The 144179-nt window shown below is 42.2% G+C and overlaps 1 protein-coding gene across 2 annotated transcripts; it reads right to left on the bottom strand.

Moving 5' to 3' along the window:
- Positions 1-85836: 85836 nt before the first annotated feature.
- LOC147635415 (uncharacterized) lies at positions 85837-143832 on the bottom strand. Of its 2 annotated transcripts, XM_086802689.1 has the most exons (10): positions 143658-143814; positions 143221-143440; positions 103600-103728; positions 103354-103506; positions 102783-102924; positions 102580-102621; positions 101629-101907; positions 101457-101505; positions 86416-86493; positions 85837-86242 (listed from the first exon to the last, which is right to left on the bottom strand). In XM_086802689.1, exons 1-10 carry the CDS (start codon positions 143735-143737, stop codon positions 86176-86178), a joined length of 1239 nt encoding a protein of 412 aa, XP_086658815.1. In that variant the 5' UTR covers positions 143738-143814; the 3' UTR covers positions 85837-86175. The 2 variants fall into 2 exon arrangements, with proteins under 2 accessions (XP_086658815.1, XP_086658816.1); XM_086802690.1 differs by lacking the exon at positions 101457-101505 and having other exon boundaries at positions 143658-143832.
- Between the last annotated feature and the right edge of the window lie 347 nt (positions 143833-144179).

Raw genomic sequence — 144179 nt, 5'->3', positions numbered from 1 at the left:
AGTATGCTCCCCTGAGGGGACAAGTCTCTCTAATGAAGATCAAGGCTTTAACAAAGGGTTCTACATTCAAGCCTATGCTTGTGAAATCAAGCTTAGAGAAGGTGGTGCTTGTGAAGCGCTGCAAGCTCCTATACTTGTTCGAAGCTCAGCGTGAAGGGAAGATTCATTCACTAGTTGGCCTAGGACTTGCCACTGGGAAGATTGATCTTCATGCTATCCATCTCTCGAGCTCGAAGAAAATTTTGTTGTAATTCCTTCACTTAAACCTCCTATTGACTCTGCTGAGCCTAGTTCTAAGAGGTGCAGAGTTTAGGATTTTTGTACTTGCTTCTATGTCATGATGTAACAATTTCTATATTAATAAAAATATATTTTTAAAGTTTTGTTGTATTCATGCCATCAACAAATAATATTTAATCATTAATTTGAAATTGAAATCAATAAATAATATTTAATTATTAATTTAAAATTGAAATCACAATACAAGTGGACACTTGGCAAGGATCAAAAAAAATATTTTTCATTAAGTAAGCATTTACATCATGATCACATGAGATTACATTGTGAAATATACATGAGATTATACTAAACCCTAAACTGCGGCTCTTCATCACCATAATCTTCCCTCCACTTCCGCATGCGTAGAACTAGCCACATATCTTTGTCACAATGATGGTGACTCTCTTGGCATGGAAGGCTGCGTACACTGTGTCACCATATATGTTCACCAAAAAAGCTTCAACAGCCTCTTGAAGAGCTTCCAAAGCTACTGTTGTCCATCGTGTGGGAGCCTCACTATTGTGTCGACCCGACGATGCCATCGAGATAGCCGGCTCGCATTCAAATCATCCATAATCTCCCTAATGAGGTGATGAAAAGGCCTCCTCGGGATCAGAAGGTCTATCGTCTTATGATACTTTCTGATTTCCCGAAGAGCGACGGTGTCGGGTCTCCACCGACATTTGCGATGTGTGGGCGGTGGTGGGGGCCTAACCTTCACGGGATCAACCCTCTTGGCAATCTGCTTCGTGCGAGCCATGTTCTTGAAGAAGATAAAACAAGAATAGAATGGAAATGAAAGACTCTAAACTTATATTTATAACTTGAAAATATAACCTATATTTATATTTTTATAGAATGAAAATAAATAACTCTTAAATTTTTTAGTAATTTTTATTATATTTAGTAATTTTCTTTTTTACTAAGAGCCCCTCTGATGCAACATCTCACTGATTCCCTAGGGTTTCTAGAACTTCGTTCCATGTTTAAAGTAATCTAATTTTTAGAGTAGTTTTTATTTTATTTTTTTAGTAAAGATAAAATTTTCAAAACTTCTAAATTCATTGAAATTTTACACACTTATAGTCTTTCATGCATACATGTGAAAAATCCTAAATCCATATGAGGCATGTGAACAAAAAAATAATGCTTTCAATAAACTTAAAAAACTATACGAGAGAAAAAGATAATAACACCCAAGATATTGAGAAAGAAACATTAAATTGTACTTGTATTAAAAACACTTCTCGTAGATTACAAGTACATTGAAACACAGGTTTACAATGCATCATATGATTTACTCAAATCATATTATCCATATTCAAACGGAAGGCATCAGCATTATATTACGAATTGTTCGTGTACAAGTCTCAAATCCTTATCCACCATAAGAGTGATGCGCTTCACATGAATAGCTACCAACTGACCATCATGCATAAGGTCCACTGAATATGCCTCAGCTGCTTCTTGAAAAGCTAGCAACGCTTGGGCTGACCATCGTTGTACATTGTTGATTATAGAACTAAGTCTTGCTTGCATAGAACCTTACGAGACATTCGCATTCATTAGTGTCAAGCTAACATGTTCAAGCTTTTGGCCCTTAACAACTTCACTCTCATCAAGCTTCAAAACAAATAGAAGCTTACCTCTACACTCTTCGATAGACATGTTGTAGAACTTTACCATTACTGCTTGTAGCTTGTATACATTCAATACAAAGTTATTGTCTACATGCAATTTGAAGGGCACTTCCTTTGATCCAGACTTAAGCATCTGTGTATGTTCTAAATGCATTGGCTCACCAATTGTGTCTAAGACTTTTGCATTAAGATCTTTTTGTGTCTACTTTACATGGGACGGTTTAGGGATGGGCACCACCCGTCTCTTAAGAAAAGCCTTAAACCCTGCATCCAATTGCTTTTAAATCATAGCATAGGATTCAGAGCTAATCCCTACCTTGTCGCATATGCGTTGAGCATCTGTAGCTGTGAAGGTATTGCTTAAAAGAAGACAACACACATGGCACACATCCAGTGCAGCATCTAAATGTTTTCAATGGAAAGTATTGCATCAATAGTACCAAAAAATATGGGTCCCTACATTAGAATTCAATAACCAGATTTCACAATCAGAATGCATCATTCCACGAGCTTAGATATGGTCTCTTCTTTATTACATAATCTTATCTTTTTTGGCTCCCTGACCTATCTTCAATCTGTGGCCTCAAAACTATGAGGTTTTTATTATAACGAAGAGCTCATGTTTTCCATAAGTTGGAAGCTTGCCTGGATCCTCTATTCCACATCCAAGTGCATATGATAAATATGTCAAATTATAAGTATTATTGAATGCAAAAACTCCTCTTCCAAATCCAAATGTGCACAATGCTAATTTCTTCTCTAGAAACATAAATTTGTTTACATTACACCATACTGCTACAAATCTAGACACAATGCTTTGATGATAAATAATGGCACTGGTCACTTCTTGATCATTGGAGAATTTTGTGTGAATTATGAGAAATTATGGTTTCTTGAATCACCTTCTATATTTTCTGCCAATGTTGCATCCTTTCCAAGCCCAACTACTCTTTTGCCTTTAGCTCAACTCAAAAAATCATCTTCAAAGACCACAAGCTACAAACAACTATGATATTTTAATATAAACCCAATTAAACTATGAAAAAGAGTACTTGAATTATATAGCAAAAGAGTAGTTGAATTAAGCTATGAAAAGAGTACTTGATATCTTTTGATTTTCATTGTTGACAAGCTTTGTGTCCTTCCAAAGGTTGATGATACCTTTTGATTTTCATTGTTGACAAGTTTTGTGTCCATCCAAAGGTTGATGCTTCTTGAATGAGGAATGAAATAAGAGGACAACTCATGGTCCACACTCCTCCTTCCATGTGCTCAATATCTAATATTCTCCCTATATATAAAAATTCTTCCTCACTTGGAAGACCTTGTGCCTTGAACTTACGAGCATCACTGTATAAGAGGCATAATAAACTTGCAGGGAATTCATGAATTCATTGTTTTTAACTTCAAATTTTGGATCAAAGTCAGTATCTGTTTGTAAATTTTTGTAATTATTTGCAAGGTAGTAATCCTCTCTTATGTCGCAGACATTTTGTGAATAGCTGTAGTTAACACATATTCAAGAATAATTCTAAATGAAGGGACCATGAGAATAGGGACAATGCACTCTTCCTCCACAACATCACAAGCCGATTCCTCTCTTATAATTGTCTCCTCTCAAAGCCTCTCGACATTCAACTGTAGGCTTATCTCTCTGTCTTTCTCTCTGCCTCGAGGTTTAATTACTCTTCCTCTTCCTCATCGAAATGTTCTCTCTCCATAGGCACATCTCTTAGCAGTGTTTTCTTCCTATGGGAGTTTATCTCCCTTTTCATTATTGTCCTAAAAGCACGCAAAGATGGCATACAAATTCTATGTGATAAATCAAAACCACTCTACAATTTCTATTATGTCTAATGCAGTTACCCTCTATTGTTTTTAAATTCTTAGGTAGCTTTTCTATGATTATATCTAGCTTGCTTCTTAAATGTACATTTGGAATTAAATCATTCATATGGATATACATCTAGCCCTCACAAATTAGGTTGTCTCTGCTAGTGATCTTTTCAAACTCTTTCAACTTTTCTTTCAAACAATCTCATTGATATCTTGTCTCTCTTTGAAGCGACTCATAATTCAAAATCGTGCCATATGAGAACATGCTAATTGTATATGATGCAAGGTGGCTTATTGTGTGTAATAAACACCACAATGCAAAAAGAGAATTATAGAGATAAAAAAGTACCTAGACCACGTTGTATACCTTCTATGTGTTGGGTAGGTAAGAGGCCGTGAGGTCCCCTTGGTAGATACAAATTAGAAATCACAAAAAGAGCAAAAATAGTGATTAACTTCCTCCAGGCTAAAAGTAGATATAGCCGTTAGCAATGTGATGTAGAAGCCAAGTGGGACGAACACTAAGCGGTAACAGTGAACATTTTTCACCTAGAGTACCTCACAAAGTAGTTAGAAGGTAAATAGATAGTTCATTAGGAATAGGACTAACTAGAGTGCATTGTATAGCTTTATCATTGGGTAGATTTGAGGTAGCGGAGGGCAGGCATCTGAACTATGAAGGTCGTAGAAAAGAAATAACTTAAATACACCTAAAAAGAAATAACTTAAATACACCTAAAAAGAAGTTGCCTTCGACAGCATCCACCATGTGTCCCCCAACATACCTTTTATGGTGGCATCAGGTCCAAGACCTGATGAGTTTAATGACACTAATATGAGGCGATGCTGATGCCACATGATGTGCTTTTACTGCTAACACTGATTGGTAATGTGTTAGTGCTATTGGCAATCATGTGCAATGTAGACCTCTTTCCTACTACCAACGTATCAGCACTTTGCACTCCTTTTACATAAGCCAGAGATCTCTTCAAGTTCTCCACAATCATCATAGAAACAATATGATTTGGGAGTTCAGTTACACCCACAACCTCTTGAGTCTCTCTGATAGGCACAACCCCACCATCACTCGTGAGTCGTACATATTAAAATTTTTGTAAATGATGGTGTGACTGTCAACATGAAATAAGACGGAGAGGGTTAGGAATTAACAGAGTGCCAGCCATTTTTGATCCCTATTTGTATTAAGGAATAGAGACCCAAATTGAGGATTAGGGATACATGCAAGTAGATCCTATAAGGCATTGACCTATGGGAATGACAAGCTGGGAATAGAAGGAACAATGTATGGACATAAAATTTTCCAGAATGAACAAGATGTACGAGCAAGAGCAGCTCACAAAAAAGGTTCTCTTGGTATCTCTCCTACCTAAGGGTAGTCCCAAAGCAGCCCTTGCCCAGCACTCAATGCCTTGACAGGGGCCGAGCAAGAAAAAAAGGTCCAAAAGGAAGAGAGGGATTTTTTTCTAATTTGTGTCTACAACATGCCTACATCAATCACTGATTGTTGCTAGAAGATAGGCTTTGGTCTGTTTTCTACAGGGTTCTTAGGTATCTATACAGAGCTAGAACAAAGTTGTATGACATCACACAATATACCATGTAAACCATACAGATAGGTGCAAGTAGTGTGGACATGCTGGAGGGACTATTTCATGCATAATGTAAAGTAGCAATCCCTATAATTTCATCATCACATAAAATTTAAGAATTTTGAAGGAGAGTTGGCAAATGGGGTAAAAGTGAGATCCAATAAAAAGGGGTAATAGACCTACCACAACAAATTGGAGCTAGTCACATTAGCTAATTGAGGTGGCGATGGAGGTGCTCGAGAGGGTGAGTTCACTAAGGTGGCCCACAAACATGATCAACAAAATTTGGATAGCGAACTATAGAACATTGATGAGGATCATGGGGCCAAGACATGAGGATCCTAGTGCGTGGTTTCCAGGGATTTCATTAACGTCTTCACAATTTCGTGATCACGTTAACAAAACCTATTGTTAACATATTAAAACTTGTGATCACATTGTATATTCACATGACCTGAGAAATGACCTGCTGGAACCCACTATTCCAGTAACACCTCCGGGCTTCTATCATTCCCGGCGGGCCCGCCGGGATACAGAGTTTTCCCGGCGGGCCCGCCGGGAATGATATAAGCCCGACGGGCCCGCCGGGAAAAACAAAAAACACCGGCGGGGTATTATTCTGTATATAAACACTGCCCGACACCCATCGTACAACTTTTGGGAAGATAGTCCTTGTTTTGGGGGCGTGATATCTCTCCTCAAAGTACTTGTAGAGCTCTCGAGTTGCTAGAAGTGTCCTCTTGGGAAGAACGTCCTTATTTTAGGGGCTGTCGTCTTTCCTTGTAGGCACTCCTAAGGCTATTGGGCCACTCGTCCTTAGTTCTTTGAACTGGGGGCAGGGTGTGGTTCGTAGCTAATACTTGCGGAGATTTAGGGACAAATTTGGAGTCATTCAGCTTTGCATTTGAGCCACGTACGTAATCTACCTCATTCTGCTTTATGAATGGTTTGATGGAGCCAAGAGTCCTGCTTAGGGGCTTGTATTGGTTCTTGATACTTGATATAGTTTAGAGTAGACAAGGGTCTATTGTCCTATACTAGAGTATTGGGCAAGCATAGATCTTTGATTTTTTTTGTGAATGTTAGAGAAGGTCTATTGTCCTATACTAGAGTATTGGGCAAGCATAGATCTTTGATTGTGTAAAGTATCCTTAATTGGGTACAAAAGGCATCCTTCATTGGGGGTGCAATGTGCATGATAGTTTCGAAGTAGTTTTGTAGTAAGACCTTGCAAGATAGTTTGAAATAGTTTTGTGTTATGTGATGATCTTTTGTATTTATCAAGATAGTTTCGAAGCACTTTGTCTGCAGATGTATGTTTTGTTATACGTGAGTGATTTGTTGTTTTTTCATTTGTGTATTCATTGTTATATGCTTGGTTGAATAGGTTATTTGTTGAGATGGAGGACAATGTTGGATCCAGTGATACCTCCAATAGAGTCCAAATTTCAAATAGCAGGAAAAAAAAGGCACCTGGGATAGAGTGGCAATATGCAATTAACGTTGGTGATCGATTCATAGATTGGGAGTGTAAGCTATGCCATGCAGTAAAATCAGGTGGGGCGCCTCGACTAAGAGAACACTTTTTAGGCGGACCGAAGAAAAAGTCATGTACCCACCCCTCTGCACCTATAGTGGCCAAACGCATAAGAGAAGAAATTCAAAAGAAAGATTCAAGAAAACATGACACTCCTACCGTTAATGTATCAAGGCAGCAAGAACAGTGTTGTTCTAATCATCAAACTCCCGCTACATCGCCTACTTGTACCCCGAACGGCAATATGCAGCCAGAAAGTAATCTACCCAGTGCATCTTCTTGCAAGCAAAACTTTGACGTAGGAAATATACCCATGCGTCAAACTTCATTGCAAGAAAGCCTACGTCAAGGTCGACTCGATGATGCACAACTCGTCCTTGCTGAAGCGATTTACTTTTCTGGGAGTGCTATGATGATGGTGGACAGTGAGCATTGGAAGAGAGCATGGAAGAAAATTGGTGAGTTTGGACCAGGGTTTTCACCGCCTACGTACCATGCTATGCGAAATGATCTATTAGAGAAATGTTATGCGCAGGTAAAAGAACGTGTACAAAGAATAATTCTTAGCAATATAGAGCTTTCTGGATGTAGTATAGTAAGTGATGGATGGTCTAATGTGCAAAGAAAACCATTAATTAATGTAATGGTTATTTCACCTAGAGGTGAGACTTTCATCCGTGCCGTGGATTCAGCTGGTTCAATCAAAACTGGGGCTTACATTGCTCAAGTCATTAGCTCTGTGATAGAGGAAGTGGGTGCCAAAAATGTAGTCCAAGTCGTCATGGACAATGCAAAAAATTGTAAAAATGCATCCAGAATCCTACAGCGACAATATCCACATATTTTTCCGGTAGGCTGTAATACTCATAGTTTGAATCTTGTATTAAAAGATTGGTATAAATCTGATGATACCAAATGGTTTGCCTCAATCGTCAACACTGCTCGCCAGCTTGTGAAATTCATGCTCAAGAGACAGAGAGTTTTGGATATGTTTCGACCTCGCATGTCAGTTATGTTAAAGCTTCCAGCGGAGACTAGGTTTTGCACTCACTTTTACACTTTTGAGTCTCTTCTTAGAAATAAAGATGCAGTTTGTGAAACATTTACATGCATGGCATTTCATGACTGGGAGAACACTCAACTTGAAAAAGTGAAAGAGAAAATCAAAGTCTTGAAGGGAGCGCTTACGAGAAGAAGTTGGTGGAACAGTGTGATGGATGCATACCATGTAATGATGCCTGTTATGTATGCTGTACGAAGCCTTGATCAAAGAGCGCCTAATCTCGGAAAAGCATGGATGCAATGGTGGACTGTCCAGCGGAGTTTGGAGTGTCCTGAGAAATTAGAGCATTCAGTGGTGGAAAAGCAATGGCGTGTACCATTCTCCAGTAGACAAAGAAAAGTTCTGTTGAAGTACTTTCATGCTAGATGGATTGGAGCGCATTCACCACTGCACAGTGCTGCTTACATGTTAGATCCTGAATATTGGAATATGGATTTGATGTCCAACGTTGAGGTGGTGCAAGATTTTTATAAAGTGGTAAACACTTTCTATAATAATGATGATGATCGTGTACAGTGCATAAAGGAGATGACCTCATTTCGGTTGAAAGAGGGTTTATTTTCCAACTCCCTTGTTCAACAAATGGCTAAAGAGCAACCTGCATGGAAGTGGTGGATGATGAATGGTGGTGAGCATTATGCTTTATTGCGCAACCTTGCGATGAAGGTTCTAAGTCAGTGCTCTTCAAACTCAGGCTCAGAAAGAAACTGGAGCATGTATAAATATATTCATAGTACTATTCGCAATCGACTTCTTGCAGATCGAGCAGATAAACTTGTTTACATGTACTGCAATGAAAAGATCTTGCGAGACATCGAAAGCGAAGAGTATGAAGAAGATATGCCCAGATGGATGTACAATTGTGAAGATGTAGTAGACGAGAACTTTGATATTGGACGTACGTTGTGCACCACCCTTGAGATAGAAGACAATTTAGACATTGACTTAGATGAGCTTAATTTAGCAGACGAGAGAGTAAACGGTGAAAGAATTTTGGAGCAAGATACTGACATAGAGGAAGAAGTCACTTCATTAATTTAATAGAAAGTACTTGTACAAATGATCATATTTGGAGAAATTATCAATACAAAAGTAGAATTTGTTTTTCTTAGCTCTCATCTTGAAATAAATTGCGAATTGCACTAGGAGTTGCATCTAAAGGTCCTGGTGGTTTATATTCGCTAGCCATGCCGAACACTGTATAAATACCTTGATTTATTGGGACATTGCACAATGCACATGTGGAAGTATTTTGCATTTGTCTCACTAAACATATTAAGTGGTAGTAGTGTCCACATGGTAGTATATACTGGCCGCTCCACCCATCGAATACTTTGTAACATACAGGACATTGGGGGGTGGAGGAACTTGTAGCCTCAGCAGAAACTCCCACAAGATCAGGATGTATCAAAAAATGAGAGATGTGGTTTCCTTGGCGCACAGGAGCAATACGTGAAGAGATGCTCTGCACATCTTGGCTGATCTTTGTTAGCTGCTCTTGAATCCCTCTATTGGCCGGGGGAGGAGTTGACGCTTGAGTTAATCGGTCAGCTTCTTTCTCCTTCTCTGCTAGCTGTGCCCCTAAGCTTTCTTTGACCTGGTTTAACTCCAGTCCGGCGCCCTCCACCATGAGAGCAAGTTCTTCTCTTGTGAATGTCACTGTCTCTTCACGTATGTCGTGGGTGTTGACAGTGGCCTCTCTGGAGGCGAAGTCCACTGGAGTTTCCAGGATAAAGTGAGCATATAGCATTTTAGCAAAATAGAGTGGAGCGTCGGCGTTGTGGAGAGGACGACCGTACACCTCCAAGAAAATGCGCTCGGCATTAGTTTTGATATCATTGTGAGTGCAACGAGAAATCTTCCATCTTCCCTTCTTAATCTCCCCATCTGGACATGGCCATATTTCCTTTATCATCTCTGTGGTTACGCGTTTGTTTATGTCTTTCCATTGGGCATAAGTTGGATTTGTCCATTTCGATAACCTGCACGCTGTTCTTGTAGCTTCGCGGGCTGTCAGGCCATGTGCAAGGGCCTTCATTCGCTCGTATGCCTTCTTGGCTAACTCCTGATGCTCGTTCGCTTGCGCCTGCTCCATATCTGCATGAACGTAAACGACTTTAGGATTTTAATGAACTGTAAAGATCAACGTAAGATAAATTGACCATTACTCTCAAAATCTTGAAGTCAAACACAACGAGAGGAGATATGTATTGCAAAGACTCGATGAGAAATATCCACTTGACTCCAAAAACACTTCAAACAATGCTCGCACATCAAATTTTGAAGAGAAAACATAAACTTAAACACCACAAGAGGAGAGAGATATTGCAAAGACTCAATAAAGAGAGAAACAAAATTTTGAAACATTGGACACATCAAATTTTGAAGGGAGAAACAAAATTTTGAAACATTGGACACATCAAATTTTCAAATTCCTGAAACTTCATCTCTTGATACTGTATCATTACAAAGTTGGGGTGAATGCCACCGATAGCTCTACAAGAGGACGTTGTGCCCTCGTAGGGTCAGTATTTAGTGATCTAAAAAATTCAACTACTTGCAAAATTGATTTTCGCTCATCGCGATTAGGCAGAAACATCCAATTTTTGACTCTATGAATAATAGTATCCATGGTAACTTTGTCATGGGAACTATTATCCATCCACAACTCTTGCACTTTCTTCCAAAAGTCATATAAAGTTTGTAATAAATATCCCAAGGCAAAAACATCAGATGCAAGAGTGTATGCATCTGCCAAAAATGGATCATAAAGCTCTGGGGCTATCCACGGCCGTTTATTTCGCTCTCTGTCTGCGTAGGAGACTGCCTGTGCCACCTTCTCCGGGTTCTTGTCTGCTTCAAAAACAAAATTGAGAGACACCCGTTTTTTGGGCGCTCTCAGCAGCAACCCCCAATCGATAATACCTATGCGTGGCTTTAGCTCTTTGTATAATCCAACACTACATTAAAAGGATGTAGGTCGGTATGTACAATACGTGCCATATGTGCTGCCGCTACACCTTCCACCAGGGCATGCATAATATGTGGCATGTTTATTACTACCTCTTTTATTTTTGAAAGTTCTAGATGACCTAAAGGGATATTATCAGGCGGGGGTTGTCTCCATCCTCGATCCAAACGAAAAATGGCTCTGGTGAACTCACTGAATCTGAAGGGAACCTTCAGAAGAGTATCACCAAGAGCACCGCCATTATAGTACGGGAAAATTGTGATCCAAGGAGCCTCTTTTGTAAAGACAATGCATCGGACAATCGATGGATGTAGCACTTGCATACCCTGCTCTGCCTGGAAGCTCTCGAACTTCGCGTTGCCTTCTCCTTTGTAGTGCTTTCCGCAAAAAGTGATGTGCTCCGGTAAAAATGATATACCTTTAATTGCATACTCTTTTACTGTTCCAAACACACCGGAGCCTATTGTTCGTCCTTCGTGAAGAGCTTCGTGCGGGATGCCAATAAGATGTGTGCACATAGAATTGTAGATGGTACGATTAATGACACCTGTACCACTTGCATCTGCCTGACTGGACGTTGCAGCGACGTCCTGGGCAATTCGCACTCTTTTGGGGAGGGACTCTACATCCAACGCCTTCATGCGCTTGCTCTTGGCTCTCTGCTCGCTCCATACAACGTCCCATAACTGTAGACGTTGCATGTTGGCTTCAGGCGGGGCAGCATCTCTAAGATCACTGCATGCTACTCGCATGCTCCCCAAAATGGTTCGTGTTATGTGCTGATGGTTGAAATCTGCTATCTTCTGTCTATCTAGCAGCTCAGCGTTGCCTCCGCTTCGAAGCCGACGCTGTGCATTTTCCCATATTTGGTCTATGAGATCTCGCATGAGTATCTCAGACTCGTTGATCTTTTTGACGACATCATCAGTACATTGTGATACCGTGATGACCGCTTCAACGCGAATTGCTCGCAGAACAATTTTGCGCTCTTCGGGAGAAAGCATGTTGATCGTCTTCGTAAATCTAGCAAATATCACTAAACACAAAAAAACAGAATATCAAACATTACTGAAATAAACATCAAGCAAACGTGAGAGAACAGCAACAAGTATATCAATATCATCAATGTTCATACAAAAACGGAATATCAAATAATTTTAATGAACTCAACATCATCCAATACATCATCAAACGTGAGAAAACAGCAATAAGTGTATCATTACTTATCAATGATCAAACAAAAACAGAATATATCAAACAACATTACTGAACTCAACATCATGCAATACATTATCGAACGTGAGACAACCGCAACGAGCGCATTATTACTTACGAAGTGTATACATTATCGAATGAGAGAGAGAGAGAGGGGGGGAGGAAGAGAGAGAGGTGTGACAGATAGAGAGAGGAAAAATTAAATGACATTTTTTATAGTTTTGTGAGTTCATAAAGAGAGAAAAATAATGTTTTGTAATCCTAAAGCACTCCTCATCTACATACCTATCGTGATAGAGAGAGATGTGAAGTGTATCATGAGAGAGAGAGAGAAAGAGTTGGGAAGTGTATCATTGCGAGAGAGAGAGAGAGAGAATTGTGAAGTGTATCATGAGAGAGAGAGAGAGAGAGGAGAGGAAGAGAGAGTTGTGACAGATAGAGAGAAGAAACATTAAATGACATTTTTAATGTTTTTGTGAGTTCCTAAAGAGAAAAATAATGTATTGTTTTAATTTTTAAGTAAATAGAGGGAGAAAAAATAAATTATTAAAAATTATGTATATTTTAAGAGAAATAAAAAAAATCATTATCTACACATCTATCGTGTTGTGAAGTGAATCATGAGAGAGATAGAGAAAGAGTTGTGAAGTGTATCATGAGAGAGAGAGAGGGGGGTAAGAAGAGAGAGATTCATATTTTTCGAGTTACGAATCACGATATTATAAAATAAAACGTTTAGACAATATGATGTAAACTTTGATCCATGAAATACTAATGCCGCGTTAGCAACCAAGTATCGCATGGATCAAACACAATAAAAACAATACAAGTCAAATCAAACAAATTTACGACATTTATTCGACCGCGTTAACGATCATATGCCGAAATACGCAAGCAAATTTACGACACTTTTTCGACCGCGTTAACGATCAAATGCCGCAATATGCAAAAAACATTTTATGCACTAGCGGACGACACCAACTTGCCGTGTTAACGACAAAATGCCGCCCGATTCTATGGGAATACCAATAGAATACGAACATACACTGGCTGCGTTACCGACCATATGTTCGCATTTGACAAAGGGAAGGGAAGGGAAGGTGACATCGCCATAACGATACTATGCTTGCCGCGTTACCGACTAGTACCGCTATGGCGTGCCATACTTACCATAGGACACAGACTAGCCGCGTTACCGACTAAGTGCCCCAGGGTAAGCACCATTCCGAAGAATGGCCTTACACACACACACCAGTCGTGTGGCGGGCCACCCAAATCCTGCCGCGCATTGCGACAATGGGCGGCTGCCCGCACGAACTCACCCACACACACATCCCTTGTGTGGCGGACCACCCACATCCTGTCGCGCATTGCGACAGTGGGCGGCTGCCCGCACGAACACACCCACATACACACACATACACACACACACAAGTTTTCATTACCTGTGTATGCTGTCAGCAATGAAATCCCAAAGGGCCCCCGGGGCCCATATATATAGAAAAATGTACCCCGCCGGGATATGTGACGACCCCTCCGGGACCCGCCGGGCAAAGAAATAGCCCGGCAGGCCCGCCGGGGTATAGCAAAAGCCCGGCGGGATTTTTCCCGGTTACCAGGTCGCTTGCCACCGGCTTTTTTGTGAACATGTTAATAACATGTTCACACATGTTATTAACAAAAAAAATTTTGTGATCACGTGAATATAAAATCAGAGGTGGTTTCTTTATGATGTTTTGCATCAGGATTTTCAAAGTGTGTGAGAGACGGAATCTTGGCCGCCCATGCGAGAGACGAGGTAGTAGTGGGGGGGGATTCCATCACTCTCCCTATGGCTCCACTAATCACGGAGATAAGAGAAAGGTATTCCTTCATGAGGCTTGGGAACCAAACTGTCACTACTAGGAAGCCCAACACGCCAACGAGAGGGTCGGACATGGGGTCAAAGCCATGCTGCCACCATGCAAAGAAGGCCTCGGACGTACGCAATGCAATGGGGCTCAGCTGCATGACTCGATCTGACATCGCTAGCAATTCGAACTCCACGTGATATAGTAGCCGTGCCCCAGAGGAGGATGAATGTCTATGATCTTTGCAGGCCCACCGATGAGGCTCGCCTGCAAAAGATCTCTGAGTTGTCCAAGCGCGGGGTGGCTATCGACAATCTTGAATACCAGATCGAAGGCCTCTAATGATGCAAGAGTCGTAAGTGAGGAGCTGAAGGTTCGGTTCAGAAAATGATAGGCATGTAAACGGTCCCGGTTGGGGTTGACGTAGCAGATGCCATGGAGTCCTCTTAAGGGTGAAGACCAAAAAAATTGGGACTTTTTGATAGGAGAAAGCCCCGAGAATTGATAAAACTTCCTGAAGATGATGGAGGAGGCGAAGTCCAAATGGAGGAGAGGCTGCGATTAAGGAAGGGGAGACACGAGAGGAGGGGGCAGTGAGAGGAGAAAGAACAAAGAAGGGCGGGGGTGCAGGATGAGAGAGGGGAAGGGGGAGAGGCTGGGGCAGACTAGCAAGAAGGTGGAAAGGGGAGGCGTTGGCCGGCAAGAGAAGGGGAGGCATTGGCCGACAAGAGAAGGGGGGGCACTGGCAGAAAAGAAAACAAAAATGGGCATAGAGAGGGGGGCAGGCACATCGGCATAGGGGGGACAGAAGTAGAATAGGGCAAGCGAGGGCTACGAGGGGGGGAAACGATGGGAGGTGAAGCTGAAGGAGAGGGCAAAGGCGAGAAAGTAGGGAAGGGGGGGTGCAATAAGAATCATAGGAGGGGGGGAGAGAGTAGGTCGCGCTACCACTCTTCCACTCCAGTTCGAAAGGGTGTGACTCTTGAATAAGTAGTTATTTCCTTTGGACATAGAGATGCATCTTTTGATCATTAGATGTGTCCTTTTGATGAAGAGATGTGTCCTTTGGTGATGATATTAAGACCCTTAACTGGTGTCCTTTCAATGATTTACGACTAACAAAGGATAATTAGAGAGATTAAGTCATAATCATGACATTACTAGCACCACTAGTCCAACATAATGGGAATTCGGAACCACCACAACACAAGGACAAGGTTATCAGGCTTGTGAACTGGACGTTTGTAGGAGGCACACACATGAAAACAATCTTAATTCTTGGGAAGGATAGGAGACTCTCACCCCGTTTTGCTAGTCCTTTTAAAATCTTAAAAAGGGTGGGAACATTGGCTTATGAACTAGAATTGCCTATAGCAATATAAAAGTGCATCATGTTTTCCATGTGAGTTTATTGAAAAGTTATATTGCTAATCCTTCTCATGTTTTGCAGGACAAATTTAGGATTCAAGAAGATGGGAGTCTGAGGATCGAACCTCAATTCATTTTGGATAAAAGGATGAGGCAACTTAGAAATAGGACTATAGTTGAAGTTTTGGTTAAGTGGGATGTATATCCCTTAGAAGATGCTTCGTGGGTAGACTTAGATTCTTTGCATGCAGAATTTCCTTCATTTAAAGTTCATTTAAAGTCTAAGGACAAAGTTCTCAAAGAAGGGGCGATTGTGATGCTTTATAATTTTGCATAAACATTTTTTTAGAAATTCATGTTGTAGGAAATGTGTAGAATGCTTTGTTAGGACAACTAACGTGTTTTGACAAAATTTGTGTTGCAAGAATTGTTTTGGTTTTGGTCATTTTTAGGTAGTTATCATTTTCGTGGACGAGTTTTAATTATGTTGGAGGTAGAATTAGGAGAAGGTTTGTATAAGAGAGTTTTTCCATTTTGTACATAGAATAACTTTTCTCGAGTGAAAATTTTATGATTCGCATTATTTCGCATCCGTTTAGTGACTCCAAAGTGGTTTTTGAGTGGTTTTGTACTAAAAATGTGAATAGGTTTTCGTGTCAAGATATTCCAGGTCCCAAACAGAGGTCAAGGACAAAGTCAAAGAGGAGGATGGAATGTTTGAGAGATAAGCTATTGATGAGCATCCTCTTCGGGTCACCGAGGCGCAAGTGGCACGCCATGAGAAAGGGTTGTTTTCCGAGTGTTTTTTAAAAAAAACATTTTCTCATGGGAATGATGACTACGTGTGAAGAAGGCTTCCCGACGAAGACATTTTTTTTTCAAAAAAAAAGGGGCTTCATCTCCAAAAATATGGCACACGATTCGAGAAAGCTCAAGAAAGGGATACTTTTGGATTTCCACAAAAAGAAGAGGAATACTCAAAAAACCGAAAAAGAATAAGAAGATTGAGAGTGCGAGTAAGAGTGCGTGTGAGTGTGAGTGCGAGTTGTTAATGAGAGTGAGAGTGAGAGTGAGATAGCTCAAGGGTGGTTGGGTGGTTCGAACTCTTTCTTCCCAGAGTGCTTCATATCAAATTTTTGTAAGAACTTTCTTGATTATATACAGAGTTGTTCTCTTTCGGCCTCAAGAATTCATGCAAATCCTATTATCTTTGAATTGTATTATGATTTTTAAGCCGAAGCCTCACATCTTCATAAATAAACAACTTCTCTAGGGCAGACTCAAGCCATGTTAAAGACTAGCACTAAAGTGAAAACACACATACACACACACAAGGGCCACACGCACATGATAGCTAGTCAAACAATTGCATTGCTTTGGATAGGAAGAAGTAACATAAACCAACTAGCCTTAACTTGGACAAAGACTTTAAAAGAAAGTTGTATGTCCGCTAATATGACAAAAAGATATACCAATGGAAAGTCCAAGTTATTTCCCAAACTTAAATAAAACTAAAGTGCAATCTTGACTCCATCACAATCTACACAAAGCTTTAAATCATCAACTCCAATATGCATAGCATAGAGTACATTCTATGACATCCCAATTAAGCCTTCAAGAAAGATAGTGCTATGACATCCCCATTTTTTGCCACTGTTTGGGCCAAGAACCTCTTGGCTTCTCGTTCTTCTTCTGCCAAGGTTATGTTTTTCCTACGCCTTTCCGATTTCGAAAGCCGCATCTCAACCTTCTCTCGAAATTGGGGTCTCTCTTGTGTCTTACCAAGGATAGTGACTTTATGTAGTTCCTCGGCACAATTTTTGGGCAACTCTTCGTGCACCTTTGCAGTCTCGACGTATCTTAGCCACCATTGAGCATCTGTTAGTTTATTTTACAACAAATTATTACATCTTGCATGATAATGCTTTCACTTTAATCATCTTCAGATGCACATCCCTTTTAGTGGTGTTTTGCTATCCGAACTTGTTGACAACTTTGGTTTTGAAACGTCAGCAATAGTCCCAACTCTTATCATAAAGATAGAACCTACTTAGTCCAAATCAATATACTTTGTTTCCTCACTAGGGAGTATTGTTTACAACACATGGATCCAATTTTCACTAAAATCTAGAGGAGGGAGGGATACATACATCACATCTTCTTCCCCACCCATTTCATACACTTGTACTGTTGTGGTTTGGTCAGTCATTACAGACTCGTTTCAACAAGGTCACCTCTATCAGATGAGTCTTCCATGTTTGTAGATCTACCTTTAGAACTTGGGTGTCTATTCGTAAATAGACTTGGTCAAAGGCCTACCCATGCACTAGCCTGGCCTCCCTCATATCAAGGTATGCTAAGTATGACATCATACAAATCTGCGAGCATAGGAAATTCATCACTTTGAATGTGTAATAATATCATAATGAAGATTTTTAGTTAAAGCCATACAAGACTCCCATGGATCTTGTTGATATTTCATCAGCTATCTTTACGACAAGATCTATTCGTTCTAAGGTAGGTTTTTCCCATTTTTCCCATGTTTTATAATGATACTCTTGCTCTGCCACCATTAGGATCGCAGTTGCCTATCGTTATGGTGAATAGGAATGGCAGCATTTGCATCATCATTTCATAGCAATGTTACAATTGATGGATTGAAATTTGGATAAGTCTAGGAGCATTACTATCCTCTCTTAAGGACTGTGAGGTATCAAACTCTGGATTATTTCCTAGTTTTGCATGTGGTTCTGAAATTCTAAAGCAAGGGCACAATTGTCATTTTCACTTCTGACGACAAAAATGACATTAAGCTGGCTACATCACGTGATCCGCATGCTACCCCAGTTTGCCTAACCAGCTATTCTATATCGTTTTGCGATCTTGATGTATAAAGCTCTGTCAGAATATGTAGTGGAGATGATGACCAAATTTGGGAACATAAGAGCAAACGCAATATAGAAAAACAGCACGAGAGAGAGAGAGAGAGAGAGAGAGGCATGTAACTCCCGAATATGATACACAATGTGGCAAGGGGCTGTGAGGCCATTTTATATGGCCCCAAACAGTAGTCGGCCTATTCATAGGGCAGCCGATAGGACTCCAAGAGTGCCCACGACTATATACACCAGTCGGCCAGCTCAAAGGGGTGTCGGCGAGCACCAAGAAGGTCCATGACCTGTCCACATACAATTGGCCACCACTAAGAAGATTGATGCAGTCGGCTACCAGCAGCAGCAAGGACATCCTGCCACCTCAGGGCTGCCTCCCAAGCCACAAAAAAAAAATGGAAAAAATACGGGGAGTGAGGAAAAATGATAAAACACCTACAAAGGGCAGGCACACCCACAACAGAGGCCCTGGTGTCTGGTAAAGAGACAGAAGATGACTTCTAACACCCCCTCTCAGCTCTTGGCTGTGAAAACAACCACGGGGAGTTGGGGTGCCACCTGAGCAAATCCTGAGATAGAGACTTCGTGAAGAGGTCCACCGTACTCACGAACAAAGTGCCTCTGGATGACTGTGGGTTCCATGGAAGACCAATCCTGCCATGCAACTGCTACAACCTCACCACCTCACAAATAGCATCACAAGAAGCCCAGTACTCTGCCTCTGTTGATGACAAGGCAAGAGATGACTGCCTCTTACTGCTCCATAAAACTGCTCCTGGGCCTGAAGTAGATCTCCTTGTGTCTAGATCTCCTCCCCAATCTGAGTCACTCCAACTGTGGAATCGGACTCCATCAATCAATCCACCTCCTGTGTAAAAGAGTCCATGATCCTTCGCATGCTGCAGAAAAACCACAAGATATGCAATCCTGCCTCCCAAAGAGTTCTCTGCAACCATGAGCTCAACTGCCTCATCAGGAAGCTCCCGTTCAATTTGGTATCCATCAACCAAATCAATGAACCATTCTGCTTCTGAGTCAAAGAGGTATCACACTGCTCTCAAGGATCAACACCTAATAATACGGTGCAAAACCAAATCCTGGAAACCTGTTGAAGACCACGCAAGGCCTTCTAAAACCTGTCAACCACCCCCTCTGAATCCAGAACCACAAAGCCTGGAGAGTGTGCAACATCCACCCCCTTCTGCAAGTAATTGACTGCCACCTGCCTGGCTTTCTAAGAGGTCCCCATGGAAAGAACATCCTCATCTACATGAGTTTCTTTGTCCCGAATACTACGAGACATCAGAGCATAAGTTACCTATTCAGTTTCCTTTGACTGACGAACACAAGAACCACCAACATCAGTACTGGAAAGTTCCTACCCAACTGCTGCCATCAACTGGCAAGCTATCCTCCATCTGGTCCCGGAAAGCCTACACCTGCAACATATCCACACTTAAGTGGCCATTACCAAACTACCACTCATCACAAACCTGAGGACCTGGGAGAGTAAGTGGTGAAAGTTTGTAAACTCCATTCTCCACTCCGCCTTCCCAAACTATCTGGCCTGTTGCCTTGTCCTGAAGAGCAACAAAATGCTCATGATCAAACTCCACCTGTATGCCAGTCTTGCAAACCTAATGCATTGACAACAGATGAAAACCAAGTGTGGGAACATACAACACTTGGGAGTAATGCTTCCCCCCTCTGCCATCGAGAACTATCTCCAACCTGCCCTCACTCTGTGAACTGGGATAGTGGATGTATCCCCCAGTAAGAATGTGACCAGAATACCTACAAAGATCCTGTAAATCTGAACGGGAGAAGAAGTCATGTGCCTGGAAGCACCACTATCTAAAATCCACTCCCGAGTATCTGTTGTGGAGAGTCCTCCAACCTCCTCCCTGCCTGAAGAAAATGAAACATCGATGTCCATCACCTCCACGTGCACAAAAGTCAGAGTCTTCATGATTGCCTGCTGAGGAATCTTCACCCTTCTCGGTCTTCCACTTGGGACACTGCCTCCAATAGTGGTCTTTCTTGCCACAATCATTACAGTTCCCCTCTTCCTTTAGTTTCTCACGGGGTCAACGTCGAACTTCTTCTCAGAAAAGACTTCTCCAATGAAGCCTTCCCTTTGCCCGTGTTACGGCATTTCGACCATTGGCCAGTTAAGGCCTTCAAACCTCCACCCTGAGAGGAGGGTTCGTGAATCATTCCTCCTGGTCCAAGACCATGGGCACAAGCTCCTCCCACGTGATGGTGTTGAGCCTGCCCACTAGTAATCAAAGACGAGTACAATGCTGAGTACTGAGAGGGCAAATGCAACAACAACGTTATGGCCATGTCCTCTGATGATATCTCCTTCCCAGCCTGAAGAACTTCCTACAGAAGAGCCTGCAGCTTGTTAATATGCTCCTGCATCATTGATGACTTTGCAGGGCTCATAACCCACATGTGTACTTCCAAGGAAATCCTCTAAATGGGCGATACCCTGTTGTAAAGAGAAGCCAAATGCTGCCATATACCTCTGGCCATCGTCATATGCTTACAACAGTTGAGTAAGATAAATGAACGGACCCTGGCGTTGACACGATCCCATAACTGTGTCTGTGCCTCCCGGTCCTTCAGATCGATGGTAACTCCCCTTCCTCTACTTCAGGCTGTGGAACCCCAACAAGGATGAAATCATCAAGGTCGTAAGACTCCAAAACAGATTCCATCATAACCTTCCATATGCCGTAGTTGTTCCCGTCCAACTGACGGTCCACCGGGAACGTGGGGAGTGTAGGGATCTTCATGCCTCTCGGCCATCTCTAACAAATTTGCCATTGTGGGGATGTACTCTGAAAAAGGGTGGGTGGCTGGGAATAAAGAAGAACTTACACCTGCAAGTGGCTGTCCAGCAAATCAGTCCACCGTCCTCTTGCTTCCCCTCTTCCCGAACAGTCCTGTACAGTCCACCAATCAGCAACACAACAGTCCCCCTCTTGCTCACACAAATCCCAAGAACAATCAAGAGCCTAGGGCTCTGATACCATGTCAGAATACGCAGCGGAGATGATGAGCAAATTTGGGAACACAAGAGCAAACGCAATGCAGAAAAACAACACGAGAGAGAGAGAGAGAGGCGTGTAACTCTGCTCTATATACACAAAGAAGATCCCCAATATGATACACTATGTGGCAAGGGGATGTGGGGCCATTTTATATGGCCCCAAACAGCAGTCCACCTATTCATAGGTAGTCGACAGGACTCCAAGAGTGCCCATGACTATATACACCAGTCAGCCAGCTCAAAGGGGTGTCGACCAGCACCAAGAAGGTCCATGACCTGTCCACATACAATCGGCCACCAGCACCACTAAGAAGACTGATGCAATCGGCTACCAACAAGGACATCCTGCCACCTCAGGGGCTGCCTCCCAAGCCACAGAAAAAATGGGGAAAATACGGGGAGTGAGGAAAAATGATAAAACACCTACAAAGGGTGGGCACACCCACAACAGAGGCCCTGGTGTCTGGTAAAGACAAGAGATGACTTCTAACAAGCTCATCCCTTGTTTCAAACATCATGTTCATGCTTTCATCTCTTGATCCTTCATTGTAGCTAAGTTCTTTCTCCTCTTCTTGTTCTTAAATTAGCTTTGGAATTCATATCTAATTTTTTGTTTTCTGTTACCTCCTCATGGGGGCACACTGTTTCTATAGCCTTAGTGCTCAGTCTTTGCTCGAACTTCCCCTAGGCTTCTCTAATTAAGGATTTTGAACTTTCCAATTTTTCAATCTCCTTTTTAGCATTGGGATATTCTCCAACATCCTTTGGGGTCACTTGCCTTTTCAGGGCCGTCTATTTAGGGGATTTTTATATCGGGATGCTATCCTAGGGCTAGATCCTGTTGACACCATCTCTATAATCCCTTCATCTAAACCATCTTGGATAAGGACCATTGATTCACCCCTACCTACCCTCCATGGTCGCCTTCTCTCCTACCTATTTTTAGAGGAAAAAGTTAGTAGATGATGAACATCCACCTTTCTTTATTCAACTGATAGGCTTGGCCTTGAGTTAACACATTTAGTGGGACCACTATTCGTCCTAGTTGTATACTTATCAAGCAAAGTCTTGTTGTAGAATTGGGAAGTTGTTGCTTCACTGCTTGACTTGTATGGACAATCCTTGATGAGGTATACGTGAATGTTGGAGTCGTTAATGCTTGTTGGGAAGCTTTCTTTTGAGCAGGAGCAACCATTTTGAGTGGACACTCCCGCTACACCATGAGGTTCTTTTGTTGACAATGATAACATTGCAATGGGGCCTCCTAGTTGTTGCATTACTTTTTCTCCCCTTCTATTGGACAGAGGTTTGAAATATTGGCACTTGTATCCATATTTGATAGTGATGTGTGTGAGCACACTAGGACCAGCTCGGGCACTTTTTCCCTCTTTATTAGGAGGTTTTTTCCCCCGTGCTAGCCTTACACCCATCTTGGGGTATAGTTTTTTTTTATACAGCACACATTCATCATCTATCTATCATCTCATTGTGTGTTCCCTTCAACTTCTCCACTATGTGTGTGTGTGTGTGCGCGCGCGTGCGCGCGCGCATTCCTGCAACCCCATTTGGTATCAGAGCATATGCTCCTCGCTCCTGTGTTGCTGCTTACCCCTCACCCCAAGTCACCTATCTTCCTCAATCGGATCAAGGAGCCCTTTTGGGAGAAGAAAGAGGACCGTGAAGTGTTTAGTACTTTGTACTGAACTTTTCAAATCAGATTGTTCCAGGCGTGTTTTGGGGGCCATTCGCGCAGTTTTCAGTTTGCTGCAAACATCTTTGAGGAGCAAATTTGCACTGTTCTTCATTGGATTCTAGAGTAGTTTCGTCAAATCTACTACAAACGGGTGTGAAAATACACGAGAAAGCATCTACGGGCTTACTTCAACGACATTGATCTCTTCATCTTACGAGTAAAAAAATTACTCACTAAACTCTACATTTCTTTCATACACCTTAGAGGTCTCCATTATCAACGACCTTATTTTAGTACCCACCTTGGTTGCATTAAAGAGCGCTAAGCATTTTATAGGTTGTGTGATTACTTGCTTGGGTATTATCAGAAATGGCAGATAGTGAGGTATTTCAGACGTTATGAGCCTACTCATCGGGGGGCCAAGGGGGGGTGGGGGGGTGTCACTCATAAATATGTAAGCATAGCACGTGGGTTCAACAAAAGGGGTTTTTTTAATCCATTTTTTACACATTTTTTACATACATAAGGGTACCATTTAGTATTTTTGAAATATCAATTGTATTTTAGCAAATTTTATTGCTAAAATTTTCTTTAAAAATTTAGACTTGGAGTGCCATAAGACAGAATTTGGTGGATTTTCGTAAATTTTGAGGCCTTAGAAAAATAGGTAAAATTAGAAAAAATTATGATAATTATTTTTTCTCGAGAATTTAATATTTTTGGGGATTATTTAGTGTTGAAGCATGTTTTTTACGTGCTGACATTAGATAGATGCGGATTATTCGTATATAATTATGCGAGTGTGCCTCATATTTGTAGTTATTTTTATTTTGGTTAATTTTAGATGGTGTTTTCATGATATTTTACTATTGTTTAGCCACCAAATGCTAATTAAAGCATTTATCTTATGTGCAGTCAGTTCTAGTGAATTGATTTGCTAGATCATTTTGGTCAAGGGTGGTCAAGTGTGGTCAAGGGTGGTCAAGTGTGGTCAAGTGAAGTTGGTTCGAGTGAATCGTGATTTTTGAAGAACTTTATTACCATGGCTCATATTGACTACTCAATCAATGATAATGTCGATGAGATGAGTGATCATCCCAACTCAAGCAGGGAAGATTTTAAATTCCAAGTTGAAGAAGAGGAGGCTATTGGAAAGAGTGAATTTTTTGAAGTGATAGAGCGTCTAGAAGCAACTATTGCCAAATGCCATGACAAGATGGAGTCACTAAAGATGCAGATCTTGACTTTGCAAAAAGCTCTTTTGGCGGCACCTCCTGCTCCTACCAAAGCATTCGCTCCATCATTTGCACCAAAGATGTACAGTGGTGAGAAAAAGAAGAAGACTCAAGAATGTGTAGATGCCTGGCTCAATAGGTGAACTACACACTTTGCCTTTCATCCATTCACTATGTGTAAAAGCTACAGATGGCGCATGGGTTATTGAAAAAGGAAAGACATGAACTTGGTGAAAGGATCTCAAAGAACATTCCATTCCTACCACTTGGCAAAGTTTCGAGGAAGCTTTCAAAAAAGAGTTTGTCCAACCAGAGGATGAATTCAAAATAATTACCAAGCTTGTTAAAAATAGCATGGAAAACCATTCTTTTGACAAAGTTTAAACAATTGGCTATGCAAAGCCAAGTCTGATGATCATATTTTGTGTGGAATTCTCATCAATGGTCTAGCTTGTGACTATCAGTACGAGGTAAACAAATGCAAGGTCAAAATGGCTGAGGATACTATTCAGGCAGCTCAGCTTTTTCATAAGACTATGGTCAGCACCAACACTTGAAAACAATCATCTAACGAAAAGAAATCCATGTTCACTTTTTCAAATAGTGGACAAAAAAGAAAGTTGATTTTCACACCAAAACCAAACAATTTTGACAACGCCAGCAAGAAGCAGAAATTTGTGAGCAAGGATAATGTCACATGTTTCAAATGCAAGGGAAAGGGACACACGAAGAAATTATGTCCTTTCAATGGAGCTACAACACCTTCACTGCTACAGCACCTTCAGTGTGCCTAGACAAAAGGCAGCACCGAAGAAGTTCATACCAAAGAAATCTGTACACATTACAGAACTTCAAGGTAAATCCTTTGAAGTCAATATTACGCATCTTGAAGGAAGCCAATTTTCATATTATACTTTCAATAAAGAAGTTTTTGGTCCAAATGAATTATTTTGTGTTTATGGATCAACAAATGGACATCAGGTTCATATTTTGTTTGATCCTGGTAGTACGCACAATTTTATTGACAACATTGTGGTACAGAGGATGAAGCTAAAAACCACACAAAATGATCACATGTGCAAGGTTAGGGTGGCTGGAGGACAAGTCCAATTTTGGGACAAGAAGGTGTCAAAATTACCATTAGACATCGAGTTGTACTATGATTGACTTGATTTTCATGTCATGAGCTTGGGTCATGTAGACATCATTTTAGAGATGGAATGGTTTCATCGAAAAAATAAGGATTTTTTTATTGATTGGATCAAACATTTGATGTCTTTCCATCACAATGGAAACCTTGTTACCCTTAAGGGAAACATTGTTGTACCCAAGGAAACATTTATTAATGAGCTTAAGTCAATGGAAAATCTTTTTAGCTATGAACTTTTCCAATTGGTTATGGATCCAGTGTCTTCATGTACTCTTTTTCATGTAAAAATTGTTTCTTTGGATGTTTGGGAAAGTAAAGTGTTAAATTCCATTAAGAGCAAATTTCAGGATGTATTTTTTGATGCATCACCTCATGGATTACCTCCTAAACAAGAGGTGGACCATAAAATTGAGCTAGTTCCAAGTGCAGAACCTATTAGTATTCCTCCATATCGGCTTAGCCAAACGAAGGAAGACGAGGTAGCAAAGCAACTAGCTCAATACTTGAGGATAGGTCAAATTTGACCAAGTAAGTCTCCTTGGGGTGCACCAATTCTCCTAGTTAAGAAAAAAGATCAAGGTACGTGGTGGATGTGTATTGATTACAAACATCTTAACAAGGTTACATTTAAGAACAAATACCCATTGCCTAGATCAGACAATCTTATTGATAGGTTGCAAGGAGCTAAGTATTTCACAAAGATTGACTTGGGAACCGGTTATCATCACATCCATATTACAGAGGAAGATGTTCCTAAAATTGCTTTTAGGACACATTATGGCCATTATGAATTTTTAGTGTTACCCTTTGGTCTCACTAATGCACTAGCAAATTTACAATAGATGATGAATGATATATTTCAAGATCTGTTTCGAAAAATGCATAGTGGTTTTCTTAGTTGATATTTTGATATACAATAAAACTTTGGCTAAGCATGAGGATCATCTTAAAGAGGTTCTATGAAGACCCATGAAGGATAAACTGTATTGTAAGTTATCTAAGTGTGATTTCTTCAGTAAGGAATTGTTATATTTAGGTCATAAGATCTCTCAAGATGGCGTAAGTATAGATTTGGATCGAATCCAAAAGGTTTTGAAATGGCCAGTTCCACGTACGTTCAAGCAGTTAAGATCTTTCTTAGGTTTCATGGTATTTCTTTGAAAATCTGTCAAGGATTATTCAAAATTGAGAGTGCCTTTTACCAACCTTCTTAAGGGTAAAAATAAGAAGTCTAATTTTTTGATTTGAGTGGAATGAGAAGCTACATTCATGAAACTTTTGATACTTTGAAATCTAAAGTTCAAAATGCTCCTGTGTTAGCCTTACCAGATCCTAGTAGAACTTACATTGTTGAGACTGATGCAAGTGATTTTGTGGTAGGCGCAGCTTTGTTCCAAGACGGGAAGCCTACGGCCTTCGAGAGTAAGAAACTTAACGATGCACAAACTAGGTACCCAATTCAGGAGAAAGAGTTGTATGCAATCATTTATGCTTTAAAGGCATGGAGATAATATCTCTATGGGTCTTAGTTTATGGTCTTAACAGATCATCAGTCTTTGCACTTCATTTGTAATCAATTGGACTTGAAAGATAGAAAGGCCAAATGGGCTAAATTGATGCAAGACTTTGATTTCATGAGATTAAATATAGAAAAGGTAGCTTGAATAGCATTGCTAATTCGTTGAGTCAAATTGGTGGTTAATGAACTTAGCTTCACAAACATTACTTCTAACTTGTATGATTCACTCAAGCGAAAATGCAGTACAGATATTTTCTTTGGAAAATATTAGAATTTGGAAAAATTAAGGTCCAACTCTGGGGTAGATCAAAACCTGGTGAATGAAGGAAAAGCCAACCAATTTCTTATTCAAAATGATAGGTTTGTGTACCGGATGTGCCATAAATTGAACTGAGGATCCTATATTTGAGTACCATGATGCACCATCGGCATGACATCCGGGCATACAGCGTACTTTGTCTTTGGTTAGAAGGACCTTTTATTGGCCAAAAATGAAGGATTTTGTTCAGAATTATGTAGTCAAGTGTCATCAGTGTCAGATTAATAAGGCAAAGAGCCTTAAATCTACTAGGTTATTACATCCTTTGGATATTCCGTCTCGAAAGTGGAAAATTATTTCATTGGATTTCATTACGAGATGTCCACGTATCAGCAAGGGTCGGGATGCCATTTGGGTAGTCGTGGATAGATTGACAAAGATAGCTAGGTTTTTATTCACAAAAACAACAGTTAAAGCGTCGAAATTGGCTTATCAATTTGTCGAGCAACTGTTTAGACTGTATGGTCTACCTTCTAATATTGTGAGTGATCGGGACTCTAAGTTCACGGCTCATTTTTGGCAGGAAGTTTTCAAGAAATCGGAAACTACTTTGAGTATGAGTCCCTCTAATCACCCGCAATCTGATGGGCAAACAGAGTGTGTGAATCAGATTGTAGAGGATATTCTTCGTGCATATGTCTTTGGAAAACCATTGAGTTGGAAAAAATATCTTCCAATGATGGAATTTGCCTATAACAGTTCTAAGCATACGGCTACTGGTTATAGTCCGTTCATACTTATGTATGGGTATCAGCCCAGGGCACCTATTGATGTGGGTCTTAAGGACATTGAGCTTGATGCATCGAGGGATTTCTTATGTGGATATGCAGAAAATGCTGACCCAAGCTCAGGATTCTATTAGGAGTACTCAGGATAGAGCATGATTTTATGCTGATATAGGGGATGCTCACCTTTGTCTTTTGAGCCAGGAGTGTTGGTTTAATTGAAAGTTCCTAAAGATTCTCAAACTTTGTCAACAGGAAAGTGCTCGAAATTATCTCCTAGATATTGTGGTCCATTCTGAGTTATACGTCGGATTGGCACGGTTGCGTATGAGCTAAAACTACCTCCACATGTCAGAGTTCATCCAGTCTTTCATGTCAGCAGATTGAAAGACAAGCTAGGAGGTGAGGATAACACAGTTACTCCTCAAGAACTTGTTGAAGTTGAAGATTTGTCTTATGTTCCACATGAACCTGAAAAGGTACTTGAATTTAGGGAAAGGAAACTTTGTAGTCGCTTAATTTGTGAGGTTAAAATTAAGTGAAAATATAGGAAAATTGAGGATTCGACTTGGGAGTCAGTTAAGAATATTCAGCGTAGTTTTCCTTCTTTTCATGCAAGAGTGCAAGGTTTTGAGAGAGGGGAAGTATGTTATTATGTGCACATTATATGTGCATATACTAGGAGGCTAACCCACCCTAGGCATGTGAGCATAGGAGCATGGGAACATTCTCTAGTGGGACAAGGGTTAGGTCTAACCTTGGGTTGAGGTTAGGGTCAAGAAACCAAGGGTGACACATGGAAATGGGAAGTCAAGAGTCACTTAAGTGCTCTCCTATATAATAGGGGCATGGGGCACTCTCAAGAGATGTTCTCTTGTGTAGAACATTGTATCTACTCTCTTGTCATTTCATGCTAGATCTATGTGCTATTGGAATGAGGTCATATCTCTTGGTGGTATGGAACACCAAGGTAAGGTTTGTGGTACTTCATTATATTTATGTGTGCACCCTTGGGCTCGGGAGTGGTCGGGTGGATGAGTATATACCTGGTTTATGTATGTTTATGCATAGTGATAAGCTAGAGAGATCTTTAGGGTTCTAACACGCAGGGAGGAGTTTGTATTTCTATCAGTGGAGGAGCTCTTACCGGCTAAGAGGATCAAGTATCATAGTCTCTGGGCAAGCATAGTGGGTCGCGATTGGAGAGGGTTGCATGGGCTTCCTCAACATCTATGTCTTGAATGCCACAGCAGGTAGAGGCATATTATGGAGCACAGTTTGTCACACCCTTCCTCAAGAGATGACTTTTTGCATGGGGGGAGACTTTAACATGATGATTGAGGTAGCAGAGGACAGACTCGGAGGATGCACAGCCACAATAGAGCAGATTTGGGCACGATTGGATTTTATTTCACGCTCTTCTACATGCACCTTGGATGTGGGCCTTGGTGAGATCAGCAGTTTTTTATGGCAGGAGGCAGCTTAGAGCATATTGGAGGGATTCTGTTAGTAGGAGAGGATTCTTCAACGGCTTCAAGAGAGTTCCCTTGATATTTCTTGGATTTAGAGTCAACTTAGTGCCGCCTGTATCTAGATTAGATCCATCGAGGAGAGGAGGGTGGAGTATAGATACCATGCCAGAGATTCCTTTTGGACCTAGGCTGGCGATAGAGTTATGGCATACTTCTTTGAGATAGCAGATCCCTCCCACAGGAGGAGAGATGGTATTCATAGGTTGTGTGGACAGGATGGAGACATTGTTTTTGACCCCCCCCATGTGAGAGCCATTGCCACTAATTTTTTCCGATCTCTCCTCACACAAGTGCCCCATTATTCCCACACAAGTGATGGATGTGTGCAAGAGGGTTTGGCGGCATACTAGAGAGGTGGTTCCCCTCACTCTTCAGTCCTTCTTATTAACTCCCTTCATTGTAAAGGAGCTAGCGAAGGCGTTGACTGGTCTTCCTAGGGGCAAATGCCTGGGGGTGGACAAGCTCCCATTATCGCCACTAGGAGAACATGGGGAAGGTGGCCTTCAACGAGCCTTCAATGAGATTATGATCATGAGAGCCATGCCAAAGAGGCTTTCAAAGGGTTTGATACACTTGATTCCTAAGGAGGGTGGTGATAGATTGGAGATACGGCAGTGGAGACCCATCCACCTTGTAGGGACCGCCTATAAAATCTTGGCCAATGCCATCAGCTGGAAACTTCAGCCTTTCCTCCCAGACTTGATCCATGACACTCAGACAGGTTTTGTTCACGATCAAAGAATTCTGGACAACATCTTCACCTTCTAGGAGGTGCGTGCTTTGGCCACGATGCAGTAGTAGGATCTTAAAGTGCTACTCCTAGACTTTTAGAAAGCTTATAGTGTGGATTGGAGCTTTCTGGAGGGCACAATGCATCGGATGGGGCTCCCCGTGGAGTGGATTCATAAGGTTTCAGGACTTTACTCAACCTCTCACAGCCAAGTTTTCATTCAAAAAAGCCCGTGGGGCAACAGATTTCCCCTTTCCTACGTGGTCAGGCAAGGCTGTCCTATAGCACCTTACCTTTTCCTATTCGTCACTGAGGCCATGAGAAGTTTTCTCTCAGAGCCGAGGAGATCGGGCTTCAAGGATTGTGTCTCCCCCTCCGTACTCTCAGGAGGAGATTCTAGACTCAAATCTTGCCAATGACACAGCAGCTTACCTTTCAGGAGATGCAGGGAATCTTTAGAGATTCACTGAGGTGATTGAGATCTTTTGACGCACATCAGGAGCACAAATCAATTGGGACAAGTCATGTGGTTTTTGGGTAGGCTCTACACCCGCCCCAACTTGGCGTTCAGTTGAGGCTTTCCACTGGATCCCAAGGGGCACTTCAGTTTTCGCTATCTTGGATGCCAAGTGGGCATTGACATCTCTCCACCAAAGAGCATCAGCTTGCCCCTCTTCTTCTAACTATTCAGAAGAAGCTTTCATACTAGAGTTCTATGAGGCTCTCCTTAGCTAGTAGAATGGTGGTGGCAAACTAGGTTCTTCTTGCCACCATGTGGTACATCACTTCTTGCTAGGCCTTCTCTTGAGCATGTATTGGCCAGGTACAGTGGTTGATTCGAAATTTTTTATGGGCCGCCAGTGATGGGAGACCTACCAGGGCCAAGGTGGCATGGAGAATGATCATTCAGCCCATCACGTAGAGGGGTGCTAGGCATCATTGACCCTGCTATTCAGTGTCGTGCCCTGTTGGGCAAGCTAATTGTAAGAGGACTCTTTCCCGGTGGGGTGAGCCTTGGAAGGACTTCTTCTTGGCCCAGATTTCAACCCGCATCCCAAGTCTAGGGGGCCCTTGGTTGCAGACTTGGGGGGTGTACTATTAAGAAACCCTATATATTATGTGTGTTTAAGGGGTATTTTGAAAACCTCTTCCTTGTGAAATTTCCATGAATATAATGACCCCTTTTTTTCCAAAATTAATTTTAAAAACCCCTTTTCCAAATGTATTTCTATAAATTTGCCTTAAAATTTTGAATTAAAAAAACCCTCTAGTTGAACTCATGTGGTGTACTTACATATTTTAGGTGAACCCCCCAAGGCTGCAAAGTACCAGATGGATCTTCACAAAGATGGAGGCCCGCGGTTTTAGCCCAGCTTTTCAGGCTGGGGCCCTTAGGCAGATTGCTTTGGTAGCCTCAGAGGAGCGGCTTTAGCAGCCATTGGTCTAGAACCCCCTGATCCGCTTCCCCAATGGCCACATGTTGGGGGCTCGACATCATGTATCATGGGGCACTTTGAGCATAGGACTTGCCAGGTCCCTTGGAGATTGGATTAAACACATGCAGTTATCCCTCGAAGGTACAAGAAGAGAGAGGCCTCACAGGGATCCAGGGTAGAGACAGGCTCAACATGTATCGACATCGACTCTGCTATTCATCATGAGTGGCTGACTCCTCCGACTCCCCTAGTGTGTAATATTCTTGTGGCAGTCCATGGAGGGATGAGGGTAGTGGTTTCCTCACTTTTCTATTGGATCCCAAGGTAGATTAGAGAGATCCGAGTCCCCCTTGGTGGATTTCAGTGTGCTGCACCTTACAGAGGGTGAGGGTAATTGGATTTCAGGCACGCGAGTGGCACATAAACCCACCACTAGCCAAGGTGGCCAGGTAGAGATTCTAGCGGCTATGGATATGGGAGTGCCGCCCTCTCACATGTCTCCAGTGGGACTTGGGCGAGTGGACTTGGCATGATCCCGTTGATTGGGAGGAGACTATCGATGCCCCCTTCTTTGCATATATAGCACGGCTAGGCCGCAGGATCCAGATGCTAGAGATTGATGACACCCCGATAGCAAAAGTACATTAGTAGTAGTCACAGGGCCTCTCATAGCACTTCCTCTCTCGGATTTTTGGAAGAGGCTCTAGGATAATTTTCGACTTCAAAAGATCACCACCTTTCTCTGGGTGATGGCACACATGATCTTGGTGGTTGGCACATGGTCTCCATGTGGTTGGCCATTGGAGGTCAACCACCAGCATGAGCTTGGTGGTGGGCACATGGTCTCCATGTGGTTGGCCATTGGAGGTCAACCACCAGGCAAATTGCACGAGGCGCAGTCACTCTCAAGAGTCTCAACACTGTCTTCTTTGGGATTTCCCGAAGGCACAGCAGGTTTGGAAACGGATTCTCCGCATCTTCACGATGGATAGGGCCTTGACTCAAATCATTACTTGGGGCACCATCACTTGGGCCGCCACAAAGGTTGAGGTTGTCATGGATTATGAGGAGGATGGTGGGGGGCTTGCCCTTCAGGTTTCTCCCCTTTGCATTTCGACAGTACGAGTCCCATCCCCATCTACAGACCATTGGAGACCGGGCTCATGTCAGAGATGGGAGATTTGTAGTAGCATTGGAGACCATTGGAGAATGGGCTCATGTTAGAGATGGGAGATTTGTAGTAGCATTGTAGCATGGCACATATGGCGAGCTAGATGCAGCGAAACCATCGAGGTTACCCACATTCCGCCTACGGAGTCCATCAGGAGCATTTGGCTTGAACCCTCCATGGCATCACTGGGGGAAGGGTGGCACTAATCACATGCGGAAGCGGTAATAAGCTTTCTTGAGGGTCTGTCAGCGTGGCCCTTTTCTCACGGATAGAGGAGGTGATCCCACTTGGCATAATAGACCACCCATGTGGTTATTCTCCCCCCCTCTCCCTGTATGAGATAGCCTTTCTCCTCATAAAGCGGCCAGCCGGAGGGGAAGTGCATCTTTCTCCACCCCTTTTGATTATTTGATTCCCACCATGTACATGAGGCGAGGTTGTATGTAGCCCTTCATGGTTGTATTTAGCCCATCGTGGCTGTCTTCCATTACGAATAGCAGTATCTATTTCTTGGGGGAAAAAAAAAAAGAGACACCCTTTCGTCAGGGATGTGCCTCTTCATTTGTACCTATTCAAGCCCTATTTAACAAGGCCTTGTGTCTCAATGAAACAACACAACTTTCCACTCTTTGACTCATATTTACTCAAGTATTTAAGCATTAAGATATTTTAATCATGTTCAATTAAGCTAAAAGTTTAACAATGGTATCAGAGCAAACAAACTCCAACCTGTAGGATGCCCACAACCAAACCCTAACCCTAAAAATCAGCCAACTCTAACCCTAAAATCAGCCTTAGAAAGGGTTGTATGGAAGACCAGGAGAGAATGCTCCAGCCAATTTTGACCCCTTTGCCCAATTTATCTTAATTTACGAAATCCCCCAATTTTCTACAACACACAAAAAGGAAAAATGATGGCAAGCTGTAGCCTCACTGAGGTACTCATAGCAAAGAATTGGGTCTTCTCTCCCACCTTTGTAAGCACTGGTTGGTGATAGCAATTCTCTCAGGCTGAATCGTCATTTTCAACAGCCGCCTCCTTTCGAAGTGAAGAGCCATGACCATGGCAATTAACCCAAAAAAAAAGTACTAAAGTTTTTTTAAGACTTTAAAGGCTTTAAGCCTTATAACTTAAGGCTTTTCAAAGCCTTCCAAGCAACGTTGGATGTCACTCCTAGCATTCCTCATGTGTAAAAATCTAGTGCATATGTATGCTCCCAACATGTGTGCTGTCTAGAAGGGGAGGGTATGGCATGCTCCAGAGGTGGAACGGTTGTGGGCTATTTGCTGCAAAAGTTCGCATGCCTTCTCGAGTGCTCCTTTTTCTGTACATCACCTGCAGTTTCTTGTTATAGCCACTTGCTCCAGACTGCGCACCACGGCTTGTAGTGTCTTGTTATGCACCGTGAGCCTTGCTATACCGCTCTGCCTTGCTATGAGTTCTGTGCTTGCTTTTGGCTACCTGTAGTGCCAAAGTATTCTTGTATAGTAGCCACACCACAACGATCAGCCCACGTAACAGTGACCCAGCCAATAGCTCCCTTATGGTGTGCGACGTCCCCTTGCCTATCTGCTTCTCTGCTTGCGCACGTCAGTCCAGCCCCCTCGGCTCCTCTCTCCTTTGTCCAGCTTGCCTCGTTGCCACAACACCCCAGTTTACCTTCTCTTGCTCCCATGACTTTTCTCTAAACCGTGTGCCTTTAAGATTGGCTGGCACAGTAGCGCTGCTTTAATTTGCACTGTGCTTTTGTCTTGGCTCTGTCGTTCGGTGCCTCTCTAAGCTCGCGGTGATGCAATCTTTGATGCGCTTTCATCCCCTCCTTTGCCTTCGTGCTTGTTCCACGCCATGTTCTCCTCTCCTTTGCTCTGCGGCCCCCGACCATCAACACCCTAATCGTGTGTTGCTACGCTTGTTGATGAGCTAGCTTGCTGTGCTTACCAGCCTCGCTGGTGCGCAGACGGCCAAGCCAAGATCTTCATCTTTTTTTTTTTGCTCGCATCTCCCCTCTTTGTAGGCTTCCCCGTCATCGCTTTTATCGCCTCCCCTCCAAGCGGTGCGGCGATTTCAGCTCACCACCTTCGATGTAGAGCTCCCTTGACCTTGTCAATAAACTTCTTGACCAAATCCCGGCATCCTCACACTAAAGGTTTATATGAAGGATATGGGAATCTAGGAATGCTATACTACACAGGGGATCCAGCTGTGACTATAGCTCTATAGGGAGAGTAAGGAATCTAGTGGTAGAAGGTCTTGTACTAGCAAGGACTAGGGAGAAAGGGAAGATTAAAGCTACTGTGGATCTACTGCTTAGGAAAGTCCATAAGCTTCAGTGTTCACCTTAGGGTGCTGTATCTTTTTTAATACTTAATATAAATTTCTTTGCATTAAAAAAAAAAGGTTTATATGCCCATAAATAGGGAGTCTCCAAACAAACCCACAATGAGTGTAAATGATATGGCCTCTCACGTAAGGCATCCACATCAGGTAGCATAACCACATTAATACTCGTCAAGTCACGGTTAGGAGTATCCAGCTCATCAGTTATTGGCATTTCATCCATTATTTCAACTTCATTTTTTAGCCCATCCCAATGCATCATCAAAAAGCTCCAGCAGTTGTTCCATCAACTTGTGACTCATCCTCATGCAAGTATTGCTCCAAAAACATACCAAATTGGCCTTCTCATGAGATCCATGACTTGTCCAAGTCACACCAAGAGAAGCTCTCATGGCTTCTCCTTCTCTGGGATTTCTCAAGTACCTTCTGCATGTATCACAAAAATTATCCTCACATATAGCCCAACCCCCTAGTGGAACACTTTCAAGTGTTTCACAACACTTTTGTATTCTGAGTGTATTCTGAACAACTGACCCTTCCACTTGGATCCAAAGGAAAAGAGGCCACTCAACTTGCTCAGCATCACCTAGATCCATAGATTCTTCGAACAAAGTAAAGACACCCTGCAAGGTGTCATCCAACAAAGCATCCATATCATTACCCACATCATTATCCATATATTCATGTACATATAACTGCTGATTCATGCTAGCATCATCATCACCTATGTCATCATACAAAGGTAATTGTGACAAACTCCCTACTTCACACTCTGACACATCACAAGACAAACCTGTAGACTCCACACTGGCATCCTCTGATGAAGCAATCCCCAACTCAGGTACCTGTGATATCTCCAACACACTAGGGACCACCTGCCCCTCCATAGTAGACTCAACAACCTCTGAGAAATCCTCCATCACTTTGTCAGCATCTACTACCTCCAACTCTAGGTCCACATCCATACAACCTACACTCTCTGTAACTTCACCAACACAGTGATCCATTGCTTTTGCATCCACTGACACATCACTCACACAATGATCCACAACATGCTCACTGCTCCTAGCATAACACACATCAAGCAAATCAAATGTATCAACTCTACTTGGCATTCTCAACATGCTCACTGCTCCTAGCATAACACACATCAAGTAAATCAAATGTATCAACTCTACTTGGCATACTCGATGGCATACACAAACGAGCTCTCCATCTCATCTTCCTTTCTTGGTACATGGCAATCTTCACAGCTTCTGTAAATGTGTGGGGGTCTTTAACTTCCACCTTCTTCGTGATCCTCCCATGTAGCACTTCAAAAAACTTGTCCTTCTTCAAAAAGTCAAGAGGATCCTAGTTCTCTCCCAAGGTCTTGAGTATCTTCCTCCACGCAACTTCAAACCTACTAACAAAATCTAACATTTCCTCATCCTCTCCTTGGTTCAACCTACTCAGCTCTCTCCACAAGTTCTCTGAAGTATCTGCTTTCCCATATCTTTTTCTCAGGGCTTCTCTCAACCCATCCCAGCTTCCTCTTTGAACAATGTAGCTTCATCTCACTCCCTGGCTGCACCCTAACAACAAACCCAACATCTTCAACTTGTAGGCATCATCATCGCTATTGTTGCTCAGAGCAACCCGCTGAATCTTCCTAAAAAACTAAGATATCTTCTCCTTTCTCACTTCTGAATACATCAAATACAGCATCTAACAACCCAAATGATAACACCAGTCTTTGTGAATCAAGGGAAGTCTAAACCAACAATTACAACTTCTTTGGAGGGATGGATGCAACCCCTTGCTTTTCACATCTTTCAACCTAGTGGAAACTATCTGTGTTTGCACTCTTTCTTTCTCTCTACCTTTCTTCCTCTATAGCAGTCTTCTTCCAAATCAGGATGTGTACCCTCTCAAGTGCTTTGGTGCACCCATCGGCCCACCTTGCACATTGGATGTGCATTCCAGCAAAATTCCCTCTACCCACACCTTCAAGGTCTGGTTCTCTTCTCGCTTCCCTTCTTGTTGTGGACTACCGGCTCTGTGATGTGATACCATGTTGGATGTCACTCCCAGCATTCCTCATTTATAAAAATCTAGTGCATACGTATGCTCCAAAAAAGTGTGAAGGGGAGGGATTGCATGCTCCAGAGGTGGAATGGTTGTGGGCTATTGCTGCACGTTCCCATGCCTTCTCAAGTGCTCCTTTTTCTATACATCACTTACAGTTTCTTATTATAGCCTCTTGCTCCACACTGCACACCACGGCTTGTAGTGTCTTGTTATGCATCGTGAGCCTTGCTATACCGCTCTGCGCTATGCGGGCCTTGCTATGAGCTGTGTGCTTACTTTTGGCTGCCTATAGTGCCAAAGTATTCTTGTCTAGTAGCCACACCAAACAGATCAGCCCACATAACTGTGACCTAGCCAACAGCTCCCTTATGGTGTGCGACGTCCCCTTGCCTATCTGCTTCTCTGCTTGCGCATGTAAGTCCAGCCCCTCTCCTTTGTCCAGCGTGCCTCGTTGCCACAACACCCGAGCTTGCTCCCATGACTTTTCTCTACGCCGTGTGCCTTTAAGATTGGCTGGAACAGGAGCGCTGCTGTAATGCGCTGACCTTACTATGCTTTTGTCTTGGCTCTGTGCATCTCCAAGCTAGCGGTGATGCGATCTTTGATGCGATCTTTGATGCGCTTTCAGCCCCTCCTTTGCCTTAACGCTTGTTCCACGCCATGTTCTCTCCTTTGCTCTACGGCCCCCAACCATCAACACTATTGACTCATTGCCGTGTGTTGCTACGCTTGTTGATGAGCTAACTTTTTGTGCAGGATGAGCTAACTTTTTGTGCCCACCAACCTCACTGGTGCGCAGAAGATCTTGATCTTTTTTTTGCTCGCATTTCCCCTCTTTACAGGCTTCCCCGTCATCGCTTTTATCACCTCCCCTCAAACCGGTGCGGCGCTTTCACCTCACCACCTTCGACGTGGAGCTCCCTTGAATTGGCACCTCGCACTTGCTTTAATAAGCTTGTTGACCAAATCACGGCATCCTCACACAAAAGTTTTGTATGCCCGTAAATAGGGAGTCTCCAAAAAAACACACCATGAGTGTACATATTCAAATGATATGGCCTCACATCTAAGGCATCCACATCAAGCAACATAGCCACATTAATACTCATCAAGTCGCGGCTAGGAGTTTCCAGATCATCAACTATTGGCATTTCCTTACACATTTCATCCATTATTTCAACTTAATTCTTTGGCCCATCCCAATGCATCATCCAAAAGCTTCAGTAGTTGTTCATCAACTTGTGACTCATCCTCATGCAAGGATTGCTCCAAAAACATACCAAATTGGCCTGCTCACGAGATCCATGACGGCCAAGCCCGATAAAACAAAAAGGAAAAAAAAAGGTGCCCAAGCTAGCCGCCGCTAGCCTCTCCACACAACCCCAACGGCAAACGTGTATAGGCCAACCTTCACCTACAGCCCACGAACCAAATAATAATAATAATAATCGGCCTATCAGTCAAAAAGTTATAAAAGAAAAACCAAAACAATTCGTCACCTTTGGAATTAAAAAACGGCCACATCAGCATCAGCCCTCCTCTCTTCTTCGTCATTTTGATTCTCTCTTTCTCCTTGATGCTCTGCACATGCAACTGGCATGTGACCACTCTTTGATATGTGCAATATTTAACCATGCAATAGGTGGTTCTTATGCTTTACGACACCAAGATAGTCAGGTGTGATTAGTCATAAACATTGTTGTTTTCACCATTTAAAAAAATAACACAAACAATAGCCAAAACAATGTGGTACTTTGATGTTCAAGAAACCCACAATTCATTATCACACAGATACCACGGAACACGGATTTGAGGTGTGCAAATCGGGATCAATGGTTTTTAAAAAAATAAAAACCCCTTTGCTCCCTCTTCATCGACAACAACTAGTCCCAGTGCTCTTAGTTCCAGTTGATCTTCCTACCTATAAAGGATGGTCTCTTGGAGCCTCCCCAGCTTGTCACCTACTCTTTCGAGTTCACAATATGCCTATACTTCACCCACCTATACTAAAGGCTCTCACTATGGCTCAAAGGTTTCAGCACACACAACCCCCATAGCTTCAACTTACAGAGTTTTCATCTCAGCCTACTACTACTATGGAGGACCAAACCCACCAGCCTGGCAATCTAGCTCTAATGGATTGGCAGTAGGCTTTGCAAAAGATGCAGCAATAGTTTCAATAGCAACTTCAAGAGTCCATGGCCACATTGCCTTCTCATATCCAAGTAGACTTTACAGAAGATGCAGCAACAGTTTCAATAGCAACTTTAAGAGTCCATGGCCACATTGCCTTCTCATATCCAGCAGTTGTTGTAGAGACAGATCGCCATTCTCATACCAATATTGTACCAGTAGTAGTTGACATTACAATATCAGTACCAAAAAATGAAGACAACGTTCCCCTAAGGTGAAAGGTGAAGATCTTAAGACTCTTTATCGTCGTTTGTGCAAGCTAGTAAAACAAAGAAATTGGAAGTTACACCCCATGAGTCCCATGGAGGACTACGCAATAAACGTACACTGGAACAATGGCTTTACAAACTTAGCCTATATTTTGACTCGATGGTCTTTAATGATGCCAAGAAGATTACACTTGCCACACCCTTACTTAAAAATATTACCTTACTTTGGTGGCAACGGGCGATATAATGTTGGAAAAACGGTTACAACATGGGAAAAATTTGAGCAGGTCATTTTCTAAGCAGTTCATTCCTGCCAATGCGGATTTTCAAGCCCGACCGTTTACGCCACTTGGACCAAATTGGTTCACTGGCCTTTTATATCTCGCAATTCACTAATCTGATACTAGAGATTGATTCTTTGTCCCCACGGACGAGCTTCATGCCTTCAATGAAGGTTTAAACACTCCACTTTGTACCAATGTGCAAAAGTACAACCGTATTGACCTTGTTACTGCCATTCATTATGCTGAGCATGTCACGGATCTGAATCCGAATTCTCAAACATCGGCCTCTCAAGGTTGTTATGGCAATGGTTCACATATGGCTCGTGAAGGTTATGAACAATCCTCATCAGGCAACTTTCAATTCCGACCCAACTCCCCTTATCAACATTCGCAGTAGCAACCTCGCCGATAAGAAGGGGTATCTTTTAATCATTCTCAACGTTACGTGATTCCTTCAACCACATGCATCTAATGATGGACAAGACTTTGAACGTGACCAATCTTGCACTCCTTGTCCTGTAGTAGCTTTGCCTTCTCGTGAAGCCTTCTCGTGAACAGCAAAATACAGGATTGTGCACAATTTGTAATGGCAACCATAGATGGTTTGAATGTCCTAAACGACCCAATGCTCCTCAAAACCGTAATGTGGAATCTTCAACTTCAAAAGACTGTTCTTATAATTCAAAAGGAAAACATATAGTATCTCATGCACTTCATGCTAGTCCTAACCTTGTGGCATCTATGGCAAACTTTATTGAGTCGCCTAATGACAACATCAGGGGTTCTTCTAGCATGACTTCAGAAGAATAGCAAGATGATGAAGCTCGAATCTAAGCTCGTCCCCCCCTCTTGCGTTTTTCTAGTTGCATGTGACTCTCCCCCTTTGCCATTGCCTATGCCCCCCTCTACCCCGCCTTCCTGTGCTTCCCTCTCCAGCCCCCGCATTGCCATCCTTCCCCCCCTAAGCTGTTGCACCTGTCCCCCCCTCTCCAACCTCCCTTCTTTGCCTATGCCGCCTTCCACCTCCCACTCATGGACGCACACAGGAGCCACACTTTATGGTCACCCTCTTTTGGCCCCTCGGGGACGCAGGCAAGAGTTTGTATTTCTATCAGAGGAGCTCTTGCCATTAATGACATGCTCAGGTGTGTCATAGTCTCTGGGTGAGCACAGAGGCTTACCGTTATGATTGGAGAGCATTGTGTGTGCTTCCTCAATGTTCATGCCCCAAACGTTGTAGCAGGTAGAGCCATATTCTAGAGCACAGTTTGTCATGCCCTTCCTCAGGCTGACTTTTGGTGCATGGGTGGTGACTTTGACATGATTGAGGCAACAGAGGACAAACTTGGAGGAGGCACGACCACAGTCTCAAGCACAGAGTACTCTACATGATGGGAGGAGTTGATCCTGGCACTCAAGGGACAAGACCCTTGGCATCTTCCAAAATTTGGGTGCAGCCTTGGGAAGCCTTGGAAAACTGTGCTTCTTGTGGTCTGAGCACTGAGCCCAACGTCTCTCAACTTGACAGGTTTTATGTGGATGAGTGGGCTTGCGGCCATGGGGGCATGATCGACATGTTGGCGGGTACCTTTTTTTCGGATCATGCTCCGGTTATTTAGACCTTGGAGGCAAGATATGCGCGCGAGCTCTAGGATTCTAGATAACCTTATTTAGGACCTCGAGATTTGCAGCACGATAGAGTAGATTTGGGTGAGGCTAGATTCTATTTCAGGCTCTATTGCATGCACCTTAGATGCGGGCCTTGGTGAGATCAGTAGCTTTTTGTAGGAGGCATCTCGGAGCAGATTGGAGGGATTTTATGAGTAGGAGAGGAGTCTAAGGACGGGTCTTGCTTCTCTTCACGAGAGTTCCCCCGATAGCCCTTGGATTAAGAGTCAGCTTGCTACCGGGTGTATGGACATCAGATCCATCAAGGAGAGGAGGATGGAGTACAGATACCATGCCAGAGCTTCTTTTTGGACCCAGGTTGGCGAGATAGAGTCACAGGAGCCTTCTTTGAGATAGCAGGCCCCCACAAGAGGAGAGATGGTATTCGCAAGTTGCGTGGCTAGGATGGAGCCATTGTTTCCAACCCCCCCCCATGTGAGAGCCATCACCACTGATTTTTTCCGATCTCTCCACACAAGTGCCCCATTATCCCCACAGGTGATGGATGCCTGTGCGAGAGGGTTTGGTGGCACATGAGAGAGGTGGTTCCCCTTGCTCTTCGGTCCTTCTTATTGACTCCCTTCACTGCAAAGGAGCTAGCGGAGGCGTTGACTGCTCTTCCTAGAGGCAAATGCCTCAGGGCAGCAGACTGGCTTCCAATTTCTTTCTTTCTTTTCCACTGGGACCTCATGAGAGGCGGCCTTCGAGCTGCCTTCAATGAGATTATGACCTCAGGGGCCATGCCAAAGAGGCTTTCAAAGGGCTTGATACACTTGATTCATAAGGAGGGTGGTGACAGATTGGAGATTCGACAGTGGAGACCCATCACCCTTCTTGGGACCACCTACAAGATCTTGGCCAAGGCTATCAACCGCCGGAGACTTTAGCCTTTCCTCCCTGACTTGATCCATGATACTCAGATAGGTTTTTGTTCAAGATCGGAGCATTCTCCACCTTCTGGAAGTCAATTGCTTAGGCCACGATGCGGCAGTAGGACCTCATAGTTCTACTCCTAGACTTTGAGAAAGCTTACGATAGGGTGGATTGGAGCTTTTTAGAGGGCACGATGAGACGGATAGGGTTCCCAGGAGAGTGGATCCATGGGGTTTCAGGACTTTACTCGGCCTCCCACAGTTAGGTTCTCATTGAGGGAGCCCGTGGTGGCGATAGATTCCCCCTTTCCCACGTGGTCTGGCAGGGCTATCCTCTGGCACCTTACCTTTTCCTATTTATCTCGCTGAGGCCATGAGCAGTTTTCTCTCAGCCTAAGAGACAAGGCTCTAGGGATTGCGTCTCCCCCTCGACACTCAAGAGGAGCTGCTAGACCTAGAGTTTACAGATGACACAACAGCTTACCTATTAGGAGATATGGGGAATCTCGAGATTTGCTGAGGCGGTCTAGATCTTTTGTTGCACATCATAAGCACAAATCAATTGGCACAAGTCGTGTGGTTTTTTGGGTAGGCTCTGCACCCGCCTTGACTTGGTGCCCAATTGAGGCTTTCTAGTGGATCCCAAGGGGCACTCTAGATTGCCATTTATACGGATGCCAGGTGGGCATCGACATCTCTCCAAAGCAGTAGCTCGCCCCTCTTCTTCTAAGCATTTGGGAGAAGCTTTTGTATTGGAGTTCTACGAGGCTCTCCCTAGTGGGTAGAGTGGTGGTGTGGCAAACCAGGTCCTTCCACCATGTGGTACATTACTTCTTATTGTATTGGCTAGGTACATTGGTTGATCTGGAACTTCTTATGGGCTGATAATGACAGGGCTGATAATGACGGGAGGCTTGCCAGGGCCAAGGTGGCATGGAAAGTGATCATTCATACACAGTGTAGAGAGGGGCTAGGCATCATTGACCTTGCTTTTCAGAGTCGTGCCCTGCTGGTCAAGTTATTTGTTAGAGGATGCCTTCCCGGTGTGGTGAGCCTTGGAAGGACTTCCTCTTGGCCCAGATTTCAACCCGCACTCTGAGTATAAGAAGCCCTTGGCTACGTAGTACCAGATGGATCTTCACAAAGATGGGGGCGTGGGGATTTAGCGTAGCTTTTGAGGACAGATTTGTAGCCAGTTTACTTCAAAGCTTGGGATCACCTCAGGTCGTCCCTTAGGCAAATAACTTCGGTAGCCTCAGAGGAGCGTCTTCAAGCAGTCCCACCAATGCTCACAAACTTTTGGTCACACCATTGGAGTAGGTTTGGGTACAATGGCATGGGGAAGAGCGAGATTTTCCATGGCCTCTCAAGTACCAAGTGACTTGAAAAATTCACACTGGGCGCTAATTGCTAATCTAAACATGCTCAGATGGTGACCAAACTTTGCAAGAATGTGTGGGGGACCCACCTCCACATGCTCGCAAAGTCTGGTCACCATCAGAGCATGTTTGGGTACAATGGCATGGGGAAGAGCGAGATTTTCCATGGTCTCTCAAGCACCAAGAAACTTGAAAACTCTGCACTGGGCACTAATTGCTAATCCAAACATGCTCTAATGGTGACCAAACTTTGCAAGCATGTGGAGGTGCCATTTGGGGGGGGGAGACCCGCCCCCACATGCTCGTAAAGTTTAGTCCCCATCGGAGCATGTTTGGATTAGTAAGTAGCGCCCAGTGATGATTTTTCAAGTCTCTTGGTGCTTGATAGGCCATGGAAAATCCCGTCCTTCCTCATGCCCACCCCCACATGCTTGCAAAGTTTGGTGACCATCGAAGCATGTTTGGGTGCAATGGCATGGGGAAGGGCAGGATTTTCCATGGCCTGTCAAGCACCAAGAGACTTGAAAAATCATCACTGGGCGCTACTTACTAATCCAAACATGCTCCGATGTGGGGACTAAACTTTACGAGCATGTGTTGAGATATCGAGCTCATCTAGTGAGGCGGTGGACACTGATGACCCGCCTGGGGGATAGGCCCCACACTTACACCACTGGCATGGTTGGTGAGATCTTGGGTGATATGCGGCCAGTGGGATGACAGGCTGTGTGACAGCCATTCTAGAGACTGGCATAGTTATAGCGCCAGCTCATTTTAGTCGGGTTCACACTATAGAGAACCCGTGTATGTATTGGTTGAGTACCCTTCATATTATGTGTACTCTTATTCTTGTATATGGTGTGTTGTGTTGAGTAGAGAAGAAGAAGATTTTCAGCCTCTCACCTTGTGTGTTCTCTATTAGGGTTTTGTTTATGTGTGTGTGTGCTTGCAAGAGCTCAAGCTCTCTTCCCCCCTGCATCTTTTCATGGTATCAGAGCCTGGTTCGTGCTAAGGGCTGAGCTGCAAGCAAGAGAACCACAGGAAGCGGTACGAGGGTAAGAGCTTCAACTACTCTTCCCTATTTGTGTTGGTGACTACACCCTTGTTGGGAGCTCTACGGGAGGCACCGGCAACGATCTCTGATTGAGGAGCTTTCTTCGCGGGAGTAAAGCTATTGGGCAACTATTCTATCCTATCAGACCAAAAGTTTCTCGGCCGAAAACGCGTTTCGGGCGCGTCTGGACCTCCGTTTTTCAGAAAGCAGGCGATTTCGAGTACTGCGGGTAAGTCATCGATTCTCTGCAGAACTCTGTTTTAGGAACTGCAGGAAGACAGATTGACTGTGCAGACACTGTGAGTGCTGCAAAGAGGTCTACAGTTGCCATTGGGTGTATGTATGCACATTGAGGTCACTGGTTGTGACATTTGAGTGGACTGCAGTACCGCTGTGCAGAAAATACAGTAGTTGTGCAGGAAAAACCAGAGTGCAGTTTCTGGTAAAATTGTGTGTTTGGCAAGATGTCTAATGATGGCATAACACAGATTGTGGCTGAGAAGCTGGATAAGAATAACTTCCATGCTTGGAGGTTCAGGTTGACAAATTTCTTGATGGGAAAAGGCTATTGGGACTACATAGAAGGTGAGCATGAAGAGGCACCAGAGATACCGGACATAAATCCGACTGCTGCAGATGTGAAAGAGTTTAAGGACTAGAACCAAGGAGCCAGGAAAGTAATGTATTGGCTTTCCATTAGTATACAGGACACCATGATTGGGCACATTCAGGATGCCAAGTCCCCCAAGGAGGTGTGGGACACCTTGGTACAGCTTTATGAAACAAATACCAAGGCACGTAAGATACAGTTGAAGAATGAACTTCATACTGTGGAGAAAAAGAGCATGTCTGTGAATGACTATGCGTTGAAGATAAAGGGCATTGTGGAATCCCTTGCATCTATTGGTGTGTCAGTAGATGATGATGATAAGGTGGAGGTCTGTCTACGTGGTCTCGGGCCACAATACAAGGCGTTCAAGACGTCTATTCAGACTCGGGAAAACATTCCCAACTTTACAGATTTGGTGTCTATGCTGATTATCGAAGAGAAGAGCTTGGGTGAAGACCAACAGTCTTCACAAAGCAAAAACAGTTCAGAGCAATAGGCCTTCTACACGAGTTCAGGAAGAGGACGAGGTAGAGGAGGCCGTGGACGCGGTCAAGGAGGTGGCCGAAAAGGTAATCAGAATTATGGTGCAGCAGCAACAACAACAACAGTCCCAGAATCAACAACAACAACAACAACACACAGGTGGAAGAGGCAAATTCAGAGGCAGGGGGAGTCAAAGAGGCCGTGGAAATTGGCAAAGGCAATATAATGATGCACGTGAATGCTATTATTGTGGTAAGCCTGGACATGTGCAGGCAGAATGTTATAAGAAGCAGGCTGACATGCAAAATGGAAAAGTGCAGCAAAACAACTATGCATCCTCAAGTAGAAATAATGAGGATAATGAAAGGTTGTTTGTTATGCAGCATGTCGTGAATGCCATGTCTGAAAATGTTGATGCAGCACAAAAAGGTAATGTATGGTATGTGGATTCAGGCGCTTCAAACCACATGACGAGTCATGGGGAGTGGTTCAAGGAGATGAAAAACCCAAAAAGACCAGGTTTTGTGGAAACAGGAGATGACACTGCTCATCCAATTGCCCATGTTGGAGATGTGCCATTGTCTATGCAGGATGGCAAAGTGAAGTACCTTGCAGATGTACTTCATGTACCGAACATAACAAAGAATCTGGTTTCAGTTAGCCAGATGATTGAGCAGGGTTTGCAGGTTCGGTTTAACCCTGATGGATGTTATGTTGAAGATTTTAAAGACAAGTGCAGGTTGGTTGCAAAAGGCAACAGAGTGGGCAGAATGTTTACGTTGGATCTAGACATGCCTGAGATGAGTGCTGCAATGCTTGCAAATGGTTCAGGGATTGTTGCAGACACAGACATTTGGCATAAAAGGATTGGACATGTAAATGTGCAGAGATTGAAGTCTATGCAGACAAAAGGAATTGTGACAGGGTTGCCAAAATTTAAAGTGGAAGGTATGCAGAAAATATGTGAAGCATGCCAATTTGGGAAGCAAAAAAAGCGTGTGTTTCCACGTAATAGATATGTGAGCAGAAATGCACTAGATGTTGTGCATTCAGATGTATGGGGTCCTACGAAGACCATATCTATGGGAGACTGCAGGTATTATGTGACTTTCATTGATGACCACACAAGGAAAGTGTGGGTATATTTCATGAAAGAGAAGAGTGAGGTGTTCACTCACTTTCAGAATTTCAGAGTTTTGGTTGAAAAGCAAACAGGGAAATATGTCAAGTGCCTAAGGTCAGATGGAGGGGGAGAATACTTCTCCAATGAGTTCTCTGAATTTTTGAAGAAGAATGGTATTCGGAGACAGTTTACATGCAGATACACTCCGCAGCAAAATGGAGTTGCTGAGCGGAAAAACAGGCACATTGCTGAGATTGCGCGAGCATTGATGGAAGAGAAGAATATGCCGCATTGCTATTGGGCTGAGGCTGTTTCTACAGCAGTATACATCATGAACAGGACTCCAACTGCAGCCATACATGATGTAACTCCAAAGGAGAGGTTTACTGGCAGAAAACCAGATTTGTCTCATCTGAAAGTCTTTGGATGCATTGCATATGTGCATGTGCCAGATGAGCTGAGAACTAAGCTGGATCCAAAAGCTGAAAAATGTGTGTTTATTGGATACTCCCTTGAGCAAAAGGGATACAGGTGTTATAACCCTGCTACACGTGAGTTGAGGGTAAGCAGGGATGTTGTCTTTGATGAGATGAGCAGCTGGTATGCTGCTGAAAAAGAAGCTGTTGGGGCTGATGTGAGTGGAAGTGTGGTTGCACAGAATGCAGGTCAGCAATCACAGTCTTTGAGTGGACCAGGAGAGTCCTCATCTAGTGGGTCTATTGATAGACCATGGAGTGGCAGGCTGCGTCATAATACCAGTCCTACAAGTGTGATTAGTACATCACGTAAAGGAAAAGAGAAAGTGGTTGAGCCCCTTGGTATGCCTGACATTTCTGCAGGGCATTCTCATGTTGATGGAGAGTCTAGTGGCTCAGACATGAGCCTTGATGAGGAACTTGGGATCCCAGCTATGAGAACACCTGGTGTAAAGAAGGCTATGGAAGCCATGAATGAAAAGCTGTGAAGATCAGGGAGAGTGAAGAACCCTGTGCAGAGATTTACATATGATGGTTATGTGGCACATCACTATGCATATATGGCAAAGGTTGTGCAGGTTGTAGAGCCCACATGCATTGATGAGGCTATTGGAAATGTGTGTTGGGAGAAAGCTATGGATGAGGAGATGGATGCACTATATGGAAATGAAACCTGGGATTTAGTGCAATTGCCTAAAGGCAAGAAAGCCATTGGATGCAAGTGGGTGTACAAAGTTAAACATAACAGTGATGGAAGCATAAACAGGTACAAGGCTAGATTGGTAGCCAAAGGATATGCGCAGACATATGGGATTGATTATGAGGAAACTTTCAGCCCAGTTGCCAAGATGGCAACGTTGAGAGTTGTGATAGCAAAGTTTGGGTATGATGGTATGGGGAAGAGTGGGATTTTCCATGGCCTCTCAAGCACCAAGAGACTTGAAAAATCATCACTAGGGACTAATTGCTAATCCAAATATGCTCCAATGGTGACCAAACTTTACGAGCATGTAGGGGCGGTTTCTCCCCTGGACATGCTCGCAAATTTTGTTCACCATTGGAGCATGTTTGCGTATGATGGTATGGGGATTTTTAAGAAACAATATAATAGCCAAAGTGTTAAAAATGCAAAAATCATGAACATCAACTAGAATGCAATGATCCTCAATAATAAAAAAACTCATAATAATATAAACATAAACTAAGTACATCAGAATGTGAGCTAACCCAGCTACTCTGGGTTTAGTCACTAACTCAATAGATCAAGGCATAATGATAATGAGCTACCCTAGCTAGTTTGAGGTTAGTCACTACAAAAAAACCTAAGTACAATATAAAGTGAGCTAACCTAGCTAGTCTGAGTTTAGTCACTATCAATGGTAGCCCAATAAAAATCGTCATCTCTCACTCATACAAATAAGTGATTAGAGTCTCTCATTAGGTATTATTTAAAGAAATTTATAACTTTAGACCTTAATTAGTGAATTGAAGAGAAGATTCATACCTCACCAAGATTCCCATTTCGTAAATAGCCTCTCTCACCTTCTTATCTCCACAACCAACTATAGCAATTAGAAGAATAAACTATGCATAGAAAAAAATGCACCACATGCTGCAATTGGCTAACAAGAATTGTTCTATGAAAGTTGTCCTCAATCATACACACTACCTCAATATCATTGAGACAACCTTGAACTACATTTGTCAATGGTCAAGATGATATTTCCTTATCTTGTTCGAGATATGTGGACGGTGGAGATGGCATCATTGAATATGTTGAATGTACATTTGAGCGGGCATGTCAAGGGGGATCCACCATGGAATTGACTTGGATCCGCGTGGCATGCATATCTCAATCGAGATAATGTGGTGGTGGTGACATGTACTGGTGACATGGATGGTGACTTGAAACCCGGACCAGTTGGCGTGGTTTTAGTTGGTATCTCGTTCGAGATATGGCACTTTAGGATCAAGAGGCATGTGTTGTGTTTTAATTGATGGCGATATCATGATCAAGGTACTCCGCCCGAGTTGTGTCGATGTCCCAATTTTAGAGAGAGTGAACGAAAGTGAGAACCCTCATCTTGCAACCACCCGTTACGAAGTTCCATCACTATCACACATGGAGTGCTAGGGATTTCCATCACTATGACACATGGAGTGCTAGGGAGTTCCATCATTAAAAAGGGAGTTCCATCACCATCACTCATGGAGTGCTAAGGAGTTCACGAAGGGACATTACATATATTTAGTAGGATAAGGTCATGAATCACCGGATCCTAATTCTCAGTCCTACTAGATTCACCAAATGATCAAGGTCATTAGTGTTAGTGACTCCATGATACTATACATGTGTAAGGCGATATCTAGGAATATGATATCAAGAAGGTCAAAAATCCCCACTTGTGACCCACTAGATCTTAATTCTAAGTCCTAGTAGATTCACCAAATGGTTAAGGCCATTAGTATTAGTGGCCCCAACTTACTCGACATGTGTAGGGTGATCTCTACGAATATGATATCAAGGAGGGTATTGAAATATGCAATGTCATTTCTATGGATAGGAGTGGGAGCATGGGTCACCGATTCTAAGGTTACAAATTTGTGTCAAATGTAGATGTGAAATGGTTAAAACATGATGATTTGGATGGAAGAGATATTTAGGAGCCACATGATTTGAGTAATCTCATATACATTGTATGTATAACAAATAGTGTGTGCATTATGGCACACATGATTTGACCTATCTAGGGTGTATGTATCTTGTGACTTGAGAGCTCATACAATTTGTAATACAATTAGAGTGTTTATTTTTTTAATACTTATCTATTTAGAATAAGTATTGTGCATCTCTTAATCCTTGATCACAATTTTAATTATTATGAGCCACTCTAGTTTAGAAATTTCAAGCCAATGAAGGTCGGCCTCCATGATGGAGAGGATATAACTTTTAGGCTTTCTACATGGTTTTAGAACTATTTGTTGGCTAGGTACCTATGGGTAATGTAGAAGTCGCTTCTTCTACGTACGAGTTATCTCTAGATAAGTCACTATCTATCCCTTAATCAAAGTCACTATTAGCTCCCAAAAAAGGGATGTTGCACTAAGCATGAGCGTGGATGTTATCTCTGTCTCATCTAGTATTGTAAACCTTGAATGTGAATCCGATCCTTGGAGTTGTCACGATTCAAGACGGGATCATATTTTGGGTCCTAATCTTGCAATGTTTACAAATTTAAATGACCAAAGGGATCCAAATGATGGTCATATTATACTCATTTGCAAGAACTTAATTGGGTTTCTAGTTTTCAAATATATCCTCAAGGACTGGTTCCCTATGCATATATAAATGTGATTGGTTTTCTAATCATGAATCCTTGTGATGTAATACCTTTCAAGGATCACTATGCATGAACCCCTTTGTTTGAAATCCATCATCAGTGAATGAGTGGTGGAAGCTTAGCCCTGAAGGTCTTAGTATATGGCCCATACAAAATGTTGCACATGTTTTGTACATCATCATAATGATAAAACCTCATGCCCGGGATTTTCAAATCATGCCTATGCCATTGTAGAAACATGATTGTGATTCCCCAAATCACATTTGCTAAAAATCACGCTGCAAAATCATGATTTCCAACATGTTCCCAAATGCATTCAAATCATGCCAATTGCTTTCAAATTTCCCTCCACATGTATATTCTTTGTTGTGTTGCATTAATTCTTATTGCCGTGATTTTTCTAAGAATCACACTCATTATTCCTTAAAATCACACCAACAAATCTTCATCCAAATGTTTAAGTGCATGGTATTTTGGCATTATCACACCATGTTTGAACTAATAAGTTCATCTTTCCTCTATGATACATGCAATATTCTCACCAAGATTCTTCCAAGAATCATGCCCGTGATTGTCTCTACGCAATCTTGTTGACTTGGATATCTCAAATTTAATTAGATTTACTCTAACATATGTTTCACCTTGTTCTAAATCCATATCAAACATCTCAAATTTAATCATATTTACTCTAACATGTGTTTCACCTTCTTGTTCTAAATGCATAATAAACATCATCTGATGTAAACATAGGTTTTTCATCACCATGATTCTTTAAAAATCACTACCGTGAGTTCTAACACACCTACAGAATCACAAGGGTTAAAAGCAACTCAACTGTGCAACCACATGGCCACAATGTTAATCACAAAGGCTAAAAGCAACTCAACTTGCAACCACATGTCCATAATGTTTTCTCATCATGTTTCCAAACTAAAGACGAATAGTCTTCAGCTCTAGCCTATCATCCTTATCTTCAGCTCTAGCCTATCATCCTTGTCTACTATAATAAAAGTAAATAGTTCCTCAATGAGTACACTTTTAGTCACCCACAAACCTCATCACATTGACACCTTCTAGGTATGTCTCTGGATGGGCAGGGACCATCGTGGGTGTATGCCTACTTACCCATGTTATGACCCATCACTTAGAATTCCTTAAAGTTAAGCCTCCCCAATAGCAACCAATGATGTTGTCCAAATATCCTCTGACCCTTTATATCAAATCGCTCCACAACCTCATAAGTCAACTAAATCCTTCTAATCCTCTCTACATATTTTGATGTAACATCTCCAACAAGAGTTTAAGAAATCACCCTCTTGTACTTCATGGTATATCAGTTAGACCAATGGTCTAAAATCACGTAATTATTCTTAATATATAAAAAAAGAACATAGGAAGTAAAACAAGTTGGGTCACTACAAGATCCCTTAATAGCCTACAAAGGGACACATTAAAACAAAAAAATGTGCGCATAAGGCTTACTTGTTAATTCTCCTCTAGACCTCTGCCTCTCTTCTTTCATTGAGTCACTACTAATCTCAATAAATATTATAACCTTGCATGTGATTGTGCAAAAAAAAAAAGAGATAGAGAAGTCACATGCAACCCCAATTAGGATCCCACTGGCTTTTAACTTTTTCATTTATTAACTAGCTTCTTCATCCCTCTGCGTGAGAATCAAAGACATGCAACATTTACTTATCAACACCACCATACATCTACCCCTCAACAATGTCTTCAATTCAATCCACAAGGGTGTCAACCAACATCAAGAAGGGGGGATGTTAACCCATTTTATGGTTAACAAGGTTGCCACATCCAATCGTATCACTACAATATGTCGAGGGAATAGCAGTGTTTTTTAGCAGCGTTCCAGCATCGTTTATTTTTTTGGGATGTCGAAAAATTATGTCGCTGCTCTGCAGTGAAATATCATTACTGAGCAGCAAGCATAGCACTGACATTTTTCTGCTATACTATAAAATTTGTTGGGTTGGGCAGTGATAATAGTAACAAAAATTTGCTGCTATTCTCACTGCATAAAATTCCAAAGAGTTGTTGAGTGCTGAATTTAAGTTGTACATGTCACATACACACAGAAAATGATTATAGTTTTAAAAAAAACATCCATTAAAACCCTTAGATCCATGTTTTGAGAAAAAAAATAAAGAGTTGAAAACTTTGAAGAAGGGAAATAATGTCAAGATCATGAATCTATCCCATCTTGTAATAGATCCATATGTGTTACTTCATCAATGTCTATATCTAATGGAAGCTCAATGAAAAGATGGGGTTCCATATCAACATCACTATCATTATCCAATGAATGATTGTCATGATCGATAGGTGACTCATTATATTCTTTAGATTGATGTTCCTCATGCTCTTCATTGACCTCCTCTAAATTGTTTTCTTCATCATATTCTTCCAATGGGTCGATTTGAGGGGTAGTCCTTGCACCTCATCCAAGGATTTGGCCTCAATATCTTGATCTTGAAATATATTTTTTGAACAAGGGGAAAGTTGTATAACATACCACCACTTTGGATCAATTCGATCGATGTGAAACACAGCCTAATATCACAAAGCAAAGGGGTTACATTTTTATTATACTACATCAAGATTTATTGGTAAGATTGGTTGGGTTACTAACCTATTAAGGTTGTACGAAAGTATCTTTCTCAGCATTCCAAAACTTGGTAGAATCAATTTGAAAAAACCCATTTAGACGATTTCTTGAGCGCCTCTCTATATCACCTTGAACCATTTGACATCAAAGATGAATAGGCTAAATTCTCTAAACCCAACCTCAAGAATATCTTGAATATAGTTCCACAATACTTAAGATTATCCTCTATGACATTTGTATCATGTCTACTAGATCAACTTTCTTGCTCAAAAGTTTCCATCACACCACAATCAAATGTATTTCTTTTAGAATCCACATGCTCTGTGCGAAAGTGCCTTCCCTATGACCATATTGCATTATATAGTTTTTGTACTAACATTAACAAAAGCATGACATTTAGTATAATGCATTAAACAAGGTATATAACGATCGAAGCATGAGACAAATATGAAGAATATACTTACTTGAGGGTCACATCCTTGTGCATACTCATGCTCCTCTCTTTTGATTATCTCTCCATTTTTCGATGCCATTGATATTGCCATATAAAGCCATTATATATTTATCACATTTGGTAGAGATTCTAAGCCAGGCAGGAATGGCAAGTATCTATTTGCTCTTTTGAAAGCTCTTCTCTCATCCTTTCATCTATTGATTGCATCCTTGTATCTCCCAATCCACTTATCCATGATGGGACTATTTAGAATGCAGAATGTATTCACCTTTTGGTGTAATACTTCATCGAGTCTTCGTTGCCTTCCTTTTCCTTGTGGCACATTAGTGATTAGGCGGTCATCCTCCTCATTTCTCCACAATTGTGGATCTATGCAAGAGATATGTTTTGAGATATACACAAGAGACTCTTGCATCAACCATCCCTCTTCCATGCTTTCTTATGGATTTGCTCTTTGTCTCACAAGCATCCCTCTTCCATGCTTTCTTATAGATTTGTCTCACAAATTCCTTCAAGGTTTTCATGAAACTTTCAAGAAAAAACATCCATCAAACATGCACAACACCCCAAAGCACTACTTCATCAACCAAATGCACTACAAGATGCAATTGGCTAGTGAGAATTGTTCTAGGAAAGTTTTCCTCAATCATACACACTACCTCAATAGCATTGAGATGAGCCATCACAATGGATTTAGGATCTATGTCCTTTAAGGATATGTACCTACATATCCTTAGGATCTATGTCCTTTAAGGATATGTACCTACATACATGGCAATCATGTGTACTATTTACTATACATAACTTGTGATTGTATGTGAATACCAAATATTAAATATAACTTAGCTAGTGAATTAAAGAAAAGATTCATACCACACCAAGCTTCCTTCTTGTCTCCACAACCATCTATAGCAAAATTGGAAGAAATGCATAGAAAAAAAATGGAAGTTAGTATATGAGCCTACAAATTATGTACCATATTAAAGAGAAAATGAATAAGCTAATATTTATATACGTATAATATCTTGTGCAATCATGGATCTTGAGGCCATATAATTGTACCTCTCCTTTATTTTTGGTCTTTGTGAGGAACCCTTCAATGAATGCATTACTTCCGTTGGTGTAAGAAAAGAGACAATCACCCTTTTCACCTTATTATGCTCCTTCTTGGTTAATACCCATGGTTTGTAGGACCATGTTACCAATTTCACTTGAAATTTTAAAAATGTTGAATTTTGGTTAAATCTTAAAGTTATCCAATTCAAGTCTATACCTGAACACTTTGAGAACCTAGGATAGTCATGCATCGTCCCAAAGAAAAACTCATTTCACCTCCGCCTCATGCCTATTCATTGGCCTTGAGACATCATGCACTTTGATACCTCACCATAGTGTCTCAAGCTCCTCAATCAAAGGCTCAAGGTACACATCCATGTTCACCACCTTACAAGGAGAGAAAGTATGATATGACCTTTCTTGATTGCCACCTATGGAGGGAGGTTGTAATTCACCAATACAATAGGCCAAGAAGACCATGATGTATACTTGAAGCCTGTAAGATCCCTATTCCCACCGAGCAACGGATTCGGGGTACTAGCAGCGGAAGTAGCACTTCTCGCGCGGGACAGGGGTCCAACACTCGGGGCCTCGCCCATGGATATCCGGACTAGAGACTAATCCGTCGGTTTGTCCAAAACCGAAACCGGAAAAACTTCCTTTACCCGGAAAGCACGGGCGATTCCACCAGGATAACTCTTTACTCTAACGTAGTCAAGATCATTACTGATCAAACTGATCTGACTGCACCTTTAACGGTACTTGGTCAAATCAAGGAAGAACTTGCACTTGGATCATTGGGATCAACGCTTTTTTCCCCATCAAGAGGCACAGCCGTTGATTCCTATCCATAGAACAATTTCTATCCGGGATTTACTTCATCTATCGTAATAATAGAAATTAAATCTCGATTTACGGATCCATCAGTCCAGCCTAACCCCATCCGATCCCATGGGTTAGCCAACCGCCCAACCACTGTAGTGATGGGATCCAATTTGGAATTTGGTTAGGTTTTGTCCCGGGTACCAAAGAAAAGAGTTCCAAGGCCCCCTAGCCGGAAGTTCATGCAAACATAAAACTAGCCACACCACTTACACACCCAATATGAAATTGCCTTTTTCTTAGCATCAGCTAACTTTAAAACAATCCTTTAATGAAACCATAGTACCACTGATCACAATCTTCCAATTTATCCGGTTGATTCATAATTTTCCATCATTCCTTCATCAGAGTATCTATGGCATCATTGGCAACTAGAACGCTCACCACCTGTCCACACAGGGGGCCTTTTCAATAGTTCCTAGCCCATAATACTCGGCAATATAATCACTTATAAAAATCAAGATGGACTCTCGTTGAAGATCAGCAAGATCAACCAACAGATCCATATAAAGAGCCATGGACTCATCCATTGAAGACCAGCAAGGTCAATCAACCAGATCCATGCCCGGTTTCACAAAACAACTCTTACTCCTTGTTCCAATATCTTCCTCGACGCACGCGTGGGTATCCTAGGCGACCCAGAGCCCGAGCACCGTATGGTCAGCACCCTCTAGGATCCTTCGCAGGTGACCTAGCGCTTCACTCATAGGCCGCTTCCTTGGTCCCTCATCCACCGTACCGGAAGCTCACCATTTAAATCGAACCGAGGCTGGTCAAGACCTCGGCCGACCTTGCTACGCGAGACGTCCTCCATTGACTCTCCGTCAGCAGTTGCAACTTTAACAGTTAGGTCTTCATGACCTTAATCCACAAGATGGTCAAAATGCTTCCCCAGCATTCTTGACATAAAACAGTCATTTACAAACAGTCACAAAATACAGTTTCTAAATCAAACTCTCGTCTTTCCACATTATCCCTCCTTAGTCCACATTACTTATTCCACATTCCATTCAATGTGTACTCATTCTCATCCATTTCCTCATATCGACGACATATTAATTCACATTCACATTTACATGGATACATCCATTTTCACATCCTCATTTATACATCCACATCCCATATCCACATTCATACATACACATCCATATCCACATCCATACATCCACATTCACATCCACATTCACATTCACATCCACATTCACATCCTCATTTATACATCCACATCCACATCCATATTCGCATCCATACATCCACATCTACATGCATACCTCCATTTTCACATCCTCATTTATACATCCACATCCCTTATCTACATTCATACATACACATCCATATATCCACATCTACATGCATACATCCATTATCACGTCCTCATTCATACATCCACATCCACATACATACATACATCCACATCCACATACATACATACATCCACATCCACATTCCCATTCACATCTATACATCCACATCTACATCCACATACATACATACATCCACATCCACATTCCCATTCACATCTATACATCCACCTCTACATCCACATTCATATACATCCACATCCACATTCCCATTCACATCTACATCCACATACATACATACATCCACATCCACATTTCCATTCACATCTATACATCCACATCTACATCCACATTCACATCTATGCATATACATCTTCGTGCATACATCCATTTTCACATTCATACATCCACTTTCACATTCATACATCCATACTCCCATCTCCACATCCACACATCCACATACATACATCCATTTCCACATTCCCATTCATGTAACCCCATATGTCTTCACATCTAATCTTTTACATCACATCCATTCTCGCCCTATCACAACCCATATACATCCTATTCTATCACATACACTTCTTACCTCATCCCATACACATCTTATCACATCCTATCACTTTCCATACGCATCTTATCAATTCTTATCACATCTCATACACCTCTTATCACATCTTATTTCATATCTTTTTTTTTTTTTTTAAAGAATTCTTATATTTAATATAAGATTTCTCTACACATTTATTTATACATAAATTCCATTTAAGGAGACTAACACTTTCGAAATTAAAATCAATCTTTTATGCATCTTCTTATGCATAAATTCAGTTTGGTAGGAAATTACACTTTTAGAATAAAAGAATTTCTCTTATGCATCTAAGTTAAGCATAAAATCCATTTATGAGGAAAATCACACTTTTAGTATAAAAAGAATATCTTTTATGCATACCTATATGCATGAAATCCAATATGATAAAAGTAACACTTTTGATATAAAAATTTTTCCTTTATACATACTTCTATGCATGAAAATTAAAAATGATAAAAGTAACACTTTTGATATAAAAATTTTTCCTTTATGCATACTTCTATGCATGAAAATTAAAAATGATAAAAGTAACACTTTTGATATAAAAATTTTTCCTTTATGCATACTTCTATGCATGAAAATTAAAAATGATAAAAGTAACACTTTTGATATAAAATTTTTTCCTTTATGCATACTTCTATGCATGAAAATTAAAAATGATAAAAGTAACACTTTTGATATAAAATTTTTTCCTTTATGCATACTTCTATGCATGAAAATTAAAAATGATAAAAGTAACACTTTTGATATAAAAATTTATCCATTATGCATACTTCTATGCATGAAATAAAAATGGTAAAAATAACACTTTTGATATAAAAACTTATCCTTTATGCATGATATTAAAATTCAATTTCTCCATGATTGTAATGAAATTCTTTCAATTAATCTAGGATGATAATTCCTAGAATATGGTAGGAAGTCCTCTTTTTATGCTTTGAATGAGATTATTTTATGCATAATTTTTATAAAAATTTTACCATAGCTCCGCTGCTATGACTGATAAATCTCAATTTTTCTAAGGGATAATGCTTATCATTAAGGAATAATTAAAATAATCTCTAATTGGATTATTAATCCATAATGGATTGAATCATTAATATACATAAACTAAAAGCATAGAAAAAAGCCAATAATTTGGCCTCAAGCATAGCTTAATCTTGGGTTAAGGAAAAGCTTTATGAAAAGCTTGATTTGGATTGAGAATGGGTCATGAGTATGACCATTTCTTGAGTGAGAGAGGGAATTTACATAAAAATCATTAGAATTTAAACATAAATGAAAATTAACTTCAATAGCATTATGTAACTCTTCACTACTATTCAAATTTCATTAGCATTTAAAAAAAACCATACCAATTAAACTTCTCAAGCTTGAGAGGGGTTGAGAAGAGAGAAACATTGAGAAATTATAGAAAGATCAATATTCACTAATTACCTTACAAATTGCTTGATTCTTTGTTCACGGTAGAGGCCCCCAACCAATCAATTGGTTAAGTATGTTGATGGAGCCACTAATGGGGATTGAAGGAAGAGGGAAGCTCCAAAAACTAGTGAATTATTAAATGAATTCACAGTTCTTGGCTTAGGTGGAGTAGAGTAACGATGCATAAACACTATATATTTTTCAACAAGGGGGAGGCTTCTATTTATAGGAAAAATTGAGCTCCTAACCAAACAAACTGATTCTAGAATTTTCTAAATCAGTTTGGTCAATATTTGACCATTTTTAGGTCAGTTAAGCTAACTTTTTGGAAATAGACTTAAATGAGGAGAGAGGAGAGATGAAATATCTCAATTTTTATGAGTTTAAAACTCATTCAAGCATGTGAAATATGCACCTCCTTTAAAGAACTCTCTTTCCTTACATATGTGTCATAATGGAATCATTTTAATATTGCTCATAGTTTTTTACTAATAAACCTTGTACATTTTCAACTCTTCATCTTATGTGAGCATTTACTCATTTTTGGGTATCTTCTTTTTTTACAAATTGGATTTATCTACTCCCTACACATGGATTGATGCTATTGGCCCATAGGAACCTTAATTGGACCATAGTCTAAAGATTTCTGAAAATCTAGACCCTTAGACTAAGGTTCTTTATACCTATTTTCAATTAATTCCAATTGCACATTGGAAAATTCTTTTTGAATTTCAGTTTCAAGGGAACTCATCTGAATTATAAGAGATATTTTTCTATCCAAAAATATTTAAAATCTGAATATTCTCTCTCTAGAATAATTTTTCTCTCTCTAGGCTAAAATAGTTAGCAACAGGGTCTTTATATTTCTGAAGAGGGTTGATTACAGGGGAAGATACTAGACATCAAAAAGGGGCTGGGAGAGGAATCTTACAAAGCCAAATGGGTGAACACCATCCATGATGTATACTTGAAGCCAAATGGGTTAACACCATCCATGCCCAAGACAAGACGTAAGTGATGGGGCACATCTTTAAGCCCTGGCCATTGATGCTCCACATGTTGCCATGATGGTGATATGCCTCATGATGCCATTGGTTAAGCAATGAGTAGCATGCCATGTCATGAGTTTTGCAATCCCCTTACATTTAAACATGTGTTGGATGCAAGGAATGATAGGGAAGTGTCTCAAAACCTTTCAAAGAATTTTGTCTCCTTGAAAATCATCCCTATAGCCACTATCTCCACATTTTAGACATTGTGCTGCATCTTTATCAACCCCTCTAAATAGCATGCAATCATTGGGAAATGCGTGTAGTTTTGTATAATCCATACCTAGCATAGAGAGCATTTACAAGACTCATCTTGTGAGTCCAGTAATAGATTTTGAGGAGGAAGAATCTTCTTGAGAAGCCTGAAACATAACATAAGAAATCATATGTGAAAATATCTACAAGGAGAGTATATAAAATATGAGACATTTTCTATTTAAGATAATAGAATGAGGCAATCTTACCTAAGAAGACTTGTGACACTTGCATCACTCCATCCATAAGTTGTTTGCAAGTTCAATAGCTCCAAGTTTGCTCGCACTGTAGAGTATAAGCATCCCTCATACAAAGGGGTTCTTACCTCTCTATAATACAAGGTTTCCTCCTCTTGTAACATTGGAGCTTTCTCTCTATCATTTATGACCTTCCATTCAAAGAAGTCATTCACCATGTATTCCATGATGAGATCCTCTTCCTCCTCATGTGAAAATGGTGGAGGCCCCTCATTCATTGGTTGGCGAAGATGATTCTCATCCATGCTTTTCCTATGAAGCCTTGCCACCTTTTGCAATCTACTTGATGTCATTGAATGGTGTGGCATGTTATGTAACACTCTCCTATGGTTCTCCTGCATGCCATCATCCACACTTGGTTGTGCCAATGCCTCATGATGCCTATATGTCCGGACATGATCAATTGTTATATGACATTGTTGTATATATTGGCCCTTGCATTGATCACACACACAACAAATCTTTTCTCTCAACCATGCTTCGGAACCAACTTTCAGCCCTTGATCACTGTCAAACATCTGAAACCTAGCCAAAATTGATTATGTGTTAGTACAAAAACACATGAGCTATCCAGAATTGGAAGATATAACTTTTCCAAGGATTTTGCTAGTAGGCAGCATTTACAGCACCAACATTTTGCTACTCAGAATGAAATAACACTGCCTAAGCAAAGTTTCGCTATACCGAACAACGAAGTTAGTAGCAAATTTCGTTGCTAGGCAGTGACCTCAAAACTGAGACTCTCATCTAAATCATGCGACAAGATTTCTTTTTACCTACCTCTCTTAGTTGCACATGCTAGGAGAACGGCTGTAGCAGCAGCACTTCCTCCCAAAGAGTCCTTTCACCTCTCCATCAAAGCTATCTCCCTCTCCATGGTAAGAGTCTCTCTTCTTTCTTTCTTTCTCACAAGCTTTCATGGAAAGCTTCTATGCTTTCTTGTTTTCTAAGCTTTCATGAAAAGCTATCTCCCTCTCCATGGTAAGAGTCTCTCTTCTTTCTTTCTTTCTCACAAGCTTTCATGGAAAGCTTCTATGCTTTCTTGTTTTCTAAGCTTTCATGAAAAGCTTGAACATAGCTCTCTATGTGAGATTTTCTTTCCCTTCCCCTCTCTTTCCTTTCCCTTGTCCTAACCCTAGCTCTATGCATAGGAGTGCTAATAGAGAGCTTTGATGGAGAGCTCTCCATCAAAGCTCGCTATTAGCACTCCTATGCATAGAGGTAGGGTTAGGGCAACATAAACCACTTTCTTTCAATCATTTATGCATTAGAAATAGGTTAAAGAAACTCATCTCCTTTTCCTCTTTTTCTCCTTCTCCTCTTTCACTTAGTCTCTTGCTTGCTAATATGTTAGAATGAAGTAACTTACTAACTTTTTTATTTATTTTGTTTCTTTTTTATAGGTTTATGCAAGTGAATGACTCACAACTCTACTTTTTGAGGTAAGATCCTTGTTTTACTATTATGTTTTTATGCCCTTTAGGGTTTAGGGTTTGTGGTTTTTTTGGCTCTCTATGCATGTTGAGAGCTCTCAATGTATGCATAGAGCTCTCTATGCATGCATAGAGCACCCAATGGATATATAGAGCTTTTAGCATTTTGTATTACATGTGCATTAGTTCTTAATGTTATGCTAATTACATTGCTTACTTGTTTGTTTTGTAGATCCCTAAACCAATCCTCTCCTTTAGCTTGTCAAAAAGAGACAAGCCCTCTTTTTCCATGCCTAGGTTTATGCTTTTTTCCTTGTAATATTTCACCCTTGGGTGCCGAGGTTAGGGTATGTTTAGGCTTCTTGCATAGAGCTTATGCACAAGCTTTATGCAAGCTCTATGCATAGGCTTGTTGCATAGAGCTTATACAGAAGCCTTATGCATAAAGCCCTATGCATAAGCTTTATGCAAGCTCTATGCATAGGCTTGTTGCATAGAGCTTATACAGAAGCCTTATGCATAAAGCCCTATACATAAGCTTTATGCAAGCTCTATGCAGCAGCATACAGCCCTATGCATAAGCTTTATGCAAGCTCTATGCAGCAGCATAGGCTTCTTGCATAGAGCTTATTCATAAGCTTTATGCAAGATCTATGCATTGTTTTCCCCTCCTTTGGCTTGAAATTGTTGTCGAGGTAAGCTCTCTTATTTATATATTTGTTAATGCAAGCTCATGTTTATTGCACCCTTGGGTGCTAGGTTTAGGGTTTACCATAGTGTATAAGGCTTATAGCATAAGCCTTGTATAGAGCTTATTCATAAGCCTCTATGCATAGAGCTTTATGCATAAGACCCATCACGTAGAGCTTATGCATAGAGATATGGGGCGTTATTGTAGGCCATCTAGAATGCTAGTTAAGTCAAGTTAGGAGTGGTTATCCACAAGTAGGTGGTTATAGTGGATGGGGAGCCCTCAATGTTTTCACTATCCTTCTCTTGTAAAAGAGAAGTTTCCTTTGGCTTTAATAGTGGGGAGCATGTGGAAAGTCCTCAGAAGCTATCTTATCCACCCTGCTTGTCTGGTTATCCACGACTAGGTGGATAACCAGAAGCTATCTTCTCCACCCTGCTTGTCTGGTTATCCACGACTAGGTGGTTATAGTGGAGGGGGGAGCCCTCAATCTTTTTACTATCCTTCTCTTGTAAAATAGAAGTTGCCTTTGGCTTTAATAGTGGAGAGCGTGTGGAGAAGCTATCATTCAAAAGGGGCACTATCCACCCTGCTTGTCTAAGCACTATTGTAGAAGATTATCTCAACAATGTTCTAATATCACATGTTGCCTCTTTTGTTTAAGCTTTAAGCATTCTTGTGTTAGAAAATTCTTATTTTGTTGCCTCTTTTGTTTTCCAGCTCTTGCACTAATCCTGTCTTTCAACTTTACAAAAGAGAGGTAAGCTCTCTTCTTCTTTTAATTGATTATGCCAGTTTTTCCTTTATTACACTCTTGGGTGCTGGGTTTAGGTTTAGCTTAGGTTTACCTCTATGCATAGGCTCTTGCAAGGTTTATGCATAAATCCTCTATGTGTAGGCTCTATGCATACGGTTTCTATGCATAAGCTCTATGCATAGAGCTTTATGCATAAGGCTCTATGTGGAGGCTTTATGCATAAGGCTCTATGTGTAGAGCTTTATGCATAAGTCTCTATGCATAAGGCTCTATGCACAGGCTCTTGTAAGCTCTCTTCTTCTTTTAATTGCTTATGCATGTTTTTCCTTTATTGTACCCTTGGGTGCTGGGTTTAGGTTTAGCTTAGGTTTATCTCTATGCATAGTCTCTATGCATAGTCTCTTGCAAGCTCTGTGTATTAAGCTTTTATGCATAGGCTCTATTCATAAGGCTTCTATGCATAGGCTTTATGCATAAGACTCCATGCATATGCTTTATGCATAAGGCTCTATGCATAGGCTCTTTCAAGCTCTATCCATAAAGCCTATGCATAGGGCTCTATGTGTAGGCTCTATGCGTAGGCTTTATGCATAAGGCTCTATGTGTATAGCTTTATGCATAAGCTCTTGCAAGATCTATGCATAAAGCCTATGCATAGGTCTCTATATGCATAAGGCTCTATGTGTAAGACTCTATTGTTGATAGAGCTTTATACATAAGACTCTATGCATAGGCTCTATGCATAGAGTTTTATGCATAAGGCTCTATGCATAGGCTTTATGCATAAGCCTCTATGCGTAGAGCTTTATACATAAGGCCTTTATGAATGTTTTACGCTTCAAGAAATTGACTCATGCATATATTTGGGTTGGGTTTGGTTGTATGTATAGGCAATGTTGATCAACCCATCACAGGACCTAGATGTTGCAAATCTACTCTCTATCATCACACAATGAACAATATGGAAAGCAAGCTTTGGTTCACAATTCACTCAAACACATGTATGGTTTAAGAAAACCTTTTCACATACACAAAGTTAACCCTTTATACGTTATGTAAGTCTTATCGTTTAGTCTTAGGTATAGGCCATCTTACCATCGGGCCAGGTCTTGATGCCATATGGGAAATCTAACCCATATGGCCAGTCATCTCCATATGGCCAATCCACTCCTTTGATAGTCTGAGTGGCGCAGGCCCATCATGGTATGGTTGTGATGAGCCTACACCACCTACGTTGACTAGACCCACCCCATCTCCCTCACATCTGTCTTCACCACACGACGACAACGACGTAGGAGGGAGTCTGGGGGAGCTACTAGGCATGCTAGCGGGGGGAAGCATGCTGCTTTTTCCTTACCAAAAGCAACACTAGGTCTCTCAAGTTGTCTCACCAATAGGGGGCTCTTCATCCTCTCATTATATGAGCCAGCCCCCAAGGAGATTGATTCCACCATTTGATCTGCACACCCTACCATACAACATGGATGTCGATAAGTCATGAATTGCATGCATGTACTTTCTAACCTGGAGCTCACGAACTCCTTCAAAAAGTGGAAAGCATAAGATAAGTTCTCAAAGTAATATGTCATTGATGTGCTCAAGAAGGCGGAGGAGTGGATAAAGAAAAGAATAAAGCTTTTGCTCTCTAATAGGAGAGCAAACATCAAGAGAGTGGCAAAGAAAATTTTGGAAAAGCCGAGTATTTTCTCACAACAAGAGGAGTGGAGGCACACACGAAGCTTCATGAGAAAGCACCCACATGCTTTTCAATAACAAGTGCTTTCCCAACTATGGAAGCAAGGGGATTCACACTTCAGCTCTAGAGGAAACTCCTCCTTCATTTCTCGTTTCATAAGTACCTATTTTACTAATCATTTCCTTCTCCTCTTTCATTTTGTTTTGTACTATGTTGTTTCATTTAACTAACTGTATATTTTCTTAATTATTTTTTGTAGAGAGAGGTTGTTGGACATGACCCAACAAAGGAGGAGTATGACTATGGCTACAGAGCCTCCCATCTACAATTATGGGCGTGGATGCATATGTGAGGCGTACAATTGGATGAGTTCGTTTTGGGAAATCAAGTAGTCGAGGTAAATAGTGAAGAAACCCTTATATTATCTATATCTAATTGTCTTTTATTGTATCACACTTACCTTGCTCTTGTTTGCATGTATGTAGGATAAAGTGGAAGAGGAATAGGAAGATCCAAATTATGAGCATGAAGCGATATAAGGAACTGAAGAGGAGGACGAAGATGATGAGCACTCACAATCCGATGAGGATTCCAATTAGCCTCCTCTTATTTGATGAGCACTCACAATCCGATGAGGATTCCAATTAGCCTCCTCTTATTTGATTTATTTTTTGTATATATGGCCAAAGGACCAACAATTCGCAAAATATAATACATTTTGGGCTCACTTGTATTCTTCTCAGTTTATGTCTTTTTCGTGTTTATGTTTGTTTCACAAACAAAACTGTGACAATGTTTTAATTTTAAAAAAGAGATGGGGTAGACTGGAGAGTTATGCGCAGACACCCTAGTCTGTGTCCCAACTTTTTTTCCATGCAATACTTACTTTCACTGCTCAGCAGCAAAATATCGTTACTTATCAGGTGAAATTTCCCTACTATTTTTGCTGCTGCTGGTGGGTAGTGATCTCGTGTAGCACCCAGCTTTTTTAGCACCGAAATGGGCCTAACATCTCTCTACCCTTATAGTTATTAGTTATAAAGCGCTACTATTTTTGCTATAAGAATGAGTAATCTACATCAAACGTCAAGAAAGAACACACAAAAATCATAGCCATGAAGAAATGGTGTCCAAATCTTGAACTTGGATAATTAATAGCATTTCTTGCTCCAAGAGCATGTGGTAGTGAGCTAGGGTGCGCTTCCTAGTGTTGTAATGCAACAATATATAATGAGATGAAGCAATGTACAAGCAATAGGCCAAATAGAATATTTGGATGCCTGCCTGACCATAGCTTAATTGTGTGTGTACACTTATGGCCATGTATTTAAGGCAATTTCTCTCATAATGCAAATGCAATCTCCCATTATGCTATGAACTTTCCCTCTTTCTAAATCTCTCTCTAATCTTCTCTCTAATGCATGCTAGTGAGTGTGTTTATGAGTGATATGAGGTGAGAGGAGGTAGTAGTGCTCATATTGCAACACAACGGTGTGACAATGCTCTTCTTCAGGAGAGAAGGAGAACATGGTAATAAGCTACCCATGGGAGTGTTGAGGTTGGAGACCTTAAGGGTGGAGGTGAGTAGAGGTGAGTGGTTCCTTTGAAGCTATCTTTTAGCCTTAACAATGGAGTTGAGCTTGAGGGGGACTGTTAAGATATTGAGCTTAATAGTGCTACCAATCAGACATTAATGACTCGCCTGGGTGATAGCTTCCACACTTATGCCACTGGCATGGTTGGTGAGATTATGGTTGATATGCCACTAGTGGTGATGATAGGCTATGTGATAACCACTTTGGATTATGAGCTATGGCATAATTATAGTACTAACTCATATAGTTGGGTTCAGACTATGGACAGAACATTGTATGTTGTAATAGGAGAGTACTTTTCTTTATAGTATGCACTCCTCTTTATAGTAAATGTTTATAGACAAGAGAAGAAGATAGAAGAAAATTTAGCCATCCATCTCTCTATTGTCTCTCTCTCTCTCTCTCTCTCTCTCTCTCTCTCTCTCTCTCATGTGTATGTGTGTGTGTGTGTGTGTGTGTGTGTGTGTGTGTGTGTTTACTTAACTTGCAAGGAACTTAAGCTCTCCCTTTCCCCCACATTCTCTTTATTGAGCTACTACTCACCTTTTTAGTCTGCATTTCTATTTGCATCTGTAGTATCTTCTATTAAATTATTAAGTTACTCGAGTACAATTGGACTCTCATACATTAGAATGAAGCACAATGTGCCTTTATATAGGCATAGTCACATAGGGTTAGGGTTTTCATCCCTAGGGTGACTTTACACACACACCCACTTTATCTACAACCTTCTTAGATACATGCCAAGCTAATATTCTAACACCGCCCCCCCTCAATACTAGCCATGTCAATGCTCATGGCAGAGACTGGGTTCCATTGGCTTACATGGAGATATCCCCCCCCCCCCTTTTAATCTATGAGTGGAATGCCTTTATAATGTAGGCTTACAAGGATGTTTTTGGCTATGTGCATTTATAAGAGATTCCTTGATGGAGGCTTGGAGACATAGTTGGCCTCTTGGCCCAAGATGAAGTTGCATTTGGACACTAGAAGTGATGTGCCTAGTTTTCTTACATTTGTTGCATTTCATCTTGTTGGGGTACTTGATCCAACAATTGTTTTCATGGTACCCTTTTTTCTTGCAATGAGAGCATCTCAATACTTAATTATCTTCTTGCCTTTAGCTCCATATAGCTTCTCCAAGAAGTCATCCCACTTTTACATTTAGAAGCTACTAGTACCACATGATGGATAAGTTTTTCATCAAGATGGAGCATGATGATGTATTGTACTCTCTCATCATCTTCTACATCCTCAGCATTGGTGAGGTCGATTTTCCTTGTGTCTGTGATACATGGGAAAAAGCCCTTGGACATCATCTTGTATTTGACCAAGACTTGCCACATATAGAATCCCTCACCACCAATTGAACTTATTGATTTGCACCTTGGTGTCCTCTTTTCACATTAGAGAGATGTTATGGTTCACCCTAACCATCCTTGAAACACATCCAAAAAGGCAACTCCCTCCACCTCCCCTTCTGAGATGGAATCCTCGGAGCTACCACTTGTCTCCTCTTCATCATCGGATGACTCCGACTCAACTTTTGGAACTTGAAGGTTCACCTCTTACCACTTTCTTGCGATGACTCTTGATATTGTAGTGGACCTTCTTATTCTCACCTTGTAGAATAAGATCACCTATCTCCCACTTTTGAATTTCCTTCACTTTGGCGAAGCCATGGCCTACCCAATATCAATGGGTAAGCCCTAGCATCAGGCTTTGTAGGAATGACCTAGAAAGTTGTAGGCACAGAAATACCACATATATCCACTCCCAAATTCCTAACAATTCCTAAGGTTTTCATCCTAGTATTATCAGCAAGTTTGATGCAATAGGGAGTTAGTAGAAGACAACTTTGAATCGGCATCTTTCATTGTTTTTTCACGCATGACATTTATTGACGTACCTCCATCAATGTATGCATTAGAAATTGTTTGCCCCCCTCAATGATGACATCAATCACAGGCACATCATCTCCTACATCAATATCCACCTTTTGAGCCATTGGAGTCCCATTATTCCTCTTCTTCTTTTTCTTAGATTCCCTTGTGCTAGCCAGCTTACCCCATTCCTTTCTGAGCTTTGGAATGAGTGTCAAAAGCTACCCAAATGTGATTTGTGTTGTTTTCTCCCTAAGATCTGTTAAGAGGTCATAACTAAGAGATCCTTGTCCAAGAGGTCATAACTAAGAGATCCTTGTCCAAGAGGAAAGTCAGATTGTCCAATTTTTCTCCTAGACGACTTCTTCTTTTTCTTATTTTTCTCCTCTTCTTCAGATTTATCTTCTTGTTCTTCTTCTTCTTGGCTCCTAGCTTTACGACCCCTTTTTGCCATTAATGGCATCAATGTTTTCTCTTCTTCTTCTAAGCATATTTCCTCTAAAAGTACTAAACTTTTATCCTCTCTTTTCCTCAATTTTGGACACTCAATGTACGATAGTGCCCCTTCTCTTGACATTTATAGCATGTGCACTACTATCCCTAGGTAGGTGGCCTTGCGTTGACTAAGTGTAACTTCAAATTAGCAAATTATGCCATAAATTGTGCAATGTTATGATCCAAGGATAGAGCTTGTACCTGAGATGTTGAGGCTATCTCTACTCGTGGTGGGGTCGGCACACTGAGAGAAGATTGGAATGTGGACTCAATATGAAGAGTGGCCTCCTTCTTCAAAGCAATAAGAAGAGCCTCTTTAAAATTAGTGGGATCTTTGCTAAGAACTTTTCCATGCAAGCGGGGATCCAAAGCCATGATAAACTTGCTCATCTTAAAGTGCTCCATTGCTAAAGAACTCTTTGAATCTCCCATGCAAGCGGGGATCCAAAGCCATGATAAAGCCATGATAAACTTGCTCATCTTAAAGTGCTCCATTGCTAAAGAACTCTTTGAATCTCCCATAGAAGGTGAAAAAGAAGAAGCAACAACATGTAAAGCAGCTTATTGATATTTGATGAACAAGGCTTCATACCTCACTGAAAAGGCAGAAAGTGACTCTCCTTCCTTTTGGAAAATCTGATCCAATTGCTTGGTGACTCCACTGTTCCAAATCTCTCCTTCATTGCTTTGGTCAACCTTTCCCAATCATTCTTGGACTCCTCTGGCAAAGCCTCATGCCAAGCTAAGGCCACACTGTTTTTGACCCCGTAGCCATGGTGGAATTTGAGAATCTCACTGTTGTCTTGCATGTAAACATCACCTTCAACCGTGTCTAGTTGGAGAAGGTCGACATGTTTGCACTTTACCTCCCTTCCATGGAACCCTTAAACCCTTGGCAGAGATGTGTTGGAGTAGCTGACAAAAGGTGCAGAAGAACATAGTTGTAAAGACAGCCACACAGGATCAAAAGCTGTTTACACTATAGAGTATTTGGAATTTTATTTTCGAAAGAAGCAGGCAAAGAATACAAGCTCACAAATTACAAGGATGCTCGCAACAACAATAGGTTGCATTTCAAATTTATCATTGAAATGATAATACTTACCCACAAGCTCACATACATGTCCAAGAGGGCAATGGATTTGTATCTATATGCATCAATTGAAAAGCCTATTGCATGGGCATGGGCTCATATTCTTTTCCGTCAGTTTTACAAGAAGAGCTTAAGAGTATAGGCCCTTAGTCAAAGACATAAAAATAAGACTATGTCTCTAGTTTCTACACAACAAAGGTCCTAACAATGTGCCAAATCCACTCACAATAGCATCAGGGGCACAAGAGACGAAAATGAAGAAAAAGCATGATAAACTGACTCTAGATGTAGCCATTGGAATCAAAGAGAGGAGATTCAGAGGAAAGATCAGCAGGGTTCTGGAAACATGAAGGAGATCCAGAATCCAGGTGTCCTAAAGGAGTAGGAGGGTGGAGGCCCATCCAGAAACGATGGTTTTTCTAGAAGTGGTGGAAGAGGTGAACATAGATTTATTAAAGGTAGCTTGTTTGTACATAATATATTGTGCCACCAAAACCACATATACAGTTGCAACTAGAACAGCTCAGAAGGATGCCCTATAAAATGAATTAAATTTATTTAAAGCTAAGCCACAAAGGACTAAACCAGAGTTAATAGTGCTCTCTGTAGTTCAACAAAAACTACAAACTTTTAAAGCAAAACAGGTGCACTTGAGGCAGATTATTCAAACTCTCAACTCTAAAGTAAATCAAGAAAATCAGTCTAAAGCCAAAATGCAAGAGAAAATAATAGAACTTCAAAGAAAATATATAGATTTAGAGCTTGAAGGAGGTCAACATTTACTAACTCAGCATAAATTTTATATGGATCAGCATGAAAAGGTAGCCCAAGCAGATAGAGCCAGTCTTCAAATTGTACAGAGCTGGATTAATGCATTAGCTAATAATGAAGACTTGGAGATTTATGAAATGTTTGCCAAATGATATGAAGCCAGAATCGTGAGCTCATGGAAAGTCTTTATGATGAAAGTTACATAAAATAATTTTAATATATAATTGATCATACATGCCACCTATATCACCTCAAGAAAAACAAGCGAGATCATCAATCCAAAGAGGTGGATCAGCAATAGGAGGATCCATAAAACCAACTAGATTTGAAGGACATACTTGAAAAACTACAGATACCACAGGCCAAGGGACATGTCGATAATCTGACAAAGGCAAAAAGTTATGTCAGAGCTAAATGAAAACTTCCAAAAGCTTCAAAGAGAATGTATCATTTTCAAAGAACATGCTCATGCTTTTCATCACAACTTGGAGCAGTTCAAGAATGAAACCGAATCCCTAAGACTCACCAATCAAGATCTCCAGAAAAGTAATGTTGAACTTGAAGATCAAAGAGTTTGAGATTTGGAAAGAATTGGAAATTATAAGTTAAAAAAACATTAAGGAGAAATATGGACTCTCCATTTTTCCCCTTAAGGAGTGAATTTAAAAAAAATGGCCTAACCAATGAAAGAAATGGGACTCTAGATTCATGTAGGATGGATGTTTTTGTCTATCTTTGCCCAAATTTCTTAGGACAGTAAAAAAATAGAGCCCATAAATTTAAAAAATAGAGAAATGTTAGATTTCCTTGTGGTTTTCACCATAAATTATTCTTTCATGTTAGATGTACCTTGTGGCTAACACATGGAAGTTTTAAACCTGAATTTCATTTTTTCCTTTTTTTTATGTTTAACTTTGTACTTTCCCTCATTTTGCATTTCACTATCTTTCCATTTCCCACCTTTTTGGCATAATTCAATTTCATCATATCCTCTTCAACTCTTGTTCTTTTTTCACGAAATTTTATAGCTATGTTGTTCTCCACCATAGCTTTCTTCTCATAAAATTTCATCTTATTTGGACAAAACCTCAGTGACTTCTGCCTGTTTTCTCATGTGAACTTTCTCTTCTCTTCTGCACCACAAATAGCTATATCTTGATCTGAAGTGGCATCAATTCCTATAAGTAATGATTATAGGTTTAGGATTGGTTTATGTTTTATCTTGATGTGAGTAATGATCACAAGTTTAGGGCTTCTTTATGTTTTGTCTTGATGTGTTGCTATTTATTTTCATAGGAGCAAGGTTGTGAGCAACAAGGTTGCATATACCTTACAATCTTTATTCCTTCTAATATTTAGTAATCAAGCTATTTATTTTCATAGGAGCAAGGTTGTGAGCAACAAGGTTGCGTATACCAAAGCAATACCTAATATTTCTTGTTGTTTTAATCTTTATTTGCTGCTTACAATCTTTATTCCTTCTAATATTTAGTAATCAAGCTAACTTTATTAATTTGGTGTTTTTTTATAGATGTCTTCAAGAATGAGGAATATCAATAATATAGCTATCTTGATCTAAAGTGGCATCTCTTGTGGACTAACACTACAACACATCGGAAACGTAGCTGCGTTTTTGGAAGAAAATATCGAGGGTTTTCAAGATACTTAGCAAAGCGATCTATCGCTACTCCGCAGCGCTTTTTCATTGCTCATAACAGCGCAATATCGTTACCCAATGCAACGAAAAAAATGTTGCTATACTGTAAAAATATCTCGCTTTTGCTGCTTCTTTTGTCGCCGCGTAGTTTTATCTTTTGAATATAATAAACTTGTACTCTGAGTTTTTTTTCCAGGTTTTTACCTTGTCTATCACTTCTACCTCTCCTACCTATCCTTCTCAAGTAAGCTATAATGAGAAGGGAAAAAGAAAGATTCAATAAGTTAGGGTAAAATCTTTCATTAAGATTTCTATTAAGATTAGGGTTTTGTATATGCTTTTTTCTTTTAGGGTTAAGATTAGGGTTACTAATACTTTTTCTCTTTATTTGGTTTGATTTTGTAGGTTATCCACACATACAAGCCCCATAAGGTAAGAGATCTCTCCCTTTTATGTTTCCTTTCTTATGCTTTTACATGTTATAGGGTTTGTAAGTTTTAGGATTTGTTATTTTTTCTCCCCTACATGGATAGCATAGCTCCTCTCTAGAGGTGGCCTAATGCCTTAGCCTCATGTATGAGGCTAGTGCATAAAGCTTATACATTAACCTTATGCATAAGCCTCAAAAACATAAGGGTAGTGCATAAACCTCATGCATAAGACTTATGCATTACCAAATGTATAAGCCTCATGCATGAGGCTTATACATAAGATTTAGGCATGAGACTTTTGCATAAAGCCTCCATGCATAAGCCTCATGTATAAATATGTATAGCCTTATACATAAGCTTATGCATGAGGCTTGTGTATTAGCCATATGCATAAGCATCACGCATAAAGCCATATGCATAAGCCATGTATAAATCCATATGCACAAGTCTTATGTATAAAGCTTACGTATATGGCTAATGCATAAGCCGGATACATAAGCTTTATGCATGAAGTTTTATACATAAGCTTCATGCGCATAAGCCGCATACATGAGGCTTAAATAAAAATTATAGCCATTCAAAGATGCAAATAAATCAACAAATTATATAAACTAAGACTTCTATGCAAGATAAGTGCTTTCTCTCTCTTTCACGTAGATTTCACGTAGATAAGAGAGAGGTAAAAGATAATATTAAGATATTCACACTTTCTATCTTAGAAGCGATCACCCATGTATTATGAATCCTATGTAATTAGGAGAATTTGAGATCAAGCTTATGAAATTTTACTTCCTCCTTTTACTAATATTATAATAGATTCATCGAGTAATTTATTGTTACTCTGTACCACCTTGACCAAATCTGAGGTGAAATCTACCTTCTAATGTTACTAACATTCTAACTACCTTAAATGTACCGAATTTGAATGTAATCTAGCTTAGTATTTTAAATTTTTGTTAGTTTGAGCAATTCTATACATATTCTTTGATTCCAAGATTTATTTCCAATAATGCACTGTTTTTGTTTGGTGTTTTGTAATACTATTGACTTCATAGTATACATTTCTAGTTTCCCTCCTTTCTCTGTTTGTAGCTCTCTCTCTTTTCCCTCCATTCAAAATCTCACACTAAAGGTGTGATAGATGTTTCCATTTGCGGCAAAGATTAGGGGACTCTGGTGAGAGAAACGGAGTAAAGATGAAGAGTGTGTTAGTTTTATGGTACCACAGAGTTGAAACCAAAAAACCATATTACTCTTCATTGATCTTTCCTGTCACACTACATATCCTATTGATCCTTTGTCAAAATAGTTTTCGTTGTTTTTAGGATTAACTTCATTTATGTATGTGGTGATGGTCATGCAAGTCTCTTAGGTTATATAAGAAGGTTTTCCGAAATCAACCCCAAACTATGTTGATTGAGTAAGGAAGTAATGATAATACAACTCTCAAAATAATTGATTGATGAGAGAAGGAATGTAAACTCTATAGGGTGCAATGCATATACTATTGTGTGGAAGTATAGAATGGTGAAATAAATGAGAGGTTGCATGTTCTTCAAAAACAAAACAAGAGAAGATACAAAGAATGTTAGAGAACAGCAATGTGTTCAAACCAAGAGAACGTCTAAAGGAGCTAAAACCAATGGATAGGTTAGTCATTGGAGGTAGACAACCTTCAATGACCAGTGGATAGGTTGTTCATTGCAGGTAAACAATGGAAGTGATCAATCAGGGCTTGTATCCAACACTTGCTTTTGCAACATAAAAGGATGAGATATGGATAGCTCAATTGCCAAAGTGTTGTGCTTTCAAAGGACATGGTCAGGTAGACCCTCCAAGATAATGAGTTTCAAGACAAGATGTAACACGAGATAAGATGCATGAAGTGACCAAGACATTCATAGGCCAATGATACCCAAGGCATACTATTTAAAAGCAATTAGATAAAGGATTTAAGAGGGTTCTCAGACGAAAAAAATATTTTGCCTCTCCCAAAACCATATTATGTAGGACAAACACGAGAATTATTGAATGGTAAATTTTTGGAGCTCATTGGTAGGCCTATGCATCTATGCCATACACATAAATGTAATTCAAATATTATATTTAAGCTAAAAAAAATTCAACAATTTTATTGTAGATATATGTAAGGTGCAAAATGCCAAGTTCTATAACATGATAATTCAAGAATGTGGTGGTACATTAAATTTTGTATTAAAACTTGACAAATGTGAGGTTGTCAAAGGAGAAAAGTTAGAGAAGGTAAGCTTGGCCCTAATAAATAGAGCCTTGAGTTCGAACATCACAAAAAAGCTTTTAGATTATTTCAATGTTTAATCAGAAATATGATCAATCAGAAAATAAGATATGATGGATTTTTGCTTTTGAAGTTCCAAAAGAAGACCATGAAATATTAAATATTTTCTTGAACTTGACAAGTATATCAAATGTGGTTGAACATCAAACAAGGGAATAAGTCCTAAAAGTAGATGAATTTGGTGAGTATAATGTACACTGGCGTCTTGTAGTAGCAGATTTGAAAATCGTAAAGTGCATGTTTTGTGTGTTGTGTGGATCCAATGCAAAATTTCCACGCAAAATCTAGAAAACAAAAAGTCAAAGGATGGAAATAAAATTTGGATTTCAAAGACAAGAAACGTGAGTGCCACAACTCATGACCAAGTTATAATATGCAAGAGAAATGCACGGGAGAAACATGGATCCAAAGTGGGATCCTATTCTAAAGATACCCTTAATAAGGATTCACTTTTAGGATGCAACCAGAAAAAGTGATGCTGAAGTGACATGCAAAAAAATAGAAGGGAATAGTGAAAATTAAAAAGGATGAAAAGATGTCACGGGCAAGTGGAAACTTACCTTGCAAGCCATACTTTGGTGGGACAAAGATGATTTCTTTCTCCACCACATAATGAAAAGGGAGATTTCTTGGTGAAGAAGCTAGAGAAATACAATGTATGGAAAAAGTTACATATGGTTATTCCTTACAAGAGAAATGGAGGAAAGACTCAATCGACAAAGGCAAACATATGGGCTACACTTGACCAGCTTCTGCTGGTAATTCTTTTACAAAAGGTGACATTTGCAATTGATGATGCACTAATTCAAGAATGTTGTTAGAAACTTTAACAAATTAATGGTAGAAGCTGAGGGTCATTACATGGTAATAGTTTTTCCAAATTTATATAAAACTATATCTAAAAGTGCTTTTGTTTTCTTTTTTAGTTTTAAAGTACTTATGATATGGATCTTACTTTGTAGCACATTTTGGTGGCTTATGGACCGTAATTTGCTAAAGAGGGAAGCTTAGCCATATGGTCTACTCAAGTCATGGAACGATCTTATTGGAAAGCCCGATGTGGTTTTAAAAAGGGAACATCCATGGAGGTGGAATACATGATGTTAATCTAATGAGGAAACTTGTTTAGTGGTAGTACAAAAGAATAGAAATTAGGTATGAGAAAAAGTTGTTAAAGTCTACTCCTAATGAATCACATGAAGATCCAAGATAAGTTGTTAATGATCACCATTTATAAATCAAGTCTACTCCTGATGAATCACAAGATAAGTTGTTAATGATCACCATTTATAAATCAAGTCTACTCCTGATGAATCACAAGAAGATCAAGTCTACTCCTGATGAACCACAAGAAAATATAAGATATGTTGTCAATGATCACCATTCATAAATCAAGTGACAAATTCGAAGCTCAAGTAGCATCATAAAAACTCAGTCTTATGGAACTTATACATCATAAAGTTTAAACACTGGTGGTATGCTAGTTTAGAAGATGATTTCCTCTTTTGGTAGCTTCTTTTCCTTTGACCTTGCTTAAGGGGATGTTAATATCTCTTCAGTAGATGTAAACTCAATCTCACCTCTAAATCTCAAAAACATTTATTTTTTACATCTTGCTATGAGATTTTTATCCATCTTATTAGTCGCTATAAAGCATGTGCAATGTAATTTAGAATAAGATGATCTCATAGCCCAAACCCCAATAGGTGCATACCCAAAAATCCTAATGGCTTCAAATTTCTCTATAAGTATATAGCTCTATCAGTATTTGAGGGGACAATAGAAGAACCCAAATACCTTGGAACTGCTTGAAGTGCTAGTAGTATAACCTCAAGGCTGTCAAAGTATTTACAATAAAAAATGGCAAGAACTTTTTTGTTCATTTTACCCAGATAATAATGACCAAGCCTCCCAGAGTCCTTGCCAACTCTTCCTCCTCGATACTAGCTCGTCCAAGAAACCCATTAGCATCTTCGATCTCAAGCTGATAAAAAATAATAATCCATTAGATTAGAATTAATTATAAATTTATGGAGGTAACCTACGGTGCAATAGAAAGGCATCCAAGGGACCCCATAAACAGCTTTCTCTTCGCACGGTAGAGAACCTTTCCCTTGAAGAGTGAAAAGCACCTTCCCTAAAAGGCGAAAAGCACCTTTTGTGGTGTGACATAAACTGATAGCAAGGATAAGATTAAAAAATACATGCTAGTTTTTGTCAGTAATAACTAGAGATTACTCGTCCCATAAGTCAATCATGTGTTTGCATGTTTGAGATGATTCTTCTTCAACAATAGACTCTGGTATGGTTTATCTTCCCAAATTTAATAGTTCCAGCCTCTCTTGAATAACAAAAAAATATTCTTCTGTTAGTAATCCATTCTGAGCGTAATTTGAAGCTTCCAATCCTCCTCATCTTCAATTATCTGTGCAATAGCAGAGCAAGATAGTAATATTCCATTAAGGAAATTATTATTTGTATATCTGACTACAAGAAAAAGTCCTTGTCATTGATTAATGAATGATGGTACGCATGGTAAGTTTACCGATCTTTCTAATTTCTCTCCACGAACATTCTCCTCATCAATTATTATGCTTTCTTTGAGTTCTCTACAATGTCAAGTCCTTTAGTAAGCTCGATCTCAACTTCAAGCTCTAAATACTTCTCTATCTCGTCATCTTCTATTACATTTCCAATACATACCTTAGTTTGTAGCGGCATGGTGGACTCTTTTTTACTATCACTATTTTCATCTCCATCTCCATCACTATTTTCATCTCCATCAACTTTCAAGTATATGCACCACATTAGTGCAACATCCTTCAATAGAAGTGTGCATTTTCTGCCTCCATGTGCAGTATATATACGTGTGCACTTTACATCCTCTTACTGGAAATATATCTTTTTGTGAGTCTTGACTTCTCATTGGCAGCAGTCAACACAAGATCAATAACATGCACATAACCCTTAGACGCATACGATGAATAACCATGTGTAATTCTTTGAAATTCTGAAAAGATGTCCTCAAGTAAACAAAATTTCTTGTTGTTAGGCTGGCCAAATTAATCTTAGGATTGAATATTTCTCTAATCTGTAAATTTTATGTATGCACGAACTTTGTAAAGAAAAACGAATAGCTTCTCCCCAAGACTCTGTTCCTCAATTAACTCTTCAGCATCCTGTGATGACTGCATCATGTGTTAAGAAACATTCTATACCTATGTTGAAACAAATGTTATATATTTTTAATCTCTCAGTTGTTAAAGGAGGTGTCTCATCCTCCCAAAAGAAGAATTCCAAAGAACCCATGGAAGAGTACCCATAATATCTTTAGGACTAGATAATCTACAATGCAAAGAGGATGGCTCCAAGATTATCTTTAGGACTAGATAATCTACAATGCAAAGAGGATGGCTCCAAGATTATCTTTGGCATTCTCTTTGCACGATAGGATACCCATTGGTTAAGTGCATCAAATACAAGGATTAAATTATGCCATAGGTAAATAATACCCACCATAGGGTACCCATGGACCTTATCTAACAAGGAATGAATATTTACAATTTTACCTCCTATAGAGAGTCTGAAGTTTATAGTATGAGCTTTTATGAAGCAAAATTTGATCAAATTAAATGTGGAATCCTAAAACTCTAGAGCATATACGGTAAATAAAATCAATATTCTCACGGTCATGTTATATATATATATATATTTCCACTTGCATAAGTTTTAGAAAACTCATGTAAGAGTATAAAAAACATTACACATTTTGTGCCAAGTAAACCCTGGCTCCTAAAACAAAGATTCTCAATTTAAATAGCAACTAAGATCTCTTTATTTTTTGTGATGATAGATTTTTTTTTCCAAAAAGCAACGAAGCTTTCTTGAAAACACGTGGGCTCTTTTTCACAGTGTCTTTTCCAAAAGTAAGTGTTTGTTTCTGAAGTAGCTATCTTTTTCAAAAAGCACATTCAAAAAGCACGACAAGGAATCAATTTCCAAGGACATTCATTAGCATTAAACTTTCCCAATTTCCAATTACAAGTGGATAATTTTTTGGACAATGAGACTATTTTTTGAACATCAAGGCTAATTATCTCTTATCGCTTAGTGTCAAATTATCCAGCCTATTTAAATCTCCAAATTTTGGCTTTAAACTTTTTATTGCATTCTCTACATTCCCACCATTGGCACCATTGCAATAGTGGCTCCATAAGTAACATCGGCACCATCAGCAAACAAATATATCATCTGGAGCATCATCGACAACATCTAAGGAGAACAACAACATTCCATCATGTAAATTTTTTATTTTTTCACATCTACATTATAAATCTTGTCCTTCTTAAGGTTTTAGCGCATTATAAGTCTTGAATTTCCACAAATCGCTCAAGGTATGCCACCGTGCAATAGGAGGGGCTACAAGGAAGCCCAACTGTATCCATTAGAAAAAATTTAACACAAATTGGGCCCTTTAAGGATTTGTACACATTCTCTCTATAAAAATGGGCTCATGGTGAAATTTTTGCAAATCAACTCAAAAGTGAGCGGAGTTTGGACATTTGGAATTTACTCTTTGAGACCTTTCTAATGATATATAGCATGATAGGCAATTTTGCATATTCAAGAAGTCTCGTAACATTTAGAATCTGCTCTTCAAGACCTTTCCAACAATGATATACAGCATGATGGGCAATTTTGCATATTCAAAAAGTCTCCAAATTTGGTGATGATGTGGCATGTTGCTAAATTTGGTAATGACGTGCTATATATCATTGGAAAGGTCTCGAAGAATAGATTCTAAATATCCAAACTCCGCTCACTTATGAGTTGGTTTGTAAAAATTTCACCATGAGCCCATTTTTAAAGAGAGAGAATGTGTACAAATCCTTAAAGGCCCCAATTTGAGTCCAAATTTTTCCTAATGCTCATTGCACGGTGGAGTACCCACATTGCAATTTACTTATATTCTTTGTTTTGTTTGTAACATGGCAATGAACAAAGAAGATAGAAAGAAAAGTGGGGACAGGAATAAGTCTTGTTACTACTAAAGCAACAAGACCAATTGTAAAGGAAGAGCATATAGCTACAAAGGAAAAATCCATAGATCTTTTTTAAGAAGCATAGAAGGGTCAGATCGTTCTCACAAAAAGTCTCAATGCTTAGAGATATTAGAAAAGCACAAAAGGATTATGAATGTTATCCCCAGGCTTCCTTTCCAAAGATTATGCAAGATCATATATGAAACACATCAGACCTTATAAGCTTTTCCAGGTGGCAAAGAGAAGCCCTTGATTGTTTACAAGACGCTTTAGAAGATTTTTTGATCGAGTTTCTGTAATACGGTTACATATTGGCTAGGCATGCTCACAAGGTTACACTCATGGATAAATATATGCACTCTCTAAGTAGAGTATGATATAGATTTGATAAATCAATTGAGCTTGACCCATGGACAAATAAAAAAACCTTTGAAATACTTAATATCCCTCAACAGGAAACCATGTGATGGTGGCGAGATAAAGATTGAACAAATAACTTATGACATAAATATGAGAAAGGCAGCTGATATTAAATTGGAAGAGTCGTAGAAACTTGTAGAACAGATTGCTCATGAAACACAATAGAGAGTTGTCACATTGGATGCACACAATGAACAATTACTCTCGGGAGATCTCAAGGATTCCATGTGCACCTCATTTCTGCCTATGGAGAGGAAATTTTCACTGCCACGATTATTGATGACATGGCAATTCTAAGAGAGGAGAAGGGAGATCAATGATGCGATCATTCTTCTCTCTTTAAGGTATACACTAGGCATGTCACGATAGTCCAAAATAGTATTCAAAATAAATTCTTTATAAAACTAACTTTATTTTTTTGTTGAAGTCTCTTGATAATAGCAGAGAAGCTGGATGACATCCAAATACAAGTTTGGATAGTGGATCCTATGTTCTCAGCTTATATCAAAGATTCAAATAGAACAAAAGATGAATTAATAATTGTTTCAATGGTACACACTTTGATACTATCAAAGTTTTTTTGTTCTTATCATGAAAGGTGCTCCCTCTCTCTATTTCTTTTCTCTATGAGAAAGTATTTACTAATGAAAATGTCCCTTATTCAATATCTTTTATTTCAAGAGCCACTGGAACTTAATTATTGAATGAAAAGCAGTATATTCATGAACTCAGCTCTTGTTCTTTATGGAGATGCAAAACTGTAAGTATTTGTTTCAAGGTAACTCACCATGCGATAATGGACATCCCAAGCAAGAGCACTCCCTTCTATCACACCAAGGAGACTTTGATGTTGTCTATCTGTATCTTTAATATTTTCATTTTTTATTTATAATATACAGTTCTACAAAATACATGATTAGAATAATAAAATGTATGGCTACTGTAGAAGATTTGTACCAGTCAATCAAATACTTCAATAAACCTGTAAATCTTTATTTTAATGTTTTTAATTAAATAGATGAGATGATTATGATACTAAATGTTTTGTCTTAATAAGTCCCTTTTCTAGACCAATGTCCACATGTGGCTACAGAGTTATCGCCAACGTAGTGAAATTTATTGAGCATCATTTTTTCAATGAAATGAATGATATGCAATTGGATGATGGTTTCATCTTTCTTATTAATATTCTATTTATATAATTATGCTCTTAATATTTATTTTTTTATTTATTTAATTTTCTCTGAAACTTTATTCAAATGACTTTGTGTGGCTAACTCAAGCATCATTGATTCAAAAAAGTGTTAGTTGCCACCATCGCATTGGACTTAAGAGAATATACAATAGATGTAGATAGAATACCAAAGATAAGAAAAGGAATATCCTTTGCTTCTTCATCTTCAAAAAAGAAGGAATTAATCTCTTTGGAAAGTATCCACAAAGAAGACTCCCAAAAAAAAGATGCACCCAATAAAAACTCTGAGCAATAGTTTTTCATTATGGACTGAATAACACCTAATCAAGACCATGTATTATTCTATTGATGTTTGAGATAGATGCTTTTCTTTTTTGTGGGACTATGCTACTATATGTATATATTCACTCATCTGTTGATTCCAAGTTCTGATGTTTTCTAGATAGCGTTTTGTTCATCTCCTTTCCTCTGGATCAGTTAGTTATGTTAGATTGGTCATGTCTCCTAAGGAGTGTCAAAAGATTTCTCTATTCGTTCCTTGAATCTGCATAAGAAATATCAAGTTTTAGTAAATTTTTAAATAATTAGCACAGTGTTATGGTACTTTATTAGAGTACTAACCAAGAAAAGGATTTGCATATCTAACCAAGATAAGGATTTATATGTGAGAACCAATAGAATTCATTCTCTCATAATGTTGCTCCAATCTTTTTCTCTTGACTCCTGCTTTGTAAGTGTTAATCTATGCACCTCTTCTATAGTCAATTCAGAGAGTTGTAAACCTAAAGAGGTATCTACTAAGCTCTAAATCAATAATGTTATCCGCCATGTTACACAATGCAAGTGGTGCCGAAAGCAAGTAGTTTGATTAAACCAGTTATACACTATTTATAGCTCAAACAATGAGAGTTCTTACTTTTCCAATGCTAACTTTGTACTTAAGCTTTTTTTGCCATCTTTTTTATATGCTTTTCTTTTGTCTGCAAATTTTTTTTGCTTGTATCGCAACTACTTTTTATGTTCCTAATAAAAACAATTGTCCATACAAACTTTTTGCTTTCCCAGTGAAAAATGTTCTTAATTATTTTATATGATAATTTTTTAGATTTCATAATCTATGCTTTTTTAAAACTATAAATTCTTAATGGATTTAAAAGTCATAGTAGACTAGATGTAATAACTGTATTACAAAGCTTTATTATATTTGAAAGTTTACTATAGATCACACATGGTTTGATGACTTTTTTTATTACAAAGTAAAGAAAATCAAAAATTTAAGAAAGATCAAAATAATTAACACTAATAAATTATCAATTATCCACAATCTCTAAGATGTGAAAGATAATACATTGTGTACATGAAGGAGTGCTCAAATTTTCTTAACTCCTTACCATCTAATTCGAAATAAAAATTAGTAAGAGAATTACTCAACATCAAGGAAATTTCTTGTGTAAGGAAAGCTAATGACTAGTGGCCCTACATAGTTACTATGATTATTTCATGCTGTTCTCTCAATTCCAGCATCACAAAATCATCGCATATATCTTGGTCCATGGTGAGACATTCCCCTTTCACAAATCTCCACTTCAGATAGACAAATTGCATACATAATGTTTGTCAAGTAATAAAGCACCTATTCACCACAGAATAAAAAGTTAATAAGGTTAAAAATAGAGGTTATAATCACACTAACCCGAAATGTAACATAAGATTCTGAAACTCGTCAATCAACTATATTATCTTGATAGGTTGTCCTTATATCTTATCGCTCACCCAAGAGATATTTCATCTAATCTTCAGTCGAACTCTTGTAACTATATATAATCTTGTTTTCTTCAATTCTTTATAAGTTACAAGTGAACGAAACAAACCAAAAAGAATAAACCAACTAAACATCTTTTGGACCTTTGTTTGGTTTCATTGAAGCTTGCACGTCATTTGCAAGTTTTACCTTGCAAGGTATAATTACACCTATAGTAGATTGTGGTTATTGAAGACTTCACAATAAATATGAAGGAGTGACATTGGCACCACAAGAAACCATACTTAATATTCTTTCATGGCACAATGTACAAGAAATCGTTGAAAAATATCCATTATGATACTAAGAAGCTATCATTCTCTCCCTTATTTAATAAAGTTACAATTTCAATATGAAAAACAATTAGCTTTCCTCTTAAGCACTGCACATATTTCCTTCGTCAACCATTAATGGATATAATGTTGAAAGACATACCAAACATAACATATCATTATCTCAATAATTTAATTATAAAAACAATGTCCTAACTAATTAAAGTCTTATTCTTTTCATTAAGCTTGTGTTTTATAATTCAATTATTTGAATACAAGGAGATTTCTTTGTGCATATAAACGTTTGATTAGTACTCCCACCAATATTTCTACTTCCATTGTTGTACTCCCACCAATATTTCTACTTCTAAAGTTTATTATTCTACCTTTCCAATGCTTTGTCCTTTGTCTTCACTTTAAAAAAACCCTAGCTGCAGCTAGGATACATTAGCATCCATTCATTCAAACTTAGTATGCGCATCTTTAATACATCTTTCCTTCTCATCTCTTCTGTTTGAGACCTCATAACTATGTATAGAACCTTTCATTTTTCAAGCATCTACACATACAAAAGGAAAACAAACTACATGTTTTTTCATCAATAAAAATATATATATATAATAAACATTACAATAAAAATAAGACATTCAAAGAATTAAGCAAAATGTAAAATATGTTATCTTATAACTCTTTAAAAAAGATGTTGATAGATTAAGTAAATCATTAAAGTTGTAACAATAATCACGCAAGTGGAAGATTACAAAAAAAGTAAAATTCACATATTAAAAAAAAACCTAGAGACTCCTTATTACTTACTCTAAAAATCCTACAGACATCATGAAACATTAACCTCCAAATCTACAGCATAAACTTAACTAAAAACCTCAAGAGTGATTAAACCTACAACATAACACATTATCGTCAACTTGGAACCTAAAAAACTAATCAAATGATAACATAAACGTCAACAAAGTGTAATAAAAAATTAAAATCATAGCCCTTAAAACTCGTAGACTAAGTAACATACTTGTAAATATTATCCTAACAAAAAAAAAAAAAAACAAACAAAAGAAAAGCTACAATAGAGTTAAATTAGGAGTAGAAAAAGAGACTCCAAAAAGGAATAGCAAAAAGAGGAAATGCAAAAAGGAAAGAAACGAAAAGTAAGGAGACAAATTTTTGAAATTAAAGTCAAGTTAGGAGTACAAGAGTTAGTGGCAAAAGATTCTATGTTACATGGATCATGAATCCTAGCTCTCATTGACTACATCATTCTTTTTTTATTCTTATATAGATCGTTCTTTTTTTATTACTTTTTTATATAGTCCTTTTTTAGTCCAAATTTCACCTAATGCAGCTCACTCGTGTAGAAAATATGGAAAGAGTCCCACTGTCTCCATAACCCCGTGCAGCGGAAGGGGAGACATGTTCTTCCTTACACCTCTCCCAACAATGACGATAGAAGAACATCAATCTTACATTCTTCAAAAATCAATCGTTTATTGAGGCGGCCAGAGCATGACCACATGGGAATGCATACGGCAACAAAGGGGTGCCATGAAAATTGAGCTACATCGAATTGGGATGGCACATGAACAAACCTAAAGAGTACAAAAGTAGAATAAACAGATTAGAGAATCACATCATAACAAAAACAGGCACGTCACAAATGATACCAAAATGTACGTCGCAACAATTGTTTCCCTGTCTGGAGTCTGGAGATTCTTCTAACTCTGTTTTGACACTATTCAGAGTACATATTGCACACGTTTCCAAAAAACCCTACAGATTTACTCTCTCACAACTGCTTTGCTTGGTCTTCAACTACTTCTATATAAGAATTGCTCTCCTCATCAAATCTGAACCTGCGAAGCCAAAGTCATATTCTAGTCAAAAAAACAAAAAAAAAGGAGGTGGAAGGGCTCCAAGGGTCTCTTCTCTTTTGTGTTGGTGGTGGTAGTTTTGTCATGTGTGTTTGTTTTGGGGGGGTTTTTTTTTGGGAAGAGGGGGGGGTGAGAGGGAGCAATGGTTGTAGTACCATTTCCCTGAAGCTGCATTGCAAAATAATCCGGAGTTTCCATCATAATAATAGCCCAGAGTGCTGTTGTAATAGTACCTAGAGATGCTCAAAGAAATAGTCACATATCAGTCTTGAAATCACAAAAGAACTTCTGAAAGGAACATGAAATTTCAGTCTTAAGAAATATATACTACTCAGCAACCAAGATTTTTCCAATACTCTAAGCTATGTACACGAACACCCCTCTCTCTCTCTCTCTCTCTCTCTCTCTCGGTGCGGCTACAGCTTAGGTGACAAAGTCATCCACATTGCTGTGTGTGATGTTGCACCAAGCCACTCTCCTTATGCCACACAGCATGGCCAGTCACCGTACTTACCATTGTATGGGGATATTATAGAGTTCTCACAACTGGAGGAAGTCCTGCTCAGGGACATCAATGCTAGGACAAGGAGTCAGTAGGTCCCACTACTCGATCTGGACGACCCCATCAAACTACAGGACGTGGACATCATTGACACGGGGCTGCAGAGATCATCCCAAGACCGTGAGGAGGTCACAGTGTATGGGAGACATTTCTTAGAGCTAGGAGCTACACATGATCTTGTTATCTATAACAGGATGTCCCGATGGCCCTCCTTCAACGCCCTCACCTCCTTCCCTCACTCTACCGACTTTTCTTAGGGCTGAACAGCAAAGAGGCCTGGAGGAAATTCCGAGAACATCGGCCCCCCACACCTATCACCTGCCCAAACACATCGCACTCCTATGTACACTCCCTCTATCATATCCCCGATCAACCACCTCTACCCCCACGACCAAATCCCCACCCCTCCACCTCTACCTTCTTCACAAAGGACATGGTCCTCAAGGCCATTAGTAGACTACGTAATGGGCAAGCCCAAGATCAAGAGGGACTCGCTGCCGAGTACATCTCACGTGCCGATGATGCCCTTACTAACCTACATGTTCAATAGAGCACTTTGTGAAGGATTTCCACCCTCTTAATCTGCTAACACCATCACCTCCATCCTCGAAGCTTGATCCTAATAATTACATGACGATCGTGATTAACCACACATTGGCAAAAATCTATGGATCGGTGCTAGAGGCAGAGCTCAGTTCATTTGCAGAGAGACAAGGGTGCAAAGCCTCAGGACAAGCAAGCTTTCAGAGGAGCTACTCTACCCTTGAACACATCTTCACCCACCATGCCATCATGGAGGAGGGTAGAGCACCGCATCAAAGGATTTACTGCTGCTTTGTGGATTTCTGCAAAGCTTTTGATACTATAACCCGAGCCTGCCTCCTACACTACCCACAAGAGATAGGAGTCCCATCTGACATGGTTTGGAGCATCATCGCCCTCTATGAGTCCGTTACCGGGCGAGTGAGAGCCCCAAGAGGTACAGCGTAGGAGATTTCCCACACTATTGGAGTGAAACAGGGCTGCACTCTATCACCCACTCTTTTTGGCCTCTACATTGATGAGATCTCGAGCTTCATTGATGGATTAAGCGGGGCTGGTCCCACACTCGCTCAGGCATATTGATCCACCTACTACTTTATGGCATACTCCTCCTTTCAGATTCAGCCGAGGGGATTCAAGGACAATTGGATGCCTTGTAAAACCAAGGTAATGGTCTTCAATACCTCCTGCCCCTTCACATCCAAATTGAGCTTCAAAGTTCATATACAAAGGGGATCCTGCGGAGATTGTCTCATCTTATGTCTAGACTCTACCTCGGTGTCACTTTCAATGGCCCACGCTTCACCATGCTTCCCACAGCACATGCCAGAGTGACACGGGGATATGCAACCTTGAGCTTACTTGAGCGGTAGAGCCTCCACGCACATTTTGTCACGTGCACCCTACACTAGGGTACAAGGTGACACACTGGCATGATCATCAATGCAACATTTGTACAGAAGTAATACCTTTCTCTAGGAATATTTGTCATACGTCGTGACCCCATTGTGAGCCCTCAGTCCACAGACAGTCGGGCACAAGCTACATAGGTCAATCTCCCAATACTGTGTCGTCTACTTCTCTTTTATTCTCTTCTCTCTGAAAAGCTAAAGAAGAAAATGTTGGGGTAAAGGCACTATGCCCACCCTTATAGTGTGTACAAGCCCATAAGTTATAGTACATAGTACACTTAGTACTTTTAATGTACTAAGTGCACTATGTGTACTAGTGCAATATACATGTGTGATAGGGGAGTCACACACTCATGCCTCATGAGTTGACTTATCCCCACAACTCTCTCTCTCTCTCTCTCCCTTGTGCTTCTCTGTGTATGTCTCCCACATGACCTAACCCTAATTCTCTTTCTCCCATCAACTGGTATCAGAGCAGGTGTCCTTCGAATCTCTGACGCAGGCAGGCAGCAGCTCGACTCTCCATTAGCCTGTGTGTGAAGAGGCCAGAAGCGAACTACTGGACAGCACTTCAGTACGCAATTCCCCAGGATTTTGAGCAATGGCTGCCAACGCCACAATCTGTTCCGTCATGTTCGTTGCTGCCTTGTACTCATTCAAGGCCAGCCCAAGTCGTGTGTAGCGCCAGCGCTAGGCGGCAGCAAGAATTCAAGGCGAATACAAAAGCGCTGGCGACTAGGCGAAGTCGGTGGCGGGCATCCATCGAATACTAGGCAGCTGGCGTGAAGCGAAGGCTGCGCAGGCGTGTAATCGTGAAGGTGCTAATCGTGTAGCGCTACAAGGCTGCAAGCAAGGACTTGAACGACTTCCTGGCCGTATGCGACGAACCCCTCGTGTCAGTGGATTTCCGCTGCTCGGATGTGTCGTCGACCATCGACTCTTCCCTCACCATGGTCATGGGCGACGATATAGTGAAGGTCGTCGCCTGGTACGACAATGAATGGGAATACTCCCAGCGCGTTGTCGATCTTGCAGACATCGTTGCTAACAAGTGGAAGTAAGGAGAGCGGGGCATAACGAGTGGAAGGTAGGCGAGGTGGAGACGTGTGCTGTCCAGCCATTTCAGGCGCACAAGCCACTCTCTGCAGAGAAGGAAGACTTTTTTTGTTTTGTTTGAAGAGCTTCAAGAAGATCGATCCTCGTATTCCCTGCGTTTCTGCAGCACACAGGAGTCCTTCATCTGCACTAATTCTGCAGCAGCATCAGCAAACCCCCCTTTTCCTGCAACAGCCTGCAAATTGAAGAAAAATCAAAAATTACAAGGTATTTTCCTCAATTTTTTTTTGGGATTTGCAATTGAGCAAGTACAATCAACAATTGAGCAGATACAGGTGTCGAATTGCTCAATTTTGAGCAAAATTGGCAAAATTGGGTGACATTGGTCACAATCAGGATCAATTTGTAGGAAATTGGTCACAATCAGGATCAATTTGCAGGAAATTGAATGTCAAAATTTGGGGCTTTTGATGTAATTGTGCAATTAAGCACTCATACATGCTGTATGATGTGAAAAATCGCACATTTGGGCAAAATTGCAGCAAATTGCAGTGCAAATCAAGGGGCTTTTGTGCCGATTTGGTTGATTTGCATGCAGGCGATCGCATTTGATGCTGTGGATAATGTGTTGATGCCTTACAAGCACTCAATGTGCCTGTAAATCAAGGGGCTTTCATGTATTGGATGTATATGTGGCCAGGGGGAAGCATCGTGAACACTCTGGATGCCTTCATGTGCGTCAATGTACCATGTATGATCAGAAATTGATCTTAAATCAAGGGGCTTTTCAAGTTTGTATGCTTGTTGAGCTTGGCAAAGCAGCAGGCAAGACATTTATGCCTTGAATCCTCAAAAATCAGCTTGCAGTCAAGGGGCTTTTGCCCAATTTTTGTTCGGGACTGTTGTATGCAGTGTTCGGGACTGTAAAAGTCTGATTTTCACTCATTTGGACAGCCAGGAGAGCATTTATTGCTATTGTACCTGCTGGTACAGATTTGGCACAGCTTTGTGCATGTTTTGGCATGGCTGTACACTGTTTTGAGTGACCTAAAGGTTCAATTTCAGCTGCTGTACTTGCCGGTACAGGTTTGGTACATCATTTGTGAGCAATTGGTACTATTGTACAGTACTTTGGAAGGGCAAAAGAGCACATTTAAGGTGCTGTCCAAAATCTGCAGCAACCAGATTTTGGTGTTTTCATCACATAAAGTGGGAGAAAAGTTGCATTTGTGCTTCCGCAGTGGGAGATAAAGCTTGGGAGAAAAACTGTGAGCACTTTGTGTGCTTTTGGTGCAGTGTTGCACATTTTGCAGGGAGTCAGGCATTGACAGGTTGCATATTGCTATGGCAACCACAGGTGAGAGCTCTTCATTGCTTCACATCAAGAAGCTTGAAGGCTTGCATAATTATGATATTTGGCAAACCCAGTGCTACAATGTGTTGCTCCAGAAAAAGCAGCACAAGCCTATCAAAGAAAGGGGTGTGATGCCCGCTTCTCTTACTGCTGAAGAGTGGGAAGATATGGATGAGCTGGCAAGATCTACTATCATGTTGTCTGTGTCAGACTCATTACTTTTCAGCATTCGTGAAGAGAAGACAGCTTGGGGAATGTGGCAGAGATTGCAGGACTTGTATGCCCAACAAAGTGCCTCAAGCAAAGTGTATTGGTTGAAGAAACTCATAGGTCTTCAGATGAAGGAAGGGGCGTCTATGACAGCCTATCTAAATGAGTTTAATGGTATTGTCAGCCAGGTCATTAATCAAAAGTTGGCAATGGACGATGAGTTCAAAGCCACTTTTCTGTTATGCACTTTGCCAGAGAGTTGGGACACATTTAGGACAGCCACTAGCAATTCGAATGCTATGCTGTCATATGCCGATGTTGAGGGTGCTCTTCTTCAAGAAGAGATGAACAGGAAGAACAACTCTGTTGGAAAGTCCAATGCAATGAATGCACGTGGGAGATCCCAACAAAGGGGAAAAAGCCAAGAACGGGGAAGGAGCAAGTCTCGCTCCAAAAAGGATTTGGAATGCCATTATTGTGGCAAGAAGGGACACATTAAAAAGCAATGCTACAAATGAAAAAATGATCAAAAAGAAAAGGGAAAAGGCAAAGACAAAGAGAAAGATGAAGCCAAAGATGTAAAGCCAAAGGGCAAAAGTGGAGTCAAGATTGAAGAAATCAATGTGTCACATGCAGGTGGCAGTGAGGATGAGGTCCTCTTTACGTCTTCACTTGATGCCCATTCACTTCTTACAGGTGGTCATGGTATGCACTCATGGATCATTGATTCAGGTGCCTCCTTTCATGTCACAGGTTGCAGAGACTTGTTTGTCAGGTATACTACTGGCAATGAAGGAGTGGTTTATTTGGGTGATAACCATGCATGCAAGATTCTTGGCAGAGATGATGTGAGGCTTGTATTTTCAGATGGCTCACAGCTTATGCTCCATGATGTCAGGCATGTGCCTGAGATCAAGAAGAATCTGCTTTCTACTGGACAGCTTGATGATGCTGATTATGTTACCACATTTGGTAGTGGAAAGTGGAAAATTAGTAAGGGCTCACTGGTTGTTGCCAGAGGCTCTAAGGTGGAAACTCTTTACTTTATGCATGCAGGTGTTTGTCACCATGCTAATGTAAATGCAACCGAGCTGCCGGAAATCTCTATGTGGCATAGCCGGTTGGGACACATGAGTGTCAAGGGAATGGAGCAATTGTCTCGTTTGGGTTACTTGCCTTCTGTAAAGTTTTCAAGTTTTCAATTTTGTGAGCATTGTATATATGGTAGGCAACTACAGTGCCCCCACAAGAAAGCTCTTGGACAGAAAGATGCGCAGTTAGAGCTTGTGCATACAGATGTATGTGAGATGCCTCAGCTTTCTTTGGGAGGGGCAAAATACTTTGTGTCTTTTATAGATGATGCCACACGCAAGGTGTGGGTTTATCCTCTTCGTTTGAAGAGTGATACATTCTTAGTGTTTCAGAAGTTTGTTGCTCATGTTGAGAATCAAACTGGCAAAACACTGAAGGCTTTGCGTTCCGACAATGGTGGAGAGTACATGTCCAAACAGTTTCAGGACTTTTGTGATGCTAAAGGCATCAAGAGGGAGCTCTCTACTCCTTATGATCCTCCACAAAACGGGACAGCAGAGAGGATGAACAGGACCATACAGGAGAAGGTCCGTTCTATGTTGTCACATGCTGCATTACCTCATGGTTTTTGGGCTGAAGCTGTTATGACAGCCGTTCACCTTATAAACAGGTCACCTAACACGAGGCTTGGTGGGAAAGTGCCAGAGGAAGTATGGACAGGGAAGCCTCCGTCATACAAGCACTTGAGAGTGTTTGGTTGCGTTGCGTACGTGCACATACGCAGGGAAATGCGCACCAAACTTGATCCTAAGTCTCACAAATGCATATTCCTAGGATATGGTGACAGAGGTGAAATGGGGTATAGACTTTGGGATCCCATGAATAGAAAGATCATACGCAGCAATGATGTCATTTTTTATGAAACATGCATGTATAAGGAGCCTGCAAGGCAACAGGAGCCTGGCAGAGTCATCTTTGATGATGATGGACATCATGGACAACAACAAAGGGCTGTAAATCAGCCATTACAGCAGGAAAACCAGCCCTTAAATGGTGCTGAAAATGGTCCAAATGGACAGCCAGAGATGGCAGAAGATATCCCTATGGATATACCACAGTTAGAGGAGATACCGGGCATGATTTTTCAGCCTTATGGCATGGAACAGGAGCCACCAATGGGTGATATGCAGGCTGGACAGCAACCTGCAAATGATGGTCATTGGGTACGAAGGTCCACAAGACCCTCCAGAGCCCCTGACAGGTTTGTTCCAGGGGTTGACTACTTGATGCTTACTGACTGTGGGGAGCCCTCATGTTACAAAGAGGCTTTACAGAGGGCAGACAAGGCTCTATGGGAGCGTGCCATGAAGTCAGAGATGGATTCTCTGCATAAAAATTAAACATGGAAGTTGGTGCATTTGCCTGCAGGCAAGAAAGTTTTGCCATGCAAGTGGGTATACAGGCTCAAAGTTGCACCAGATGCAAAGCCAAGATACAAAGCCAGGTTAGTGGCTAAGGGCTTCAAGCAGGAATATGGTGTGGACTTTGATGAGATCTTCTCTCCAGTGGTCAAAATGACCACACTTAGAGCTGTATTAGCTTTGGTTGCACATGATGATCTGGACTTGATTCAGATGGATGTGAAGACTGCTTTTCTTCACGGTGATCTCCATGAGGAGATATATATGCAGCAGCCAGAGGGTTATGCAGTGAGTGGAAAGGAGAAGCTTGTATGCAAGCTGAAAAAGAGTCTTTATGGGCTCAAACAGGCACCAAGGGAATGGTATCATAAATTTGATACATTCATGAAATCACAGAAATTCAGGAGAAGTGACATAGATCACTGCTTGTACACCAAGAAAGCTTTGGATGGCAGTCTATTGATTCTCAGTTTGTATGTTGATGATATGTTGATTGCCGGGAAATCTCGTAAAGAGATGGATGCCTTGAAGAAGAGGCTGCATGAAACCTTTGATATGAAGGATTTGGGTGATGCAAATCACATCTTGGGTATGCGGATACTTCGGGACAGAAATCAGCATGTGTTGTATTTGTCTCAGAAGGAATACATTGGCAAAGTCTTGCAGAGGTTCAATATGGACGGGGGGAAGAAGACTAGTACTCCTTTGCCTCCATATGTGAAACTCAGTGCTATGGACAGCCCACAGTCAGATAGAGACAGGGCTGATATGGCCAAGATTCCGTATGCTTCAGCTTGTGGCAGTCTCATGTATGCCATGGTTGCTACTAGGCCGGACATTGCATTTGCAGTGGGAGTGGTTTCTAGATACATGGCCAACCCTGGCAAGAAGCATTGGGAAGCAGTGAAAGGTGTCATGAGATACCTGAAGGGCACACAGGATATGTGCATTTGCTTTGGCAAACAGGATGCATTAGTGCATGGTTACACGGATTCGGATTATGCCGGTCATCCAGATAACCGGAAGTCTACTACCGGTTATGTATTTACATTCACAGGAGGTGCTGTGTCATGGATATCCAGGATGCAGAAGTGCACTGCCTTATCTACTACAGAGGCCGAGTATATTGCAGCCACAGAGGCTTGCAAGGAGGCATTATGGCTATCTCGGTTAGTGGTTGATTTGGGCTATACAGGGGATATTCCATTGTTGCATTGTGACAGTCAGAGTGCCATCCAGTTGGCAAAGAACCCTGTCTTTCATGCAAAGACGAAGCATGTGGATGTGAAGTATCACTTCATCAGAGAGGTGATAGAGAACAAGCAAATTCAGCTTGTTAGATTCATACGGATGACAACCCGGCTGATCTGTTGATGAAGAGTTTGCCTCCGGAGCGGTTTGCTCATTGCAGACACTTGATGGGCATTGGATAAGGCCAGTTTCAGCCTTGATATGACCTTGTATATTATCATGTACATGCTGATTTTTCTTTTCCTTTACTTAAGGGCACTTTGCCTTTAAGTGGGAGGTTGTTGGGGTAAAGGCACTATGCCCACCCTTATAGTGTGTACAAGCCCATAAGTTATAGTACATAGTACACTTAGTACTTTTAATGTACTAAGTGCACTATGTGTACTAGTGCAATATACGTGTGTGATAGGGGAGTCACACACTCATGCCTCATGAGTTGACTTATCCCCACAACTCTCTCTCTCTCTCTCTCCCTTGTGCTTCTCTGTGTATGTCTCCCACATGACCTAACCCTAATTCTCTTTCTCCCATCAGAAAAAACAAAAATGTGCATAGGAACAAAGGGGTAAGGAAGCCACGCGCAAGTACGAGAAAGACCAACGCCATGGAGAAGCCGCCAACGGAGAGTTTCAGCAAAGACTCAACTGGGAGGCTATGCAAATCCAGCATCAACAGACGATGACACAGATTCTGGCATCCCTCCCCAAGATTCTCCGAATACCTCGTCCTCCACCGCCCCTACCACCACAGTTATACGAACCTCTCCAAACTTTAGTAGGTATGATGGTAAGTGTGATCATGCTGTTGTTACTCAATTTATTCATCAATTTGAAGCACATTTTCCATTAGCTAAAATTACAGATCCACAAGACAAAATCCATGTGGCAACACCCCAACACACTCGGCAAGCTATTACTTGGTGGCAACATTAGTCACAACTTCACACAGACTTCCTCACAAGCCAATTCCAATTTGATTCGGCTACTTTCGTGGCTAACCTCAAGACCCTTTTTCTTCCAACGTAGTACATGACCAATCTTGAGGATGAGTTTTACAAACTCACTCAAGGTGGTTCCCCTGTTTTGACCTATTCCAACAGGGTCATTACCATGGCCTAATAGTTGGGTATATCGGAAGAAGATAAGCTAAAGCAGTTCATTAGAGGTTTAGACACAAACATTAGGTATCCAATTAAGAATTTTAAGCCCCATACTTATGCACGGGCACTAACTCTCACTCAAAATCAGGAACTGATGTTGAACAAAGGTAAGCCCAAGCAAGTACAGTCTAATCCTAAGCCCCAACAACAGTCATTTACCCAAGGTAAGGGGGCTCAGAACAACAAAGACCAAACGGACCAAAAGAAAAATTCTCAAGATCAATCAAGCAATAAGAAAGATTCTACGCCCAAGAAAATTCCTAAGGAAAAAGCAGCAAAACATCACTGGGAGTTACCTCCACAAACACGGTACAAGACAGAGAACCGTTGTTTCTTATGCCACACTATGGGACACAAGAAGAAAGATTGCACTAAGTTTCACGCTAAAAAGCCTGCCAAGACATCCTCTTCCATAGTAGCCATCATAGCAACCCCATCCACACCACCACCATCAACCTCCAATGCCGTTCAGCTATTTTCCGCTTTGAATTCAATGCCACCGGTGGTATTTGATAATAAGCGAGTAGAGTGTGCGTTGATTTATGTCCGCTCTCACTCTAATGCAGTTCAGAGACAGCAACCGCAATGGAGCAAAGAATGGTTGGTCTTTTGTCTCAATACAGCAACATCATGCTACGAGACGACCTCCCACCCAATCCCCCACACCCAGTAGACCTGAGGACCATCACATAGAGTTGGTTCCTCGTTCAGAGCCTCCCAACAAGTCCCCTTACTGCCTTTTTAGGCATTGGAGAGCGAGCTAGAGCAACAATTATCCCAACTACTTTGGTCTAGATTTATCGGACCTTCCTCCCCATTTGTCGCTCCCATTTTGTTTGTCCAAAAGATCGATAAGACCGCACGTTTGTGTGGATTACAAGACGCTAAATAAGCTAACAGTTAAAAATAGATTCCCCATGCCCACAATAGAGTACATCCTAGAACGACTCAATGGTGCCAAAATTTTCTGTACGACAGATCTTAAGAGTGTATACCATCAGGTTCGGATCTTTGAGGTAGACATTCCCAAAAACCACCTTCAAGACCGCGCGCCACCACTATGAATTTGTGGTGATGCGTTTGGACTCACCAATGCACCAGCGACGTTCAACAAGATGATCCCTCGATTTTCGAGATCTCATTGACAAATGCGTCTTCATCTTTCTAGATGACATCCTTATCTTCTCACGGACTGCAAAATAGCATGAGTGAGATGTGGCAAAGGTTTTGCAAATCTTACAGGACTAAGTTGTTTATCAATGCCAAGAAGAGTGAGTTTGGAGTACTAGAAATACATTATCTAGGATACATCGTTAGTTCATCAAGTATTAGCTTCGATCCTGAAAAAGGTACATGCCATTCTCAATTGGGATATTCCCAAAACAACCCGCTCATTTGTGGGTCTTTGTCAGGCCTACAGCACGCACATGGACAAGTTTTCTGACCTTGCAGCACCTCTCCCTAACTTGCTCAAGGGCGTAAAGACTCATCGTGAAAAAGTGTTTGTCACAGGCAAGGCTTTAGAGGCATTCCAAGCAATGCAAGAATATAAAGTCGCCATGGGTTAATTCACCACCCAATTCAAATTCAAGATCTCCCACACAATGATGGGATACTTTCTCTTTTCCATTGGCTAGCTTTACCATCATTTTTGGGACTGGATTGAAGAAAGAAATGAGTGTGTAATGCCGCAATCAATCAAGAGCTAAAAGAGTCTACAAGTTGCCTCTGAGTCACCAGTCTTAAAGTTGGCATCATGTGATGATCCTTTCGAGGTGATTACCGATGCCAGTAACCAAGCCATTGAAGTTGTTCTTTAGCAAGATGGTAGACTAGTAGCTTATTATAGCCGCAAGTGAAATAACACCAAAAAGAATTATTCAGTATATAACAAAGAGCTTTTGGGGGTGATGACTGCACTTAAACATTGGAAGCACTTCCTTTATGAAAGAGATTTCACAGTTAAGACACATCACCAGACACTTAAATGGCTGCAAACTATGCCCAGTGCCCAATGGAGTGAAAGGCAATCCAGATGGAGTCAATTGTTCCAACAATTTGGAGGAATGATTTGAATATGTCCTTGGAAAGAACAACCTCGTTGCCGATGCTCTCAATCAAAAAGACACAATTCAAACATTGCAAGAGTCCACTTTGCTAGAAATTCAAGGCAAAGACTTAGACAACATGAAGGCACAGCATCCGGATTCAAAAGAATTTGGAATTCAATACCAGTTGGCCCTCAGTTCAGAACTAGGCTACTACAGTATACAGGATGGTTGTTTTTCAAGAACCGTCTTTGTGTACTCAAAGAAAAGTGCCTAGTCCTTCTCCACGATGCCCATGACTCTTGTCGGAGGTCATAGGGGTATCAACAATACCCTAGAGAAGTTAGAGAGGTCGTTCTACTGGCCCAAAATGCAAGGGGATGTCTACCAACACGTCCATGCATGTCAAATATATGAAAAGGTGAAAGTTCAACATACGAAACATGTAGGGTTACTTCAACCTTTGCCTATTCCAGAGGGACCCTTTCACAACATCAGTATGGACTTCATAGGCCCTCTTTCCACCTCGGCTCGATCTAGAAACACAATGTATGACTATTGTGGACAGATTTAGTAAGTTCTGCATGCTCATACCATGCAAGCAGACAGCCATAGTAGAGAACATAGCTCGCTTATTCATTTGGTTCTGGTGTCTCATTAGTGGTTTGCTGTGGACAATCACATTAGATAGAGATCCTAAAATTCACGTCCCATTTTTGGAGAGCATTCTTAGACAATTTTAGGACTAAGTTACAGCTGTCCAATGCATTCCATCTACAAACAGATGGCCAAACAAAAATATACAATCAATTGGCCTTTGACGTTCTCAAATCATACTACCATGACCAGCGAACGAAATGGGAACAATACCTTCTATTGGTTTAAGCAACTAAATGATACTCACTCATCGAGTATTGGCCGTACGCCATATGAGATAGCATTTGGTCGCCGGTTCTCATCTCTTTTGACGAGACAAATATCACCATCTCTAGAGGCCAGTAAGACAACTGAAACATTTTCAGGGATCATTGAGTCAGTTAAGAAGTGCCTTGCCAAAGCTCAAGAAGCTTATACCTAGCAAGCCAACAAATCCAAGCGAGATGTCAACTTTAAGGAAGGGGATTGAGTATATCTCCGCATCATGAATCAATGGCTAAAGCAAGTGGGCAAGCGTTGTCCCAAGCTTTCATTCCGAAGTTTCTGCCCCTTCCTCGTCATTCAAAAGTTAAGTGATGTCTCTTTAAAGTTAACGTTGCCAGAAAGTTGGACTATGCACAATGTCTTTCATGTTTCTTCATTGAAGCCATATTAGGTCCACCATTTCAGGATATATGAGAAGAAGAACAACCAGATATGATCGGTGAGGCAAAAGTCACGCTGCCAAACAAATTCTCATCCACAAATAGAAGCATCATTCCGATCGAAGAATACGACAGTTATATACAAAGTTCCAGTTAATAGTGGACTACTTGGAGGCATGAACTTGCAGCCAATTTAAGCAAAAGGGAATGTCACATGCACACCGTGACCCCCTTGTGAGCCCTCAATCCAGGGACAGTCAAGCACGAGCTACGTAGGTCAGTCTAGAGTCAGTCCTCTTAACCCACTTGGAGAATTCATCAAATTAGTGCATGTAGAAGTCAGCCTTAGCCTAGGTCTTGCATTAGAAGCATGTAACACCATATAGATCAGGATGGCATTCCCATGGGCTAGCCAAAGGCCAGCCCATGGCTGGTGGACCTGTCAGCAGCTTGGTCAAGGGCTGTTTACAGCCCTGACCCTCTATTTGAGGCAGCCGACAGCAAGCAGGGGCAACATGTCCCTGTCGGCCAGCAAAAGGGGAAGCCATGGGACACAAACAGAAGCCTGTGGGTAGGCAAACAGCAGGCTGGGCAGCATCTAATAGATGCGCAGCATTAATGCTGGCATGAAATGCTTATTCAGCATTCCTACATGCGTGCCCGCTACAGGAAAGCGAAGTTAGCATCAGCACTCACATATGCAGTTCTTGCAGACTTTGAACGTCGGGACTCGTAGCAACAATGGAGGAAACTTTACTCCAAGTAAAATGCAGGACATATGCCACAATCACATGTGCTCACATTTGTGTTTTCCACTCTTCACCAGAGAGTATAAGGGTAGGCGTTAAAAATCTCTCCAGTAGAGATGTGACCAACCAGGACACATTCAATTTGACCATGCAACACGGATTTCTGTTAAATATAAGACTTCTACACGGAGGGGGGAAGCAATCCATCATGGCCAGCTTTGCTTTGGCCAAGCACTTTGGGACAGTCATGGAAAACACGGGCAGATGAAAAGAAGTGACCGTGGGGCAAGCAGGCACACACACAGCCCCGCTGACCATATGGTAATGCTTTTGGAGGAGAATGCACGAAGGGCTGTCTTGCTGCTTTGCAGATTTTCATGTGGTTTCCTGAAATAGCCTATAAAGCAGAGTGATTGACCTAAAAGTTCTAATGAAGTTAATGCTTGCAGCTCAAGTGTGCATGGGGATCATAAGAACAACATTGGGGTCAAAAAAGATGCCCATTTATGTTGTCACGTGCATCAACTACAACCCTCAGACGCATTTATCACGCTAGGTTACTGGTAAGGATTGAGGTTTAGCAAAAGAATCAGCCCATGTTGTTAGCACTAAGCGTGTGTGTGAGGCAGGGTGCCTAAAGTGTGGTACAGTAAGATCCCACCAAAGTGTGAATGCAATGTCTGCTAACACAAGTTGGCAAATTGGTCTACTTTGGAAAGGCCTAAATATACAACCCCCTTCTCTCCATTCTACAGATCTTCTACAAATCTAAGGAGCAGCCAGCCAAGGGAACGAAGACCTAATTTGAAGAGTGGGGGAACAGCAAACTCAGTGCTAACAAGGGCCCAAACAGCAGCAATTTACATAAAGCTTCCTATTGCATGAGATTTAAGCAAGTGGGAGAGGACTGCAAAAGGTTTTTTTTGCTTGCTTCTTGACTTCCTGCTCCAAAGTAGTTCAGCAAGCCATCCTGTTAGTGCACCCTGACACATACCGATTGTTCGAAGCTATCAAGCTTACCTATGAAAAACAAGAAACCATTTCAAGGCCATGACCCTTCCGAAACAGTTTTGTATGCTTGGTAGGCTGATGGTCAATGTGCGAAAGGTAACCTTCAAAGCAGCTCTCTCAGTTCTACCCCAGTGGAGGTAGTGTGGCCATCTTTAAATACCTCAGCATTGAAGTACCCTCTAATCAGAGATGGCAACAATGTGCAGTGCACAGGCTGATGGTGGGTATTAAGAAGAACATACAATCAGGCTAAGATCAAGAGTTGAGCAGGGTTACGTGGAACAAACTGAAGTACGAAGAGTACGCGTTTCAAATGAGTTCTGAACCTTTCAATCCTTTTAATATTCCTCTACAAGTGGGCCTCTAGATGTGCACCTACCATCTTCTACAGGTCATAGGGCTCCTAGGAGCCTTGTTGGTATGTGAGATCTCAGAGAAGAGTTTAGAAACTTTACGGAAGGGGCTACAAACACACCAACATGAATGGCTGATGGTTCCAAAGTGAGGAATATAAGCAGGCAACATAATCAAGGACAGCTTGATACGTAGCTCCAATCAGAAATGGATACACTGAAACATGATACATACCCACTTGTTTCGTCATAAACATAACCCAAATCACCTGAAAAGTCTTGACCTGGGGAAAAAATCAAGGCAATTTGAGATTTGAATCTAGCGCTGACAAAGATACCCATAGCATGTAAAGGGATGCCCAGATAGAACAGCAAAGCACAAGATATGGCAGAAAAAGCAGCAATACCATGAGTGTTGTCACTGTTTCCGCCGGCAGCTCCATTGTCATCCTCAGCAAACATGTCCACTGAGGCTTGTGTTGAGTTTCTTGGTGGCATGTTGCCTTCATTTCCACCTTTGTCAGCAGTAACCCCTGTTTCTCTAGCTGTTCCATTGTACTGTTCTGCTTCAAACACAGAAGGATTGTCTCCGTCACTCCCAAACATGTCCTCACTGGTGCTGCCTTCTCCACGTGAGCTCAAACTATAAGAATGTTGTTTTGCTTTCTCCAGAGACTCATATCCTTCTGCAAAATGTTGGATAAACCAACCTCAGCAAGTTGCAGTCAAAAATAAATAAAAAATTTATATGCCAGCAACAAGCATTTAGTCATAATGCCAAAGAACTGTTGAACTCCAGTTGAGAATAGAGCAAGACTAAATCTGTTCATATCTCCTGTGCAATTCGGCTTAAAACAAAGCCCCCCACCTGGCAGGGAAATGGAACCTTAATAATTTCATTTAACAGTCGTAACTTCCTCATACTGCCACCCATTTAATAGTCATTGCTCACAGAAGCAACAGTTAGTCTGATGTTTCCAGTGGCATTTCATGCAGCAACATAAGGCTGCAAGCAGTACCGTCTTGCCAAATGGGAAGCTAGTGTGAAGCACATACTCCTCCAGCCTCCACTTCCACGCATTTCTCAGTCTATATAGTGTATATGCGATGAACCTACCACTTCACATGATATATTTCTCTATATCCTGACGGCCAACAAAAATACATCACAAGGCCTAATGACTGTAGCTTCCACCTTCTTCCACCACTCCCTTAACCTAATCAATGCAAAATCATATTAAACCTTAAATGATGCTTATGGCAAGAGTGAGCGAACTGGTACACAGCTTTTTTAATGGTTCTAAGGCAACAAATGTCACACTACAGGCTACAGCTAAGCAAGGTAAATGACAAGGTACCTGCTTCACGTTGAAAGGTCTCTTTTTCTTCATGATAAACATCTGCAAGACCATCAAACGGTGATGCAATCAGATTAGACGCATGCACGCTGAAGCACCACAAAAAATCAAGAGAACAGTCATTTTTGGGGATGCGTCTTGTTAGAGTCTGATGTAGCTGCCAGTAACAAAAGCATCTCAAGAAACCCAACAAGTTTACTTACTATAATCACCATGGTCTAAGAGTTTCATAGCATCTTCCGTAAGCATATCAAAGGATTCCTTTGTATGGCTTGACATTTTTGCCTTTGAATGTTTATCTTTTTCAGTAGACATTGATTTTAATCTCCTTAATGCGTGCAGGACCTGAACAAACCAAAAATGTCCCTTCCATTAAAACTTGTTCCTCGAATACAAGCCACGAAGGCAACCAACACGCCATAAGAGCAGAGCAAGGCCTTGCCACATGGGCAGCCACATAATTACACACAGGCCTATGCTGGATGCAGTGGCCACACACCAGGCAGCCTAAAAGTCGAGTCCCCCACAACACTACAGAGGGAAAGGTGGTTCCTTTTTGGGCTATACTGCTTATGTCTACTTTGGCATACTTTGACTATGGGATTAGAGGGAGGAAGGGAGTATCCATGCTCTAAACATTAATGTAACCAAACCACATGTTGGCAATTCTATACAAACCTTTAACGCCTACATTCGATGCACGACCCCCGTCATGAGCTACTGTAAGGGCATACTAGAATAACTCACTTACGAAATGCTAGACAAAGTGTGCACCGTTTCTCCGGGTTGAAGAGCATCTGCAATTCTCCGCTTGATGGAAGCCAACTCCTTGGATGACAAGCTATGTTCGACCTCCTCTTCAGCATACTGCTTCATGTGTTTTGCAGCCAAACTGGTATCTACCTCAGCAGTATCTAACCAAGCATCCTGGTAAAACAAAATGTAATGGAAAATCGTGTGTTGACGTTGGCACGATAATCACCAAAAGATTCTCAATCGAACTACGTTCCCAAATCATACCTTCACATCATTATCATTTCTGTACTCCACATAGTTCCCATCTGCATCAAAATAACCCTCCTCCCTTTCCTGATTCAGATTGAATGGCTCTATAGAGATCCCATCTTCCTCTTCTCCTCCGAGACTATCCTGCAATCAGTAAGCAACATTTTTTTACTCAAGGTAAATCCTCAGCACTGGCATTTAACTTTCTGTTGGGAGCAACCACCACTTTGGTGAACATACCATGAGAGTACTTTAAACACAATTGATACTAATGAACGGGTGAATGCACAGCAATGTACACATTTATCCATATAAAGTGCTATACAATACACAACCTGAGAGTGCACCTCTACTAGCCAATTCACAGTGTCTAGATAAGTAGAGGATTCATTTACAGGTGAGGACCAACAGACATGAAGGCAGGCAGCAAGCACAGCATTATTGCAGATAACTTTCAAGCTTACAAATTGCACTACACTAGAACATGCTCACAAAAAACATGTTTCATGACTGCAAAGTGCCTTAACATTCTGACCTCAAAACGTTTTGAAACATTACAAAATAGTTTTTTTTGTGTCAGGCGTACACTAACGGAAGCGTACTATTTTAGACTGCGATTATGCTGCATGCATAAAACTGAAGATGCACAGAAAAAAGGAAGAGAAGAAAAGAAATGACAGCAGAAGACTTAGTTTCTCGCCTAAATTATTGCATGTATTAACTAATTGACAGAAAATGAAATATTTACAATGATAACTGCAAGAGCTAGTCTGAACTGAATTCTGCTACTTTCTCAATTGGATCTTCTCTCTCTCTCTCTCTCTCTCTCTCTCTCTCTCTCGGCTGCTCAAGAAAGTCTTGTAGAAGGTATGTAGAATGGAGGTTTGCGGATCCTTTTTACAAGAGAAATACTTGTCCAATAACTCCAGTCAAACAGCCTTATGCAAGCCCAAATATTGTGTCCTCAAAAGTCACTAAACATGTTCAAACTGGAATAAAAGGTGCCCATCCCTGGCCCTTAAGCTTGGCTGGTTTACACATGCTTCCGCTACCAAAAACTGGTCCAAAACTTCCCCAAATCTGTACATTTCTATTCCATGCTGATTTTACAATTGATACCCTAAGACTAACCCTAATTACACATGCATATACTACCTACCGTGTACAAGTTGTCAGAATGCACAACGGAAATGAAGACAACTGCTGTAGAGAGCAAAACGCAGATGAAAGCAGCACCACAAGCAGCCCGGTACTCTGCCTCTGTAAACAACAAGGCAATAGTTGGCTGCCTCTTTGCTGCTCCATGAAATAGCTCCTGAGCCGAGAGTAAAACTATTGCCTGATGTAGATCTCCTCGTGTCTGGATCTCCTCCCCAATCTGGGTCACTCCAGCCTTGGAGTCGGACTCGGTCCTTTGTTTCACCTCCAGTGTCGTAGAAGAGTCCAAGATCCTTCGTACCCTGCAGATACCGCAAGATCTGCAATCGTGCATCCCAATGAGACTTCAAAGGCGTCTGCATGAACGAGCTCAACAGCCCCACAGGAAAGCTCAAGTCCAATCTGGTGTTCAGCAACTAGATCAATGAGCCAACCAGCTTCCGATACAGAGAGGCATCAAGAGGGTCACAAGGATCATTCACTGTAAGCTTCATGTTCGGGTCCATCATTGACGTGATAGGCTTGCAGTTCTCCATCCCAAAGGCCTCAAGCAACTCATGGACATACTGCTCCTAAGAAACAAAGAACCCCCTCTGGGTCTACCAGATCTCCAATCCCAAGAAGAAGTGGCCTAAATCGGTCATCTCAAACTCCTTGGACAAGGCAGCCTTCATCACTACAATGTGCTCCGCATGACCGCCAGTGAGAAGGAGGTCATCCACATAAAGAATGATCAACGTGACCATGCCGCGTTCCCGAACAAGAAATAAGTTAGGATCTGCAACTGATCTCTGAAATCCAATCCGTAGAAAGAAGGAAGCAATCTTCTAATTCCAAGCCCTGGGAGCCTGCTTACGACCATACAAAGCCTTCCGCAACCTGTAAACCAGCCCCTTTGATCCTGGAACCTCAAAGCCTGAAGGCTGCTCAACATACACCTCCTCCTGCAGGTCACCATTAAGGAACGCGGATTTTACATCCATCTGATATACGGGCCACCGTTGAGAAGAAGCAAGGGCAAGAACAGTCCAGATCGTGGTCATCCTCGTTGTCGGTGCAAAGGTATTCTCATACTCGATACCAGGCCGCTGAGCATAACCCTTAGCCACGAGTCTAGCTTTGTGTTTGTCCACCGACCCATCTAACGTATACTTGATCTTAAAGACCCACTTGACACCAATGACTGACTATTTTGACGGCCTCGGAACCAACTCCCAAGTTTTATTCTTCTCTATGGTATCCAATTCCACCTGCATGGCTTTCCTCCAAGTATGCTGTGAAAGGGCTTCCTCTATGGAAGGGGACTCTTTGTCCCGCATGATACGAGACATCAAAGCATAGTTCACCTGTAAGAGCTCCGCTAAATGACTTTTGTTACGAACTCTATGCGATCGTCGAGGCCCGTCCTCTGTGGTCCACTCGGAGGGAAGCTCCGTAACACCGGCCTCCCGAAGGGTGTCTAACAACCACCAAGATACTCGAATAGAACGCGGAGCCTCCTGCTGCTGCGGGGGATCATCTCTAGCCGCACGCTCAACCTCCTCAACTGACTGAGATTGTCCTGCCGGAACAATCGACTCGGAATCATCATCAAACTCGTTTGGGTCTCCAAGAAGTGGCGGCTCATCAAGAGTGGAAGCTGGAACATGCTCATCAAAAACCGCATCTTTGCTGACGACAACCTCGTTCCGCTCCGGGTCATACAACCTGTATCCTTTGGAAAGAGAGTTATATCCCACAAAAACAAGCTTATGGGACTTTGAGTCAAGCTTCCCCCTCTGCTTCTTTGGAATTTGAACATATGCATCACTCCCAAACACATGGAAATGGGAGACATCTGGTTTCTTGCCAAAATAAGCCTCAAAGGGAGTCATGTTCGGTACTGAAGCCGTCGGAGATCGGTTGAGGATATGGACAGCCGTAGCCACAGCCTCTCCCCAAAGTGGACGAGGAAGATCACGATGCTCCAACATCGTCCTCGCCATCTCCACCACAATTCGGTTCTTACGCTCAACCACTCCATCCTCTGAAGACGAACCTGTATTAGTCAACTGCCGCTTGATGCCATGTTCCGCACAAAACCACACAAATGCATTGGAAGAAAACTCTCCTCCTTTGTCAACCCGAAGAGGAGTCTTTATCTACAAGCCAGACTCTTTCTCCACCATCACATGCCACTCCTTGAACCGAGCAAAAGCTTGGTCCTTCTTGGAAAGGAAATAAACCAAGTGAATCTGCTACAATCATCAACAAGCAGCAAAGAACCTCCCAAGGATGGCATCTGCATAGGTCCACAGAGGTCAATGTGTACCAACTCCAAAGGTTTCGAAGCCCGCCTGAAGCTTGCTTCGGAAAAGATTCCCTGTGTTGCTTACCACGAATGCAAGAACTACGTCCCTGCCTGCTGCCAACATCTGGCAAGCCAATCACCCTTTGGTCCCGGAAAGCTCGCCGCCGCAGGGCATCCACATTCAAGTGGCCAAACTGAAAGTGCCACAAGTCACCAATTTGAGAGCCTATAAGAGAGGAGAGTGCTGAGAGTTTGTATATACCGTTCTCCACTCCGCCTTTCCAAACAACCTGGCCTGTTTCTCTGTCTTGTAGAGCAGCAGAATCCTCCTCAAACTCCACCCGGAAGCCAGTCTTGCAAACCTCATGCACTAACAACATATGAAAACCAAGTGCGAGGACGTAAAGAACACAAGAGGAATGCTTCCCCCCTCTGCCATCGGGAATGATCTCCATCCTGCCCTCACTATGAATCGATATAGTGGAATTGTCGCCAATGAAAATGCGACCTAACTGCCATTTAAGATCTTGTAAGAACTCACGAGAAGGAGTCATGTGCCTAGAAGCACCACTATCAAGAATCCACTCCCAAGTATCCCTAGCGGTGAAGCCAACTGCCTCCTCGCTCGAAGAAGATGAAGCATCTGTGTCCAAAATCTCCAAGTGCACAAAGGCTAGAGTCTTTGCAACTGAAGCTAAAGAATCAGCACTCTTCCCGTTATTGCGCTTGGGACACTTCCTCCAATAGTGGCCTTTCTCGCCACAATCGTTACAAGTCCGCTCGGCCTTCAGTTTCTCACGGTCTGAATCGGGCTTCTTCTCAGAAGACTCCTCCCATGAAGACTTCTCTTTGCCCTTATTGTTGTTACAAGCTTTCGACCGCTAGCCAGTCAAGGCCTCAGAACCTCCGCCTTGTGGAGCATTCGTAAAACACTCTTCTTGGTCCAAGACCATAGGCAAAAGTCACTTATAAATTATGACCGCTTCCAAGTTCACACTCACTGAAGTCTTGAGGCGGACAAGACTCAATGTCTAGGACCTCATCCTCCCCTTTTACTCAAAAATGAGCATCTTCCCATGTCCCTTCACCTGGAGACTGAAAACTCTGTTTTTCCACCATTTCTCTCCATTTCCAAGCTCTCCATAGCCATACCCAACTTGCTAGGGTATTTTCCAAGCTTCCAAGAGTGTTTCCAAGTGCTAATCACTCTCCTACTCACTCCCAATGACTGAAATTCAGCAAAACAGCTCTCATTTTTGCTGTAATTTCTGGTCTTTTTGTTGAAAATCCTAATTTCAGCCTTCCTTTCTCGAGTTGAACCATAGGGGAAGCTTTCCCAAGGTTCCCTTCATCCTCTTGAAGACTTTTGTCGCGAAGAAAGGCGAAAAATCAAAGATCTCAACACTCCAAGGACTTCCATCGCGAAGACTTCCGCTGTCATCGACTCTACTTGCTATTGGTAAGCTTTTAGGCTTAAATATGGGAGCAAGTAGCAGGAGGGAGGAACCGGATTACAAGATCACATACCTTGTGTAGTGTTCTCTTGTCCTACGTGCTCTCTTGCAGATTGTTGCTACCATGTGTTGGTGGAACAATAGAGAGCAGATGGTAGGGAACATGGGCACTTGAGAGGGTAGTGTGGGTTGCAAGTCTACATTGACAACCACTTGTTTGCAATACTGTATTCATATGCATTGATATGAAAATCTGGTCAGAAATGCCCATGACACTATGTACTTGATTCTCCCAAGATTAATATACTTTATTTGAGGAAGGGGTCGGCCGTTCCGGCTCATTGTGTGTCTCTTGTCAATTCAACAATTTACTTCTTGTATTTGAACAAGTGTCCATCAAATCTTAGTGTATTTAAGTGTATTGATTAGCATTGTGTTCAACCAAGTTACATTGGTATCAGAGCATACGGTTCTCTTTCACTTCTATCGTGAGAGACGATCACCATGAACACTAGCTATCTCTACACTTAGAACATTATGGACAGCCATACAATGAATGTTGGAGATGCTAATACAAGAGGTAGGGACAATGAAATGCATGCCTGCAATGCTTTACAGGATGAGCAAACTCATGTGGTACACAATAGGGAACATGAATGTGGGACAGCCGTCCCGTGGCAAAGAGAAGATGCAAGAAAAAGAGTTCAAAGTCTTGAGGGCTGAACTTACTCGTATGCAGGCTCTTCTCCATGCACAACAAGAAGAATTGAATCCCTACCGCCGCGAGGATCCACTGGTACATGACCGTTTGAAGGCCAAGAAAGCTGAATCTTATATGGATCATGCAATGGCAATGATTGCTCAAGAGTTGCACATGCAACCGAGGGATGCAACACGTGCATACTTGGCTCATACCGAGGATGCCTATGTAGAAAAGGCAACCATCCCACATGCCTTGGAATCCCCACAAGTGCCCGGACAAGAACTTATGTCTAAGAGGATGAGTCTCCATGCTATGGGAGAGGAACAATCAGTGACTTTACGCCATGCAGGAACACCTTATGTAGCCCGTGAAGGATACAATGTTTATGGCAGTGGTCAAAATGTATGTCAAATGCCATTGCCGGCTGAAAATGTGCATGCACAACACATGCCACATGGGCTGCAATTTTCTGTTGGTGCAGGTATTCCGCGTATCTCTCATGCCACTCATGCCTTCGAGTGTGCTCGTAAGGGAGAAGTTATGGCTGAAAATGTATCAATGCATGTTGAGGGGGGGTCAACCATGCCTCATGCTTACAGGGCACATGTATCTATGCCTTATGCATCACCTTTTGGTCCAAAAATGATGCCAGTCACAAGGGCTGTCCCAATGGACAAACATGGGGGAAAACATGTTGAGATGCACACACATGCATCAAAGTCTCGTGACTTTAAAGCCGGAGACAAATCTATGAAGTTTGACACATATCATGGGGATATGATGCATCAAAGGCACATGCTTTTATTGCCCAGTTTGATATTGCTTTCAATGATGAGGATTTCACTCAAAATCCATGATCCGGCATGTAAGCATGTTCATGAAAGGCACTGCTGCCCATTGGTGGCTCACGGAGAAGCTCTCACCGAATCCTGTTAGATCATGGGAAGAGTTCAAGGAGAGGTTCTATGCTCAATTCTTGCCTCCCAATGCATTGAATGAGATAACAATGAAGTGGAATTAGGTAAAGCAAAATGAGGGGGAATCAGTAAATGCATATGTACAAAAGTTTTGGGAAGTGCTATTGGAGGTGTCTCCATTTATGCATGTCACCGAGGCGGAAAGGAAGAGAAGTTTCAATCGGGATTGCAACCCGTGTACAAAGCAGGACTACAAATGTATCCTGGTCATACCTTACACCAATTAATCACAGCCGCCACCGCCACCGAACAATTGGAACTCAAATTGAGTCGATCCAATAAGGCTAAACCCTCATTTCAAGGCAAAGAGAAGGCTGTCCAAAACCTGCAAAATGATGGACAGCCACCTAAAAAGGACCAAAACCAAGATAAAAATGATCCAAAGGCTCAAAATAACACTACTAAGAAGCGTCCCTGCAAACTAAGAGACTATGGTCTCACTCCGGAACAGAAAAAGCAATATATGAGTGAGAGGAAATGCTTTACTTGTGGTAGCACCAAGCATATTGCAAAGGCATGCCCAAACAAGAAAAAGCGTGATAATGCAAATGAAGCCTAATGTGCATATGGTTCCAGATGTGCAAGGTAACACTTCACATGATAGCAAAGATAGGGTTGTATGTAAAGCTTGGGGACAGCTCAAAGATCAGCCCGCTTTGTTCATGTTTGATGATTGTGCATCTGAAAATTTCATATTCACACAGATGGCAGCTGCTTTGGGTATTGAAGTGGAGGACATGGATCCTCAAATTGAAGCAGGGGCTGCCTTTGTTTGGTAGAGAAGTGCAGGTCATGCCTATTTTTGGCAAGTTGCGCACACATTCAAGGCTATGTGGATCATGAGGTTTCTTGTGGCACCTTTGAATGGCTGTGATGTATTGCTTGGAAAGCCTTGGCATACACGTATTGATCCGTGCAAGGCTTACAAGACCAACAGGATCACCTTCATGCATAAAGGCCGAGGGCATGTAATTGATGCTGGTGAAGAGAGTGATACCATTCCCCTTGTATCTCATGTACAAATTAAGAAAGTAATGAAAAAGAGTGTTTTTGCGTACTTGATTTTTGTACGAGATCATGTTGAGGAAAATATTGTACATGTAAACACTCTTAGTAATGATAGGCTGAAATTTTTGCAAGAGCAGAGTGATTGTTTTGCTGATGAGTTACCAAATGAGTTACCACATGTACGACCAGAAGATAATCGCATTGATCTTGTGCCGGGTAGCTCACCACCTATTAGGCCAGCCTATCGTGTAAGTGCATCCCAAAAAGAGGAGATCATGAAGCAAGTGAATGAGCTTCTTGAGAAGGGTTTGGTTCAGCCAAGCTCTTCCCCATATTGTTCACCCGTCCTCTTGGTTCAAAAGAAGGATGGATCCTTTCGTATGTGTGTGGATTATAGAGCTTTGAATAAGCTTACCATCAAGAATCGATTTCCGATTCCACGCATAGACGACATCCTTGACAAGTTGGATGGATCGGCATGCTTTAGCCGAATTGATCTCAAGAGTGGGTATCATCAAGTGCGTATAGTGTCTGAAGATGTACACAAAACTGCTTTCAGGACAGCATTTGGACTTTATGAGTATCTTGTTATGCCTTTTGGTCTTACAAATGCCCCGAATACATTCAATAGAATGATGGATCGCATATTCCGTGGGTACAGGAAATTTACAGATGTCTTCTTTGATGGCATCCTAGTCTTCTCAAAGACCGAAGAAGAGCATAAAGCTCATTTCGCTATTGTTTTTGAAGAGCTCCATAAGCATAAACTCTTCATAAATGCAAAGAAGAATGAGTTCTTCTTGTCAGAGATACATTATCTTGGGCATATTGTGTCCAAAGCTGGGGTGTGGATGGATCCTGCAAAGATTGATGCAATTCGGAATTGGCCCGAATTGAGTTCGGTGCATGAGATCCGTAGTTTTCTTGGATTGTGCTCTTACTACCGCAGGTTCATTCGGCACTTTGCATGGATTGCTTCTCCTTTACATGATTTGACAAAGAAGAAGGCCGTGTTCAAATGGACTAATGTAGAGAGAGATGCATTCCTCAAATTGAAAGATGCAACTACTCATGGTCCAGTGTTGATCATTCCGGATTTGCAAAAGCCTTTTTGTGTGGAATGTGATGCATCTGGAAATTGCATAGGAGCTGTCCTAAATCAAGAGGGACATATGCCGTGGCTTATGAGAGTCGTAGATTGCATGATGTAGAGCTATCTCTTGGCATTTATGAGAAAGAGCTCTTGGCTGTAATTCATGCACTTACTATATAGAAACATTACCTTCTTGGGACTGATTTCACTGTGAAGACAGATCACCAGAGTTTGAGATATTTTCTTACTCAAACTAAGTTGTCAGAGAAGCATATGAGGATGGCCAATTTCCTCTCTATGTTTCATTTTCAGATCTTGCACACCCCGGGAAAGAAGAATGTAGTGGCCGATGCATTGTCACGAAAGCCGTATGTAGCAGCTATCTCAGTTGCCTCTCATGGGGATTTGTCTACCATGCATGATTCGTATCATACAGATGCTGATTTTGCCACTATTTGGGCTGATTTGATAGCTGGTCGTGCACATGCCTCATATGTGATCAAAGAGGGTTATCTCATGAAAGATAATTGCCTATGTGTGGTGTCGGACATGAGGCAAAAGGTTTTGGATGAGTGCCATGCTCCTCCATATGCTGGTCATAGAGGCATAATGCCTACTACGCACATGATTGAACGGTATTTCTTTTGGCCAGGTATGCGGAAGGACATAGAGGCACATGTACGTGCATGTATCACCTGTCAAAAAGTCAAATTTGATAGGCAAAAGGCACCAAGTTTGCTTCAGCCATTGCCTATTCCCACGCAGCCATGGAAAAGTATTACAATGGATTTCATTATGGACTTGCCATGTACCCAACAGGGTAATGATGCAATTTGGACAATTGTAGACAGGTTTAGCAAGCAAGCTCATTTCTTGCCGGTCAAAAAGACCATCAAAGCTCAGCATATGGTTAAAATATATCTTGCACAAGTGTTCAAACATCACGGAATGCCTAAGTCCATTGTGGAAGATAGAGATCCCAGGACTACAAGTCTCTTTTGGCGGGCCTTACTTGATAATATGGGCACCAAATTGGACTTCTCATCAGCTTATCACTCTCAAACGGATGGGCAAAGTGAGGCTGCAAATTCAGCCGTGTTGGATCTCTTGAAATGTTGTGGCGGATCAAAAGTCTTCTTGGAAAAAGTACTTACCGCTTGTAGAATTTGCATATAACAACACAGTGCATGCATCTACCGAAAAGACCCGTTTGAGATTGTTTATGGTAAGGTGGTTTTGCCACCCATCCTTCGCACAAAGGATGAGATATTTGCAGCTGATGAGTATGTAAGAGACTTGGATATTGCTTTTGCTCAGGGCAGACAGCCATTGCAAGGTCACAAGACAAGCATAAAAAGGCTACCGACAAGCATAGAAGGCAATTGGATGTTAAAGAGAATGATTGGGTATTGCTGAAATTTGAGAAAGCAAGACTTGCAAAGAGGCCTGGCAAAGAGGATGCATATCCTAAGCTTGCAACCAGGTACTATGGGCCTTTTCGAGTGATCGAGAAGATCAATGAAGTGGCTTTCAGAGTGGCATTACCTAGTCATTGGCACATACACAATGCTTTTTATGTGAATCTCCTTCGCAAGTATGTAGGGCCGGAGCCCAGTGAAATGGTCATTGAGGATCCACCAGAAGTGGATGAGCTTGAGGAGATCTTGCAGCCAGAGCAGATTGTGTATCAAAAGGAACGCAAGCTTGCTGCAGGCAAAGTTGTGAGGCGTTACCTTGTGAAGTTTAGGAACTATCTTCCCATTGATGCTAAATGGGTAGATGAAGAGTTCTTCAAAGATTGCTCGCATGTGCTTCAGACATATTTGGATGCTTTTCAGTTGCGGACAACTGTTTAGAAGTCGGGGAGAGATGTCACCATTTGGCCACCCAATTGGTCCACCCGTGCTTTCTTATCATGTATGTACATTGGACTAGTGTCCATGGCAGTTGTTTATGCCGGGGATTGATGCCACTCATGTGATACTGTGGACTTGGCTTTCCGTTGGGACTTGTGACTCCGTGTACATGCCCGGAAATGCTTGGTGGATTGGTGTTCCATTGGGTCTGGTACCTCGTGTACTTGCCTGGACCACGTCTATTTTGTATAGTCTCATGAACAGGGATTGTCCATACCAATGTTGCATTGCATAGCATCTTTATGTGCTTGCTTGCAATTGAAATTGCATGCTGTTTTCATGCTTGCTTGACCAATGTGTAGTTCCGGGTAAGAGGACGCCTGCTCGTGAACCATGCGTGTGAAACTATCTGCTGACATGGTTGTGTGGCATGTGAATAGGTGGTAAGTATTACCCAATCTAGGCTCAAATAGCCCGTAGGACTTAGCCAATATTTATAAGTGAGTGCGTTCCCACTTCATTAAAGTTTGGGCATCCAAAAGTCACTTATAAATTATGACCGCTTCCAAGTTCACACTCACTGAAGTCCCGAGGCGGACAAGACTCAGTGTCCAAGACCTGATGATTGATCCTCCCCTTTTACTTATAAATGGGCATCTCCCCATGTCCCTTCACCTAATTGGATCCCAATTCACTTACTTATTAAGAGAAAATTCGTGTTTTCTCTTCATGAAGATTTTTGGAGGCTGAAAACTCTGTTTTTCCACCATTTCTCTCCACTTCCAAGCTCTCCATAGCCATATCCAACTTGCTAGGGTATTTTCCAAGCTTCCAAGAGTGTTTCCAAGTGCTAATCACTCTCCTACTCACTCCCAATGACTGAAATTCAGCAAAACAGCTCTCATTTTTGCTGTAATTTCTGGTCTTTTTGTTGAAAATCCTAATTTCAACCTTCCTTTCTCAAGTTGAACCATAGGGGAAGCTTTCCCAAGGTTCCCTTCATCCTCTTGAAGACTTTTGTCGCGAAGAAAGGCGAAAAATCAAAGATCTCAACACTCCAAGGACTTCCATCGCGAAGACTTCCGCTGTCATCGACTCTACTTGCTATTGGTAAGCTTTTAGACTTAAATATGGGAGCAAGTAGCAGGAGGGAGGAACCGGATTACAAGATCACATACCCTGTGTAGTGTTCTCTTGTCCTCATAGTTACCACGGAACGGGAACGTTCCGGGAACGTCGGATGCTAGAACGGGAGCGGGAGCGGGAGCGGGAGCGGATCGGGAACGTCGCGGAACGCCACGTCATATGACATGTCAGCATATGATACAAAAAAATGTAACTTTTTGTATACGGATAGCCAAATATGCTTCCTAATATTTGCTCCCCCAAGACATGAACATACATTTCTGCAAGCAAAACAAACGTTCCGCCAAAAAAAAAAAATGCGGAACGTTCCGGCGTTCCGCGAACGTGCCTTCGCCCGGAACGGCGTTCCGGCGTTCCAGGAAGGCGGAACGACGTTCCGTGGTAACTATGCTTGTCCTACGTGCTCTCTTGCAGATTGTTGCTACCATGTGTTGGTGGAACAATAGAGAGCAGATAGTAGGGAACATGGACACTTGAGAGGGTAGTGTGGGTTGCAAGTCTACATCGACAACCACTTGTTTGCAATACTGTATTCATATGCATTGGTATGTAAATCTGGTCAGAAATGCCCATGACACTATGTACTTGATTCTCCCAAGATTAATATACTTTATTTGAGGGAGGGGTCGGCCGTTCGGGCTCATTGTGTGTCTCTTGTCAATTCAGCAATTTACTTCTTGTATTTGAACAAGTGTCCATCAAATCTTAGTGTATTTAAGTGTATTGATTAGCATTGTGTTCAACCAAGTTACATGGAGAGTGAGGAAAAATGGGAAAACACTAAAAACGAGCGGGCACACTCACAACAGAGGCCCTGGTGTAGTGTACAGACAGGAGATGATTGCTAACACAAGTGTCCTCAAATGTCATGACACACACATCTAAGGATGGATGCATGTGGCATCCCCTGCTAATTGGAACAAGGGAAAATTGATATCATACCACAAAATAAATTATAGTACCTGCTGGTTCACTACTTACCATCCATTTTCCAAAGGGGTTCATATCTCAATTAACTCTTTTAACATTAAACATCTACAATTAGGAAAATTTCGCCGATAGTACAGTTGTAGATCTATTGGTGCTCGATACTCAAACAAGTACATGCTTAGATGAAGATGCAATAGATACAACTGCTAATTGAAAGAGTGCACAGAGTGGAAGCAAAGTGGCACTAGAGTGTGCTGAATAGAGAGTGCAAGAGAGAGAGAGAGAGAGAGAGAGAGATATGGAGCAATCTATGCTGAATATACTGAAGCAAAACAGTCCCAAGCAAGAGACACTAGAAGTCTCATAAGTGAGGGAGCAAAATAAATATGTACAAGACTGAATGAGAAATGAGAGGCCAGCACCACCTATTTATAGGTGAGGTATGCTCGCCGACTGGGACAGAGAATGCTGGCCGACTGGAGCATGTGCTCTTGCCGACTGGTAAAATACCAAAAAGGCTGGGAAAAATCCCAAAAAAATATGGGAAAAAGGGGTGGCCAGCCCACAATCAAGGGCCATACAAAAGGGACCAAATGGACACCAAAAATGAGCAAAAACTCGGGATGAATGTGCTAACACCCCCTCTCAGCATCAGATGCTGAACAAACTCCGAGAAGCCGAAGATGAGGAGCCAAGGAAGCCTCAGAAACCGGCTTGGTGAACAAATCTGCAACATTGTCCGCTGAAGGACAATACTCCAAACGCAAATCTCCAGCAAGAACCCGCTCACGAACATAGTGATAGTGTATCTCAATATGTTTCATACGAGCATGAAACACAGGGTTCTTGGCGATGGCAATGCAACTCTGATTGTCACACCAAAGAAGAGTAGATCCGGTAGGAGGACAACTGAGCTCCTCCAATAATCTCCGCAACCATATTGCCTCACATGCAACATAACAAACTACATGGCACTCCGCCTCAGTAGAGGAAAGCGCCACAGTAGACTGCTTTTTACTACTCCATGAAATGGCTCCAAACCCGAGTGTAAAAACACAACCAGTGGTCGAACACCGAGTATCTGAGTCTCCAGCCTAATCTGAATCAGACCATCCAACAAGAGTGCATCCTTGGCCATAGAAGATGCCAAAGTCCAGAGTGCCACGCAAGTACCGAAGAACTCTGAGAGCACACCACCAATGCTGCTGATCGGGTTTGGATGAGAAAGAACTCAATAATCTAACTGCAAAACATATGTCCAATCGGGAGTAGGTGTTGGGGTAAAGGCATTATGCCCACCCTTATAGTCTGTACTAGCCCATGTGTTTTATAGTACATAGTACACTTAGTACTTTTAATGTACTAAGTGCACTATGTGTACTAGAGCAAATACACATGTGTGATAGGGGAGTCACACACTCACACTTGATGAGTTGACTTATCCCCACATATGTGTCTCTCTCTCTCTCTCTCCTTCTTCTCTGTGTATGTCTCCCACATGAAACCAAACCCTAATTCTCTCCCTTCAACTGGTATCAGAGCCACGGTTGTATCCGTGTGTGTGCGGGTGTGCGGAGTCGTCTTCATCGCGAAGACGAAGCTCGGCTATGGAGCCTTGAGCTTGGCACGAGCAGAGGAGAGCTTTACTAGGGCGGCCTGTTTCTGGTTTGGGAGAGCTTGCTGCCGTGTTGGACGCTGCAAGACAATATGAGAGGTTGCATGTGTCCCTGCTTTGAAAGCGACTGTGTACCCCTGCGTTCATAGTAACCTGGACCGGCAGAAACGGTCGGTTCGGACCGGGTTGGAAACGGTGTTTCCGAGTTTCCGCAAGGTCGGAAACGGCAAGAAACGGAGTTTCTTTTGAATTTATTTTAGACATGTAAAAAACATGCATAGAGACTTGAAAGCACTTGCCCTTGAGAACACTTGCCCTTGGAGGCTTGGGCTTGAGCCTTGAAGCCTTGAAGAATGGGCTGCCCGGCAGCCACCTGCGAGACTGGAGAGCAGGCTGCTGCAGAGTACAGGCCTTGGGGCCTTGTGGGGGCAAAGGCTTGAGCCTTAGGGCCTTGGCCTTGAGCCTTGGGCCCTTGTGTGGCAATGGGTGATAGGCGTAGCGTTTGCAGAATCGCAGGAAAGGAGGAGCGAAATGAAAAAATCGCACGCGGCCCCCCCGTTTAACCTACCAAAAAAATATGTACGGAAACGGCGTTTCCGCCGGTCTTCCGTTTCCGGAAACGGCCGAACCGTTTCCAGAGGGCGGAAACGCCGTTTCTCGTTACTAAGCCTGCGTTGAACCAGTCGCAGGCAGGTGGGCGGAAAGAGCAGGAAGTCGACGGCGGCCTTAACGCAAAGACACGCAGGCGAAGGCGGCGGCAACAAACACGGCCTAGTGGCGCGCCAGGAAGGGGGGGCGAACCTTCGACTTTCTCGAATCGCCATGGGGGACTGTTGAAAAAGGCCTACGATCTCCCACGTGTGCGACGGAGAGATCGTCGTCGTCGCTTAATCTCTGCCGTGGCCATCTCGCCACACTCCACGCCTGTCAGTTTGACCACGCATCACGACTGGTTCGCTTGCCCGTCGCCTGTCATTTTGACTCCACCCCTTGTTGCTGACCTGAGTCGACTCAGTCTTCTGCAGCACGCCTAAGGAGCTCCCGCCTGAGGAACTGCCATCTGCACAGTTTTTTCTGCAGCAGCATCAGCCAGTTCACAAGGCTATCCAATAAAGGGGCATTCACAATAGCAGCACCTCATCAGAGCAAATACGACTCCCTACCTTTTCCTGCAACAGAAATCAGCTGATTTCAGAGGTACATGCTTCAATTTTATTTTTGGGATTTGCAATTGAGCAGGTACAATCATCAATTGAGCAGGTACAGGTGCCAAATTGCTCAAATTTTGAGCAAAATTGGCAAAATTGGGTGACATTGGTCACATTCAGGATCAATTTGCAGGAAACTGGATGTCAAAATTTAGGTAATTGTGCCATTGGGCATTCATACATGCTGTATGATGTGAGCAATCTCACATTTGGGCAAAATTACAAGAAATTGGAGTGCATATCAAAGGGCTTTTGTGCCAATTTGGTTGATTTGCATGCAAGCATTGGCATTTGACGCTTTGGGCAATGTGTTGATGCCTGTCAGGCACTCAATGTGCCTGTAAATCAAGGGGCTTTTATGTATTGGATGTATATGTGGCCGGGGGGAAGCATTGTGAAGACTCTGGATGCCTTCATGTGCGTTAATGTACCATGTATGATCAGAAATTGATCTTGAATCAAGGGGCTTTTCAAGATTTTATGCTTGTTGAGCTTGGCAAAGCAACAGGCAAGACTTTTATGCCTTGAATCCTCAAAAATCCACTTGCAGTCAAGGGGCTTTTGCCCAATTTCTGTTCGGGACTGTTGTATGCAGTGGTGGGGACTGTAAAAGTCTGATTTTCACTCATTTGGACAGCCAGGAGAGCATTTATTGCTGCTGTACTTGGTACAGATTTGGTACAACTTTGTACAAGTTTTGGCATGGCTGTACACTGATTTGAGTGAGGAAAAGGCTCATTTTCAGCTGCTGTACTTGCCTGTACAGGTATGGTACATCATTGGTGAGCACTTAGTACTGTTGTACAGTACTTTGGAAGGGGAACAGAGCACATTTAAGGTGCTGTCCTAAATGAGACTTGTTTGTCAGGTATACTCTTGGCAATGAAGGAGTAGTTTATTTGGGTGACAACCATGCATGCAAGATCCTTGGCAGAGGTGATGTGAGGCTTGTGTTTTCAGATGGCTCACAGCTTATGCTCCATGATGTCAGGCATGTGCCTGAGATCAAGAAGAACCTGCTTTCTACTGGACAGCTTGATGATACTGATTATGTGACCACATTTGGTCGTGGAAAGTGGAAGATTAGTAAGGGCTCACTAGTTGTTGCCAGAGGCTCTAAGGTGGACACTCTTTACTTCATGCATGAAGGTGTTTGTCACCATGCTAATGTAAATGCAACCGAGCTGCCGGAAATCTCTATGTGGCATAGCCGGTTGGGACACATGAGTGTCAAAGGAATGGAGCAATTGTCTCGTTTTGGTTACTTGCCTTCTCTAAAGTTCTCAAGTTTTCAGTTTTGTGAGCATTGTATATATGGCAGGCAACTCCAGTGCCCCCACAAGAAAGCTCTTGGACAGAAAGATGCTCAGTTAGAGCTTGTGCATACAGATGTATGTGAGATGCCTCAGCTTTCTTTGGGAGGGGCAAAATATTTTGTGTCTTTTATTGACGATGCCACACGTAAGGTGTGGGTTTATCCTCTTCGTTTGAAGAGTGATACATTCTCAGTGTTTCAGAAGTTTGTTGCTCATGTTGAGAATCAAACTGGCAAAACACTGAAGGCTTTGCGTTCCGACAATGGTGGAGTATATGTCCAAACAGTTTCAGGACTTTTGTGATGCTAAAGGCATCAAGAGGGAGCTCTCTACTCCTTATGATCCTCCACAAAACGCGACAGTAGAGAGGATGAACAGGACCATTCAAGAGAAGGTCCGTTCTATGTTGTCACATGCTGCGTTACCTCATGGTTTTTGGGCTGAAGCTGTTATGACAGCTGTTCATCTTATAAACAGGTCACCTAACACGAGGCTTGGTGGGAAAGTGCCAGAGGAAGTATGGACAGGGAAGCCTCCGTCCTACAAGCACTTGAGAGTGTTTGGTTGTGTTGCGTACGTGCACATACGCAGGGAAATACACACCAAACTTGATCCTAAGTCTCACAAATGCATATTCCTAGGATATGGTGACAGAGGTGAAACTGGGTACAGACTTTGGGATCCAGTGAATAGAAAGATTATACGCAGCAATGATGTCATTTTTGATGAAACATGCATGTATAAGGAGCCTGTAAGGCAACAGGAGCCTGGCAGAGTCATCTTTGATGATGATGGACATCATGGACAACAACCAAGGGCTGTAAATCAGCCATTACAGCATCAAAACCAGCCCTTAAATGGTGCTGAAAATGGTCCAAATGGACAGCCAGAGATGGCAGAAGATATCCCTATGGATATCCCACAGTTAGAGGAGATACCGGGCATGATTTTTCAACCTTATGGCATGGAACAGGAGCCACCAATAGGCGATATGCAGGCTGGACAGCAACCAGCAAATGATGGTCATGGGGTACGGAGGTCCACAAGACCCTCCAGGTGTCAAATCCCCACGGATCCCCTCGTGATCGATCTTGGTTTGAAACTCGAATCCTGCAAACAAACGAACAACAAACAAGCAAGGGGGTGCAGGCCTGACTCACCTCCCAACCATGACAGCCGTGGGCAAGCCCACAGTCTTGGCTGTCCCCACCGAGCCACGAGCTGAGCTAACTAGGTTGACGTACCGATCAATCTCCTCCTCGTGACGTCCCATACCGCCACGAAGTTGCCCTCGCGGGCCTCGAGATTGCTGCCGGCCTCGCTTGCACAAAGCAGGTGCACGTCTGCACTAGATCCAGGCTCCAAGACCATAGAGCTCTCACAAACTCGCGAGACTCTCTATAATCAATAACTAACCTTGGCCACCCTTTTATAGGCTCTTGGCCGGTCATCGGGCGTCCACACTTGGCCGCCCGCCCGTCCATACTTGGGTGTCCGCCCGTTAGTATATCCCTAACTCAGCTCGTCAATCAGCCTGCCTAGTTCCAAGCTTCCCCAAGCCTCGAAACTAGTCTTGCATGCGTATAGCACACGGTAGATACCCACTGTGCACATGACATACTCCCCTTCCTCTAAGAGCTCACTCCTGAGCTCACTAAAAAGCCAGGATAATCTCTCTGAAGAGAAGTCAATGTCTCCCATGTAGCGTCCTCCTCAACACGATCCTTCCACTTGATCTTGTATTCCGTGATAAGCGTATGACGCAATCTTCGTTCACAAAATCCAAGAATCTTTTCAGGTTCGTGCGGAACAAATGTCATGTCTTGGACATCTATAATTTCTTGAGGAGTAACTAACTGATCTGCTCCACCCAGTACTTCCTTAAGTCTACTGACATGAAATACAGGATGAACTTTCACATGAGAAGGCAAATCCAATTCATATGCAACTGAACCAATCCGTCGTGTAACACGAAATGGTCCACAGTATCTAGGGGATAATTTCGGAGATCTACCTGTCCATAAAGTCTCGGAATCTTTCGGAACTCACAAATACACCATCGTTCCTTCAGAGAACTCTCTAGGTGAACGATGTCTATTAGAATAAAACCTGTCTCGGTCTTGAGCACTTCTAATAGATTCCTTCGCAACTTGTAACATTTCCTGCATATCTTGCAAAAAATTACGTGCTGCATCATGCTGAAGTCCTGAGAATCCTACTGTAACAGGTGATTTTGGTTGAAAACCGTACATAAGCATGAAAGGACTAAACCCTGTACTCGTATGCTTAGTACTGTTATATGCAAATTCTAACATAGGAAGATAATCCTCCCATGAACTTTGTCTTTTGGATACATATGCTCGAAGCATATCCTCCAAAATCTGATTCACTCTTTCAGTCTGGCCATCGGATTGAGGATGATCTGAGGAACTCAAATTCAAAGTTGTTTCCAACTTCTCGAAAACAAGTTTCCAAAAGTCACTCGTAAACTTAGAGTCCCTATCACTGACTATGTCCTGCGGTAACCCGTACAGTCTAAACAATTACTCGATAAACTGCCGAGCTAATTGCGTAGCTGTAATATTCTTCCGGGTCGGTAAAAATCTAGCCATCTTTGTCAAGCGATCTACCACAACCCAAATAGAATCATGGCCTTGATGTGTTCTTGGCAATCCGGTAATAAAATCCATGGAAATACTTTCCCACTTATTACCTGGGATTTGCAAAGGATGCAACAACCCAGCCTGTCTAAAGCGTTCAGCTTTATTTGCCTGACAAATCTGACACTTGAGAACATAATCTTCTACATACCCTTTCATCTTCGGCCAATAAAAAGTGTGTTTCACTAATGATAGCGTCCTATGTACCCCAGGGTGTCCAGCAGAAGGGGCGTCGAGACACTCCCTCAGAATCTTGGACCTAATGTCCGGGATCTGTGGTACACAAATTTTGTCATTACGGAATAGTAAACCATTCCGAATCATCCACTGACCTCCTGCAGCCTGAATGGTAGACTGCACAGTCACCGAGTCTTGGTCAATCAATGAGCTCCCGTCCTGGATCTTCTGCCAAAATGGACCAAAATAACTATCAGTCCTGCAAAGCCCTCTCAATGACTAAAATAAGTCAGTAGAAATCTCGGTGAACGACAAAGTATTCACCTCTCTAATCCGACTAAGCGCATCTGCAATATTATTCATGGACCCTTTCCGATAACGAATCTCAAAATAAAAATCTTGCATTAACTCTGCCAACGAGCTTTCCTACCTCTCAAATCATCCGCATCACACACATACTTGATTGACTGATGATCAGTCAATACCACAAACTTGGAGCCATATAAATAATGTCTCCAAACCTTGAGAGCATGAATCACAGCATAAAGCTCCTTCTCAAGGGTTGGCCAACGAGATTGAGTGTCGTCTAGCTTTTTACTTTCAAAAGCAACCGGTCTACCATCTTGAAATAAAGCAGCCCCAATAGCATAGTCACTGGCATCAGTTTCAAGAACATAAGGCCGACTAGGATCAGGCAATGCTAAGATAGGGGCTTCCTTGACTTTATCTTTCAAAAGTCTGAAGGCCATATCCAAATCGTTATTCCAAGTGATAGGCTGATTGGACTTACGTCCACGACCTTTCAATAAGTCGGTCGTCAGTAGTGTGAGCTGAGAGTACTACAGATTCCCTAAGAAAAAGAACGAAGTTGTTTCACTGTTCGCAGTATAGGCCAGTCCAAAACCTTCTGAACTCGGTCATAGTCAATGCTCAATCCATCTCGAGTAATCTTGTGTCCCAAGTAAATGATGTCGGTCATAAAGAACTCACATTTACTCAACTTAGCATATAGTCGATTCTGTCTCAAAATAGATAAGACAATCATGAGGTGTCTGACATGATCCTCAAGAGTACGGCTATATATCAAAATATCATCCAGGAACACCATCACAAATTTTCCCAAATGTTCACGAAAAAGATCGTTCATCATTTGCTGGAAAGTGGCTGGAGCATTGGTTAACCCAAAAGGTAATACGAGAAACTCGTAATGGCCATACCTAGTCCGAAAGGCGGTTCTTTCGACATGCCTTTCATGAATACGTATCTGGTGATAGCCAGTACGTAAATCTATCTTTGTGAAATATTTCGCTCCTGCTAACCGGTCAATTAGGTCATCTGATCTAGGGAGAGGAGAACGGTTCTTAATAGTCAGCTTGTTCAATCTTTTGTAATCTATACACATTCTCCAAGTATTGTCCTTCTTTCTCCTAAGCAACACAGGTGCACCCCAAGGTGATTTACTTGGACGGATCTAGCCCATCCTCAGATAATCTTCGAGTTGTTTAGCCAACTCATCTTCCTCAGCTTGGCTCATCCTATAAGGTGGAATACTCACATGATGAGCACCAGGGATCAAGTCAATACAATGATCTACTGCCCGTTCAGATGGTAAACCCGATGGCAGTTCCTTAGGAAATACATCTTGAAACGAATCAAGTATCTTCTGTAATTCTTTGCTTTCAAACACACTTAATTCATTCACATCCATGGAAGGGATGAGAAAAGAAGAAAGTGGAATCAATACACAATGGAAAGCGGTGTACAAAGAAGAATCCATTATATTTCCAAAATCAATTGTATTTACAAGAGGTCCCTGAGAGGGATGAATACAATCACCTAAAATACTATACTTAGTGTCCCTATGCTGAAAAGAAAAAATATGACTAGACCAATCTATCTGGACGTCAAGAGTCTTAAACCACTCAATCCCTAATAACAAGTCTACATTTTCCAGATGCATGACATAGCATTCCAGAGTATCTTTGTAGTCCTGAATCTGGATTGGAAGCATCGCGACCTTGCGATCCCAAACTTGTCTGTCCGCAGGTAGACGTACCTCATAGGTATGGTCGCTGAGTGTCGTATCAAGACTCAATTTCTGCACAAGTTTGTAGTTAACAAAGTTATGCGAACTGCCAGGGTCTAACAGAATGTGAATTTTATGGCCATTCACTTCTCCATAAACTCGGAGAAGATCATGTATGCCAAATACCTTAGAATTGAACAGACAATCAAAACAAGTACTAGGGCGAGAAAGTACAGTAATTGACGTACCTGTCAAAGACAACTGGTTAGCTGCCTTTGGCTTGGGTCCTGCGTTTGACTTGGTACCCTTTTGCTTTGGGCACTCATTACGCATGTGTCCTTTTTCTTCGCAGATAAAACAACGTCCTTCCTTCTTGAGCTTCAAAGCCCTAAGGAGTCGTTTCTTCTTCGCGGGTGTCGAACTTGTATTCTTCGAAGGTTGGTCCGAAGACTTGCCTTCAGTCGTGTTAGCCATAGGTGCGGAGAACTTTCTTTTATGCTTGTTCCCTTGCTCGGTAACGGGTTTTGACTTGGAAGAGACCATCGTATCATCATAGATACGAGCTGAATGAATGGCCTCGTCCAAAGTTTTACATTTGTTATTTTTAACCTGTAATCGGTACGAGTCTGGTAAACCAGCTACGAAAAACCCCAAAAGAGTAGTGGGATCCATCTTTGTAGCTTTCATCTGCAAGTCACGACACTTCTGGAGGTAGACCTCATAAGTGAGGTGCTGCGAGGTCATGGTCAAAGCTGAAAACCGGGCAACAACATCATAATCATCCTCTTTCTTGAGGAATTCTTTCTTGAAAATATCTTCAAATTGTGCCCAAGTCGTTGGCTTTGGGTTAAGTTCCTTCCACCAAAGCAAAGCTTTGCCGGACAGGAAACCTGCTGCTAACTGTATCTTCTTTCCATCATCATATGGATGAAACTGAAAGTGAACTTGCCACTTGTGTAGCCAAGTGTCCACGATCTCCTTGGTTCTCTGCTTTTGCTCGCCCCCGAACGGTTCCGGAGTAATATTGGGGCCTAATGCAGAAGCCAAGGTATCCATTCCCGAGAAAGTAGAGAGGATAGTGGTCAAGAGAGCGATGGAGTTCTGCAAAGCCTGCATCTGGGCTGCGATTTGTGCCTGACGTTCCGTCGAAGAAGCTTCGAGAGCTACTTTGAACTCTTGGAAATCTGATTTTGACACAAACTCGTCAAAGAGATCGGCATCAGTGCCTTCCGTAGCCGGCAAGCCTTCGCGTTCCACGAGGGGCTCCAACTCTGATTCTTGGGTCGACATCGTGAAGAGGGTACGCGGAGAGAAAATTCGATCTTTGCACAACAAAAGTGCGAGCGAACTTGAGAGCTTGAGAGCTTGAAAACTTGAGAACTTGAGAACTCGAGAACTTGAGAGATGTGTGGCAAGAAGCCCACTAGAGGGGGTGTATAAAGGTTTCCCAAAAGCCAAAAAAAAAACTCAAAAAGCTAGACTTAGCTTTTGCTTTAGCTTTTGTGTTTTTTTTTTTCGTGAATATATATATATATATATATATATATATTTTAATATATATATATATATGGATATATATATTCTAAAGTCTTAAAAAAATAAAAACCTTGGAAACCTTAGAGAGGAGAGGACTTTTTTTAAAAAAATTAAACTCTCCTAAAAAAAACAAAAGCGAAAGCACTAAAAAAATGCTTTCCTTGCGTTGTTTTTTTTTTTTTTTCGCTTCCCTCCTGGCGCCTGGATTAGCCGGCGCTTGCTGCTAACGTGGTGTGCTGGCCATCGCTGCTAACGTCACTGCTGCTGGCGCCAGGATTAGCCGCCGGGTGTAGTTTCCGTCGCCAGCTTCGCCTGCGTTGCAGCCAGCGCTTGTGCGCACACGTACGCCTGGCCACAGGGCCACGTGGCCTGTGCGCTAGTCTTGCGTGGCTTGGGCGCCGGCTGGGGCTGGCTACGCAGGCCTGGCCGCCTATAGCTGTGAGCAGCCCCCACGCCTATGACACACACGACACACACGTCAGCAATATTCGGCCAGTCGCCAATCTTTCAACGGCAATCAAGCACTTCTCTCGCTCTCTCTCTCATGCGCCAAAAAGCTACGAAAAGCATCATGCTTTTTCCTTTTTTTTTTCTCTGTTTTCTCTCCCTGCAAGTTATGCGACTGCACACAAGGCCTCTTCTTTGCAAAAACATTCAACCCTACCAAAACTACCATCTCCCATCAACATGGGGTTCTTTGATGAAGAAAAAACACATACAAAATCTGAAAACTGCAGTATGCACAGAAAAAACAGCAAGCTTTTTAACACATACCGTTCTTCGACCTCTTCTTCTCTACCTACCGACTTGCTCGTTCACGAGGTATTCTCTGATACCACTGTCAAATCCCCACGGATCCCCTCGTGATCGATCTTGGTTCGAAACTCGAATCCTGCAAACAAACGAACAACAAACAAGCAAGGGGGTGCATGCCTGACTCACCTCCCAACCATGACAGCCGTGGGCAAGCCCACAGTCTTGGCTGTCCCCACCGAGCCACGAGCTGAGCTAACTAGGTTGACGTACCGATCAATCTCCTCCTCGTGACGTCCCATACCGCCACGAAGCTGCCCTCGCGGGCCTCGAGATTGCTGCCGGCCTCGGCTGCACAAAGCAGGTGCACGTCTGCACTAGATCCAGGCTCCAAGACCATAGAGCTCTCACAAACTCGCGAGACTCTCTATAATCAATAACTAACCTTGGCCACCCTTTTATAGACTCTTGGCCGGTCATCGGGCATCCACACTTGGCCGCCCGCCCGTCCGTACTTGGGTGTCCGCCCGTTAGTATATCCCTAACTCAGCTCGTCAATCAGCCTGCCTAGTTCCAAGCTTCCCCAAGCCTCGAAACTAGTCTTGCATGCGTATAGCACACGGTAGATACCCACTGTGCACATGACACCAGGGCCCCTGACAGGTTTGTTCCAGGGGTTGACTACTTGATGCTCACTGACTGTGGGGAGCCCTCATGTTATAAAGAGGCTTTACAGAGGGCAGACAAGGCTCTTTGGGAGCGTGCTATGAAGTCAGAGATGGATTCTCTGCACAAAAATGAAACATGGAAATTGGTGCATTTGCCTACAGGCAAGAAGGTTTTGCCATGCAAGTGGGTTTACAGGCTCAAAGTTGCACCTGATGCAAAGCCAAGATACAAAGCCAGGTTAGTGGCTAAGGGCTTCAAGCCGGAATATGGTGTGGACTTTGATGAGATCTTCTCTCCAGTGGTCAAAATGACCACACTTAGAGCTGTATTAGCTTTGGTTTCTCATGATGATCTGGATTTGATTCAGATGGATGTGAAGACTGCTTTTCTTCACGGTGATCTCCATGAGGAGATATATATGCAACAGCCAGAGGGTTATGCAGTGAATGGAAAGGAGAAGCTTGTATGCAAGCTGAAAAAGAGTCTTTATGGGCTCAAACAGGCACCAAGGGAATGGTATCATAAATTTGATACATTCATGAAATCCCAGGATTTCAGGAGAAGTGACATAGATCATTGCTTATACACCACGAAAGCTTTCGATGGCAGTCTATTGATCCTCATCTTGTATGTTGATGATATGTTGATTGCCGGGAAATCTCGTAAAGAGATGGATGCCTTGAAGAAGAGGCTGCATCAAACCTTTGATATGAAGGATCTGGGTGATGCAAATCACATTTTGGGTATGCGGATACTTCGGGACAGAAATCAGCATGTGTTGTATTTGTCTCAGAAGGAATACATTGCATAGTCACCAGGGAACGGGAACGGATATGGGAACGAGGGCCAATCCGGAACGGGAACGGGACCCCTTGCAATCCGGAACGGGATCCGGAACGACACGTTATCATATTTCAATACACATGAGTATACAAATATACAATTAAAAGTAGGCAAAAAGATCATAACCTTGGTTTTTTCTGAACGTTGAGAATGACATATTTTTCCTTAATGTTGGGAATAACGTTCGTTTTTGCCATGCTAATGTTGCAACAGGCCATTTTTTTTCTCATGAATTTCGGTTGAGCTTAATAAATGCTTACTTTATACTATATAGGAAACATTCCGGCCTTTTTTAAAGGGTGCCCAATGTTTGGGCACCTTGTTCAATGTTTAAAGAAAAAAAAACCGTTTTTGCCCAGCATTTCTTACACAAAACGGCGTTCCTCTCCCGGAACGCATGCTCACATTATGGGAACGGATTTGAGGCGCTCCAAAACACCACCCCGTTCCACCACGTTCCAGCGTTCCCATCTATATGCATGGCACGTTCCCTCGTTCCTACTCTATGGAACGGCGTTCCCATGTGACTATGATACATTGGCAAAGTTTTGCAGATGTAATATGCGGAAGCTTCGGAGAAGGATCGGTACTTCAAAACTCAGAAAACAGCACTCTTTTCGCGACGGAATTAACGCACAAACTGAAAGACTATGTGCAGAAATAGAGAGAGAAGGGGGAGATGGAGAAGGACACAGTATTGGGTCCCAATTACCCTCTGTAGGGCCCCCACCACGGATGGTGTATTTGCTTTATTAGAATGATGTAAAACTGAACAAATACAAAGTACTTGACCTTTTCTTGGCTGGAAAACCTGCCCTTGACCTTCAGTCCTTCACCCCTTAGCTTTAGCACTGTTCTTGGCTGTCCTGGCCCTTGGTTGCTTGGAGCTCTTGGTGAATTGTGAGATGCTATGAATGAAATATGACTTGGGCTTTTATACTTCCCAAATCATGCAGTCGGCTGGCTCTCATGAAGCTCCACGACTGAATTTAATAATAAATTGGGTTCACACTTTTATAAAAGTGTTTTCACACTTGACAAGTACTGTCCAGCCTGCGCATATGATCTGGGACAGCAGCCTGCTGCTGGGCACCATGCGTAGAGGTGTAGGGCTGCCCCCCCACACCTGGCCGCCTACTGTTAGGGGTTCTACCCTCTGTCGGCTGCCTGTCCAGAGGGTCTGGAGCTGGCCGACTGCCCCTCCAGCCCTTGCCTTGGCTGGTGGGCAAAGTCTTGGGCCCTCCTGGCCCCTTGGGGGTGGTTCTATGCCTCCCCCATGCCCATACTAATTATGCCAATGCAAACACCTACACTGGGGTAGCCCTATGGGCTGGCCCCATCTCTACATGCAACCTACATGCCTACAGAGGTCTGGCATCCAGTTGCAAACCAGATACTCAGCACATCTGACATCATTCCAGAGGGAGACTCACAGCGCGGACTGGCACTGCTTCTTGTGCAGGACATTGCACACCTGACCTTGGACTCATGTGCAGGACAATGCACACCTGACCTCGGACGACTGAGATGGATCCCTGGCTGACTCGTCCCGGACTGGGCTCACATGGGACCAGTTCACCATCCCAGGTCCTGCACCTTCTGTACAGAATGTCCACGTGGCATCCAAGTGCGGGATGCACGTGACATCCCCTTCTGCTTAACTTGACGGAAGCTGCATAGCCTCCAAATAATCCGTCAATAAAGCCGGATAGTCTTCGAAAAATTCTTTGTCGAGCCATACCGCTTCATGAGTTCCTCGGTCCTGAAACTTCGTGAGGAACTGTCGTAGTCTTCGGCCTGAGCCATGCTTGAAACGGTGCAGAAGGATCTGTTCTGGAACCATTACTTCGGCTTCATCAATGATGTCTGGTTCCGCTTCGTCTTTGACCTCTGAAGGGGGTGGACCTGCATATGGTTTTAACCAACTGACATGAAATACATCATGCATAGTCCAACTCGGAGGTAGCTTTAACTGCATAGACACCTCATTAATCTTTTTCCGGATGGGAAATGGTCCGAAGCTCCTGAAAGACAACTTTGGGCATCGCTTGCCCACCTGCTTTAATCTTTGCTTCATAATCCGAAGATATACCCAATCTCCTTCCGAAAACTTCATGTCCCTTCGGTCTTTATTGGCCTGTCGAGTGTAGGCCTCTTGCGCTTTAGCCAATCTGTCTTTAACGGACTCTAGTATCTCCTGGTAAGACTCCGTCACTCTGTTCGCCTCCGGTACTGAAGACGAGGTCCTGGTTAACAACGACTGGAAAGGCCTTCCAAACGCTGCCTCATATGGAGTCCTGCCAATAGCTGAAGAAAAAGAGTCATTCAGAACAGCTTGAACTAAAGGCAAAAACGATTCCCACTTACCTTGCTGATCGTGGACATAACACTTCAGCACATCGAAGGCCAACTGGTTGTATATCTCTGTCTGGCCATCTGTCTGTGGGTGGAATGCACTGGAAAAATTCAACTTAGTACCAAAATTATCAAACAATGCCCTCCAAAAATGACTGGTAAACTTGGCATCTCGGTCTGACACTATGGTCCTAGGAATCCCACCAATCGGGTACCAATGCCGAATGAATAGCTGGGCAACATCCTCGGCGGTCACATTGGCCCTGCAAGGAATAAGCATCACAAATTTGCTGAACCTGTCAACAATAGTCAAACACTGTGTATTACGCTTACTCGGACTGGGAGGCAGATTTGTGACAAAGTCCATCGAAATGTCTTGGAAAGGACCCTCAGGAATTGGCAAAGGCTGTAACAACCCTATCTTCTTTCCACGAGGAGCTTTCACCTTTTGACAAATGTCACAGCGTTGTACATAAGTAAACACATCACGCCTCATCTTTGGCCAATAGTATTGCCGTTCTAACTTCTCCAGAGTCGAATTCATGCCCCTATGACCACCTGTAATGGCGTCATGGGCATCATGGAGAAGAGCTGCCCGGAATGATTTCATGACACACAGTCGGCCTTTGTAGTAAAGCCAACCATCGCGTATCAGAAAATGGCATGGTCCTGTGGCATCCAATGCCTGTTCCCACTGTGTACCGAATTCCTCGGAATCCGCGTACGTGTGCTTCATGTCTTCTAGTCCTGTACCAACAAGGTCCAGTCTAGTGGTCTGAATCGCAGATACTTGTCCCTTCCTGCTCAAAGCATCGGCCACTGGATTGGCCTTTCCTGGAAGGTACTCAATCATGCCACCAAACTGCTGGAATATCTGACTCCAGCGGTGCTGTCGATCACTCCACTGTGCACTGGGCATCGTCTGAATCCAGCGCAATGCCTGATGGTCAGTGCGAACCTCGAAGTCACGGCCATACAAGAAATGTTTCCAATGTTTCAAGGCCTGAATGACTGCTAGGAGTTCACGATCGTAGACTGAGTAATTCTTTTCGGCGGGCAGTAACTTACGAGACATGTAAGCTACTGGATGACCATTCTGTTGCAATACACCGCCAATTGCGATGTTACTCGCATCGGTGATCACCTGAAATGGTTCGTCCCACGAGGCAAGGGCTAAACAAGGCGCTTCTGACAAAGCCACCTTGAGGTTCTGGAATGCCTCCAACGCTCGTGGAGTCATTCGAATCTTTTGCCTCCTTGTTTTCACTCCCTTTAGCAGATCGGTGAGGTCTGCCGAGAGATCAGAAAACTTATCAATGTGGGTGGAATATGCCTGGCATATACCCACAAATGATCTAATGTCATAAGCAGTCTGAGGTACTTCCCAGTTAACAATCTCGGCCACTTTAGCCGGATCAAGTCGAATGCCTTCGGCACTGATTATATATCCCAAGTAATGTACCTGGAACAGATAAAATTCGGACTTCTTTTCATTGATATAGAGCTCGTTGCTTTCCAGCAACCTAAGGACTTTCTCCACATCAATGTCATGCTGCTCAACTGTAGCTGAAAATATGAGTATGTCGTCCAAAAATATGAACACACACACTCCAATCAACTCCCGGAAAATACGCATCATCATGCGGTTAAATGTAGCTGGGGCGTTCGTCAAACCAAATGGCATGACCACAAATTCATAGTGGGCCCGTTCTGTACGGAAAGCTGTCTTGGGGATGTCCCCCTCAACAATCCGAACCTGGTGGTACCCACTCTTTAAATCCAATTTAGAGAACACCTTAGCTCCATTCAGCCTCTCGAGAATGTAGTCAATTCGAGGCATCGGGAATCTGCTCTTGATAGTCAGCTTGTTGAGTGCACGATAATCGACACACAACCGAGAAGACCCATCTTTCTTCTTGACAAATAAGATCGGTGCTGCAAACGGCGACACGCTGGGGCGGATGAAGCCAGCTTGCAACAATTCTTGGAGTTGGCGGTCCAACTCCGATTCCATTGCCTTCGAAAGGCGATACGGAAACTTGCTCGGGGGTTCCGAGCCTGGGAGGAGGTCAATCTTGTGATCCTCCGGTCTGGACGGGGGAAGCTGGGGAGGGAGACTGTCCCGAAGAAAAATCTTCTGGAACTTTTCATGGAGAACCGAGTACTTCTCGGAAGCACTGGCCACCGTCTGGGCTGTCTGGACGTAAATCATCGCACATTGTGCGCCTTTCCTGACTGCTCGCTTAGCCTGCAAGTGGCTTATGAGCGGAAAGTTTGGAATACCTGGCTCACACTTAATGGTCACAGGGGTGTTTGACACATTCCGATCAATCTGGAACGTGTGCTTGTCCCACTTGACATCAGGAAGGAACTTGTGAAACCACTGGATACCCAAAATTATGTCTGCTCCTACAAGAGGGGCAACCATAAAGTCACGCACAAACTCTATGCCCTGAATGACTAACTTAGCACCTAGAGCTTCATACTTGACGCTCGTTGTCATACCTGTGCTAAATCCCTCAACTTGTTTGTCCACCGGAGTCAGCTCGAAGCGGGCACGCCTAGCGGCCTCTTCCGTGATCACATCCTCCGTACTGCCGCTGTCAAACAAGACAACGACTCTCTGGCCACCTATGTAGCCAAAGGACTTGAGCAATTCGTTGCGCTCATACTCCTGGTCATGGGCGCCCTTCTGCTTATCTTCGAGCTCCCGGCTAATAATTGCTCCAACTGAAGCACCGGGGGTTGAAGAACTAGGGGTAGCCACTGGGGTCTGTGTGGGAGCTGTGCTCACCACTGAAGCTGTGGAGGCGGCGGCGGGCTTTCCGTACAGAACGGGCCCACTATGAATTTGTGGTCATGCCATTTGGTTTGACGAACGCCCCAGCTACATTTAACCGCATGATGATGCGTATTTTCCGGGAGTTGATTGGAGTGTGTGTGTTCATATTTTTGGACGACATACTCATATTTTCAGCTACAGTTGAGCAGCATGACATTGATGTGGAGAAAGTCCTTAGGTTGCTGGAAAGCAACGAGCTCTATATCAATGAAAAGAAGTCCGAATTTTATCTGTTCCAGGTACATTACTTGGGATATATAATCAGTGCCGAAGGCATTCGACTTGATCCGGCTAAAGTGGCCGAGATTGTTAACTGGGAAGTACCTCAGACTGCTTATGACATTAGATCATTTGTGGGTATATGCCAGGCATATTCCACCCACATTGATAAGTTTTCTGATCTCTCGGCAGACCTCACCGATCTGCTAAAGGGAGTGAAAACAAGGAGGCAAAAGATTCGAATGACTCCACGAGCGTTGGAGGCATTCCAAAACCTCAAGGTGGCTTTGTCAGAAGCGCCTTGTTTAGCCCTTGCCTCGTGGGACGAACCATTTCAGGTGATCACCGATGCGAGTAACATCGCAATTGGCGGTGTATTGCAACAGAATGGTCATCCAGTAGCTTACATGTCTCGTAAGTTACTGCCCGCCGAAAAGAATTACTCAGTCTACGATCGTGAACTCCTAGCAGTCATTCAGGCCTTGAAACATTGGAAACATTTCTTGTATGGCCGTGACTTCGAGGTTCGCACTGACCATCAGGCATTGCGCTGGATTCAGACGATGCCCAGTGCACAGTGGAGTGATCGACAGCACCGCTGGAGTCAGATATTCCAGCAGTTTGGTGGCATGATTGAGTACCTTCCAGGAAAGGCCAATCCAGTGGCCGATGCTTTGAGCAGGAAGGGACAAGTATCTGCGATTCAGACCACTAGACTGGACCTTGTTGGTACAGGACTAGAAGACATGAAGCACACGTACGCGGATTCCGAGGAATTCGGTACACAGTGGGAACAGGCATTGGATGCCACAGGACCATGCCATTTTCTGATACGCGATGGTTGGCTTTACTACAAAGGCCGACTGTGTGTCATGAAATCATTCCGGGCAGCTCTTCTCCATGATGCCCATGACGCCATTACAGGTGGTCATAGGGGCATGAATTCGACTCTGGAGAAGTTAGAACGGCAATACTATTGGCCAAAGATGAGGCGTGATGTGTTTACTTATGTACAACGCTGCCCCCCGAGGTGTTAGCCTTGGGAGAAGCCGGCTGGGAAGTCTTGGGCTTGCCACCATTGTGTTTCATTTCTGCACTCTGCGCAAGCGAGAGTGCGTCCTCAAAGGTGGCTGGTCTAAACATACGCACCTCCCATTGGATGTGCGTGTCCAGGCCATACAAAAACTGCCCTTTCTTGTCCGCATCAGATAAGCCTAATTGTAGACACAAGGTCGAAATTCTATTGGCAAACTGAAGGACTGGTTGCGCATTCTGACGCGCACCCCTGAACTCGTCTTCGAGTCGCTCAAGGTAGTGGGGCGGTAAAAACCGCTGCTTAAGGTCACGGACGAACTCGTCCCACCCATAAGCTGCCATACCTGATCTGGTGTGGGCATGAGCCCACTGAGTCCACCAAGGAATGGCCTCACCTTCCAAATACCAACTGGCTAAGATCACTTTGTCAATATCTGATTTCCTAACTGCGGCAAAGTAAGCTTCAAATTGATGTAACCATGAATACAGAGTAGTGGGATCGAGTTTACCATTATACTTACTGAAGTTCATTTTCTCGGGAAAATGATTCGAGGGCGCCGCCGGTGTCAATCTGGCGTCCAAAGCTTGGAGGTAACGCTCGTGTTCCACTCGTCGCATGGCTTCGTCTTCTCGTTGTCGAATCTCCAATGCCCGTATCTGCCTCTCAAGCAAGGAGCTTGATTGCGGCTGTGACCCCTCGAGAGGGTCCCTGTGACGAGGATCTGGTATCTGGGGTACGGAAGGAGAGGGAGGAGGAGATGGAAAACGCGACACTGGAGAGCGAGAACGCTCCTCCAGAGCCAAAATCCGCGCCTTCTGCTCGTCCAACTTGGTTGTCTGGTCTGCGATTGCTCGCATCATCTGCTGGAACATGTCTTGTACACTCAAGCCGGGTGCCCTAGCTGGGCTGCCTGGTGCACTCTGGTCCCATGGTTCTGGTTCTCTCTCGTCGCCAAAGCTCGCCATAGCGGGAATCTGCAATTCCTTTCCGGAACGCAATCTGACCATCCACTGTCTGTGTGGGAGACTTCCGGAGGCTTCCGGAGGCTAAAAACCAACCGTCCTTCGAGGGACAGGAGTCACTCCGAAAGGGGTAGTCCACCGGCGTCTAAAAACCAACCACACGAGCGAAAAATTTTCTGGTTTTCTTTGCTGAATCTTCGTCCTTGAAGTAGGCTCTGATACCACTGTAATATGCGGAAGCTTCGGAGAAGGATCGGTACTTCAAAACTCAGAAAACAGCACTCTTTTCGCGACGGAATTAACGCACAAACTGAAAGACTATGTGCAGAAATAGAGAGAGAAGGGGGAGATGGAGAAGGACACAGTATTGGGTCCCAATTACCCTCTGTAGGGCCCCCACCACGGATGGTGTATTTGCTTTATTAGAATGATGTAAAACTGAACAAATACAAAGTACTTGACCTTTTCTTGGCTGGAAAACCTGCCCTTGACCTTCAGTCCTTCACCCCTTAGCTTTAGCACTGTTCTTGGCTGTCCTGGCCCTTGGTTGCTTGGAGCTCTTGGTGAATTGTGAGATGCTATGAATGAAATATGACTTGGGCTTTTATACTTCCCAAATCATGCAGTCGGCTGGCTCTCATGAAGCTCCACGACTGAATTTAATAATAAATTGGGTTCACACTTTTATAAAAGTGTTTTCACACTTGACAAGTACTGTCCAGCCTGCGCATATGATCTGGGACAGCAGCCTGCTGCTGGGCACCATGCGTAGAGGTGTAGGGCTGCCCCCCCACACCTGGCCGCCTACTGTTAGGGGTTCTACCCTCTGTCGGCTGCCTGTCCAGAGGGTCTGGAGCTGGCCGACTGCCCCTCCAGCCCTTGCCTTGGCTGGTGGGCAAAGTCTTGGGCCCTCCTGGCCCCTTGGGGGTGGTTCTATGCCTCCCCCATGCCCATACTAATTATGCCAATGCAAACACCTACACTGGGGTAGCCCTATGGGCTGGCCCCATCTCTACATGCAACCTACATGCCTACAGAGGTCTGGCATCCAGTTGCAAACCAGATACTCAGCACATCTGACATCATTCCAGAGGGAGACTCACAGCGCGGACTGGCACTGCTTCTTGTGCAGGACATTGCACACCTGACCTTGGACTCATGTGCAGGACAATGCACACCTGACCTCGGACGACTGAGATGGATCCCTGGCTGACTCGTCCCGGACTGGGCTCACATGGGACCAGTTCACCATCCCAGGTCCTGCACCTTCTGTACAGAATGTCCACGTGGCATCCAAGTGCGGGATGCACGTGACAGCAGAGGTTCAATATGGACGGGGGGGAGAAGACTAGTACTCCTTTGTCTCCATATGTGAAACTCAGTGCTATGGACAGCCCACAGTCAGATAGTGGCAGGGCTGATATGGCCAAGATTCCGTATGCTTCAGCTTGCGGCAGTCTCATGTATGCCATGGTTGCTACTAGGCCAGACATTGCATTTGCAGTGGGAGTGGTTTCTAGATACATGGCCAACCCTGGCAAGAAGCATTGGGAAGCAGTGAAAGGTGTCATGAGATACCTGAAGGGCACACAGGATATGTGCATTTGCTTTGGCAAACAGGATGCATTAGTGCATGGTTACACGGATTCGGATTATGCCGGTCATCCAGATAACCGGAAGTCTACTACCGGTTATGTGTTTACATTCACAGGAGGTGCTGTGTCATGGATATCCAGGATGCAGAAGTGCACTGCCTTATCTACTACAGAGGCCGAGTATATTGCAGCCACAGAGGCTTGCAAGGAGGCATTATGGCTATCTCGGTTAGTGGTTGATTTGGGTTATACAGGGGATATTCCATTGTTGCATTGTGACAGTCAGAGTGCCATCCAGTTGGCAAAGAACCCTGTCTTTCATGCAAAGACGAAGCATGTGGATGTGAAGTATCACTTCATCATAGAGGTGATAGAGAACAAGCAAATTCAGCTTGTTAAGATTCATACGGATGACAACCCGGCTAATCTGTTGACAAAGAGTTTGCCTCCAGAGCGGTTTGCTCATTGCAGACACTTGATGGGCATTGGATGAGGCCAGTTTCAGCCTTGATATGGCCTTGTATATTATCATGTACATGCTGATTTTTCTTTTCCTTCATTTAAGGGCACTTAGCCTTTAAGTGGGAGGTTGTTGGGGTAAAGGCATTATACCCACCCTTATAGTGTGTACTAGCCCATGTGTTTTATAGTACATAGTACACTTAGTACTTTTAATGTACTAAGTGCACTATGTGTACTAGAGCAAATATACATGTGTGATAGGGGAGTCACACACTCACACTTGATGAGTTGACTTATCCCCACATATGTCTCTCTCTCTCTCTCTCTCTCTCCTTCTTCTCTATGTATGTCTCCCACATGAAACCAAACCCTAATTCTCTCCCTTCAGTAGGTCAACCAAACCAAACAACCGACAAGAACCCGATACTGTCCCTGATCAATCCCTGGAGAAGCATCAAGTAGAGAAAGCTTCTCACTAACATCCATCGGAGAAGATACTGGCCTGCACCCAGTTATCTGAAATCTATCGAGAATCTCCCGTATGTACTTCTGCTGAGAGAAGAAAATGCCCTTCAATGTCTGTCAAATCTCAAAGCCGAGAAAATAATGCAAAAGGCCAAGATCGGTCATCTCAAACTCTGTCTCCAACGGATCCTAACAGAATAAGAACTTGTAAAGATGAGGTCATCAACATTGACCACAATGATAACAATCAACGCCCTCGCAAGGAGGATATAAAGGTTCAAATCTGCATGAGAACGGCGCAAGCCGAGCTTCTGAAAGAACTCATCAATCCGCTGGTACCAAGCCCACGGAGACTGCTTCAGACCATATAAAGCCTTCTTCAGCCGGTACACGTGATCCTGTTTGCCTCGAACAACAAATCCCGGCGGCTGATCAACATAAACCTCCTATGTAAGCTCTCCCTTCAGGAAAGCCAACTTGACGTCCATTTGGAAAACAGGCCATCTATGATGACCTACAAGAGTAAGAACAGTGTGAATGGTAGTCATCCGGGCCGTCCGAGCGAAGGTCTCGTCGAAGTCGACTCCAAGGCGCTGGGCATAACCCTTGGCAACCAACCTCACCTTGTGCTTGTCCAAGCTGCCATCAACTCAGAACTTTGATTTGAAGATCCAACGCACACCAATCACTTTACGCTGCGGTGGCCTAGGCACCAGAATCCAAGTGCCATTCCGTTCAATAGGATCCAGCTCTGCTTGCATAGCACGCCAAGGCTCATGTGAAAGAGCCTCGTCCACAGAAGTGGGATCAGAAGGACCATTAATGATAGAGAACATAAGAGCATAATTAACAAACATGTTGCCCTCATGAATTCGTTTCCCTGTAACTCTAGAAGAACACCGAAGAGAACTAGGCGGAGGAGCAGAAGGAAGCTCACGTAACCCAAAATCACGAACTGTTTGATAATACCATCCAGGCACAAATCTACTTGAACTCGCTAGAGGAGGAGCAGAGTCATCATCATCTGACTGAGAATCCACAGCTGGAGGTGAAACAGAAGCAGCGAGAGGAGGAGGAGGAGGAGGAGAAGGAGACGGAGACGGAGGAAGAAGAAGCTCACCACCCCCCTCTGAAGATGTAGGAGTCTCGTCGAACACCACAACACCGCTCACAACAACTTTGGCGGCGGCCTGAGGATCCGGCGGCCTAAGGATCATAAAGACGATATGCCTTGGACACACTGCTGTATCCGAGAAAAGTCATGCGCTGAGACTTCGAGTCCAACTTGGAGCAATGCTCCTTAGGCACATGAACATACGCCGAACACCCAAATATCCGAAAATGAACAACGGAGAACTTCTCACCATGGAAAGCCTCATATGGAGTTTTATCGAGAAGAGCAACAGTAGGAGACCTGTTCTGAATGTAGACAGCAGTGGAAGCCGCCTCAGCCCAGAAACGTCGAGGTAATGAAGAATGCTCAACATAACACGGGCCATCTCCATAATGGTCCTATTCTTCCTCTCTGCAACTCCATTCTGTGTGATGGAGTATATGATGTAGTAAGGTGTCTCCGAATGCCATATGTTTTGCAATATTGCTGAAACTCTTGGGATGTGAACTCACCTCCTCCGTCAGTCCTGAGAGCCTTGACCGAACGACCGGTCTCTTTTTCCACCTCAACTCTCCAATCACAGAAGTGCTGAAAAGCCTCATCCTTGGTCTTCAAAAAGAAAACCCCAAGTAATCTGGAAAAATCAACCACCATCACGAGCATGTACAACGCCTTACTCAAAGACGCGGTACTCATAGGACCACATAAGTTTGCATGAATGAGAGCAAGTGATGCCGAAGATCTGTGTTGCCTCCTTCGAAAAGGCGGCTTGGTGTTGCTTCCCTTGTAAAAAACAAGAGGAACAAGCAGAAGAAGATAGAGCCTTGATGGTCGGTAAACCCTCAACCAACCCATCCTTTGAAGCTCGTTGCAGAAGCTGATAGCTCAAATGGCCAAACCGAGCATGCCAAAGAGCAGAAGAAGCACCAGAAGAAAGCAGAGCGGTCAATTTGTAAAGACCACTATCTTGGGACTCCTTGAGCCAAGATACTACCAGTCGCCTTATCACGAATGGTAATCTCATAATGAGAAAAGATCACCTCCACACCCTGAGCTGTAAGAGCACTTACTGACAAAAGGTTAAAAGCCAAATCTGGAATATACAGAACATCAGAGAAGTACCTCTTGTCCTCGGAAGATCGGAAGATGGAGATAGTGCCATGTCCATGCACTGGCACAGAAGAAGAATCACCCAAAGTGATCTCGCCAGACCTGGCAGTGAAGTCCTAGAACCAATCTCGGTAGGGGCTGCAATCGGTGAAGCCAATCTGAAGGAGAAGTGACCAGCAGGTGCTGTCCAGAAAACGTAGCAGCAAAGGGGCTGCAAATCTGAGAAAAAAATGCAAAGGAGAGGGTGCTCAAGTAGGGCTAAATCCCGGGCAGCAAAGGAGTCGCTGAACCGGGAGCGATGATACCATGAAAGAGTGCACAGAGAGGAAGTAAAGTGGCACTAGAGTGTGCTGAATAGAGTGCAAAAGCGAGAGAGAGATATGGAGCAATCTATGCTGAATATACTGAAGTAAAACAGTCCCAAGCAAGAGACACTAGAAGTCTCATAAGTGAGGGAGCAAAATATGTACAAGACTGGATGAGAAATGAGAGGCCAGCACCACCTATTTATAGGTGAGGTATGCTAGCCGACTGGGACAGAGACAAGAGAATCTGAATAACTTAGAAGAGACAACACCATATTTAGTTATTTTAGAAATATTAGAAGTGAAGTGAGGCATTCTTAATATTAGAAGTGAAGTGAGGCATTCTGTTGAAATACTCAGGTTGTAAACATTTATCATATATATCTACATCTAAACCAACACAAGATTGAGAAATCTTAAGGTTCAAAAAAGAACAATGGTCATTATTTACAATGCAGTTAAGTTCACAGATAAATTCCTCCACCTAGAGAAGTAGGGTTTAAATACATAAAGTCTTGGAAATCAGGAATATTAGGAACAAAAAGATCATCAACAAAACGTCTCACTTGACAAAGATTGTGGAGGCCTTCCATAAATTCAAATTCTGGCAAGAAAAACGGCAAAGTTAGTACCCATAGGAATACCAATTGTTTGTTTAAATTAGGAATCGCCTAAGGTTATATAGAGGTTATCTAGGAGAAAATCTAACCAAGACATAATATCATCTTGGTCTACAATCTTAGTGTATCTTCTTTTATTCTTGGCTATGTCTTGGTTTTTATTTTTCAACCAACAAAAATCAAAATGAAGAGCTAATTTTTCTATCAACAAAGCTTTGTATCTATTGTGCTCTAGTTTGTAATGAAAGACTTGACAAATCAGAGATTTTCTACTACGCAAGTGGTTTAAGAAACTTCTCTAATTGAAAACGGTGTCTCTAATATTAGGTAGCTTATGTATAATCTGGGATTACACCATCTTTGGATCAAGTTCTGCCTCTCCTGTAAAACTTTTCAACCAATGAAGCACCACCTTCACAAGGATATCATGTCGCATTGTAGTCATGATGCTATGTTCACTCAAACGCTCGTAATGCGGACAATTTCCCCATAGCTCTCCATGGATTAAATAATACAGTATACAGTAAAGGTTTAACTTTAGTATAGACTATTGCCTAAAATAATAAGGCTTATACCAAAATACAGCTCAAACCCCCCAGCCCCCAGCACCCCCCCGGCCCCGTGCCCTCAGCTCAGCTCTCTGCAGCATTCCTCCCGCACGACCTCAGCTCAAAAACCTTGCCTCTCCATGCCTCTCTGCAGCATCCCTCTCCAGCTCCCCTTCTTTGCCCCCTCAGGCTCCCTGCCCCAAGCGACCTCAGTCTGCCCATCTAGTAACTTGACAAACATTATCTCTGCGGCCTTGATCCTTCAAGCCTTCACAACCCTTACCCAAGCGACCTCAGTCTGCCCATCTAGTAACTTGACGAACATTACCTCTGCGGCATTGATCTCACAACCGACCTCAGTCTAACCAGCTTCAGTTTGCCTGCAGTGTTCGGCTCTCATAATCACATGAATGAAAACACTAAGGTTTGAAAGTTTCTCTGCTGAGGTCAAACACAAGGAGAACATATTTAAACTTGAGTCTTGCATAGAAAGCCCTTCCCTACCACGGCAAATCATGTGCAGTTTAATATTTCATGATATGTAACTAACCTAAAGAATACACATGATCTAAAAATTAGGGTAACCTGATAATCTTCTTCAGCCCCGAAAACATCAGTCGGGAGGGATGTCTCCTCTAGATCATCCAATGTAAGAGTTCTTCTACCAGCACGTTCAGTAGCAGCAACCCGAGGGTCTGTAGACTTGATAGGACCATCATCTTCTTCGCCTTCAAAAACCACATCCAAATCTCTGTCTGCCCTCTGGCTCTCCTTCTTGCCCTTTGGAAATCGCAGCTTTTTCTCTCTGCGCAAAGCAAGAAACTGTAGTGTGGGTATTACGCACAAAAGAAAAACCCTAAATTCTACGAAGCTTACTACCACGCACAGGCAACAAAACAAATAACCCAAAACCCTAGAATCCCACCTCGAACAGACAAGAAAACCCTTGATAATACAAGCACAGGTGGACTCCAGTGTGCCACTTCAAAAATGTAGAGTGTCATTGAAAAACAAAATCCTACCTGTGGCTATCATCGGGATCAGGCTCTTCGTACGAGAAACGAACTCTCTTGCGCTGAGACGTTAAGCCTCTTCCATCCATGGCTCGCTCTTCGTCGTGTGTATGTCCTGGTGTGGGTAGAAAAACAACTTCGTAAGACCAAGTTTCAATAATTCTTTTGTCAAACTACCTTAAAATGCCCTCAATTTGTCTACATTAATTAATTAAATAGAATCGCAGCATGGTGCATGATGTGTTTGAGGATTACCACCGGGGGCGAGATCGCCTGCGCGACAGATCAATTGTATGTATATATATATATATATATATGTATATATGTGTGCGCATATATATATATATATATATATATATATATACATATATACATATATATATATGTAGGTTCTATCCGCAAAACCTGTTATATCGAGATCTAAAGACCTGGTCACCGAACTCATGTCGATAGAAGTTCCTCCTGGATTGGAGCTTCTTGAGTGTGCGTCAGAATGTTGAATGTGATCTCCAGAATCTTGTATCCACCATG

This window comes from Cibotium barometz, chromosome 9 (assembly GCF_041138505.1).
Source record: "Cibotium barometz isolate CiBa-2024 chromosome 9, ASM4113850v1, whole genome shotgun sequence".
Lineage (NCBI taxonomy): Eukaryota > Viridiplantae > Streptophyta > Polypodiopsida > Cyatheales > Cibotiaceae > Cibotium > Cibotium barometz.
Note: the sequence above shows the minus strand (reverse complement) of the source record. Positions and strands in the feature narration are given on the sequence as shown.

What these genes read in the sequence shown, in the direction of transcription:
- LOC147635415 (XM_086802689.1), bottom strand. Translation starts at nt 143,737, where the DNA reads ATGGATGGAAGAGGCTTAACGTCTCAGCGCAAGAGAGTTCGTTTCTCG. An exon ending in GAAATGATAATGATGTGAAG is followed by an intron (nt 103,507 to 103,599) that starts GTATGATTTGGG and finishes TTGTTTTACCAG; the next exon opens with GATGCTTGGTTAGATACTGC. An exon ending in AAACAGTGACAACACTCATG is followed by an intron (nt 101,506 to 101,628) that starts GTATTGCTGCTT and finishes TTTTTTCCCCAG; the next exon opens with GTCAAGACTTTTCAGGTGAT.